The sequence below is a fragment of the Episyrphus balteatus genome, chromosome 4 (assembly GCF_945859705.1).
Source record: "Episyrphus balteatus chromosome 4, idEpiBalt1.1, whole genome shotgun sequence".
Taxonomy (NCBI): domain Eukaryota; kingdom Metazoa; phylum Arthropoda; class Insecta; order Diptera; family Syrphidae; genus Episyrphus; species Episyrphus balteatus.
The window spans coordinates 48915382-49059560 of NC_079137.1; the positions used below are offsets into that span (position 1 = coordinate 48915382).

Sequence of the window (144179 nt, forward strand, 5' to 3'; positions counted from 1 at the left end):
AAAACCGTTCTATGACAGGTACCGTTAATAACGGTACAAAAAATATTTTTTTTATTTCAAAAGTTGGTTCTTATGTGTAATACTACACACAAAAATTGTAATCAAAATCGTTAGTGCCGTTTTTGAAAAAAATTAACTTTTCTATTTCCGTTATATGGCAGGTACCGTTAGTTTTGGTCATAAAAAAAAAATTTCAATTTCCCCTCTAGGGAATCACCAAAAACTGCTAACTACCAAGTTTGAAGAAAATCACTTCACTCGTTTAGGCTGTAGCTCGAAATATATACAGACAGACAGACAGAATTGCCGGACCCACTTTTTTGGCATCCTCCATCATCGTAATGTCATGTAAAATTGTTATCTCGAGTTCGATTTTTTTTACGAATCCTATAGTACCTACCTATATCGCAAGTAAAAAATGTGCAATTTTGTTCACCAGTGTAATTTAATGATTAAAGCTTAAAAGTCTACCTTTTTTCACCTTTCTCTAAAGTCTGAATAATCTTCTCAATATTTTGGGTGCAAAATTCTGTTAGCAAAATGTTTCTGAAGAATTGAATCACTCCCTTATGACCTTCTGGAGAAGATATAATTTTTTTTATGCAAGATAAAATAATTTAAAACTCAATCCTGTTACAAATTAAGCTCGAAAAGGCGTAAATCTTTTAAAGGGTTGGGGTCAAAATTCTGCTGGGGTCTGAATTCTTTTGTCAAAATTCTGCTTTTCAAAATTTTGTTTTTCAAAATTCTGTTTTTCAAAATTCTGCTTTTCATAATTCTGTTTTTCAAAATTCTGCAAAAAATTAAAAAACCAAACCCTTTCTTAATTTTTTTGCAAAATTCCGTAAAATCATCTTCTTGAAAAATTATCTGCTTATTATTTGATTTACTTTGAATAATTTGTCATTCTTTGAATGCATATTATTTTTTGTTTCATAAATGAATAAATTTGAAAATATTAAGAAAAGGTTTTTAATACTAAACAATTTCCGAAAATAATTTAAAATTTTTTAATTTGTCAAATAAAGATGAATATTCAAAAATTTTAATAAGAAAAGGAATATCTTGTATCAAACAACATCGGTTCCAATAAGTTATAGATTTTATTTGAAAGAAAGTCAGTCTATGCATTTTAAAAAATATTTGCGACACTTAAACAAAAAAAATTTAGGAAAGTACCAATGTTGAATTACATTGATGAGGTGTATTTTTCTTTAGTCAGCGCATATGCTATAAAAAAGAAACAGAATTGGGTAGGGACAGTCGGGGTGGCACAAAAAAAAATACAAAAAATACAAAAAAATACAAAAAAAAGAATACAAAAAAAAAATACAAAAAAATACAAAAAAATAAAAAAAAAAAAAAATACAAAAAAAATAAAAACAAAATTGCTTGCTGTGGCTGTTCTAGTTTTTAAGTAGTTTTAAGTAGTTTTAATTAGTTTTTAAGTAGTTAATGTAGATTTAATTAGTTTTTAAGTTTTAAAATAAACAAAAAAATGATCAGAATCCAAGTTTTTTTTTAGAAATTATTTCTTGGAAAAAATAAAACCTTTGAAATACTATTTGAGTTAAATTAGATTTAAGGCCGAAAGGCATTAGTATTAAGAAAAATGAAGAATAACTTAGAGTGCCCGTATAGGGCCAGTAAGTTAGTTGTAAGTAATTGATAAGTAGGCTAGTTTTTATGAATTTTTGTCTAGCTTTAAGATAGTTTTAAGATGATGAAAAATAAAAATGAATTAAAAAAAAAAAAAAAAAAAAAAAGAAACAGAATTGGCAGAATTTTTTTGTTCAAGTATAATGCTGGCAGAATATTGAAAAGCAGAATTTTAAAAAGCAGAATTTTGGAAAGCAGAATAGAAAAAAAAGCAGAATTTTGAAAAACAGAATTTTCGTTAAAAAAGCAGAATTTTGAAAAGGGTTGGGGTCAAAATTCTGCCGGGGTCAAAATTCTTTTGTCAAAATTCTGCTTTAAAAATTCTGCTTTACAAAATTCTGCTTTCAAAATTCGGCTTTTCAAAATTCTGTTTTTCAAAATTCTGCTTTTCATAATTCTGTTTTTCAAAATTCTGCAAAAAATTAAAAAAGGGTTTGGAAAATGTTCAAAAGCGAGCGCTTTTTAATATTTTCCAAACCTTTTTTTAATTTTTTGAAAAATTCTGTAAAATCATCTTCTTGAAAAATTATCTGTTTATTTGATTACTTACCTACATAATTTGCATTCTTTGAATGTATAATAATTTTTGTTTTATAAATGAATAAATTTGAAAATATTCAGAAAAGGTTTTGAATACTAAACATTTCCGAAAATAATTCAAAATTTTTTAATTTGTCAAATAAAGATGAATATTCAAAAATTTTAATAAGAAAAGGAATATCTTGTATCAAACAACATCGGTTCCAATAAGTTATAGATTTTATTTGAAAGAAAGTCTATGCATTTTAAAAAATATTTGCGAAACTTAAACAAAAAAATTTAGGAAAGTACCAATGTTGAATTACATTGATGAGGTGTATTTTTCTTTAGTCAGCGCATATGCTATAAAAAAGAAACAGAATTGGCAGAATTTTTTTGTTCAAGTATAATGCTGACAGAATTTTGAAAAGCAGAATTTTAAAAAGCAGAATTTTGGAAAGCAGAATAGAAAAAAAGCAGAATTTTGAAAAACAGAATTTTCGTTAAAAAAGCAGAATTTTGAAGCCAAAATTTTGACCAGATCCCTCTTTTAAACTCTGTATTTATGTGATAAGTTTGTATAGATCAAGTTAAAATTCCAACTTTAAACTAGGATTTTTTTTGTATGAAACTTCTTATATTTGTGCTTCATAAATATTATTTTTAATAAAATTAAAAATCTGGCAAGAAAGTAGTTTTAACTAAGAAAATTGTTTTGTGAACCACTTTAATTTACCAAACTCTTAAAAGCATAGAATATACCAATTTCACGAACGCATTTTTATGGTTTTTGTTGACATAGTTCCAAGAACGAAAAACACTGAAATAATGCTGCCAGAAGAACAATTCACCATCCACACTTTGTCACATACACATTTATTTTAAAATTAAAATCCTTATTCTCTATTTTGTTTTTTTTTTTTTGGATTTAAAATATACATACATATACAATGGATACAGAATAAGGACGCCAAGGAGTCTATACAGACTATCTCTCTGTATAAGGTAAAAGTAAGGGTGGATAAAAATAAATTTAGAGTTTATTTACCCCCAGGTAATAGTTTACCACGTTTAAAAGGTGCATGCGGAGTCTCTGTAAGTCCTTTGGATTTATATATTTTATCCTTATTCCCAAGAATATTATTCAGCTCACGTTAACAACATCACATGGATTTGGTGTATTTTTTTTAAGAAAATAAAAAACTTTACTGTAAGAAGATTACCTCACCTAAATGGTGGAATAAATCGAGTTGAGACCATGAATAAAAGAAAATTAAATGAAAATGTTGCCAATTTCATTTCAGTTAGATTGAAAAAAATTACGTATAAGAAATCTTTAATATTAACATATCCTTTCTTGTCTAATAAGGTAATTTCAAGTTTATGTTTTGATCAAAGTTAAAGTATCTAAGTTTTTTTCAATCCACTCAAAGCCAGTTAAGAACTTAACAAATTCAGTGTTAAAAATAAAAATTGATTCTGATAGAAATAAAAAAAAAATCCAGATGCTTTTTTTTCATGATTCACTTCCTGACATTTTTTTTTATTTATTTCCATTGTCAAATATACGTCCATAACTTAACTCCCATCAAATTATATATAAATTAAGCAAACGAAAAACCGCTTCGAATAAATAAATTAAAATGTAATGTTGATGACCCTCATCGTGTATCATCGTGATACCCCAAAACTGATATTTATATCGAAATTATGGGTGCACATTGTGTGCACCAATTAGCTAGCTAATTGTGGAATTCAATTTGTTGAATTTTGTTCTTTTTTTTTTCCTGGAAATTTTTTAACGTAATCAGCGTTAACCAGTAAGCAATTAAGAGCTTTGAAAATTTATGCGCAAGTCCGACTAAAATGAGTGTGTGAATATGCGATGACTGGCGCCATTGAATTTAAATGTTTACTGGATGGGCACTTTTTTGTTGACTAATTTTTCTGTTGTGTGTGTCCTGTCAAATTGTCACTTATAATTGAATTTGTTCGTTTATTTAAAATGGAAATGTTTAACCACACACGAAATGCGTTGAACTTGTATTTTGTTTTTTTTGTCATTTGTATATGTGATGGGTTTTTTGATGTTAATCGAATAGGGATATCCGGTTTAAATGACGGAAATATTTCAATACGAATTTAAATGCAGTTATGTCCAAAATTACAATTCATGCTTAAGTATTTTATAAAAAATTTTTACAACAAAGGACCTTTTCCCCATTTGGTTTTTTTTTTTATTTTATTTTATTTAATCTTCAATTTGTAGGTTCCAATTTAAATTTCTATATAAGCTAGAGACTGCCCAAAGAATTAAAGGAACAATAAAAATTCGTGATTTTTTATACTGATTTTCGATAGGCTGAATCTCAGTTAAAAATGATCGCATCATGACAAAAAAAAAGCATGTACAAGTTAAATTCTTCTAGTAATAAATATTTTATTTCAAATGGTAAAATAGCTAAATCATTGGAACTGTTCAAAAACCAAAAGAAAGTGGGAGGGCCCTAAAAATCGACCACTTTAATGTGCCCTACCGCCACTCCTGCCAGGTTACCGAAAGGAAGACTTGTGTTTTTTTGATACACTAATTGAGTCTAAGATCACCATGGTAATTTTTGTATTTAGCTCGATGAGTTGAAAGGTGCCTAAAAAATGCACCCGTTTTTACCCTGCTACGCCAATCCTGCCAGGATGTGGACGGGAAGACCTCTGGTTTTCGAAGTTACTCAAAGTCATCTTTTACTACAAAAGTGATTTTTTTTTTAGCTCGATGAGTTGAACGTTACCTCAACAACGGGATCAATTTACAGAAAATTCAAGGATACAATTTAAAAACTTCATTTAATTTTCTGCAAAGAAATTAAGTTTAGATATTTTGTTAAAAAAAAATGTTTTCTTACAATTTGAGATCAATTTAGAAAAAAACTATCAAAATAAGTTTTTTTTACGTTTTTTTAGAAAATGTACCGCTATTTTATAACTATGGGTGATAAGATTAAAATCAGGCTGAATTATTGAAGCTTAAGACACCTGAAATAAATTTTGCAAAGTTACAGATTTATTCATAAAACAGTTTTTCTGTTCAGAGGGTTTGAACTTTTGAGATGAAATAAAACACCACATTTTTGAAGCTGTTAATTACTTATATATTTTACAATCAAACTGATTTTATATAAGCCCCTCCAACTCTTTTTATTCTAGGAACAAATTGAACAATTTGATGGTCACTGTGGTGTATACGTAACATTTTTTTCAGTTTTTCTTTTAGAAAAAAATTAAATACTTATTATAAAAGTTCTATGAGATTTTAAATAATCTTACCAATTCATTCTTTATGAACATTTTCAAATCTTTTAAGTTAACATGAAAAAATGAAAAAGAAGTTGGTTTGAATTTAAATGTATAAATCTTTTGCGATTCATTTCAAATAAATAAAAGTTGCTGAACCGAAGATTTTTCAAACAGTTTCTTCGAAATATTTATCAATTCATTGCCTCAGGTTTAAATAGTTTTTTTTTATAAATAGTTGAAGTTTTAATTTCTGCCTCAAGCTAAAATACCAAATAAAATGATTTCCAGACAATAAAGGATGGATAAGGATAAAAATACATCATATCCCCACGAAAGAAAGAAAACATTGCAAAAAAACTATGTAACTAATGTGCTTACCACGCTCAAATTGACAACAGCTAACGAGACTTGTGGAGCAAAACATATCCGGTGCTAGTCTGTAGGGTTTAGGTCAATGATCCAAAGAAGTTAGCGGTTCAGACAAAAACCTCGCCACTATCATAAACAACTTTAACGGATCTCTTGGCGCCCATCGCAGATAACAAAAAAAAAGGAAAAAACGTGAAAGAAACTTTGTTATCTATTCTTGTTGCAAAAGAAAACAAAATTTTGTTTTGTAAACTTTTTTCGAAAAATTTAAAAAATAAAATAAACAAAAACTTTATCATCTCTTTCCTGTTGTGAGTCTAATGTTATGAAGAATGTATTGCAATTGCAATTCATTGAGCAAAAATTGCTTTTCCTTTGTTGTCCTTGTTGTCTTCATATCCAGTTCCGCCAAACAAAAATAGCTCCTTTTTTTGTAATACAAAAATTACACCACACTCCACCGCCATAAATGCATTTTACATACATGATTTACATGCACCTTCATTAAGGAGTGTCAAGGCGATGACCATCGTGTCACCAAATCGACTGGACATTAATAACCTGTTCAAAGGAAAAAAGAAGACCTCTTGGATGCTTTACCTCATATGATCATGCTTTTTGCATGTTTGTTGCGCGGTGTTAATTTCAACTAAAAGTCATGCTTTTGTGCAAACCCTGAACTGACTCCAATCAGCACCTTAAACGATGTCCACATTAAATGCAATGATGCAAAGTTGGGTTAGGTGTGTCGATTATAAATCAACGCAAGCATTTATTCCCTTTTCCCTTGTTAAGTGACACAAAACAGCCAAAAATAAAGTGGTTATATACTTATAAACGAGTACCTACTTAAAAAGGGACATCAAAGGTAAAGCCCGCTTTTAGCATTCCGAAACTGAAACCTTTACGCATAATAATAATAATAATAAAATTGATGCCGACAATATTTATGTGAAATAAATTTGATGTTGAGCGGCAATCGAATATGATGATGATTTTACAATATATATGATCAGTTTTCCAATTAAAATTAGGTATGTGATTATAATCGAAGGTATAATGTACTTTTGATATCGAAATAATATAATCACACAATTTTGCGGTGGGGTGTGGCGTGTGGGACCTTTGTTTGAGAAAGAGAATAAGACAGCTTGGCGGCGGCGGCGGCATCCGAAGACACACGAGGTGAACTGGTCATAAATCGGAATTGAGTATTTAATTTATCCAGCCCCAATTAAGTCATAAATTTGATGATTGGTTATAAATCAAAATAACAACATTCTTATGTTCGGTACGTAACTTCTTATTCAAAAGTTGTGTACTCGTATTGATTATATATAGATTGTTAGAACTTAAATTTCGAAAAAAAAACACTAGTAGTTATTGTATGACTTGCCATTTCTTATACATACTACCTCTTGTACTAAGACACTAATAACGTCGCAAATTGGAATCGTTTATTACATTATTCTATGGATGTTGATTTTTTCATTGGAAGCATATAAATTTTTCTGAAATAGGTTATGTCTAAGAATAAAAATGTATTTTCAATTTGTATTTCATAACATGCTCATTTTAACTTTTGATATCAAGAAAAATTGTAATAAAAGACATTTTAAACCTCTATTTCTTCAATATTTTTCACACAAAATCTAATATAAATAAAATATATTTTTAGACAACAGTTGTTTTTATCACTTTCAATTTTCTAAAAAAAAAAATATTAATAATACAATTTAGAATTTTTTTTATTAAAGGATTTTTTTTTAGTTTTGAGTTAAAATATTAATAAAAAAAAAATAATTAAACTTAAAAAAGATATACATATGTAACATGATTTTTAATAATTTGTTTTTTTTTTTTTATATATGAATTTTTTTAACTTTTAAATAGTGCCTGTCTCGCACAATCGCACGACTGGGTCGCACATACTTGCTCTTATGTTAAAAGTTACTTGGAATATTAAAGCTTTTTAAAAATTCAGAAAACTATTTTTTTAAGAAATTAAAATTAAAAATTAAAAAAATAAAATAGAATTCGGTTTAAAGTTAAAAAAAAAATATATTTAAATGGATAAGACCTCTCAAGTAGCACAAAAGTCTAAAATACACCAAAATATTTGGTGTATTTTTTGCACTTTCGTGATATACATTATTAATATAAAAAATACACCATTTTCTCGTATATAATAAACTCCGGTGGTTAAAAAAATATACCGATTTTTGTGCATAAATGGCGCTAGTGGTATATTAAATGATCTGGTTTTTGGTGAAAACTATCCCTTTGAAATTGAAAAATACACAATAAATCTTTGGATAAAATACACCATTTAAATTATTCTGATTTAAAATTTGAACCAAAGTTTATTTTTTACCTCAAACAGTTTGATTCACACCATTTCTTATGAAATAGATGAAAATGAACTTTAGTTCACTTTCATAATATTGCCATAAGAAACTAATGCTTAAAATATGAATTTGTTTGCCTAATTTAAAAACGAAACACATTCTGTCTACTAATTTTAGATACTACCCCGTCTAAAATTCAAGCGCCTCAAAAATGTCAGTGAATTAATGATTTTTTTGTTCGATTTTAAAAATCAATTTTTTTCAAAAATTATAATTTTGTTGTTGTTTTTACATTTTTTTAGAAGAGTTCTTTTATAATATAATATACCTAATCCAAAAAACCAAGAATGCGGGATAATTAGGTCAATAAATATACTATTATAGTAAAAAAATTATTTGCTGTCTCCTTTTTTTAAATGGCGGCCATTGAAAAATATGGCGTCTCCCACTTATGCATTCTGGTGAATTTTATGTCCACAGGCTGTGCTTCCTACACCAAAGAGAGTGTACAAAATATACCGTTTTGGTTGATTTCAGAATCGGATAATTTTATGCACCATTAAGGGTATATTATAAAAACAACTGAATATCGGTGTATTTTTTGCACAGAATCTTAAAAAAATGTTGAAATTTTGTACAGAAAAGACAGTGGTATAATTTGTATACCACTAATTTTGAGAAATACACCATATTTTTTCAATTTCCTCAATTTTACACCAAAATTAATGAATTTACACCAATTTATACACCAGTGTGCTACTTGAGCTCCAAACGAATTTCTTGTGTAACAAAGAATTTTTAGAAAAAAAAAATTGAAAATCGTTAGAGCAGTTTTTTTTAAATATTTTTTTTATATAAACATTTTCAAACATTTGAATAAATTTTTCTTCATTTTATTATATAAAAGCTAATTAAACATTTTTCTACAAATTTATTATTTAAATCGGTGGTGTCAGATATCAAGAAAACGGTTCTATATGGCAAGGTACAGTAAAACGAGGGGTAAAAACAATTTTTTAATTTCAAAACTACGACCATATTTGCCAAATTACATTTTTACTTGGCAAGTATTGGTTTCGTGCAGAAAAAAAAAATCGAGGTTTTAATCAAAACCAACATTACGATGATGGAGAAGATCAAAAAAGTGGTTTTCGTCATGCCGTCCGTCGGTCTGTGCGTCTGTGCGTCCATCTGTACATCGAGCTAGGGCCTAAACGGGTGGATGGATTTGCTTGAAACTTGGTACAGATGATTTTTGCGTAATTTCCTAGGTCCTTCTTTTTTTTTTTTAATATCTCCTTTTTAACGCATACCTCCCATATACCGTTTTCGAGGTATTGCACTTTTCTCGAAAACGGCTCTAACGATTTCGATAAAATTTTATATACGTAATGGTCTTATAGATTCTAACAAAACTGCGTTTTTAGTTTTTCTCAAAAAATTCGGAGAACGGAAATATGGCGTTGCCATTTTCCAAAAATTGACATATATTTTAGGTTCATATATTTAATCGAAGCATAAGCTAATTTTATTCAAAATTTACAGAAAACTAATTCTTTTCATTTTGAAATAAAAAAAAAAAAAATTTAATTTTGTTAACATTCGATTTTTTTAAATTTTTTTTCTCGAAACTTAACAAAATCTTAAATTTACAACAGATATTTAAGATAAAGACACTTTGAACTACAAGAGCAAGTACGTGCGACCCAGTCGTGCATTTTATTTTTAATCGAAATCTTTAGAGCCATTTTTGATAAGAAGAAATTTTACTATGCTCTTTAAAACTTTTATCAACTTCGAAAATTAGAAATGAATTTTATTGAAAACTTATTAAAATATAAAACTGATTAAACAGTAATATACATTTACATACGTGCAGAATTTCAATGATAATAGCCAAACTCCAAAAGGAATTTGTTGTGGTTTTTGTGCCATGAGTGGGGATATTTCTGTGAATTCCAGAGCTCAGGGGCATTTTTTGTGAACTCGGAACTAGAAAAATAAACTAATTTCTCAAAGTTTTATATATCTATTTATCTATAAAAGCCCGAATACTCGTGACTATAATCGCGTATTTAATTTTAATTTATGTAAAATAAAAAAAGAAAAATTAAAAGTTCGAACGTCAACTCTTTCGTTTTAAGACTTAATTTTATACTTTTTTTTTCTTAATTTTAACGAGCCAATTTTTCTTCCAAGTACTCATATTATATTCATTCATTCAAATAAACAAATCAATAAAACTTCTAAAGAACTATTATTTTGATGTAAAAAACCTTGTTGAAGAGCCGTCCTTCATCATCCTTGCATCAAGAGAGAAAAATCACTTTCGCTTTTACTTTCAACTAACAAAAAATAAATAAAAATATTTACCTTTGTCACGCCCGTTCGCACGGAGCAACTCTGCATCGTTTCTCATCGTCCAATGCCCATAAAGAAAAAAAACATAAAAACAGCACCCAGTGCCAATATACCGCCCCGAGAGAGCCATTGGACATTGGTGCATGTGGAAGAATGCTGATAGACTGAAATCGAAAACGAAACCTTCGGCGTCTTACTTAACCCTATGCGAGTGCGCTTTTAAAAATCCAATTAATTACGGTGTCCGAATGTCGGCATTTCCAGAAATAGCCACTTTTCACGCATCGTGCGTCCGCGTCGTCGCCGTCGTGTTATGTCGTGGAATTGCAAAAGGAGTGTGCCTGTACTATTCCAGAAATCCTATTCAAAACAACCACACGGTTACCTCTGTGGTGGCGGCGATATGTTTTTTTTACCAACAATTGTTGCCGTTTCCATGAACCAAGTTAATAATTTTGTTAATTGGCCGATTCCTTGGCCATTTACTATGGTTGCACGTTGCGTCAGTGTGTTCAGCTTTAAAAAACTATAAAGCCACACGCTCTTCCTTCACACAGAGTGAGTTGGCCATTATCATTGCGACTTGTAATCATTTTTATGTACGAAGATATTCAATGCAAACAGAGAGTGTTATCTGCGCTGCGCATGTGCAAGAGCGTTTTGTATTGTCTTCGAGGACTCCGGGATAGTGTATCATGGTGTAATGGAGAGCCAGGCTTAAAGTAGATGGCCATTATATGGGAGGGAATCTCGTTTAGGTTTTTAATTAAAATGTTTATTCGCCTTTAGGTTGTGGAGTTAAAGATGCAGTGGGTTACTCAAACTTAAGCATAATCGACATTTTGTTTAATTGCAAATGTTAATGAGGCAATGGTTCATAATCCCCATGGATCTTTGGTATTATTTTAAAGAGCTCCAGTTGGGGGCTTATTGTAATAAATTGGAGAAAACATGATGAACAGAGAATATTGAAGGCGGTACTTTAATTTGTTCGATTTGTCATGACATACATAACATTAAAAGGCCACTTGTTTAATGTGCTGTGCTCTGATGGAAGGACTTGAATGTAAATGAGAAAGAGAAAATATTGAGTTATTGATTTTCATAATGGACACTAACCTACTTTTAGTTTTTTTTTTTTATGTGTATAGCTTTAAATGGTGGTATAATATTTTTTGTATATGATCTTCTAAAGACTTCTTCCGAGAGAAGTCATCATTAACACACAGGTAATCCCGATTTAGGTTTCGCGATAGTGAACAAAATTTAAAGTGACATTTGAACCGTTTCTTAAAATCCACAACAGAACGGTGTTAATGGCAATTTCAAAAAATAAGTGAAACCATATCTGAAACAACTTTTTAAAAACGCTTTTAGAATGCTTCTTAAATCGTTGTATAAAAATGCTTGCAGAAACACCTCAAAATAACCCTAAACCTCTTTAACGAGTATAACTTAATAATTGCCTAGAAACTGAATACTGATCGCTTAAAATGCACCAAAAGACGCATCCAACGCTCTAGAAAAGAAATAAAAATGGTAATCTGTTAATGGGTCAAAATCATGGAGGTGGAAAATTTGATGTCCAGGCATTTTTTTAATTAAAATAACATTTATTTAAAGCTTTTTTTCTCATTTACCAATTGACATAGTTGGAACGCATCTAAGAATATATTTGTTTCGGTTAGAAAAGTGTCCATTTCTTTTTTATTTCATCTAATATACCCAAAAACAGCGTTCCTGGACATGTCCATAACTCAAAAACTGAAAATCAAATTTCTTAAAATCACATAGAAGTTAATTATTTTTGAGTATTTCTTTTCTTAACACACTAAATATACACAATTCTCTTTATTAATTGGTACATTTCTTACAAAAAAAAGTCATGTGTGCAATTCACACGTGGTAAAAGTGAAACCTTAAAAAATCATTTTTCTTGCAAAAAAAAAAATAAAATAGAAAAAATCTACCTATTTTTATTCTATCACCTTCAAATCCATGTTTTTTATATGACAACCTATATAAATTTCATATCATCTGAAAACTTGTTGTCTTAGCTCAAAATATATATATCGATCAGGTCTATGAGACATCTACAAAAAGAGCTAGAATTTTTTGAACTTGATCAATTTCCATCAAAAAAAAAGCGAAAAAACACGTATTTTTATCTTCTCACGCTATTAAATGCATTTTTTACCTAACAACCTATAAAAATTTGTACTTCATCTGAAAGCTTACAGCCCTATTTAAAAACTCATCATAGAGAGTACATAGCATTATGTACTCTTTATAATGTATTTAAACAAAAAATTGTGATTTATAATATTTATGCAACGTTTAATAAAGGTTGTATAAGCTAAACGGGTTTTTAGGTTGTTTAGAGATTGAATAAGAATTTATTTTGCTTAAATGTCATTTGAACTTCACATAATTTTCAGAAAGAGAAAAAAATGTCAATATTTGTATATATTTTTGTTTTTTCATTGAAAAATTTATTTTTTTGATTACATTTTCAATTAAATGAACAACTTGAAATCAACTATAGTATATAGATGTATACATCAAAAAATAAGAAATTTGCAGATTTGTTCCTGATATAATTTTCGAGAAATTTTGGCCGCAGTGCTTATAAATTCATGTGTCTGTGTATTCATCTTTTTCTTATGTGTCTACATTTTCATACATGTGAACAATTTGTTATCAAATGAAATGTGTTTTTTTTAGAGATTTTCTTCTACATACATATATGACATTGAGAACTTTCGTTCAGGTTTTTGTTTATTTTTTTTTTTTGTTTATTTTTGAATCAGATGGAGTTATTTTATCGACAGATGGAGTTGTTTGTCGTACTAATTTTCCATTTTTAGTACTTATTTGGACACAAACCTAGCATAACAATAATGGCTAGGGAAATGTTTAATAAATTGAAATTTATGTAACGTTGCATAAAGGCTACATAAAACTTTATGTATTGTATAACTATGCAGCCGTTTAGAGCTGTTTAGTGAAATCTAATAAATAAGGCTGTTATTGTCTTAGCTCAAAATATATATATCGATCAAGTCTATGAAACATCTACAAAAAGAGCTAGAATTTTTTAAACTCGATGAAATTTCATCCAAAAAGCAAAAAAAAACATTTATTTTTATGTTCTCCTGCTATTAAACCAATTTTTTTGTTTGACAACCTATAAAAAATTTTATACCATGTGAAAGCTTATTGTTTTACCTTGTATAATGATGTATAAATCTTATTTGAAAGATGTCTACAAGAGAAGTTAGAATTTTTTAAAGTCAACCATGTCAAATTTCCAGACTGAGATTACGGTTCTTCCTACACTGGTAGCTGGTCATCGCCAACAGATCTTCACAGGTGTTTTGAGGTATTTTTAAATTTTTTTCAATTTAAGATTGTGTAACTTGTAGAGCACGTAACGTTATGTGTGATATATTTAATAAAAGGTTATGTTATCAGCATGCGTATTATAGTTGAATCAAATTTGTATGTGCACTAGATCATAAGATATAACGTGTGTAGAAAAAGAACATCCTTTTACCGTTATCTCAGAATTTTGAATATGAAATTAATTGAAATTTTGTACATTTATTATTTAATTACCTATCTACAGTACAAATTTCATTTATCTATCTATTAAAACAAAAAAGTTATAACAAGTTGAATGTTCGTGTCGCGTTTTCGTTTCATCTTGTTTCAAATCACTACGATACTAAAGAAGTTTTCACTTAAAAAATTAAGTTTTGTTATTTTTTATACATTGATAAAAGTTGTCCCAATGACGCATAACACCAACATTTATTAATGTATCAATATTTTAATCATCTAACGTACAAAAGGGTGCTGTAAGCAGTTTTTAAAGTTGATTTTATATAGATTTATCATTCCACACCTTTTTTTTATGAATAAATATATAAAATGTATGTTAGAAACTAGTTTTAGTTTCATTTTTAAGTACCGTACATCAATTAACCGTCATTCCGGGAACGCTTGTTTTGGGGTATAGCTAGATTGAAATTTAAATTTGTAACTGATATTATGAACAAAAATCAAAGCCACTACAATATAATCAAATCAAAAATATTTCGTTTTACTTTGTTACATAAAAAATAAAAAAAATTAAGGTCAAAACGTCATTTCCGGGAACGCTTTTAGAATCTGAATAAATAATGTAGTCTTACACTCATAATTTTGCATTTTTTGGGTATTTTTACTCAGTATCCTACCTAAGTATGGCTGTAATATACACTTTTATCAAAAAAGTTACAACAAAAACAAAAGAAAAAATTACTTATGGCCTAAGTGTTTCGGAGGTGCATAAAAGCATTTTTTTTTTCGAAATCGGTGTCTGTCCCAAGAAATAAACTTATATTTGATTTATTTAAGACCTACTTTTTTAGTATAATTTAATAATATATCATTCACATTGATACTATTTCTAGACCCCTGAAGTCGTTTCGAGGAACGTTTTTCTGGTACTAATTTTTTGGGTTTTGTGGTAAATTGAAAAATATACATTTTTGTGCTCTGTCCGTTCATGAGCCGACAAATTATGGCTAAAGCGAACTTTTGAGCATGAAATTTTTATTATAAAACAAAGTTGATTTTTTAAGAATTCGGTCATCGATATTTCCCACCTCCATGATTTTGACCCTAATGTGGTAATAAACTTTAACATTGCTTATTTATTTAGCATGGGATTATTGCTAATTGTTACATTGGACTTTTTCGATATTTGTTGACTTTTATGTAGAGGACACGCGCTCAAGATGAATTCTTCTTCTGCCACGTTGTCAGACGGATTTAGATACGAAATTTCGTCGGGCTATTTTGTCGACTTCCTAACCCTCTGTAGGCACACCTCTTTTTTGTGACGTGATAGGCACACGGGTGCGAATTTGGTTTATACTTTTTCATGTCGCTAGAACTTTTTTCGGTCACAATGGGTGATATGCATAAAAAAGTAGTACTTACTTAAAGTAAAAGGAAAGTAAATACTATAAATTCTAGTAAAAGGTAAAATTCATAGTTTTTACTTAATTTCGTATGCATAAAAAAAAGTACCTGCTAGCAGGCAAATACTTTAAGTAGATACTAAATTCATCCAAGTAAATACTAGAATTCACCCAAAAATGATAGTAAATACTTCTTTTTTAGATGATTGGTATTCGTTTCGAATTTAAGCCTGGTACGTATGCTACTGACACGATACGAAAATTTACTTACACAAAAAAAAAAAAACAACTAAATTGAACGAAAAATTATTTTCAGCTTAGCCAACGAAATTCTTAGCTATGCCCGCACATTTGGAAAAATTAAAATCATTTGTCACTAGCATTTAATTGTCCAGTTCATTTTACTTGCTAAAAAAGAGTTTTTTGACTTTGGAGACCTAGACAAATTTTCGTTTAGCTTTAGCAGCGTACTAGGGCTTACAAATAAATTGTTCTGACAGTTTTACCGTGTAATCCAATACAAATTTTAACTGTTTCTTAAATTTGAGTTTGTGATGTGAACATCTGTACGTGCTTTTTTTGTGAGTCAAAAGTGAACTTAACAGCAGCATAAAAAAATTGAACTTGAGATAACAATCAGATATTACATGATGGCTCTAACGATTTTCTTTGAAAAGTTCAATATTGAAAATATGGACCGTAATTAACGGTATTTCCCATAGAACCGTTTTCTAGTAAACGACACCACCAATTTCAATAAAAAAAATATGAACAAAAACTTTTTAGTGGTCTTAATATTAAAATAAAACAAAATTTTCAATAAAATCATTTTTGTATTAAAAAGAGATCGAAATTTTGTATGAAAAATCTATTTTGAAAACGACTCAATAATTTTATTGAAACTTTATTTTTATTTATCAATTAATATATCTTCTTTTTAATGGAATACCATTTCTATTTTTAAAAAAATTTTTGAACATCTTTATATGAAAAAAAACTTCTTTTTAAAAAAGCGGCTCTAGATTTCCAATTCTTTGTGATGCATTAAAAAAAAAACGTTATTTAACTTTAAACCAAATTTTATATTATTTTAAAGTTTTTTTTTATATTTTTTAAAAATAATCTTTTATGAATTTGTAAAAAGCTATAATATTTCAAGCAACTTTTGACATAAGAGCAAGTACGTGCGACACAGTTTTGGCTTTTTTTTTCATTGCGAATTCCTTAAAATATATTATTCATGGCTAGTAAAGTTAATATACTGTTAGCAATTCAAATATGATTCAGAGTTGAAATTATCTCAACATTTTTAAACTTGACATTACTTAAAACAAAAACTTATTGAAAAAAAATACTATTCATTTACAATAATGACTTATTGATAAAGTACTTTTAAATTTAACTCTGAGCCCGATAATCGATCATTCTAAACTTTTTGGTAATTGATACATAAAAATTCTGCCATTTCGACAAATATTAACAACCATCCATTTTTAAGAAATACCATGAAAAGATTGCGTCAAAATATGACTCAAGACTGCTATTCATAAGTTTCATGGCTTCATAATTGCGGTTTTAAAACAAAAAAGTATATACTATCAATTTTACAAGTTAGTATTTTGTAAGCTTGAAAAAATCTAGTAATTCCTAAAGAAAAAAAGGACTTACTAGTTTTTATGCATATGGAATAAAGTATTTACTGAAAAAGTTCATCCAAAAAAGTAGTTACTATGAATGATAGTAAATACTTAATTTTCAGCATTTACTTGATTTTTATGCATATGAAAAATAGTATATACTTGAAAATTCTCTAGTAAAAGCATTTACTATTTTTTATGCATATCACCCGATATTTTACAGAGAATCAAGTATGAAGTTGATGTAGAATATTCCGAGGAATTCAAATATTGTATTCACAATTCCGAAAAAAAATATTTTCACCCTTATAAAGAGAGTTTTTTGTGACCACTTTTTTGAAAAATCGTAATTTTTTTTATTTTTGTCCTGCCAAATTCGCACCCGTGTGCCGGCAGAGGGCTAATGTTCATCTTTGACTTTCTATAATTTTAAATATCGTTGTAAAAGAAATAAGCTACTCCGTAGCAAAGACCCCACCAAACTACGCTCCTGACACCAGACATATTAATATCTGATTTTCTTTCTAACAACAAAACACCTGATACAAAGTTGTGATAGAGGTATACAATTAGTAAGAACGGCAGGCGGTTCAAATTTGTGTTCATTTTGTATATCTCCTCGAGGCTCTTGCATTGCTGCGACATGAGGTGAAGGTTCCTCTTGAGCTCTTAGACTCTATTAAACATTTAAACAACACCTCTAGCTTATCTGTATACTGTGAGACGGCAGCAGCGAGAAAGAACACCAATTACAACACCTTAAAACATGAGCTCGATGTCTGTTGTGTTAGCTTATACATATGACTGGATTATCGGCGTGTTTTCAGATTTATTTGTCGGATAGATTGGCCTACAAAGGTGGGCCAGGCCAGCCACCATCAGGATCAATGCTATACTTTCATAGAAGAATTACACCGTCGCGACTCGACGGAATATATACACATTAGATTCGCCACAATTTATTACAAAACTAACCAGCTAACAGGTAAGAAAACACAATTTCCGTATTTAAGAGATGCAGCGCGTTGTTTTTACACGTCTAAGGTCTTGGGTATATGCTTGTTGGCCGCACTTTCAAATTCCATTTCACACGAATCTTAACGAATCGAATATAAATCTCATCGACCACTGGACCCTCGATTATCCTTAATAGCTGTTATTTAAATCAATGTCCATGTAAGAGTGTTTTTTTTTATTTTTGTTTTTTTCTTCTTAGCAAATCGCATACTCCCCGTGTAGATGCTGAACGTTGCACTACTGCCACGTTTAGTCGCTGCGCTGCTGCCACGTTTAGTCGCTGCGCTGCTGCCACTATATACGCTCGCACGGACGAACAAATTTATTGTCCATGAATAATTACGTCGCTGAGACAACGCAATTATCTCACCGCATGATGGCGTGGCAGTGCTGAGCTATAAGCTGGAACCCTATATTCCAAACGCAAATTGGTCCTTATTTTTTTGCACGAGTATTTATAAAGGCTGGGGCGGTCGACGATATAAGTAAGAGGTGAAGAATGGCACGGACATGACCGAGTTTTTAAAAGAGTATTGAGTTGCTTAAAGGTTTTTTGAGACAAAAAAAAAAGGCAGACCTGTAGCACTTTCTATATACCGCCATATTGATGGGGAATTGATAATCACAGTAATTTTGTTGTTGGCATTAATGCAACCCCATAACAAATTGACAATTTATATGGATAAGTGATGGGCATTTATCGGCGTCATTTTTGATGTCACAAAAGGGCAGTTGAAATGGATGTTTTTTAAAGAAAACTAAATTTTGGACTTGCAGGTCAAAGGTTTCACGGAAAATACTGTTGTGTGGAGAAAGCGTTTTTTTTTTTTAGATAAAGGTGAATAAATTTTATCCTGTGGTATAAGCAAAATTGTAATAATTTTTGTAGGCTAAAATCAAAATCTACAAAACCTAAAATCTCCAAAAAAGCAAATCTATGTTGTGCCAAGTTTATTACCTCAAAAGTTTCGACTGGGTGAACCGATTTTGTTAAGATGGATTGTGTATCCTCCATAAAAATAACGACCCTAGTCACAACTTGACCTTCTTGAGTCTATGGATGCTTAGCCACTTCCAAAACCAGCTCACAACTCATTGCGGAAGAGCCTTGGTTGAAAATCTGACAAGAAATTTTTCAAACAAAAGAATTTAAAATATAAATTATGTATGTATATTAGGGCATTAGTTATTTTGAATCAAGTTCCTAAGTGGAAAAACTGTTTCTAAATAATAAAAAAAAATCCTCTAATTTTTTCTGGTTTTTATTTAGACACTAGATGGCGCCTCAAGAGGTTTAAAGTATCATTTGAAATAGGTATGTGTTGACTTATGAGGCCATTTTTTAGATATAGGTAGACTTAAGTCAAAATTCATGAGGTTCTTGTCTACATTAAACAACGTTTTCAAAAAGGTATAAATCATTTTTCTAGGACCCAGGGGTTAAGTCAGGACATGCATGTTCTTTTGGGTTGTATTTTATTTGTCATGCTATTTCATATGCTTGTTTTAATAAAACATATTTTTGTTCAGGCCAAAAACAATAGATTTTGAAATTCTATATTTTATACAATTTTAGTCTTATTCAATTTTTGTGACCATTATTTTGAAAAATAAAGTATCTTGTTTTCTCTTTTACATGTTTAATAAAAAGATATAAATATTCTATTTTACCTTTTTTGAATATATTTTCTCAAGTTTTTAACAATATTTTAATTTTAAAATTTTTTAAAAGGATACATATAAATAGGAAATTTATTTATCTACAAAAAATTCCTTAATAAAAATTTTCAAATTAAGCTTGCTTTTCAAGTTATAGACAAAAACTCTAACAGTAACAAAAAGAGTCGAAAATATTGATCGTTTGAAAAATGGTCATATCATTAAAATTTATCCACAGATTTTGAAGAAAATTATCTTTTTATCTTTCACAGGAAGTGTACTACACATGAAAAATTTAAAACTATGAGTATTCGAAAGATTTTGATTTTTTCTTTTAGTAAGAAAATTTTTTTGGCAAAAATTTAATTTAAAAAATTGATTTTTTTTTTTAATGTTTTGATACATTGCACTTAATAATCTGGAGCGACGCAGAAAAGTTGTTCTAGTGTTTCTTGCTTATTTATTCAGCTTTTAGGTGCCGGTTTTTTTTTGTTCAGATTAATCGCTGGGAAAAAAACGACAAAAAACTTTGAAAAATCATATCTCGAAAACCTATCCACACAAATTTTTTTAGATTAGATTTTCGAGTTTTCTGGACTCAAATCTATATTAAAAGTATAAAAGTATAACGGCACTTGGTGTCCAAAAAGTTTTTTTTTTTTTTTTTTGTAAACTAGTCTCTCCACGAAGTTTACTTATTTTATCTAACAAACGCTATAATAAAAAAATTCAACTAACTTTGCTTTTGACAATGAATTTTGTAAGGTTCTTCGTTCTTAACTAATCTGAAAGAGCTAAACTTCTCTACTCGATAAAGTCCAAGAGTGGCTCTCTTAAATAATAATAAAGTGATTTCTTTCGGGAAAAAGTATTATTTCGCCCGAGCTAGATATACCATACTCAGCTGAAAAAGATAATTGATTCCTCTGTGTGTTGTCTGGGTTGAAAATGTGACACTTATGGGCAGCACAAGTCAAATGACCACCTTATTAGTCGCTGTCGCAACGGATTTGTTACTCTATACCACCAAGATATCCACCAGAGGGACATTCATAATAACTGTGTGTATGTCTCTTATTATACCTACTCTCAGTATCTGAGTCCTACCACTGGATGCCTATAGGCAAAGACTGTGTAGGGGAAGATTGTAACACCTCTGACCACGATGCTCGTGTGACACAATTTGTCATATTGTAATTGCAGATGATTCGCAAGATTGCCACATGAAGCCTGCGAACGATATCTTTCTATCTTTTTTCCTAGAAATAGTTGAATGCGAGTGTCGTTTAGCATTCGTCGCATATAGACTTTTGGTCCACCAAAGCATCCATAGAGGTATCCTTGGAGATTCAAAATAAAAAAAAACCGAACATAATGTCGCTTTTTTTCGAACATTACCCACAAAAAAAAAAAAGGAATGCAGACGTCGACGTTCGACTAGGACTACGACGATTCCGACGACAAAGAATGCAATGCAATCGCATATCGCAATGGCTTCAGCCAGTCTGGGTGGCTTTTGAAGTTATTGATGGGTCTATAGCAAGACGACAACCGACACGACGACGAGGAAGACCATGACGACAATATCCTGTGTGCGAGCTAAAAATATACATTTATCTGCCACATGAATACGACGAAAAATAATTTAAATTCATTGCTCTCTTCTGTGTGAAATGTGAAAATGTGATTATTTGTTAGCCAAAAACAGCACAACACACATACACAAACACACACACTCACAAAAGTTGTGCCAGTGCACGAAAAGAAGGAAAAACTGCGGTGAAAAGTTTCACAGGACTTTCCAGGACGATATATGTATACGATGCGATACGACAACGACGACGACATCGATGATGGCGCCATAGGTTTTATCGATATGATACAAGTTGAGATTGAAACCTTTTTTCCAATATAAGGATATCATCACTCCTTTTTCTCATAAAGTTGTTGTTTTCTCGGCTGTCATCTTTTGAATCGGTCATTGTTGATCCGTAAGATATGAACGTAATTGCTTTTTAATAGATAAATATAATTTCCTTTTTTTTGTGTTGTTGTTGCTAAAAACTCTACCAAGCTCCCACATACAAATATAGAGTCGCGGTTCTTTTTTTGGCGCACCCATAACTATCCATTTTATTCATCCTTTTAATGGCTTTAGTTTGAGTTTTGCTCTATACTCTGGGTGTGTGTTTGTATGTTTCCTTATTTTTTTTTTTTTTTTTTTCTGAGAAAATTCTCAGCTTTGTTGTACGAGAACTGACGAGGACCAGGACGACTATAATGTGCAAGGTTCAGTTCAATGTACTCTTTTCTTCGAAATTGACCTGTAGTTGTGTGTTTTTTCATGGCGCCAGTTGAGGGTGTGCATGGATGCATTAAGGATTATGCAATTTCCAAGGATACATGAATAACTCACAGCTAGTTGATGGTCGTTTGCTATAAATCTTGACGCTTGGTTCAAGTACGAGAGTTAAAGGAGAGGCTAAATGGAAAACAAAAAACTATCAATAAATAAATTTATACATTTTTTTTTTTTCATCGAGAATTGCAATTCCATCAAATATCATGATGGAGAAATTATTAATGTACTTTTGATCATCTTCTCAATTAATTTACTATCTTTAAGGGAGAAAGCAATTTATTATTGAGGATTTGGTTTTGTTAAAATATACCAACACGTCATAAGTTTTCATCATTAAATTCCAAGCATTTTATTGTTTTTCAATTGTTTTCTTTGAAATAGTTGATTTGACTTTTATAAATAGATTTTATCATTTTTCTATAGAAAAAGTAAGAGAAATTCAAGAATTGCACCTTAATAGATCCCAAAAAAACACTATCCACTCTATTTTAGATCGCATAATTATGCCTTTTAGGCATAATTTTATTAGCTAAGGCATTAAGGCTTATTTTTTGCCAAAAAGGCATAATTTTTTTCATTCTACTCTTGATTTATATTTTAAAAGTTTCTTATATTTTTTTGAAATATTTTGATAAAAAGACTAAAAACTAATATTTTCTATATCTTTTAAATAAAGGTTGTTCGAAATTTTATCTACAGAATTTGTTTTAACCATTTAACTCTTGGTAGTGTTTTTCACACTAATCACTTTTACTAGAAAAAGAATCTTATTTTGTTGCTGTAAAAAGGTCTAAAACGCTTGCAAATAGGCTAATATTTTTTATTGGTGAAAAAAATTGGCAGCTAATTTCTTCCAATTATATGAAGCAACGTCTTGAAATATTCCTTTCGAAGAAAATAAGTTTCCGTTACGTGACAAATAAGTTGCCTTAGCCCCGATTTTTCAATCGTCAGTTAGACTATCAGAAGAATAAATTTCAATACAAAAAATTTTATTCCTAGGAATAATCTCTATCTGAGGTTTATCTGATGACTATTGAAAAATTGGCCCTTAATGTATAAATTGATTAAATAAACATTTCGTTTTGTGTACTTGTGTACTTTTTGTATATAATAATTTTTTAAGCATAAACTAAGAAATTTAAATTGAGGCATAATTTATTTGAAAAGGCATAATTTTTTTTCAAGTGAGGCATAATTTTGACTGAATGGGTTGGCAACGCTGGTTAAAAGTTACTTTTGGGCTCCAAAACTCAGGGTCAGTTGATTCCAATTCCATTTTTGTTGTACATACAAAGTACATTTATATTAAATAAGATTGAGCCCTTTTTGATAGTGGTGAAATGTTCGCCTTTTAAGCTCATATCCCTAGGTGCCCCCAACTGAAAGGCCCTAGCTGGCAGCATAGTAGTGTTTGAAAATTTGAGATTTTCAATTTGGGGGGCTCGGTTACCACCCAATTTCGCTGAGTTTTCATCAAATACTTTTAAGCACTTTTAGAATCTTATCCAAAAGAAATACATATTTAAAAGTAAACATTCTCTTATCAATTTAATGAATTAACTCTAAAATTGATATAATTAAAAGAAACATTTTCAAGAGAACAATCAAAATTTAATTGTTTATTTTATTTATTTGTTCTAATAAATATTGCTCAAGTTACATTTCAAAATTAACAAAAATATTTCGGACTGATTCTCCCCGGTCTCCCAATCAGAACCTCTAAAAATTTAGAAGTTAGGCTGAGATGGTCTGCGTTCAACACGGAGAAAATCACATATATTAAAGAAAAGTATGATAGAATTAATTAATGTATTAAGACAAATGTATTTTTTGTGAAATCAAACAAGTGAAAGAACCGAAAACCACTATAAAGCAATGGAATGAGAAGGAATTTTGACTGGGATACTACCTTGAACTTTAACTTCGTAATAGCCCCGTTCCATTGGAGGTGGTAGTCTACTAAAAGTAGATGTTTTGGTTAATCTAGTACTATCATCTACTCATGCTCTTCTTCCCGAGTAGATACGATTTGTATTGAATTCGTTGAAAGTGCGTTCCATTGAAAATCGCTAGTAAACTAGTAGTAGTACTTTGCCACCTCCCAAAGGAACAGCGTACAGGGCTAATAGATAAATTGCTAGATACATATTTTTTAGAACTACAAGTCGCATTTGGAAAGAGTTTTAGTACACCATTTATCCCGCATAAAGTTTAACGGTTACACTTAACCTTTTGAAGATTTCAACATATATACAAGGAAAAAAAAACACTCTAAAACATAATATTACTTGACTTAAATGATCCAACTTTTCTTCAACATTTTAACTTGTTTAGTATTCATATCAAATCGCCAAATTTTAATTTGGCAAAGGTTGCTGATTTGTTTTATTTTTCATTTTTTTTTTGTGCCTTAAGGACCAATTGCCCACATTGTTCTCTGTTTTGTAAGATTTTTTTTTTTGTAATTTAACCTGCTCCAGATATGAACGTTGAACGTACGTATGTATCTGTGTCTGTCTACCTGTGCAGCTTTATTTTCATTTCTTGCCACATGCATAATATTTTCTGGCCCATTTTAAAGCCTAACAAATCACCAGCGATAAATTATTTTAATCGCAATGCGATTTGCGATTTTTAAACGATAAGATTTTTAATCTTAAATCTTGATGGCGGGCATAGATAATCGTAATGGCCAGTCAGTCAATAAGTACCTATATCTATCGGCTGCCGGCTATGAAGTTATTTATTGAATCAATCTGATAACCAGCTCAAAAAAATTTTTCTTGATTGTCCTTTCTTATGAGCAACACTTTACTTCTATATAATCCTTTAAAACCATAGTTAAAAAAATGTTAAGAACATTTTTTCTTAAAATAAACTGTTAAATGTTTAAGTAAAATAAATTACTATTGTCTTTTTACAAAAAAAAATAAAATATAAAACGAAACGAAAAACCAACAAAAATCAAATGTCCAAAGGGGCTGATCTCACTTTTCACATAACCAAACAAATCGGCCCTCAAAAAAATATTATTATCCTTTGACTTTTGCCACCTACACATAAATATAATCCACTGATTTCAATCTTGCAGTTTCCAAATCCAATTTCGAGTACACATTGATGCACTTCTTAAAAAGATCGATCGTGATGTTCATGAGAAAATCAAATATTGGAATTATGGTAAGGATCAGGGCATGGTTTTTTTTTTCATCGAGGAAGCAAGCTCACACTGCCTCTGCATTTAAAGATCGCAAAGTGATAGTGGATTTCAATCTCCGCCCACTAATAAGATACAAATCTGTATTAACCCAGCCAGCGGCGGTAAAACAGCAAGAAGCTTATAATAAAAATCGATGTGTGGCGTCTTCTTGGATTTGTTTTGTTTTTTTAGGTGTTAAAGGTAACACTTCGGAATAATAAAGGTACTGCCAGTTCTTCAGAAATGCAGTCCAAAGAATCTTTTTTGGAATTAAAAAACGTATTTTTTTTTTTGTGATTTTTACTTTACACAGAGATCGGTATTGGGAAATAAATTAGTTTGCATGAGCCCAATAAAAATAAAATCGATAAGTTGAAAAAGAAATAATTTTTTTTATTTTTAGGAAGTAATGGATGATCCTTTATATTCGGGATATTCAATAAAAAAAATATTTCAAGTTTGTGAGCTTATCTGATGCAAATTGGTATTTAGGTCAAAAATTGTTTAAGGTTTCAGTTTTGTATTTGTACATAAATTTTCACATCATTTTCAGCGGATATGGAGAGGTCACCACTCTCAAAGTATGGGTCAGTTCAAGACGTTTTAAAAACATAAGCTTTTGAGTTTTTTTTTATAAATTTTGAAAAATAGGTAAAAAAAACGTCTGTATATTTATGTCGGTTAAAAACATAGTAAATAAGAAACTATCGTTCAATGGCATTACGATGATGGAGAATGCCAAAAAAGTGGGCCAGGCAATTCTGTGTGTCTGTCCGTCTGTCTGTCTGTCTGTCTGTATGTACCTCGAACTAGACCCTAAACTACTTTAGTGATTTTGTTCAAACTTGGTAGTTAACAGTCTTGGGTGATTCCCAAAACAAATTTAAATTTTTTTTAGGTATAACGGAAATTGAAAATTTAATTTAAAAAAAAGGGCTGTAACGATTTTGATTATAGTTTTTGTGTGTTATAGTACACATAAGAGCCAACTTTTGAAATAAAAAAATATTAACGGTACCTGCCATATAACGGTTTTTTTTATTTATGAATGTCTCGTACAAGACTTACCCGATTTCAACGAAAATTTGTATACAAAAGCGGTTAAGTAAAGGTAATCACAACAAAAACATTACTGTTAAAAAAAGAGAGTTGAAATTATGCTGGCACAAAAAGTACTGAGATGTAAAAGTGTACCAAGTTCTAAAGTTTGGGTTCAAATTCGTATCAATAAAATTTTGATTGTTCTCTTGACAATTTTTCTTAACCATCGATTTTTAAAGTTATTTCAAAAATTGCCAAGTAAACAATCAAAATTTTATTGATACGAATTTGAACCCAAACTTTCGAACTTGGTACACTTTTACATCTCAGTACTTTTTGTGCCAGCATAATTTCAACATAGGATAACTTGGCTCTTTTTTTAACAGTAATGTTTTTGTTGTGATTTCACTACTTTTTGCAAGGTATGGCTGTAGAATATAAAATCTCTTTATTTGATGAAAATTCAGTGAAAATGGGCGGTTGCCTCGCCCCCTGCCTGAAATTCTCAAACTTTAAATTTTTTCCTTTGTGTTAACTACCAGCACCACCATTCTACCAAATTTCAAGATTCTACGACAATCAGAAGTACTCTATAATAATTTATGAAAATTCAGCGGAAATGGGCGGTTGCCACGCCCCCTGGCTGAAATTCTCAAATTTTAAATTTTTTCCTTTGTATAAACTACCAGCTTTACTATTCTACCAAATTTCAAGATTCTACGACAATCAGAAGTACTCTATAATAATTTATGAAAATTCAGCGGAAATGGGCGGTTGCCACGCCCCCTGGCTGAAATTCTCAAATTTTAAATTTTTTCCTTTGTGTTAACTACCAGCACCACCATTCTACCAAATTTCAAGATTCTACGACAATCAGAAGTACTCTATAATAATTTATGAAAATTCAGCGGAAATGGGCGGTTGCCACGCCCCCTGGCTGAAATTCTCAAGTTTTAAATTTTTTCCTTTGTATAAACTACCAGCTTTACTATTCTACCAAATTTCAAGATTCTACGATAATCAGAAGTGCTCTATAATATATGATGAAAATTCAGCGGAAATGGGCGGATGCCACGCCCCCTGAATTGAAAATCTCAAATTTTCGATTTTTTCCTTTGTATACACCACAAGTCCTATCACCATGTAAAATTTCAAGTTTCTACGATATCGGGAAGTTCTCCATAATTTTGATGATCTGTCAGTGAGTCAGTGAGTCAGTGAGTCAGTTACGGTTTTTGCGATTTTTGAAGCCCTATATCTCAGAAACTACTCATCGTAGGAGGCTGAAATTTTGTGAGGTGTTTGTTTTTGACGAGCTCAACAAATGCAGTGAGTTTGAAATTTCTAGCATCTTTGGTGTGGAAGTTAGAGGGGGGTCGAAAATGGCCTGAGTTGTTTCCTGTAAATAAGGGTGTAGTGCCAAAGTTGCTAGAGAACTTGGCTGGGCACTACCGTGCCCCTTGATATTAAAATTTTAGAAAATTTTCAAAAAACACATTTTTGGATTAAAAAAAAAAATTTCAAAATTTTTTCTTGAAAAATCAATTTTTTGAAAACGGGTTTTGTGAAAAATTTTGAAATTTCGTTTTTATGTGTAAATTAATTGTTTCTTTAAAATGGCATCCCAACTTTTTTTTGAAAAATATTAGAAAATTTTTATATAGGTACCTATACAAAATTATTTTTTTTTAAAACGGCTCCAACGATTTTCAAAATTTTTTTCTAAAAATTCCTTTGTTATCAAAACTTTTTACGGAAAATTAAATTTCCCATCAGAATAATGTTTTTTAAAAAATAATTTCATATTAACGTCTCTCTGATAAGACCTCTAGTTAATCTCTTACAAATAAACTTATCTGATATAAATTCAAAAATATGTATTCGCATTATATATACATACTTTAAATTTCTTACTTTAAATTCAATAAACCTGTTGTTTTAATATTTTGGGGTTTTTATTCGACAAAAAAAAACTTTTTGACATTTCGTCCTGTTGTAAATTTTATTTTTTTTTTCCTTCTTTTCTCCATTTGATTGTTTCTCAATTCTTTTAATTTCCTAATAAACATCCTGTCTAAGAAATAAACTCGTATAAATCCATATATAGATCCAATTAATTCCCAATATACTCACTCTATGAAACAAAAGAAGCAAAAAAATTACCAACATTTGTACATATGTACATATACCTACAAGTTTGTACGAATTCTTTTTTTTCCAATTCTCTGTTTCATTCCTAATTTTATGGTAAATCGATTTTGTCTTTTGCTTTTATCAATTTAAAAGAAATAGACGTTTATAGCTCCTTAAAGGGATGAATCAAAAGATATCTGTGTATGTATGTATTAAGTATCTATATAAATTGAAGGTTTTTATGTTATATTGTCAAGTTGATTGTTTCCAATCAATTTACTTGGATGCTTGGATATGTTACTTCCATCAGCAAAGAGCTAATGGATATTTCGAAGTGTGGTCAACTCTGGGCAAGTTGGCAATTGTGCCAAAGTCACTTTTATAGTTGAGGGGATAGTAGCTCTTGACTGGAGGGTTAATGGATGAAGAATTGATTGCTTCAATTAGCTAAACGTCCAAATAAATTGTTGTCTATCAAAATGGGATTGAAAAAGATTTTTATTCTTAATTTTGAATGCGTTGAAAAGTTTGAGGTTTAAGAGTTTATTATACAACTTCCATGAAAATGTCAAAAAAAAAATCTTTAAAAAACACACAAAACAAGCATTTATTTAACTCTGACTACAGCCTGATTTTGGCGAGTGTTTATTGATCAATCTAGAAAAAAAAATAAAATAAATTTCAAAAAACATTTCTCATTTACTTTCACGGACAATTGGATAATTCAGCCTCTATCATCTACATCATTACAATAATTTTAAGATGGTATGTATTTCGATCTGCCATCTTTGTCACAAAATTTTATTCAAGATTTCTTAGGTCTCTCATCTCTGCCAAAAAATCTTTTCTGCTGATTGTTTGATGTCTCGGCTCTATCACAATCATTTTGTTGAAAGTTTTGTCTTCTATTACGACTCTTATGCTTGATGACGATAGACAAATCTGAATTGGGTTCTGGGTGATCACGCCAATTATCGACATTCATAGTTTTATTGGGCTTTTCAACACCTGAAATGCAATAGAAAAACCCCAATTTAGTCGAAAATTTAGTTTAATTTTAAAAGTTTGATCTAATAAAGATTTTCAACCCTTTAAAAGCCTTAAGAATGCTTGAATTAAATCCTAGTTGCATTTCTCAAAATAGGTGAAATAGAGTCACAATTTAATTTCCCTTTTGTTAACGAAGTGAAAGAATGATTTAAGGACGTGTTTCATTTAAATTTCAAAAAGTTTTATATTTTTGCTTCAAGATGAACCTACTTAACTCTAAGTTTACTCATAATTAAAAATAAAAAAAAACCTGTCTCTTAGATAATTTCAAGTTTCACTGTCACATTTTAATATTTTCCTAAATTTTCAAGTTCGCACATCAGCTCTTTTGTTTTATTAAAATAATAAGAACAATATTAGAAAAAGGAATGCAATATTAATATGGCTACCAGTTTTAGGAAGATTTTTGTGGTCCCTATTTCGGTTGTCAATTATTGATAAATTTTTCTCTATTGTGAACATTGATCGAAACACAATTGTGAATAGGCGGTATTTTTGTTTTGACGTTTCATTTCACATTAATTTATTTAATCATTATTGTTTAACTTTTATGGATTGTTTTTTTTTCTAATGTAAGTAATTTGTTTAGTTAGGTTTGATATACAGGGTGTCCCACAGTCACCGCCCCAAATGAAAACCATGGATTCCTGAGGTAATTTTAATTCGAAAAACTTAAGAGGTAATTTTCTCGTTTTCGTCCCGTTTTCGAGTTACCACGGTTTTTATGATATTTGCTCTCTTGTCCTTTAACTGGCCTTATCTTTGCCAAACTAAGTTTGATTTGAAAGATTTTTTTTACAATCAATCAAGAATTTATTACAGTTTAAGTTTGCCTCAAAACTTTTTTTTCTGCGGACAACCGTTTTTCCACAATTTTACATCAAACACAATTTTCTTCGTTTTTTAAGTTGTTTTTTACACTTTCATATCATTTAAGTAAAAAAAACACGTTAATGAGTATTAATTTTTTGTCCTTTTTATTAAAGCCCAGTTTATTTTAATAAAAAAAATAAGTTTTATTTCATAAAAAAGGCTACTGAAAGTAATTAAAAAAAATAAACAAACTGAGTGAAATAAAAAAAAAAATATTTTTTAAATAAAAAATTGATTTAAATGAACTAAAAACTTTTTCTGAGCTATTGTGGTTAAGAAAAGAACAAATATTTAAAGCTCAGAAAAAATTTTAATTCATTTAAATCAATTTTGTATTTAAAAATTTTTTTTTTTTTAATTCACTCAGTTTGTTTATTTTTTTAATTACTTTCAGTAGCCTTTTTTATGAAATAAAACTTATTTTTTTTATGAAAATAAACTGGGCTTTAAGAAAAAGGACAAAAAATTAATACTCATTAACGTGTTTTTTTGACTTAAATGATATGAAAGTGTAAAAAACAACTTAAAAAACGAAGAAAATTGTGTTTGATGCAAAATTGTGGAAAAACAGTTGTCCACAGAAAAAAAAGTTTTGAGACAAACTTAAACTGTAATAAATTCTTGATTGGTTGTAAAAAAAATTTTTCAAATGAAACTTAGTTTGGCAAAGCTAAGGCCAGTTAAAGCACAAGAGAGCAAAAATCATAAAAACCTTGGTAACTCGAAAACGGGACGAAAACGAGAAAATTACCTCTTAAGTTTTTCGACTTAAAATGACCTCAGGAATCCATGGTTTTCATTTGGGGCGGTGACTGTGGGACACCCTGTATACTTGTTAATAAATATTTTCTTGATTTAGGACTAGAATAGAATAGATTAACTAAACTGGTAGAGTAAATGGAAAAAAACTCTAAGGTTGCCAAAAGAATTTGCACAAAGGCGTCATTAAATAGGAAGTGGAAGGAGATTGCAGTGGAAATGAATAGCCTGGAATCACCAGTACTTGACTCAGCCAAGTGGAAAAGGGTTCTCACATAACTGCAATGGTTTTGAAACATCCCGTATTTTTCATCTTATAATGGCTTGCTCAAATCGCTTTTCTTCACCATTTTTACTCTCTCCAATTTTATCAACGACATTATTCACTGATTTCATTTGAAATTTTTTTGTTGACAAAACCTATTATATTTTACTGAAAAAATCCAACAACCACTTTTTATTAAAAATAAAAAAACAAATAATTCGAGATAACCTCAAAAAATTTCACGAAAAACTGTTTTTTTTTCTAATCTGGATTTGCGGTCATATGTTTTTGGGTCGCTGAAACCGAATCTATAGTCTATTTTGCCGTATCACGTCAGGTTTTTGAGATATTCTCAAAAAATGTGAAAACCAAAAGAAACAACAAGTTCTGACATTTTTTGATGATATCTCAAAAACCTGACGTGATAGGGCAAAATTGACTTCGAATCTGGTTTCAGCGACCCAAAAACCATATGATTAACATAGTCGCACCCCCAGGTCACAATATTTTTTTGTTTTGTTTTGTGTGGCTATATTATTAACGGTACCTGCCAAATTTATTTCTTAAATTCTGAATTTCTCGTAAAAGACCGAACCGATTTCAATTTTTATCCAAAAAAGATAGGTACAGTTACTGTAACAATTTTTTTTAGAAAATTTTCAAAAAACACTTCTTCTTCCTTTTTCTCGGCGCTGTTATGATCTCGATGTCGAGGGGATCATAACTATCCCACGTAACTGCTTCACACTAGTGATCCGCCTGTGGGGTTCGCCGGGTTGACCTCAGAAATCGGCGGCAAGCCTCCCGGTTTTGTATTGTTCCATTTCTAGGGCCAACTGAATGCTGGTGGTTTTGCATTTGCTTGTACCAGGAGTTTTTAGGCCTACCTTTCTTTCTATTTCGTGTTGGAACGTTGTATGATATTGCTTTTTTGACGGGGTTCTCAGGATCTCTCCTTTGAACATGGCAATACCAACTGAGTCGGTCGTGTTCAATTTTTTTTCAAAATTTTCAAAAAACACATTTTTGGATTTTCAAAAAAATATTCCTATTTTTTATTTTTTTTGAAAAGTCAATTTTTTAAAAACGGTTTGAAGATTTTTTTTAAAAATTTCGTTTTTTAGTGTTGATTATTATTATTCTAATTATTAAAAATTTGTTTACAACACAATTTTTTTTATACGGCTTCAATGATAAAAAATTTTATTATACAAGAAATAAAATAACATAACTACTTTGTTTCGTGGTCCAAATCTTTTAAAACGGTTTTAAAGTAATTATTAAACCAGATAATAGTATAGTTTCAGTAATGGCGTTCTTTATTCATGCTTTATTAACCATTAAAATGGTATATAATTTATGTTTTCTTAATTGAATCTTCATTTTATTTTCAATAGGTATTTTTTATTAATTTCTTCTATCATTTTCTTCTATTTTTTTCTACTTTATATGAACTTAAATCCTTCTTAAAAAAGAATATCAGAAATTCTTCAGATTTCTTAACTTCTTTAAGTAATTTTGTGCTTTGGCAAAAATTGTACTACTTTTGAAATAGAAAAAATATTTTTTGAACAATAATAACGAAGAAAAAAATAACAAAAATAATAAAAAATTATTAAAATTATTTTTTATATTGGATTATTTTTTGAACAGTTATTTAAGCTTTCTGCCATAGAACGGTTTTCTTGATTTTTGACTTTTTTATAAACGGCTAAGTAGATTTTAACGAAAATTTTTTACAAAAAACTGGGAAAGGAGGTGGGTGGGCGAAAAAGTGGGGTGGGTGTCAAAAATCGTGTTTTTTTACGATTTTTGGCAAAAGTAGACCTCCTTTCGAAAAAAGTTGAACACAAAAGTTGTAGATAGTAAAAATTTCTACAACTTTTACTCAAACCATTTTTTTATATAACCTCAAAAATATTGGAAAAAAATGCAAAAATACGTTTTTTTAAGTTTTTATTTTTATCTTTTACAAAAATGATTAGATTTTAACAAAACTTGGTTAAAAATTACTTTGTTATGTTTTCTATCTTTTTTAAATGTTTTTAGAGCAAAATGATTTTTGACGAATTTATTTTGAAAAAATAGCCTATTTTTCAATCAAAAAAGTTACCGAAAAAATTTTTGATTTTTGAAAAGTTTGGAATGCAGTTATTTAGATTAAAACATTTTATTTAAGATTGTGTGGAAAAACTATACTTTTGTTTTAGAACATATTGAGAAAAATTAAAAAAAAAAAAACGATTTTTAAGATAGATTTTTCCGTAAATGATAATAATATTGGCGAGAAATAATTTTCTATAGAAAACAAATTAAACTTTTCTAATGGCCTTTTACCTTCTTAATTTGAATTTAGCATTAGAATAGCTCTAACGTTCCAAGTTTTTTAGATATTGAATTTTGAACGTCCAATACACTATTTGTGTGATGTTTTGGCATGGTAAAATCTCAAAAACATGATGTGATAGAATTTTTCTGACTTTGGCTTCGGAATCAGCGCACAAAAAACCATTAGAAAAATATACTTTAATTTCTATAAAAAAAAAAAAACTTTTTGACTAGTGAAATCGACCATTCGTTATTCGATTTTGTCTGCCCTGTTCGATTCCTCAGACACCTGAGAAAATTATATTTGAAAAAGAAAAATCTTTAAAAAAAACACAAAGTAAAGATTAAACTCACACTAAAACCTGATTTTTGAAAATTGTTTATTGAAGACCTTAACAAAAAAAAAAATATTGCTTAAGATTAAAATTACTCGTGATTTCAAAATTCTCTCTCACGTCTTTCATAGGGTTTTCTCGACCGATTTGAATATTCCGATCGATGAAACGGTCTTCCCTCATCGCGATTGAAATTTCTCGATTTATAATTCGGCCTATCATCGTGACGGTTAAAATTATTATATTGACTATTCATTCTCCCACCTCTATCGTTGAAATTAACCCAAGGTCTTCTTGGTCCCTCATCTCTGCCAGAATGCTGATTGTAAGATCTCTCCGCTCTGTAATTATCATTTTGCTGATAGTTTTGTCTTCTATCTTCATGTCTTCTATCTTCATGTATTCTATCTTCATGTCTTCTATCACGTGGAAAACTGGCTTGTGATGAATGCGATTTAGTACGCCAATGATTGACTTCTGCAGTACTATCATCATTTGAAGTTGATATCCCCAAGAGGTGATTTTTATAATTTTGCCGATCTAAGGTATGTCCTCTAGCCTTTTCAACACCTGAAATTAAATTGAAAAACAAATTTAGGGCCAATTTTTCAATAGTCAGATAAACCTCAGATAGAGCTTATTCCTAGGAATAAAACTTTTTTTTATATTGACATTTATTCCTCTGATAGTCTAACTGACGATTGAAAAATCAGGGCTTAGTCGAATATTTTTTTTTTATTGTTTTAAAATTTTTAAATTAGTTTACAACATAAAGCAGAGAGAGAAATCGAAAGGTCTCTTTAAGCTCTGAAAACCAAAATTTAATTGGAGGTCTGGTTGCCGAGTTATATGCGCATCCAAATATTTACACTCGAAAGCAAACATCTGCGGACCAAAGTCTCGAAACAAGTTTTGGTTTACAAATATGGGTTGAGAGTGACTTGGCTAGGCATTTTGGTAAAAAAAATAAAAATTTTTTTTTTGGATTTTCGAGAAAAAATTCAAGGTTAACCCCTTGCCACAAAAAAATACATTTTCAAAAATTTCCTCCAAATCCATCGAGTGAGACATTATAAGAAGGGTCTCTTTATGCTCTATTCATAGCTGGAAACCAAAAGTTTATTGGAGGTCTGGTTGCTGAGTAATTTGCATCCAAATATTTATTTACGTGATAACGTCTGAAATTTTTAGCAGTGTCGCATAAATTGCAATCAAAAATAAACTATTAGAAATACAAAAATCTTCTATAGCTTATTTGAAAGGTAATAACCTAAAGGTGAATACTAATAAGGGATTTGAAAAAAAAAAAACAGTTAAACTTGTAGAAAGTTGAATTTTTTTTTATGCGTCTAAGACTCTGCGTTTCAAAATACGAATTTTCTAAAAAAAAAAAAACTAGTTTTTCTAGGGTATTTTTGGGATTTTGTTTTTTTTTTGTTTTAAGCAATTTTTTGGAGCTTTCAAAAAATCTAAACCTTATAGAGCTTGTGCATGCATGTGCAAAAAATTTGAATTTTAAAATGATTTTTGACTGAATACCGCGAAAAACAAGTTTGCCCCAATTTTGTGTCCATTTTTAACCGTTTTTTTATTTTTATCTTTTTTTCTTTAACAGATATGTATAAATAAATAAAATTTATACTGTAGATAGATAATAGGCAGGACTATATTTTATATATATATTATATATATTATAAACAAGAATTTGTTTTATAATTTAATTTTTTTTTAACACGTTATATCTTTTGATCTATAGCAGCTAAAAATTTGATTTAACTTTATTGAGCATGCTGATGATATTACTTTTCATTAAATATATCACACACAACGGTACATTCCCTACAAGTTAAACAATCTTAAATTGAAAAACTTCAAAAATACCACAAAACACCTGTGAAGATCTGTTGCCAATGACCAGCCAGTCAGTGTAGGAAGTACCGTAATCTCAGTTTGAAATTTCGACATGGTTGGCTTTAAAAAATTGTTACTTTTTTTGTAAGCATCATACAGATATGATTGAAACATCATATTAAAGCTGAAAGAATTAGCTTTCAGGTGATATCAAATCTATTATCGGTTGTTGTTTTAAAAAAAATTGACTTTGAGGTAATCATTCCATTATAATGGAAGAAAAAACCTTGAAGTTCTTGCTTTTTTATGGAAAAATTCTTTAGTAGATGTCACACAGACATGGTTGATGTAAATATTTTGAGCTGAAATAATAGGCTTACCGATTTTTTTGGGTGATTTTAAAAAAGATGGATTTTTTTCACTTTTTTCATAAAAAAAAAATGATTCTTTTTATTAATTATTTTTATACCTTTTGCGCATTGTAAAAATTTAAGTATGTATGTTTTTATTCTTTAGAAGAAAAATATGTTAAATGAGAAAAGAAAAAAGTAATTCTGTTTTTCTACAAAACATATACATAGATAAAATATGTGTAAATTCTTAATCTTTAGCTTAAGTACTTTACTATAAGATTTATTATCTTATAATTTTTTTAAGTTGACAAAAAAATAATTTTTAAATCATTTAAATGCACAACCTATTTTCTTATGAAGTTATCACGTAAAACTATGTTCCGTAAACTGACTTTATAGACAACCACTTTTTTTTTTCTTTAAATTTACAAGTTTGCACTTCAGCTTTTTTGTTTTACAATAATCATTTAAACCAAAACTTGTTCGGAGATTTTCTTTCGAGGATATCTGCTCCCAAATGTAAGTAAATAAACATTTTTTTATTAATAGAGCTTAAAGGGATCTTTTTTTAATGTTTCACTCGATGGATTTAGAAGAAATTTTTGAAAATGGATTTTTTGTGGCAAGATGTTAACGTTTTAGTTTTTTTCTCGTAAATCTAAAAAATGTGGTTTATGGTTCTGAACGTGGTTTATCCTCAAGCACTCGCTCATTGGCACATTGAACGAAACACTTTGATATCTTCAATTACGAAGCAACTTGACGCCGAAATTTACCTCTCTTATAATAAGATGGACAATTGTAGAACGTTTTTTTCAATTGTGATATTTTGTTATGTTTCCTCTTTACATAACTTTTTTCAAAGAAAAAAAAAAAAAAAACTCTCAATAAACTTCATACTCGTAACTGGCTTATTACGATTAAAAATTTATATTTTTGCATGATATTTAAAGTAGTAAAGATCAATCGCATCTTTACACTTGACGATTACTTTGTGTGTTAAAAAATACAAATTTTCCCACGAATTCCTCTTCGAGACTTTCAAAAATGATAAAAATCATTTATTGTATGTGATAGCGATCTTCAGTATGCAGACTAACTCGATTCTCAATAACAATTCAAAAATAAACACAATTGAATTTGTTGATTTTTTTTTTTTTTTTTCATAGAAAAAAACAAAATATTTACTTACGTTGTATAGCCTCTTCCGGATTTATTTTCAGCTCAGATATCATGTAATTCGAAATCAGATAGCCAGTTCTATTTACACCGTGCGTACAATGGACTCCAATCAGTTTGTCTGTAAAGAAGAGAGGAAGAATTCATAAAATAAAATTAAACGATTTCCATTCAAAAATGTGAAGTATTAAAAAAAAAAAAAAAGGAATTGAATAAAATTTAAGAAGAAACAAACTTTCTTTTGAACAAACGACGGGTGCACCACATTTCTCTTCCCAAAAAGATTGCAATCTTTTATAAAATGCCGCTGCCGCTTAAAAACACGACTAACTCTGCCATGTCTTGAAGATGCGACAACATCATCACGATCTGTTCAAGAGGGATGGTTTTGGTTTAGAAAAGACACATGGTAGAAGAAAGGCGCTCCAAACAAATTATAACAAACACTCATCTTCCCACACATAAACTACCAGCAGCGGGTGCCTCCCCTTCCCCCCTAAACAAAAAAAAACCCCTTCATCATCATAGAACTGATATAGAAAGGATATGCAAAAAGGCTTTTTTTAGAAAATTTTTATCAATGACAAGAATCTTAGCGCCTCTTGCTGCTGAGCTACTGGCTGCTGGTCGACTTTGGTTATGCTTATGATTTGGCTCTGAATTCGTGTGGCGCATTTGTTAACCTGCAACTAGATTTTTATCTAAGGTATGTTTACTAAGAGACTTGATTCCATTCCGCAGCTTCAAGAAGACGAAGTACAAATATTTTACCTCACTAATTGAATGAATGGTCTTTCTTGCTTTTGGTGGCGCAGGCTGCTTGAGAAAAGTCTGTAGGACATTTATGGGCGCACACAAAAGCAGAATCGTTTTAGTTTTGTTTGATATGATGGAACAAAAGGATTATCGTTGTTAACTCGGTCGTTGTACATCTGATTGCAAGAAAATAAGAATTGAGTGTAGACAACAGTGGGAGATTTGTTTTGAGAGAAAAAAAAAATGAAGAACACAATAACTACATGTTTAGAAAAGAGGAAGATGAAAGGAATAGCCGGTAAAGGTTTTACCAGAAGAATGATGATTTGTGGTTTTGATGGACAGAGGTACCTGTCTGAAGAAGCCAGTTTGATCGGAACAATTATTTTAAATGAATGCAAAAACAATTTTAATTTTTCTTCTAATTTGAAAATTCTTATTAATTTTCAATAAAAATAAACAAAATTTTGTTTACATTAAATTGTCTTTTATGCTCTTAAAAATTTTTTTTTGTTTATCAACTTACACAACAGCTTTTGTAAATTGAAATCTAGCAGGTAATAACTTTTCTATAGCTTGTATAGAGCTTGTATAGAGCTTGCTTCAGAATTAAATTGCTTATAGAACTTGTGTAACAAATTCTAATAAATTGTTGAAATACTGTTAGCGAAACTTAACTAAAGAAAAATTGTTCTTTTCAGATTAGCTTCGGTTTAAGAACTTAAAGAAGCTTTACAGAAATTAACAAGTTTTGGTTTTCCAATCTAGATCGGACATTTTTTTTCTATTTGAAGTGATAAAGTTTTTGATTTTGTTAATGAAGATTCTAAGATGGCCGAGTGGGTAGAGTGGTGGACTAAGAGCAATACTAAAGATACGAGGTTCGATTCCCGGATGAGGTAAATAAAATGATATACACACTTTTAAAATTACTTCAAGCTAATGGAATGTTGTTTGATAATTTCAGATTGAAAGATAAAATTTTATAATATAAAATCAAATCAAAACCAATTAAAAAAGAAAATTCTTTTTTGTTTTTGTTGTTGTTTTATTATTTCGATATAAGACTTGTATTAAAGAGATAGACAAGCTCTTCCGAAGCTATTTGTTAAATCTCAAAGCTTGGGTAGATCTTCGGTAAAGCTTCGTTTCAGCTTCTTACAGTCATTATAAGGAAATTGTTATAAAGGGTCCATAATACATAAATAAAATTTCTTTTTTACGTTCGTACGGAAACAAAAACTTGGGAGCGGGTTAATATTCAATATTTAAAAAAAAAAATCTGAGTATGCAGGAATTTGATGCCCCTTGGATACCAATTTTGAAAATTCCGTTTTGTTGATGCTATCTTGACGGATCTTTTTTTTTATATAATGTACATTAGGGTGTCCCTTTTTTTTCAACAAAGCCGAATTTTAAAATGTATGCGGGCTCCAAAGTTTCTAAATAAATATGTATACAAAAAATATTCCCAAAGTGCCAAGTCTCTATCATTTCCCGTACAAAATATCGATATTTTTGATGTGTTTTAATTAAAAATTCGGTAAAACTGTCACCGTTGATAGAAAATTTTCAAAATTTGCAAATGTCTTAAGCACTAGAAGGAGTGCAGGAAAAAAACCGCCAACATCATGAAAACAAAGAAATTTACAATTGTTTTAAAATTAAAATTAATTTTTTCGTGCACTCAAGACAAATTTTGACAAATTTCTATCAATTTTCACAGTTTTAGCGAATTTTTAAATCATTTCAAAACAACCTTTAAGTTATCGATATTTTGAATGAAAACATTGAAAAGACGCAAAGACTTTAAAAAAATAGGGTATTTTGTTGTCATTTTTTTTTTTTTTTGTATTTTTGCTAATCGAATTTGATTGGTGTTCTTTCACAGAATCAACAAGGCTATTGGCTATTATAGTCGATTTGATATTTTGTGCTTCGAAATTTTTTTTTTAACATCATCACATTAATGGCAATCCTTCCTTCCAAATCGACATAGTTGATTGTCTTAAACAACAATAAAAGTCAGTTTAATTTTGACATAAATAAAATTCATCTGTCAGCATATTACCCAACCAACCAAACCAACCCACCATCGCGTCCATTCATTCGTAGTACACACTTTTCCCTATAAATAGTCGTGGGATTTTTATTTCTCCTTAAAATACATCTCATATTATAATATTTACGACTACATACATAAATAGAAACTCTTCCAATAGGAGATCCTCGCGATGATGTACAAATTGCAATTACAGATCAATAAATTTCCACTGGGATTACCACTAGTTGAACATAATGCGAACTTTCGTGTACCTTATAAATAGAAGGCTCAGGCTCAAGACTTCAAGTATAACTTCTTTGCTTTTCCTTCGCCTTAGGTGAAGTTCTACTTACTGATGGCAAGCCTGTATGTAGGAACTTCTGCCGCCAAAGTGGCAAGTTTCTCTAGGTTGATTTTGTATAGGGTATTATTTGTTTGTATCTGAGAATGTAACAAATAATTGCAAAAAATCTTCAGTGACAATTATTTAATATAACTCATCCTTTGGACTGATAAGGTTCCGACAGGCAATTTCGATTTCATGTAACTTTAAAATGCATTTCGGAAACGATTTAAACTATAAACATATCGATTAATGTAAAAATCGATTTTTTGTATCGATATATCACCATCGTTTTCGAAATCTGTCCACGTTTCACTTGCCTATTACGTTTACAAATCACAAGGATGGTGTTTAAAATATACATCGAAAATCGATTTTTTTTATGGATTTCGATAGTTATCGAAATAATTTTTCACTTGTCCATTTCGGCTACAAAATTATAACGATTTCGTGTAAATGTATGGAAGAATGGAAAAATAATTTTTTTGTCGATACACCACTATCGATTTCGAGTTTTTCGAATGATTTTGTTATATTTAAAAAAAAAACATCGAAAAATCAAAAAAATATCGGTATATCACTTTCACTACATATGTATATTTTTTTACATGTCCATTTGGCTACAAATGATAAAGAATGGTTTAAAATATCGATACATCAAAAAATCGATTTCTTTTTTATTGTCGATACATAACTATCGTTTCGATAATTATCCATACAATTTTTTCACTTATCCATTTTGTCTTTAAGTGACAACGATTTTGTTTGAAAATATTGAAATATTTGTGTCAGTATATATCACTATCGATATTATTATCGACATAATTTTTAAAATTTAATTTTTGGTTATTTCAGCTTAAAATGATAAAGATCTGGTTTCAAAATAAAAATCGATCTAATTTTCGATATGTTTATCAATAAGGACATCGATATTTATCGATATAAAATTTTCCCAAGCCCATTTCAGCTACAAATGGCAAGGATTTTGTTTTGTTCTGCAAAATCATTTTTTTTTTAATTTTTTTGTCAGTATCGATTTTTGCGTGGGTATGTCTTTATCAATTTCGATATTTATCGTTTTAATTTTGTACCTGCTCATTTTGGCCTATCAATATAACGAAAAATCATTTTTTTTGGGCAACTTATCGATTAATAGAAAAATCGATTTCGATATTTATCGACATAATTTTTTACCTACCGATTCCATTGTTTAAAAATATACATCGAAAGATCGATGTCGATATATCACTATCAATTTCGATATTTATCGATATATTTTTTTTCTTTTGACTAGGTACCTATTTCGGCAACAAATGATAACAATTTGTAAGCGTCTTGCCATTTTTTTTTTAAGATATAAAAGAAGAGTCTATGTTAGAATCGACATTTATCGATTTTCTCTAAAAAGGGTATCTCATAATTAAATTTTCCTGAAATAAAATATTCTTATGTGGGTTTCTTGTTCAAACCGTAGACATCGGTAGTATTTTTTTTGTTTTATTGGGCAAGGCTTTAAAGTTGTATTTTTTTTTTTCTTTATTTTGTACTTCTCATTCTGTTGGGCTGTTAATTTCTTTTTGCGGCCTAAAAACTATTGAGCCAATAAATTTTGATTGCACGCGCGCGCGCACCACTTTCGGAACAGGCAACACAGCGTTACAACAGCAACCACAACAACAAAAACTACAAGAACAAAAACAAGAAAATTGGTAAAGCGGTGATGATATGCGGTGCGGTGGTGGTGCCGTCGACGACGACGACAACGATTATTATGGCAGCAGTGGCGGCGTCGCGACGGCATATTGCCAGCGGCACAACAGCAGCCCAGACATCGCCTTCTGAGCTGGCTGATGGTTATGGGCCTATGTTTGGATGTACCCCTGCCGATTTTGTGCCATATGATGCCAAGGTAGATTCTGTGCGGTCTAAATACTAGAAGGATTGTCCGCAACATGACGGATTTCTCGGTTTGCCCTGGCAGTTGTCTAATTTATTGCTTGTTGTTTCGCATCTTATAAAACGACTTGACTTGTTATTGTATACTGGTTTGGTTATTGGTTTGGTTATAGGGTAGTGGAAGGTATAGGTTGTTATGTTCAAGAGCATACATATAAAGCCTCGGCTGATTCTATATGATGTGGTTTATGAAAACAGCAGCTCCGTCACTGCGAGACCAAGAACTTGAACACACTTTAAAGAGGTTAAACTGGTGCGGATTAAGTGTGTTTTTATTGCTGTAGGAGGTGGGACATAAAAATCTTTTTCCTTCTTTCTCTTCTCCAACTTCTTCAACACATTGTAGAGCAAAACTGATTTAGAAAGACTTTAATTAGTGATGGGAACTATCGAATGATTATAACTATCGATATTAAGTAACTAAATGATTTAAACTATCGAATAATTAATTTTTTCATTCATATGAATAAAAACCATCGAATAATACTATCGAATAAAAACTATCGAATAAACTATCGAATAAAAACTACCGAATAAAAAACTATCGAATGAAAAACTATTCGAATGAATGAAAAAACTAAGGAAATGAATGATTTGGGACTATCGAATAAATGAATATTTTACAATTATCGAGAGTTCGATAGTTTTTATTCGATAGTTCCCATCACTATCTTTAATATAGACCACAAAAATGAATATGTATGAGATTTTATAAGTTTTATGTGTGTGTAGATAGGATAAAGTACTTACCATTATCGGCATTTTCTTGTAGGAAGTTGTTTACCGCCATCGCGAACCTAAAATTTTAAACAGAAAGCAATTCGTTTAGTAAAAAGAAGGTAATGTTTGGTTTGAGTTTAATATGATGGTTCAAGTTTTTTAAGAAGAAAACAAAAAGACTACAACACTCTATGATGCTCAGACCATCAAATGGCAATTAAGTAAATCATAATGCTATACTGAAAAAGTGCATGCACGCTTCAAATCTTAAACGGAATAATTACTTAAAACAAAACAAAAAGCCAATGATACATTAGTTTTTTTGTTTCGATGACAAATTGAATGTTTTTACTTAAGTTTTTAGATGTTTTTACACGAATCATTGGCTTTTTGGGACCAATTACAGATTTTACTTTTCTTGGAAAAAAAAACCCTTCACCCAAAATTTATTTTTATCATTTAACATTTTTACCATTATTCATTTTTAACATTTGTATCCTTTCTTTCATTTTTATCATTTTTAACATTTTAAACATTTTAATCATTTTTATCATTTTTATTATTTTTATCCTTTTTTCATTTTTATCATTTTAATCATTTTTATCATTTTTTCTTTTTTATCATTTTTATCATTTTTATATTTTTATCATTTTAATAATTTTATCATTTTAATCATTTTTATCATTTTAAATCATTTTTATCATTTTTTACCATTTTTATCATTTTTAACCATTTTTATTATTTTTATCATTTATCATTACTCTTATAAACTCAAATCATTAATTACATTTATTTATTTTTAAAGATACTTACTGATCAGTGAATTTTTTTAGAGGTATTTCGTGTCCTGGAACCATAATTTTTGTATGGTCAACACCGGCTTCTTTGAGATTCTACAAAAAAAATAATACATATTTTTAAGTATTATTCAAGCAAAGTGATTGTGTTTAAAATATACTTACAATTGGATCATAGTAGCGATATGTGTTTGTCAGGTCAATAATCATTCCCAAGTTAGGTACTTTTTCCAAAAGTAATTTACAACTTAATTGGTTATCTATTGGTACATTAGAGAGAAAACTCTGAAAACATAAAGAAAACAATGAATTATTTAGTTTTTGTTTTTCAACGTTCTAGGCAAGTCTAAAATCATGCTCTTTAAAAATTATACAACCTTGACTAGGTTATATATCACTTATACATAAATTGTAAGAACCTTTTTTTGTAGGTTAAAAAATATTAAGTTATTTACTTTTTTTCTTCGAGAGGATGCCATTTATTTATCTTAATATGACATTAAATATACTATAACCAGCGGAAAAGCAAGACGCTTCTAACAATACCTCAATTGTCAAATTGCAATAAGTAGTTTAGAAGAATCGATGGAACAAACATACAAATACATACAAAAACCCGACTACAGCAAAGTCTAAAAGAGGGTTATGTTTTTGTATGTATGTTTGTTCCATCGTTACTTTTAAAGTACTTATTGTAATTTGACAATTGAGGTATTGTAAGAAGCGTCTTGCTTTTCTGCTGGTTATAGGATATGTAACGTCATAGGAAAAAGTCTAAAAATAAAAGTATAAACAAATAAAAAGGTCTATACAAAATTGCACGTGGAATTTAAAACTCAAAGAAGTTTAAGGGATGCTTGCCCTTAAGAGTAAAAGAATTTGGCACAAACAGTAGGTATTAACCACAATTTACACTAACTCAAAAGCAAAAAAATTATTTAACATTTTAAAGACTAAACCACAAAGCAACAATGATACAAAGTGAATCTGTTGCGTGGGTCTATATGGGCAGTTAAGAAGTAAGCTGCCTCTGCAAACTCCAGCAGTAAAAAGTATCTTTGACGACGACAAACCAAATCAATGAGTACTGCCTTTAGGTGTTAACACGACGCGATTGTCGCAGACATTTGTTAAACTTTATGGTTCTTGCTGAAGGCGGAATGGTGGTTACCAATTTTCAGAGATATATGAAAGGTTTGGTCGACTGCTTTGCGCTCCACCTGCTTTTTTTTACAGAAATTGTTATTATTATGCGCTATTTGTCCTCTGGTAAAAGGTGACAGTAAATAATTGTGGTGAATATGGTTTTTATTTTTTTATGGTTGGACAGTCTTTAAGTACCTGTGGGGGCGTATGAAATGAGATTTTATTTGGTGGTCTCGTAGATACTCGTTTACATTTGGTTAACAAAGAAAATAGAAGTATCGATAGAAATTTGAACACACAGTTAATTTGAATTTGAAACTGATCTCGTTTCTGTGTACGGAACAAGCCAACTTCAAGCGAAACATTACCTCATTTTGGATAAGGGAAATATATCCTTTAAGCCCTGTGTAAACATATGTTTTTTTTTTGCGCATGGTGTCACAACATTTATTGGTATAAACTGGTGCAACGCTTATTCTAAATTAGCTAAGTGCATTTGTCTGCCAAGTTATATTGTATTATTCAGTAGACACCAAAATATTTTACTCTCTTTTTCCTAATAAAAACTAAGTAGAATACATGAAAGATAACAGTATAAACTGGTCTAAAGCTCGTGGTTTACTATTTGATAAACTGGTCTTATTATTTTTATAAATAATAATTTGAAATAATATATTAATAGTTTATGTTTATCAACAGGTTTACACTAGTCTAATTAAAATAATGAGTGGAATAACTATTAAAAGGTTTATAATGTTTTTGGGAACTCACTTATAGGTGTAGGATATAAATATGTATATTTCATGGCATATGAATGGTATAAAAATTAATTACTTTTTCATAGTTTGTCTACAAGTTAAATATTATATAAGTTTTTAGAATAATCAATGAAATCATAACAACTTTCGTTGGTATAAAATATAGACCAGTGAATACCAATCGGCCAAATATCAATAACGATAGATAACTATATAATCTTTCGTTATTGATATTTGGTTGATTGGTATAAACTGGGTTTAGGTCATACCAAATAGATCAATGATCTTTTTTTTTAATATTCGATAAATTTAGACATTCGCTTATTGGTATAAAATTGTCTAGGACACCAAATTCTAACATTTTTACTCACTCCCCAATAAAGTAGGGTTATAAGTGGGTCCAAAGATTTCAAATGAGTTAAAAATCAGACTTGCTCGGTATATAATGGGTGCGTCCCACCAAGAGAGATCTCTGAGGGCTCAGATATTTTTTGAGTGAGACAAAAAATCTCAGCTGAGCGCTCACTTTTTTTTCTGAGATTTCTGAGACGAAAAGTTTTTGGATTAATTTCTCAGTTTTCTTTCTTTTTTGTTCTCTTATTGTTTTGACGTTTGTTTTTTTGGTGGTGTGCAGTCATAAAAGTAATAAAAACATGAAAAATTTAATGAAAATTTGAAAAAAAATGTTATTATTTTGTTTTGAAATAATTTTTATCATAATTTAATATTTGAAGAAAAGTTGCAGTTGTGTGAAGTTGCAGTTGAAGTGTTGGATTTGAAAATAAATGTGAGAAACTTTTCCCACACTATTATTTTGCTCTCTTTCAAAATGACATTGAGCCTAAAAAGATTTTTTTGTTGGTGGGACGCGCCTTATTTTACATCGAACACCTCAGAGCTTTATGATATGTACGTCTCCACCAAACCTTAATCTAGATTTAGGAAAGGAGATTTAAAATGGTATTTCCACCGAAATGAGATAATTTATATGAAGATTTATATTGACAATTCTACAAATTGGAATTTCAATACTTCTGGATGAAAAATCTTACTTATTGTGCATATTCAGCTATGTTAACTGATTCTTTCACTACCTTAAACCTTTATTTAACGCAAAAAGTTTCCAATTTTTTTCGATATCGCGAGAAAATTACAAAATAATTAAAATTTTCCATTCTGACATTTTTTTTTCACAAGTTGTCAAAAAATAAAATGAGTGCGTTCAGCAAAACAAAATCGGATTTCCTCATTTTCCAAGTAGATTTAGAGCGTGGTATAAGAAGAGAAGATAATAGGTATCATTAGAGTCGCCATTTTACAAAATGGAGTAATAAGTTTTTGACGTTTAATTTGGCAAAGTCAAAAGCAACAACAATTTCCAAAACAAATTTGTTTACAACAACTATTTCAATAGGGCAGCTGTCAAAAACTTAGGAAGCTATCCTTTTTTTCTTTAATCTGACAGTTGACAGTTCTCGATACAGACATTCTTCGCGTGATAGTACCTTCTTTTATATTTTCTTATACCATGGATTTAGAGGAGATTTATTCTAAATCTTGTTTTGAGGGGATTTATATTCGTATGGCAAATCACGTGATTTAGAGGAGATTTAGCTTAAATCAACCTAAATCTAGATTTAGGTGTCGGTGAAGATGGGGCATTATTCATAACTTAAAACTATCATAACCCATTCCCTGCAAAAGATACAAAATTCTTGCAACACAAAAAAAATTACTCTCATTCAGACCTTTCAAATGATATACCTAGTTCACCAAGTGTTACATTACATCACATTTTGGGCGCAACTTAAACAAAATTGCTAATTTTTTTTTAATAAACCGACAATTTTGCTTTACACAAAAGTTCGTTAACTCTTTTACTATATGATATACTCGTAATAGTTGTAATACAAAATTTCAAAACAACTCAATGTGGAATTCCTCAACTAAAAAACAATAAAATTGCTGCAAAATCGCATACCCATCACATTCCAATAAAATACTTCTTGTTGCACTTCTGACGCGTGACCGCGACTTGGTGACAGCTTTTCAAAGCCTGTGTTACTAGCTTGTCATATTGCCTACCAGAAGAACATAACATTTAGTAATTTATTGCGAATTTTTTTCACATCAAAATTTTTACGCAATGATGATGACATTAAAGAAAAAATGCGTCTTCATGTCCAATTTTCATGATGATGTTCAATTCAGGTTTTGTTGCGATTGCAACATAAGAATCTTTATGAAAATCCTTAACAAGCTTAGAATACTCTTAGTTTCCATCACTCGCTGTAACAAAAAAAAGAATACAGATTCAACGGAGCTTGAAAAAGGCTTCATTTCATTCTCTTTCTCTAATTAAGTTCCTTTGGTGCGCACACAATTTGATTGCATGTGTGAAATTTCCAATTCCCAGCAATTAATACAAAGTGCTGAGTTTTATTGGTGAGCGCTCGTGTCTTTGTGCAGTTATTGGCAGAGAGATAGAGCAGAGGATCCATCTGGTGTTTCCACCATCTATATAGAGGGAGCTCTTAATGTCACATTCGTATACACGGTGTACCGTTGTTTTGCGTTATACCGACAACGACGAAGACGACGCGACAGCATGTCTTCAGTCTTCCTATAGTGAAATAATTTGATTATGGCTGGAATACCAATAAAGTTAATACAGCTACAATTTTCGCTTTTAATTTGATTTGAATTGATTTGAAATGATGACAGTTCTGTTGGTTACCGTGCAACTTGCAATGTCGTCTGCTGGGGGACAGTTAGCTAGGTGGCAACATGAGATTCTGGTTAGTCGAAAAGGTAGTTTTTTTTTTTTTGTCTTAAAACTGGTTTTCAATGCGCTTGATTATGTAAAAATGATAACCCAGTTTGGTTACAACATCTTAGTGACCTCGTTAGTGAGAAGTTCATTTGCAAATTATATCATAAGGAAGGGTAGTAAATTTTTTAAGTTTGAGAACTGGATGATGATTAGAGAAATTATTGTTTAAAAAAGAATACTTTGTTTGATATTCATAGTTTCTTGGTAGGTACTTAATTCTTTAGAGGTTTTATTAAGTAGTAACGACACACTTCGGCAGTAAAATAAACAATTTTACCAATCTTAAAATATTATAAAAAATGTAGATTTAAAGAAACATACAAACTTGTGTGGTTGGCAATTTTTTCTTTTGAGTAAGGCTTGTGGTTGGTATTCTAAAATGATTTTTGACCGAATAATAGGAAAAACAAGTTTTTTTGTTCCAAGTTTTTTTGACCGTTTTTAACCGTTTAAAATACCTAAAGTTCTATTTTTCAACACGTTCTTTCAACTTTATTGAGCATGCTGATAAAATTACCTTTCATTTGGTATATCACAGTACAATTACTACCAGCTTAACAATGTTAAATTAAAAAAAATCAGAAATATGTACCAGCCACGTGGGAATTACCGTAGTATCAGTTTGAAATTTCGACATGGTTGGCTTTAAAAAATTCTAACTTTTTTTGTAGGCATTGTAGAAATATTGTTAAAGCGTCATATAAAAGGTGAAATAATAAGCTTTTACATGATATAAACTTTGATATAAGTTGTCAGAGAAAAAATCGATTTAATGTTTTGAGAAATAAAAAAAGATTGATTTATTTGCTTTTTTTATAAAAATTGATTGGGCTCAAAAACTTCTAGCATTTTTTGTAGATTTCCTAAGGAAAGATTTTAAGCTGAAACAATTAGCTTTCAGATGATACACTCCTGCTCAAATTTAACGCACATCATATTTATTTTACAGAAAATTCCTACTATTACTTTGTCTCACAGTATCGTGGTTATTTTCTCAAATAAGACAGGAGTGATCTTAAATTGAAGGTATGGAGTAAAATGTTTGTGGGGAAGATTTGGAGAGATATGCTGAAGTCTATCTGTCAACCCGCTAACCTTTTAGAGATGAGTCATACAGTTTCATGAAGTAAACTCTGCTTTACAACACCTACGGAGTTAGTGAGCTCTCCTAGACCTACTTTAAATACTCAAAAATACTTGACTGATATCCTCGAACACCATGCGGTTCCAATCACCAATAGATTTGGTCCACAGTTCAGTCTGATGCACGATAATGCATGCTAGAGTGGTTTGAAAATATCTTCAAGATTAAAATATGCCACCCTTGAATTGACCACACAGATATTCGGATTTGAATTCAATAGAACATGTCTAGGAAATGTTGAAAAAAGTGCATTTGCGGCCGAAATCCACCTCCAAGCATTCTTGATCCACAGAAAATTGGAGTGAAAGAAAAGTTACAATAAAACCTTCAAATGTTAATTCGTGGAATGAATAGATGACTCCAAGTTGTCATAAGCGCTAGAGGAGACAATGCCAAGTATTGAATAAAATTATTGGAAAGAACTGTCACGTGCTTCCATTTTTAAAAATTTTTTTTCTTAAAAAACAAAAATTATTTTAATACCAGTTTTCAGACCTTAAATTGCTAAATTTGGTTCATCTTTTTTTTGGTTGATAATACTGTTGCAGTTTAGCATTTTTCTGACTTGCTTAATAATAACCAAACACAAAAAAATACAACAAATAATTTAAAAGCCATTTTAAATAAGATGTAGGGGTATGACTAAAGAAGAAAAAAGTGTGCGTTAATTTTGAGCAGGAGTGTATAAATATTATTGTAGGTTTGAAATGGTTTGTGTATAGCTTTGTAATACTGGCAGGGCAACTGCTTGTGTAATCAATTTTGATTAAAGGTTTTTGAATGAACAACAAAATGTCATACAAAAAATGGATTAAATGGTGTTAGAAAATAAAAAAGATTCACTCTTTTCATGAAAAATGATTGTTCTTTAAATACGGTTTTATTTTTTTAGAAAAAATATTAAACTTTTCAATGGTGTAATTTTTTTTGTAAGCTTTTTATATACAAAAAAAAATTTTAGCTTTTTCTTGTAAATTATGATTGGATTCAAAAAGTTATTCTGTTTTTCTACAAAACATACATAAATATGTAAGGGGTTAATCTTTAACTTGAGTACATTATAACAAGATTTATTTATTATCTTATTAATTTTTTACAAGAAAGTTGACAATTAAATAACTTTTAGATCATTTTTTATAACAAGAGCACACAACCTGTTTTCTTATGACGTTATCACGTAAAATTATCGTTCGTAAACCGACTTTACAGACAGCCACTTTTTCTTCATGACAATGATATTTTTGGAGGCTTTGTCACTTCCTTTTGCTTTTTGTTTTTTTTTTTTTTAGGTTGACGTTGGGAATCGAACCTAGACCTCTAGCTTCATAGTCCATCGCACTAACTATCGGGTTTGATTTGCTTAGATGATTTAAAATGATTTGCAGTCTCAGATCTAAGTATCGATTTGTATTTTATTACGGTTATTTTTATTTCGTTACTAAACGTTTCAAAACTACATATTGAATTGCAAAATGCTTTATACTTCTATATAACTTCTTAGTGCATCAACTATTTGTAAATTAAGTCGATTTCCTAACAGCCTTTAAAATTTAAACAATCTTTAAGAAGAAGGTCCTACGTCCCTTGTCTTGTCGTACATCTATAATAATCAACAGTAGATAATCTTTCTTGCTTGCTTCTTGCTTCCTTTGCGAAATTGCACTCTTTGTGAACTTTGAAATCCAAACAAATATCACGTTATAGTTTTTTTTTGTCAATAATAGTTTATATTCAGGACAAAAAGAAATAAAATCAGTCAGTAACCATACACATTGAACTTACGATATAAGCTCTTAACACTTTATCTCATACAATACGTTGTGATAGAGTAATTTTCTTATAATTAATTCCATATTTTATTTTTGAAAGGAAGCAAAAACGATGAGAATTTGGTCTTCTTAGGTGGTCCAATGTAACAACAGGACCACCCTGATAGTAATTACTTTGCAATTTATTTAAAAAAACAAAATTTATTAATACATTTTGCATAAATTTACTTAATTGCTCGGTTAAAAATGTAAACACACAGAACACAGATTAAAATTGATTCGGCCGTGTGCAACCAAGTCATAAGACATCAGACATGATGTTCGGCATCACCTGAATTTTAAACATCAACAAAAAAATTTTTTTTGATTGATGTTCTACAAAAAAAGTTGGCAGGCAAAATTATTTAAAGTCGCTATACTTTCATCATCGAAAGGACCACCCTCGAAAATGAAATTGAATTATTGCATTTAATTGAAATATTGTTGTTATGGGTGGGCTGCAAAAAAAAAAGACATAAATATTCTTCAATCAACTTGTTAAACTGAACTTAACACAAAACAACAACAATAACAAAACCGTTTTAGGTTTTCTCTTTTAGGCTTGAAAGATGGGGAAATGTATTTTAAATGAACACATGAGTATTTATAAGGGAAGAAAAAAAGAAGTAGATACACACCACCCAAATAAAAATTTAAGGGCAATCCATTTCAATAAATCCCCATTTTGTATATAGTTACTACCAAAAATATGGAATCACCTATTAGCCCAGTCATTTTAGTCATTTTTAAGCCCAATCTGCGGAAAAATTCCTACTGGGCTGAATTTTGGTATACAGCTTAATGACGGCTTTGTTATGAAGATGTGAAAAATCGACATTGATATCGTGTCCGCGTTAAGAGTTATAGGGGTCAAAAGGTCACAAAAACTGGTTTTTCACGATTTTCAGCAAAACGGTAAGTCTTATCAAAAAATTTTCAATGCAAGAATTGTAGACCAGATTATTATATATAAAAAGTGTCATGACACTTTTTTTCCTAAGACCCACCGTTTCTTAGGTATAACGATTCAAAAAGTTGAAGTTTAGTTGTAATCGTCATAATCCTATTCCTGAAAAAAAAAAACTCCTAACTGAAAAGTTCCTGAAATTTCATTATTTTTATAGATTGAATTTCGTTCCTCAACTGTTAAGAATATGGGGAAACCAAAAAAAAATGGAAATTTTCGCCATTTTTCCGATTGGGGCCCTTCTCCCGAAACCATTTCCCTGGGAATTTTTGTTTAGAATGTGTCTGAAAATATACAGGGTGTGCAATAGAGAATGGACAACCCTTAAACGGCTTATAGCTACACTTATGATTGTTCTAAAAACAGATAGAAAAAAGTTCTATCGCAACCAGTTCATAAAATATGGACTTTTTTTCCTTCAGTGTATTTTAAATTTTATAATCTTATGTTTTCGTTCACTACAACCACGAATGAATGAATTTTATTTATTTCTTTTTTTTATAATTTTCTACAATAATTGGATGAGTACATAAACACTTTAAAAATTTCATAGCTATTGCACATTTTCGTAAAAAAAATTTTGAAATCTGTTTTTTGATGCAAAATGTAAAAAAAGTATTTTATGAAAAATTTTAAACACCTGTGGTATAAAATAAATCTATGGAAACCTAAGTGGCCAACTTTCTTAAAAATATTCTGGACTAAGGGAAAATCGTGAAAAACCAGTTTTTGTGACCTTTTGACCCCTATAACTCTTAACGCGGACACGATATCAATGTCGATTTTTCACATCTTCATAACAAAGCCGTCATTAAGCTGTATACCAAAATTCAGCCCAGTAGGAATTTTTCCGCAGATAAAACCTAAAATTACTGGACTATATATGCTTTTTAAAAGGACCAAGATCCATGGTCATTTATCTATTAACTCGAATCTTTAACTTAAAACACGCATTCCATTATTTTCGCGATAAATTTCGAAAAATCGAAGCCACTACAATATTTTCTCAAAAATATTTCCTTTTACATTGTGTTGTAAGATAAAACATAAAAAACAATTATGGTTAACACGAAGGCTTTAGGACCTTCACTGAGGGAAAAAATAAATTGAAGTTGAAACGTCGTTGTTTCAAAGATGAACTACTTTGATTTATGTGACTTTAAGACACGAAACCATCAAAAATTAAAATTTTTTCAACGTTGATTTTAAAATGTTCATCTTAAACGCAAAATCATTCCGAATAATAGTTAAATCAATGTGGTTTTCATTGATTTTACGTTGTTTTATGGTGGCTTTTCCCCCAGTGTTGAATAAATAATGAATGGGTTTTTGGTATGTTCAATCAGAATTCAGAACGCTGTTTTAGTATGGCTAGAATATAAACTTTAACAAGATATTAACAAAAAAAACATGTTTTTAATTGAGACTTGAATTTTTATCTGTAGGTTTTGTAGAAAAAGGTTATAATTTTTTGAAACCAATCGTATTTTATAAAAAAAAAGCTTAAACAATTACATTTTTTTTGTCTTTTCTAATTATATCAATTTTTGACATGAATTTCTTATAAAATATTATTAATATTTCTTTTTAAAAATAAATTTATATTTAAATCTTTACGTTGCAATGTAAATGTGCAAAATGTACAAAAATGATTTATTGAAAACAATAATTTTTCTTGAAATAAGCGAACAAATCTAATCTAATCTAATTCTTCTATCACCTTAAAGTTCATTTTTGTATATGATATGAATTTTTTATCATTGGAAAGCCCATATTTCGGCTTCAATTATTATTCATCTCAATCATACATCTGTAAGACGTTTACAAAAAAAAGTTACATGTCGAAATTTCAAATTGAATTACGGTACTTCCTACCGGATCATCGGCAATAGATCTCCACAAGTGTTTTGTGGTGATTTTGGAGTTTTTCAAACTTAGATTGTGATTGTTATGTGAGATACATATACCTACTGAATGAAAGGCTATATACGTATTACTTATTTGGGTAATAAAGTTAATTCAAATTTTAATGTGCTCTAGGTCAAGAGATATACATAATGTGTTAGAAAAAGAACATATTTTTACCGTTATCTCAGAATTGTGAATACGAAATTAAGTTTGATATTTTTTGCAAGCTACAACTTTTCGTTTAGCCACTTTTTTGCAATATCGTTTTCCCCCAATTTAGCCTATTTAATCTTTGAATTTCAAAAAACCCTTTCTTAGTGCTCACTTTCAATAATACACCTTTCAAATAAGATATCAAAGATTTTTCTATCTACTATAGTATACATAAGCTATAATTCAATTAATTTTGACTGTCAATTTTTGGTTTCATTGAGTTTCAAAACACAACGATACTAAAGGAGTTTTCACTTAAAAAACACTTATTGCCTAGGTGCAAAAACTTTGCAAAATTTATTGAATAGTCGAAATTGCATCGTGACAAAATAAGATCATGGAAAGTAAAAGCGAAAGTTTAATTGAAAAGATTGAGTTTATACCAGGACGAAGCGAAAAAAAAAATATGCTCATTTGAGAGTCTGTTTAATTTGCACAACCGAAACGCGAAGCTGAAAAAAAAAATGCCCACGGCAGAAGATGAGAAAAAGTATAGTCCACCTTGTTTGATTTAATAAAAAAAAAAAGAAATAGCATTCATTATTACTTGCTTTATAGCTTATACGGCAATCATTTTCGGCGTTTTTAATCAAAATAACAAAGGTTAATTTTTGCTACACCAGAATAAATAATTTAAAAAAAAAGTTACACATACACCACAGTGACCTTAGAAATAATAAATCCATTATACCATTGCCTAACACTGTAAAAATTATATTATTGTTGATCCGAAGTTCTCAAATCTTGGAAACCATACGTTTTGCCTTTTACAAATTTCCTCTTAACGTCCTGAATTGATTTCTATATCCATCATAAAATTTAGAAAGAATACGCCAATTTTTATTGTTATACCTTCAAGCAACACTAAAATGCATAGAAATTCCTTTTAATAATAATTTGTGTTATGTAAAAACTTACTAAGAGTAAAATTATTACAACTCTCTACTGGAGTCACTACTATTCTATTTCACAACCATGCTTCTTTAACTTCACTTAAATCAAAGCCACAAGAACAAAAAAAAAAGCCCTTGTTTCATGTAGGAGTCAAATAAATACGAATGGCGCCAGTGATAGAACGATCAAGACAATTAAATCACCTGGTCATGTATGTCATGTTCTCTGAACTGAATACAGCCCTGAAGAGTTTGTGGCATGTTTGTAGTGTTCTCTAAGATCACAATTCTGTATATAGGGACAACTTTGCAATTATGTCTTGATAAACAACACGTTGCCAAGATATCTGGCAATCGAATTCTCGTCTTTGGTGATAATTATTGCGTTGTGTGTTTTAAGTAGGGATTTCGTTTGGTTGCGTTGGTTGGTTGGAAGCAAAACGAAACAAAGCCACAGGCAACACCAACTTAATGACATTTCATGTTGCAGATCCATTAATTGATTCGCGTGCATAGAACATTCAAGAGTGTTTTATATGGGATTTCTTTTTTTTTTTATGCTGGAAGCTGGACTTATGGGTTTTCGAACGAACCAAATGTGTGTAAACAATGCACACAAAATGTCGAATTGGTCTCTGGTCGTGCGCTACCTACACAACTCATGTGTGGTCGATGAATGGTGTTTTTAAACTGATCGGCTTGTGACATGTTCTGTCCATGTTAGAAGATTCAACAATATACAAAAAAAAAAGTTTGTTGCAAGTGAATTCGCCTTTCAGTTTATAAATGGGTTCTAGAAATGTAGAATTATATGATATAGGCTAAGGGAAACAACATAATACTCTACTGGGTCCTTGTTCGACTTCAGGTAAATGAAGTAGCAGATTCCTTAGCAAAGACAAGCGCCACAGAACTCCTTATGGATATAGAACCATATTGCGGTATTGGAGATAACAGGATCGAACAACAATACCTACAACAACAATACCTACAAAATTCCGTATTCCAAAATTCTGTACTGCCTAAATAAATTCTGCTCCTGAATAAAAAATTCTTCTGCATTTGTATTATACTGTATTTAAAAATTCTGTTTTCTAAATAATACTGTTAAGCCATTATTTTGCTTTTCGAAATTCTGTAATTCCCAACCTTTACATTAAAATTCACAGTTATGAACAGGTTTTTTAATTGCCTTCTGAACAATTTACTAAGAGCCAATTTTTCATTAGCCAGATATATTGACATTTTTCCTTTGATAAAATAATAACTCTATCTTACAAATTTTCTGATCTTACTCTGCCTTCACAACCATCATTTTTTGGTCTCATTAGGTGTATGGTTTTTTTTTTTAACGAAACACTTAAGAGAGGTTTTTTCTTATGAAACACATGATTATGATTATTTTAATCGAATGAAATTGTATGTCAACTTTTGCATTGCGAAACAAAAATAAAAAAAGCACGACTAAAATTTGTAAGACTTTTTAATTTGGTAGGTTAATGTATATGAAAATTTAAAAAATTAATAAAAACATAAAGTTCGTTCTGCAAATGAAAAGAAAACAACGTCTTAAATCAAATTTAGCACCAAAAAAAAGTATACTGTTTAATTTATTTTATAAGGATGCATTTTTATAAAAAAAAATTCAAAATCCTTAGAGCCATTTTAAAACAAAATAGTACTTAATAATAATAGTACTGCATAATAAATAACGGATTGAACGGAAAATTATTGAATTTTTTCAGGTTGGTATCCTACATCGTCCTGCGGTTCTTTCGCATTTATTTCTGATACCAATCTATTCCATAAATTGTTGGATTTTCCTAGCGTCATGGACTTTCAAATTTCTCTGTATCAAATCCGTATGCAAACATGCGAATTCTATCAACATACCTATTATAATGTTTTTTTTTTTTTTGTTAAATTTTAGCTTAAGGGTAACGGGTGTGACAAAGTTACATCAGTTTTTGTTCCTAGACTGTGTACTATTCACCAAATAAAGTATTTAATAGCTTCAACATCAAATATACATACTTAGCTGTTAATATATTTTTAAAATAACATTTTTTTTAACCTGACTTTCAACGTCGAAAACTCTTAAGATTATATGCAACGGGTGTGACGTTAGAAAATCGATTCGGCCCAGGACGGCACTAAAGCTAGATCGGTCCCTGCGGCGAAGACGCAGTAAAGGAAGACCTCGTCTTAGGCTACCCAAAGGGAATGGGATCTTTATCAACTTGGGGTACGAAACTGAAAGCAGATCCTTAAACATAGAGCTGACTGCAGAAACGAATCGAAAGCTGAAAATATTCCAGCTGAGATGGCTGGGTCACGTAGAGCGTTTGTTTCCAACCCCAACCGACATCGTGGCAGATGAAGAAATCATCTTAGGTCGTGTGCTCAAGTGGAGAACAATCTCAACCAACTTGATGTGTATTGTATGCTACTGGCCAGGGGCCGAGATGATCGTAAAAGCTTGTTGATTGAGGCTCCAATCTATCCTGGGGCCCTACTATGTAACTTTTTGCTACTTTCGCATCTGTTCAAAAGTTAATTTCAAGTGTACTTCCTAGCCAAACTGCGTATCTTAAATGAATAATACTATTCTAAATCTTCCAAATAAAACCCAATAAAAGATTTGACATGACTGGAGCTGTATAATTTTCATTTTATGCAGAATAACAGAGATCCATTTTTTGCGAATTCGAACAAATTTTTTGTAGAATCGAATTACATAGTTGGGCCCCTGCATTGGGAGCGCCACCATAAGTAAGTAAGTAATTAGGTAGAAATGGCGGTCAAGCAACAGAGCTTGATGACCCAATTGGCTCAGAGTGCGCCGTTTTGATACCAAAACTCATGAAACCTATGATCGATAATTGGATTTATATAAAAATAAAATTTAAATTGATTCTAAAGGGACAAAAAAGGCAGTCCCAAATCCAGTTTGTTGCATTGAGGAATCAGATCAAATTTTTGATTCTGAGATATTATTTATGTCATAGAATGGAAGATCGTTTTTTGTTGTGTCTTGTGTCCCTGTAACCAAAAGGTTCTCCCTCCCAACAAGCAGTTTTTTTTAGCTTTAAAAGGATACAAGGTACCTCTTCTATTTAATATGAAGGTCTAGGGGTAAGAAGTGCAAGAGAACATTTAGTGCCTCAGTGGGACACGACCGGAGGGCTCCAGTCGTCCCTACGCTTGCTGTTCTCTGGACTTTTTCAAGTTTGTTGATGATATGCCTTACTTAGTGCAGGCCACCAAACAATGGCGCCGTAAGTAAAAATGGATCCTACAACCGCTGTGTAAGTCCATAGAATCATTTTTGATTTAAGACCTAATTTTTTTCCAAAGGTTTTGCTGCCGACATGGAAGGCAAAATAAAGTAAATAAGTAGCTAAGTAAGCAAACATTTGGATAACAATTTGTATTCTTGTCAACTAACTATTATATTCTAAATTTTTGGAAATTTCTGCTCATAAGAGTGTACCTTAAAATAAATCTAGTTTGTTTGAAATATAGGGACTAGCAACTCACCTCTTTCAATGGAACTTTAAACGCAATAAAACGTGTTCCTTTTATTATTTCCCCAACGGGTGTATAATCAAGCCATCTGAAAAACAAAAGCAAATGTTGGAGTGAGCTAGTTAAGTAAATAAATAGGACCAAATTCATAGTCACGTTTAAGAAGACTATTGTCTAACGATTGGCTCAAGATTGTTCTCAACTTGAAAGACTTCAGTAACGAGAATAATTTCTTAATAGAACAAGGTATTGTTTTCATTACATAAAATGTCACGTCACCGGCTAAGGTTAAACTTATGTTCCCTAATCTAAGCATAGATCTTGTAATTGATGACAAGCTCAGATAGGAAAGTAATTGAAGATGAATGTAAATACAATTTTTTTTGATTTCAACAAAGAAGTCATTGATTACAGTTTTTAATTTGGATACAAGAATTTACATTTCGAATTGTTTATTACAATGAATTTAACAAATTTGGCCAATGTTATGGCAAAAATAAGTGTTTAGCGCCAGAATGAAATTGTTTTGATAGCAAACTTTATAACATACTCAGACTCACCTATCTGGTATACGAGGCATTATAATAATTTACTAAAATATTAAAATAAATTCAAATAAATGTTCACTTAATATTTTCAATACCTAAATAATTTTATTAAATAAAGTTTTTAAATTTTAAAGAAAAAGAATGAAATATTGTGTATGAAGAAAACAACTCAAACAACACGTTTGCTTCACTTCACAACGCCTGTCAGCTGTCACTTTTGTTTTAGCGATGTTCAGATTTATGAGGTTTGTCTTATGTTGGTGACCACTTTTTTTTTGAAAATACGAAAATTATTTTTCTTATATCTAATTTTTTTTTCTATACGATTTGAAATGAGAAATAATATATGCGAAATTATCTCAATTGGGCTCTAGTGAAAACAGGCTGTTATATGAATTTCATTTAAAAAGTTTTACATAAGCATTGTAAAAAAAAAGGATAAAATTTCAGGTAAAAAATCATAATAAAAAACCATAAACATAAACTCGGCAGTCAACTGACGTTTGCCTACAAGCTGCGAGGTGTGATGAAAGTCGTGATCATAAACAAAAAATACCAAGACTGGAAACTTTCGTACGTCTTTCCCCCCAAAACCCTTTTGTGTACAGTGTTGTCTGTGAATATATGTGAAATCCACCACGTTGGTAAATGAGGTTAACACGCACACATTTATAGATTCACGACATTCACCACACATCGGACACGAACACAACGATAGGTTCACGACATTCGCCGCACCTCGCAGCTTGTAGGCAAAAAATACCAAGACAGTTGACCGCCGAGTTTCCAGTCTTGGTATTTTTTGTTTATGGTTTCCAGTCTTGGTATTTTTTGTTTATGGTCGTGATCCTATCGTTGGGTTCGTGTCCGATGTGTGGTGAATGTCGTGAATCTATACATGTGTGCGTGTTAACGTCATTTACCAAAGTGGTGGCTTTCACATATATTCACAGAAAACACTGTACACAAAAGGGTTTTGGGGGGAAAGACGTACGAAAGTTTCCAGTCTTGGTATTTTTTGTTTATGTAAAAAACCATCAACAATATATGCACATACCTTTTCTCGATGTGAAAGTGACATTTTTGACAGATGAAAATTCTAATAACCATCTAGTTACATGAGCAAATTTGGGGAGCAAGTAATAGCCTGTTTTCACTAGAGCCCAACTGAGATAATTAGGCAAATTATCTCATTTCGAATTTCAAATTGTATAGAAAAAAAAATTAAATTTGAACTGACCTAATTTGCGAAATTATCTTATTTGGGATATAACCTTCATCATTGCAGACGTAATAGCCTGTTTTGACAAAAGCCCAAAGAGTCTTCACTAGAGCCCAAATGAGATTATTAAATAAATTATTTCATTTCGAATGCCAAAGAGTATAGAAAAAAATTATATGTATTTGAAATTTGAACTGACCTAATTTGTGAAATTATCTCATTTGTGCTTTATCGAAAACAGACTATAAAGTTTTAAGCCAGAACTATAAAGGCTTGGCCACACCGGAGGGTACACGGTAGCGGTACGGGTAGCGGCAACGATATTTGTATTAAAAAAATTCCACACCCGAACGTTGATGTGTCAGTTTGGAATTTTTTCCATACAAATACCCGTACCGTTACCTGTACCTCTACCGCGTACCCTCCGGTGTGGCCAAGCCTTAATTGGATTAAGCAGTCGGAAGCTACTGTCAAATTCACGTTTAGTTGTTGTTTTTCTTTGACAATTGTAGTTCTGGCTTTATTTCATTTTTTTGTGCGACACGCCTTGTTGTTGATGGATTTTATAACATTTGACATTTGGAATTTTAACATCCCTGTGTTCATATTTTTGTTTACATCCATTTTTGTGAGAAAAAAGAAATGGATTATTGTACAAATTCCTTCAATATTCAAAACGAAACAACAAATGATAACAATTTTGTAAACAATTGCATATGCCGCTGTTGTCTTGCAACAAATATCGAACTTAAACCCATATTCAATCCAATTGGTAGTATTCCACAAGTAATTTTCTTATTTACAGCCGTAAAAGTGAGTAATAACTTCTTATCACTCTATTCCTTCAACTTATTCTATTTGATTCCAATGTTTATTTGTTTAAATTGAAAGTAAACTTTATTTATTAAAGATTGAAGACAATGACAACCTTCCAAAATCAATCTGCACAACTTGTTTAAACCATTTAAATAAGTGCATTGAATTCAAGCAAAGAGTAGAATCATCCGATTTTCTATTGCGAAAGTTTTTAATCAATCCTCGTCAGAGTGCATCAGGTAAGACACAGTCATGCTTTCCTTTTCTTTTTGTGTTATAGAACTTGATATAAATGAAATGTTTAAAGGTTTCCAAACATTTAATGATATCTCTAAAGATCATTATCAGGGAACGGATTTCCCTAACTTTGCCTTATTTTTTGCGTTATCGTAAGAAAGTGTAGACTTTACACAAGCAAAATTCATGTCCCCCTGATTACAAATAGCGTAACGGGTACAATGGTTGGCACCCCCGATTTTTGTACTAATTATTGGCACCCTTCATGCAATAATGCATTCCTCAAAAATACTATGCCCAGGCACAAAAATCATGTTTTTTTTTCATAATCTACTTGGAGTGATATAATTTCTAAACGGTGCGTGATACAAGAAAACTTTGTAGGACAATTTTTTGTAAAATAACCTCGGCTACAATTTTATACAGCATAATTTTTGTCTAAAACCTGCCGTTTTTAAAATAAAAAAATGTTGTGACCTTTGACCCCTTATAATGGGACTAGCAGACAGAGGAAACTTCAGGACTTTTCACAGATTGTTAACCACCCTAACACCAAGCTATATACCAAAAATCAGCCTGTTCCTTGAAAAAATCTATTTTTCCTTGGCTAAACCGTACACCTACGTTGGGTAGGGTTGCCATGCGTCCGCTTTTTCCCGGACATGTACTCTTTTTTGGCTGTGTGGGGGACGTCCGGGATAGTTTCTAAAAATTGTCCGGGATTGTACTCTTTTCAATCCTTTAAGTATCTCACTACTTGTATCTCACTACTTAATTCATTCCACATTCAAAAAACCGAATCGAGTTCATTAAAAGCGAGGCGTTTTTATTTTGGGTATTTATCTGCTCAATTCTTTTTTATATTCTGTTCCAAATTAATCAAAACTCAAACATTAGCGTATGAGCTACTGCTTAGTGAATTCTCTATTTAAAATTACAGTATTTCTGGGGGTCTTCCGATTTTGGTATGTAACTTTAAGCTTAGAGCTACAAAATTAACACTGAAAGAAAACTATTGTAATGGTTCTAATCTATAGACTATGTTAACTTTTTTTTGTGAGAAGATTTACTTTTAAAGTTTTATTAGTAATTTAATAAACCCTTATTGTAAGACACAAGGCCCAAAACTTTTAACGATTAACAAAAATCTAAAGACACTTTAGTAAGTTGCTAAGTCAAAAAAGACCATTTCTTAACTTAGTAACTTACTAAAAAGGCTATTAGCATTTCACTTATGGCCATATTATTCACCAGTTTAAAAAATACATCTGGATGTAAGATTGTCAAATGTCAAAAATAAATCCAAATCCAAAATAGTTATCCCGATTTTAACTATGAAAATAGTTAAAAAATAGTTAAAAATGACTATTTTTTTCTCTGTGTGATAGTGATATCATAGATTTGGATTTATTTTTGACTTTTCAATTTCTTTGCATCCAGATGTATTTTTTAAACTAGTGAATAATATGGCCGTTAATCGTTTAAAATTTTGTGCAATTGGTTTTTAATGGAAATTTTAAAATTTTTTTTAACTGGAATTGCATTGCAACTTTTGTAATATTAGCGCAAATGTTTACTATAGTAAACTATACCGGGAATGCCAAACTTTGTCTCAAGGTTTTTTTGTTTTATTTCTTTTTTTTTGAGAAAAAATAAGAAACAAAAATGCTACAGGAACAAGGGTTTAAAATGTGATTTTTACTTCAATCTTAATAAGGTTGTTCCGTTTTTTTAGTATAATTATGCATTCCTTTTGTCCTAGTTTTGTACTCTTTTTTTTGTCCTTATATGTCCGGGAAAGTCCAGGATTTTGCATCTCGATTACAAGTTTCGTCTAAATATATCTGGCAACCCTAACGTTGGGGTCGTTTTCGACGCAAGTACCTGTTGTAAGACTTCTTGCCTTTGGAATATCCATCGACTTTTAGGAAAAGCAATTCAGAACCCCGTCTAAATGAAGCGAAGATGAAAACGTGGTTCTGGATTTACTTGAAAATCTATAATTTAGCAAAATCCAAATTAAAGAAAATGTCACCAATTTTTTGCTAGAAAATGCATGTAAGACGCTTCTTAAAGACAATCTCAGGAGGCTGTTTCCTGCAAAAAAAAAAAAGCTTTTGGTAGTTCAATTAATTAAATATCAAGCTATTTTGTCTTTTTATTTAATAAATGCCTTTTTTGCCTTTAATTTGATTTTAATTTGCCTTTTTTCAATTTTGTAGGTCCTTTCCCTGATCATGATTATGCAAAGTCAAGTGAAAATGCCTTACAAATATGCATGGAATTGAATAAAGACAATATACTTGATAAATGTAATGATCAGAACCCGTCTTTGAGTAGAAAAGGAGATTTTTCTTGCAAAGAATATGGACAAAAGTTCGAAGACATAGCCAACTTGAACAATCATCAAATTTGTCATTTGCAGAGCCCCACTAAGCTCACATTTACTTGTTCAACATGTGATGAAACATTTTCCGTGAAGGAAGATCTCTTCGTTCACAGCTCATTACATGACGATTCCAATGGATTCATATGTAAATCTTGCAACAAAAATTTTCAGAGTAGGTTAAGATTCTCTCTTGCTTGTTATTTAATTCTACATCTTTGTCTTTTAACAGCTTTTTTCAAATTGAAGCGTCATATTCCTTCACATTTTCAAGAGAAACCATTTAAATGCGAATTATGTGATATGAGATTTGTCGAAAAGGCATCGCTAACTCGACATTTTAGAGTACACACCGGGATCAAGCCAAAATCGATGCATTTCTGTATGATTTGCAATAAAGACTTTCCCAATCGATATACTCTCAAAGTTCATAATCGCTCACATACTGGAGAACGTCCTTGGAAATGTGATGGTTGCGACAAACGATTTTCTGATTTTCGTCTCTTGAATTCTCACAAAAGACTTCACGATGAAACCAAACCCTTCGAATGTAAAGAGTGCAACAAAAGGTAGGTTGCCCAGATTCTATGAAAACACAAATTAACTTTCTTTTAAATTTTAGTTTCCGACATCGTTCGACTCTTGAGACTCATATAAAAGTCCACACTACCACCACCGATCGTCCTTATCGTTGTGACAAGTGTAAAAAATCCTTCAAACAATCCTGGCGTCTTCAGATACACAAACGAAAAACACACAATCGCATTCATAGTAGACGTTTTCTATGCGATCAATGTAGCCAAATGTTCACTTCTGCTTCTGCACTCGAAGATCATTTACAGTGGCATAATAAAAAAGTTGAAACTAATAATGATGATGAAGACGGTGCACCAAAAGAAGCACCATCTGAGTTCTTTCAATGCAATGAGTGTTCATTGCAATTTTCATCACGTTTAGATCTAATAACACATCAGAAACTTACTCATGCCCTTAGTCATGAATGTTTTACATGCTTTGGCAAATGGAAGACTCTGGAAGAGCTTGTGCGGCATAAATGTGGTGAAGGATTGAAAGATGATTTTGATGATGAACAACCTTCAGCTGATGAAATGATATTAATGCCCGATGGTCAAGTACAAGATTGTAATACAATTGTAAATGCTTTGTTGGCTTCTGTATCAGAGCAATCCACAACAAAACCGAATCAAAAAGAAGCCACTAGTAAAGTGGCATAATAAAATTAGATAAACAATAAATTATTATTATTGGAAATTTATTAATAGTAAAAAAAAAGTCTTGTCTATATCCATCTGTTCTCAAGTCAATCGAAACGTTTAGTCATGACGTCATGGCTCACATGTAATTACACAATTGTTTTCAGACTTTTGTCAAAGCACCTTTATCTATCTCACTCACATAAAATTTTGGATAGTAAATTAAGTGTTATCAAAACGGCGCATTCTGCGCTAATTGGGTCATCAAGCTCGTTTGCTTTGACCGCCATCTCTACCTAAATTAAGTGTACTTGGATTTAGTAAAAGTATTACTTGGATTGAATCTTATCTACTAAATAGATCCTACTCAGTGCTTTTTAACGGTTGCCTATCAAACTACTTCCTTATTAATTCTGGAATACCTTAAGGCAGCCACTTGGGACCTTTACTTTTTTTTTTGTTTATAAATGACTTGCCATTCGTATTAAAGTATTCAAACTGCATCATTTATGCGGATGATATTACAATCTTTAAAACTATTTTTAAGGTTCGTAATGTGAAATGTTGCAATGTGACCTTAATTCGTTTTTTGACCGGTGCGTCCGTATCTTATTGTCATTAAATGTAACTGAATTAACCTTTTATAGCTTTAAAGCCAATATTTTGTGAGTACCAAAAAAAAAAAAACGTTAATTTTTGTTTAATTAAATAAATTGATCTATGTATTTATGTAATTTTAACTACAGCCATCTATTTCGCGCATCTTCTTTGGTTCTTTTACTTCGCCAATTTTTAAACCGAATATCATAAACTATAATTTTTGATAAAATTTAGGTTGAGCTTGAAAATTGCAAAACACCAAATTCTCCTGTTACCATCCAATCGGGTTTGATTTTATCTAAATTATCGGCAGTTCCTTCTTTTAGTCCGCAAATTAAATCAGCTTTGACAGTACGTAGAGTACAAACGTTGGTTGGTTGAAAACCTAGATAAAAAATTTAATTAATAAAGAAAAAAAAAAATATTCCTTCAAATTTCATAACAAACCTCTTAAACAAGTTTTGAAATTTTCTGTAAAGTCCCACGTAAAATCACCAATTAATTTACGATAATTCAAATCACCTTTGAATATAACTATATGAGATTCGGCAAGTTTATTATAAAGCTTCTCGTTTATTTCTTTCATTCTTTAATTAAACAAACAAAAATGTTTAAATTTTTTTATTATATAAGAAAAAAAAAGTAATTACCTATAAAATTCATACGGACTTGTCCAAAACCATTCTTGTGGTGCTATTTCAAATTTACCATCTTGCAATAGTTTATACCATTTTTCACCAACCGACCTTAATACCGTCGATGTCGGATGATTTCTCAAATAATCCAATGTCCACAGAAAATCATTTGGTGTAACATCTGATATAAACCATGGAATAGCTTTTACATGAAAACGAATTTTCGTTGCTAGATTTTTATCGATTAAATATTCAGCTACTAAAAGGTCTGTAAACATTTCAAAGCCTGAATTGTCTTGAACAAAATCAATTATACGAGAGTTTCCTTCTATTGGTTCTGATATGCAATTCCATATTTGTTTTGTATCATCGACTAAGATATTTGAATTTAAAGAATCAACGGAATCGAAGAGATTTCCAGTTTGTTTGATTTCTTTTCCCTCGGATATGGATAAATCGCAACGGTTGCCCCACAAATTGAGCTGTAATTTATTTAAAAAAAAAGTGTTTTTATTCAATTTTGTGTGTTTTAAAAAGAGGAAAGATGTGTTTATTGATTTTAGAAATAGAGAGACTCCTAGCAACGTACTGCTCAATATAAACTCAACCGTAGGAAGTATCTCTACAAATGAAAAGTTTTAAAAGATGATTCAATTTTTTAATAATATAAACTCTCCACGATTCAGGAAATATGCCTTGCAAATACGACATAAATAAATGAACGCATTTTTTAGGACAATAACTGGCACTCCACCAGTTGCGATAGAGTAATCGAATTTTTTCTTTTACCATAGTTTTTTTAATAATGCAAATATTGAGTATTGGGTTCAATAAGTTCAATATCGCAGTTAGCAAATGATTGTTTATTAATCTTTTGTACCACATTAATGTTAAATTGACAATAATTTAAGAAATTATGGTAACCATCAAGTCGCTAATGAAGAAGAATATTGGTTTTATAATACAAATTCTATATGCTACTGAAATAAATCAGTAAAGAAGAAGAATAAGGACTATATTTAATTGGACTTGTTAAATTATTGATTTCATATATCTTTAGTCCATACAAACATTTTGGTATTTCATTTTGAAATCAAGGATAAAATGGACACTATTAGATAGAGGTATCATTCTGGAAATGGGTTTAAACTGGCCATAGTTGGTACGGTGAAGAGGAAGATGAAAAAGTGAGACATAACGGAGATTACATGGGTTAGCGTTAATTTGTATCATTTCTAGCAAAGATGGACAATCAATACTGCCGGTTATCAGTTGGTGGATCAAAATTATATCCGCAATAGCGCGGCGTTGAGCGAGTGTCTGAAGGCCGATAAGCCTTTGACATTTATTGATATTCAGCTCCAAAAAGTTTTTAGTTCACCAAGTATGAAATAAATTTAAGTCAATTTGGAGAGAATGGGAATCAGAAAGAGAGGTATTGATTTTGAAAATCTTCATTATTCATATTTTGAGCACAAATGGAAAGGTCAGAACTATTTATTAATTTCACAACATCATTGATAGACAAGACGAATAGCAAAGGGCCCAGATGGCTACCCTGTGGTACGCCTGAAGTGGCAAAAATAGGTTTAGATAAGGAGAATCTTAAGACTAGCGGATTTCTAAATAATCATAATCGTGCGCTCTGAACCGCACGGAATGAGTAAATTTCTCAGAAAAGAATCAAAAGAACATGGAAGAATTAAATAAATTTACAATTAATAAAAATGTGATAAACAAATTATTAAATAAAAACTGTTTTAAAAATATTTTTGTGTAATTCAACGTGTTTTTTTTTTACGAAAATTATGCAAAACAAAAATGTAAATTGTGGCTGCTCCTCATGTTTTCAGAAACAGGACGAAGCAGTTCGTTCGATTTTGACATACGCCTATGCGAGCTCATGCCTATTATAGTTGGGCTATAAGTTTAAGGTTGATAATTTTATTGGAGATTTTATCGAACGCTTTACTAAAGTCAGTAGATAGCGTCAACATAATACCCTTTCTGTATGGCACGAAGGGAACTAGAGACAAAATGAGTTAAGTTGGTTCTTGTAGTAGACCTGCTCTTAAGAAAACCATGCTGTAGGAGGAGAAATGATAGATTTACAGTGGAAGTATATAGAGTCGTAGACAATGCTTTTATCAGTTGACTTATCGTAAGACACCTTGTCAATATACGCAAATTTTGTGTATTATATATAAGTCGTTATTCGTCCTTAAAAATCGTCTCCTTTAAACTAATTCAAACTAAAAAAAAAAGCAGAAAATTCAAATCGGTTAGTTATATACTAATTACCTTTAATATGCGAATGAAAAACTCCTCACTTAGCACACTATCTCGTGTGCTATTAACTACATTTTCCAAAGCATCGGTGCAACATTTCAGCGCATTTTCTTTTTGCTTCAAAAAATAATCATAATCCTTCATTTTGATCATTGATTGAAAATATGAACTTAAACGACGATACATATAACATTCGCCATGTAGCCAACAAATGCGAAAGAATGTATCATTGTCAGCATTTAGTCCGGCAATAAATGCATTCCACATTTCCTTATCAGGTTCTATTAAGTTTAAAGATACAAAAAAAAAAGTAAATTCAAAATAGTGTAAAGTTTTAATAATAACTAGTGATGGGAACTATGGAATAATTTGATGATTTGAACTATCGATAGTTAGTAACTGAATGATTTGAACTATCGAATAGTTCATTCATTTATTCATTCATTCGAATAAAAACTATGAAATAAACTATCGAATAAGAACTATATACGATAGTTTACTCTAAAAAACTATCGTATAAAAAAATCTATTTGAATGGAAAAACTATCGAATAAATTACTATTTGAATGAAAAAACTATCGTATAAGAAAACTATTTGAATTAAAAACTATCGAATAAAAAAAAACATTCGAATGAAAAAACTATCGAATAAAAAAACTACATATTTGAATGAAAAAACTATAGTAAAAAATCTATTTGAATGAAAAAACTATCGTGTAAAAAAATCTATTTGAATGAAAAAACTTTCGTATAAAAAAACTATTCGCATGAAAAAAACTATCGAACAAAATACTATTTGAATGAAAAAAACTATAGTATAAGAAAAAATATTCGAATGAAAAACTATCGAATAAAAAAAAACATTCGAATGAAAAAACTGTCGAATAAAAAACTACCGAATGAAAAAACTATCGAATGAAAAAACTATCGAATAAAAAAACTAGTAACAACAAAATACTATTTGAATGAAAAAAACTATAGTATAAGAAAACTATTCGAATGAAAAACTATCGAATAAAAAAAAACATTCGAATGAAAAAACTATCGAATAGAAAACTATCGAATGAAAAAACTATCGAATAAAAAACTATTTGAATGAAAAAACTATCGAATAAAAAAAAAAAACATTCGAATGAAAAACTATCGAATAAAAAAAATATTCGAATGAAAAAACTATCGTATAAAAAACTATTCGAATGAAAAAACTATCGAATAAATTACTATTTGAATGAAAAAACTATCGTATAAGAAAACTATTTGAATGAAAAACTATCGAATAAAAAAAAAACATGAGAATGAAAAAACTATCGAATAAAAAACTACATATACTATTTGAATGAAAAAACTATCGTATAAAAAAATCTATTGGAATGAAAAAACTATCGTGTAAAGAAATCTATTTGAATGAAAAAACTTTCGTGTAAAAAAACTATTCGAATGAAAAAACTATCGAACAAAATACTATTTGAATGAAAAAACTATAGTATAGAAAACTATTCAAATGAAAAACTATCGAATTAAAAAAAAACATTCGAATGAAAAAACTATCGAATAAAAAATTATCGAATGAAAAAACTATCGAATAAAAAAAACTATTTGAATGAAAAAACTATCGAATAAGAAAAAAACATTGGAATGAAAAACTATCGAATAAAAATAATATTCGAATGAAAAAACTATCGTATAAAAAAAAATTAATTGAATGAAAAAACTATCGAATAAATTACTATTTGAATGAAAAAACTATCGTATTAGAAAACTATTTGAATGAAAAACTATCCAATAAAAAAAAAACATGAGAATGAAAAAACTATCGAATAAAAAACTACATATACTATTTGAATGAAAAAACTATCGTATAAAAAAATCTATTTGAATGAAAAAACTATCGTGAAAAAAATCTATTTTAATGAAAAAACTTTCATGTAAAAAAACTATTCGAATGAAAAAACTATCGAACAAAATACTATTTGAATGAAAAAAACTATAGTATAAGAAAACTATTCAAATGAAAAACTATCGAATTATAAAAAAAACATTCGAATGAAAAAACTATCGAATACAAAATTATCGAATGAAAAAACTATCGAAAAAAAACTATTTGAATGAAAAAACTATAGTAAAAACACTAATTGAATGAAAAAACTATCGTATAAAAAAATGAAAACACTATCGAATGAAAAATTATCGAATGAAAAAAACTATTGAATAAAAATACTGTTTGAATGAAAAAACTATCGAATAAATTACTATTTGAATAAAAAAACTATCGAATAAATTTACTATTTGAATGAAAAAACTATCGTATAAAAAAATCTATTTGAATGAAAAAACTATCGTGAAAAAAATCTATTTTAATGAAAAAACTTTCATGTAAAAAAACTATTCGAATGAAAAAACTATCGAACAAAATACTATTTGAATGAAAAAAACTATAGTATAAGAAAACTATTCAAATGAAAAACTATCGAATTATAAAAAAAACATTCGAATGAAAAAACTATCGAATAAAAAATTATCGAATGAAAAAACTATCGAAAAAAAACTATTTGAATGAAAAAACTATAGTAAAAACACTAATTGAATGAAAAAACTATCGTATAAAAAAATGAAAACACTATCGAATGAAAAATTATCGAATGAAAAAAACTATTGAATAAAAATACTGTTTGAATGAAAAAACTATCGAATAAATTACTATTTGAATAAAAAAACTATCGAATAAATTTACTATTTGAATGAAAAAACTATCGTATAAGAAAACTATTCCAATGAAAAACTATCGAATAAAAAAAAACATTCGAATGAAAAAACTATCGAATGAAAAAACTATCGAATAAGAAATTATCGAATGAAAAAACTATCGTATACTAAAATCTATTTGAATGAAAAAACTATCGTATAAAAACTATTCGAATGAAAAACTATCATCCATCAACCATCGAATAAAAAAAAACATTCGAATGAAAAAACTATCGAATAAAAAATATCGAATGAAAAAACTATCGAAAAAAAACTATTTGATGAAAAAACTATCGTATAAAAAAATATCGAATGAAAAAACTATTTGAATGAAAAAACTATCGTGTAAAAAACTCTATTTCAATGAAAAAATTATCGAATAAATTTACTATTTGAATGAAAAAACTATAATATAAGAAAACTATTCCAATGAAAAACTATCGAATAAAAAAACATTAGAATGAAAAAACTATCGAATGAAAAAACTATCGTATAAAAAAATATTCGAATGAAAAACTATCGAATAAAAAAAAACATTCGAAGGAAAAAACTATCGAATAAAAAAACTATCGAATGAAAAAACTATTCGAATGAAAATAGTAATATTAATGATAGAAAGATACACTTCTTATACTCATACAACATACATACGTATTTTGTAAGTATAATTAATTTGAAAATAGTAACTAAATGAATGAATGAATGAATGATTTAAACTATCGAATGAATGATAATTTTACAACTATCGATAGTCTGAGTTTTTATTCTACAGTCCCCATCACTAAAAATAACAAACCATTTCCAGTAAAAGGTTCAAGTGCCTTATCAGTTTGCAATTGATACTTGAGTTTTGAGATGTTTCCAACAATTTCTTTTATCTCCTCACGAACTTCCTGACATATAAGTAAACCATAGAAGATATTAAGATTTAAAAATAAGAAGATTCACAAAAATAAATACCTCGCCATATTGTTCGGCAATATCATCTTTATCGCGCGAAAGATTATCAAGAACTTGAGTTAAGATTACAGGTAAACGTTCACGTAATGTGTAATAAGCGAAACTTCTATAAATGGAAATGCAAATTATTTAAATAGGTACACAAATATATACTAACTCTTTGAATATTGTTTTTGTTGTTGTTTTTTTTTTTTAATAATAAATTAATACAAAAAAAAGAAACTATAAATTCGAACCTCTTGAAGCGCCCACGCAACAAACTATGCCGCGGCGGTTTTTCATCGACGATATTATATTTTTTATCAAAATCAGCAGCCGTCGTCATTGCGAAAAGTTGTTTCTTCTCTGAACTCTGATAAGCAGACACTGAAATTTTGAATCTGATGTTGATTTATCTGAGTGATATACTAAAAATCAAGGGCAAACTGAGAAAATAGAAGATATATACACGAGCACGAGTAGCAGACAAATGTTCTAATTCTATTCTAATAATCTAAATGGGATAGTTTCCAGCTAAGCTAGCGTGATGTAAAAACTAATAATATTCTTCTTCAGTTATACACTTGCCTTGCAAAAAAAATAGAAAGGTACAAAAAATTCAACAAACTGACATTTGAATCAGCTGTTTTTGTATTGATAAGTGATGCCATTCACTAAAAGTTTCCTCTTTTCGCCGTCTAAGGTTATACCGCTAGTAGAGCTAGAAAGATGTGGAATCATTTTTTTTTTCAATTTTTGTATGGAAAAGTCAAACGACTAGCAGTCCATATATTTATATAGTAGGTCAATGTATTTTATTTTTTTTATAAATGGGTGCGTTCACGTACCGATCCAAGGGTATCCGGATACCTTTGTGTTGTTGTAATCCCATATAAAATCTCAGCTGATCGATCAGCTGTGTTGACAAGCAAAAAAATCCAAAGGTATCCTAAAAATTTCTGGATTCTCGTGTATCTTATGGGAGATTTGATAAACAGCTGATTCGTGTTCACAAACGTATCGGATACTAAGGTATCTTGGATAGGGTATCTGTGCGTACGTGAACGCACCCAATTATGTTTGGTAATTGTGAATTGGTCTTGTTTTAAAATTACATCCGTTACAAAAAGTTTTCCAACTCAGTATAGAGTTCTTCCAGAAAAAAAACCAATGCATTGCTTATGGGAGAGATTTTTTTAGATTTTTCCGAAAAAAAAAAAAAATATTTTTTAACTCACCACAGCCGTAAACAAAAATCGAAAAAAAAATTATACTCACCGCGATTTTTTTTCTCGCAAAACAATGTGCATCCCACTTTTGTGCGAAAAAAACTGACAATTTACTGTCATCTGTTCACCACAGACATTTTTTTTTTCAAGAAAAAAAATTTGTTTCACCACCACCAAAGAACTGCTGTATACTCAGCTTGACGACAATATTAGGTGTTTTTTTGTTTATCTATATAGATTTTGTGCAAAAAAACGACATCGAGATTTTTGAAATCAAAACAATTTACGTGTTAAAAACAACAAAAACTTTATCTGTTTTTGAAAAATCCAGATAATTATCCAGATTTTACTTTCTCTCGATAAAAACAGTAGTGCAAGGTAGTTTAATTGTTGTGTTCATACAGAAATATCTGAAAATATTAACAAAAAAAAAAAAGCGGAGAAAACGAGGTTTGAAAAAAACTCTCATAGAAAAAATAATCAAAAATTTGTTTGACATGGTTGCATTGAAATGTTAATATCTCGAGATATACGCAATGCAATTTTCAGATAAAAGTCTTAAATGGATCCTGATAAGATTGTTGAACAGATATGTATATAAAATTACCCAAGTTTTTACGAAAAATTAGAAATAAAAATAAAAAAGTTTTAATAACGAAGAAAAAAATAACAAAAATAATAAAAATTATTTAAATTATTTCTATTTTAAGTGGAGCGATTGAATATAATTCAATTTTGGAGTTGAGGTCACTTGAACTTTAAAATTAAAAAAGTTTTCACATTTGATTTTTAAAAAATCGAAAAAAAAATATAATATGGCTACCTTCAAACGCTTATAACACAAGAACGACGCAACTAATGTTAATGGTCATGGTCTTAAAATGTAGCTAAGAATATACAGATAATTTTTGGTTTTTTGTGAAAAAAAAAATTTTTGAATCTAACATGGATGCCATGGCCATATGAAAATTTTTGTTTGCATCCAACATGGATGTAATGGCCTTCCCATTTCGGAGTTAAAATTAAAAAAAAAAACAAAAGCAACATTTTTGACAGACAGCTGCCAAAGTATATGTACAGTGGTGCCAAATGTTTGCATGGATTTCAAAAATCTCGATGTCGTTATTTTGCACAAAATCTATATAGATAAACAAAAAAACGCAGCTATTATTTTATTTTGTATGAATTATGTTTGGTAATTGTGAATTCGTCTTGTTTTAAGTGACATTAATTACACTCGTTACAAAAAGTTTTTCAACTTTATGGTATAACTACAAAAGAGCACTTTTTGCAAAAAATTAAAATTTTCAAACTCATTTTGTGACAGTTTTTCCGACTTTTTGTTAGTTCCACTTCTCTTGAATGTTTTTTTATTTGTACATATTTATATTATTTTGAATCCATTAGAGGTGGTAGTCTACTAATTGTAGATGTTTTGGTTAATCTAGTACAATAATCTACTCATGCTCTTCTTCCCGAGTACCTAGATAAGATTTGTATTGAATTCGTTGAAAGTGCGTTCCATTGGAAATCGCTAGTAAACTACTAGTAGTACTTAGGTGCGTTCTTTTTCTAACAATAGTCAACGATCGTTGTTATGTCAAAAATTATTGTTGAAGTGCCATTGTTAGAAATCGTTGGATTTTTTACAAATCATTTAGGAACGATTTATTGTAAGAGATTGTTAGACTGTCAAACCACCAGCTAAATTTCTTTTGAGAATACTTTTATTTAAATTATTATAACAAAAAAAAATTGTTTTTTATTCACAATAAATTATCTTTCATCAAAAAATTACAAAACTCTCTTTTTATTTTCATTTTTTCCGCTTATTTCCAAAAGAAAAAAAATCTTTGAGTTTGTTTTGTAAACAAAACATACACTTTGACACATCAACAGTCTCATGAATGTTCAACTCATATCATGGAGGTGAGTTGGAAATAGTTACGATTTGTAACTATTTGACACTTCAAAACGAGTTTAGGAACGATGTTCATCTGTCAAATAGTTACAAATCGTAACTATTTTGTAGTTTAGGAACGACAAAAGTTAACGATAGTTAACAATAGTTAACTATTGTTAGAAAAAGAACGCACCTCTTTGCCACCTCCCAAAGGAACAGGGCTAGTACTCGATCAACATCTTGGTGCTAACACCAAGTATTTATGGCTAGAGCTCGATTATTTTATTATTGCATTTCGAGATTTTTATTTTAACTTCGAGGATTTTGTCGTTCTAGATTGAATCATGATCCCGTTCTCAGGATCTTTCCTTTGCACAAGACAACACCAACTGAGTCGGTCGTGATCTATTTTCTGAGGGCCAGTTGTACAAATATTTAATTCGTGGTTTTAAGTACTAATCAGTAGATACATTTCCTTAAAGGAACGCAGCTTATATACTTATAAAGTATAAATTTCAAACGAGGTGCTGTAGCTGGTCACCATAAATAAGAGACTTGATTTTGTTTTCAAATAATTTTGGACCTTAAAGGAATGACGACATCAAGGCTTGGCCACACCGGAGGGTATGCGGTAGCGGTACGGGTAGCGGTAACGATATTTGTATGAAAAAAATTCAACATCTGAACGTTGATATGTCAGTTTGGAATTTTTTCATACAAGTACCGTTACCTCTACCCGTACCGCTACCGCATACCCTCCGGTGTGGCCAAGCCTTCAAAAACGTATGCGGTAGCGGTACGGGTAATTGTATGGAAAAGTCCCAAAGTTGAACGGTGACCTTCCGATTTTTTTTTTTGCAATATGTTGTATAATAACTCGTACCGCAATACCACATACCTTTCCAGTGTGGTCATTCCTTAGATTTTGAGTTCCAAATCCTTTTCTTATTTTCTTTGTTGTTTAAAAACCAGTTGATTGGTTGTTTTATTTCTTAGAAAATTTATTTACAGTTCTAGTTGTCAACACTTTTTTTTTTAAGTTTCCTAAAAACAATACAATGATTACCCTGATCATAAAAACTCCTCTCGATTACAATATTGGGAACTTTTTTACAAAGATTTTCCAATTCGTTTTCTTCGAAAACATGATAGAATCTCAGAAAAGTAGATGATGATTTATCGTTATTTTCTTCTTGTTGTTTTTTTTGCGACTTCAATTTCCACGGCACAAGAACATCTTGTTCTAGAAATTCAGTGCGATTTGTATGAACCGGAAGTTGTATATCAATTTCCAAATTGATTTCTTGACTCTCAGCTTGGGTCTTTTGTCTTTGTTCAGCTTCGGAAATTTTTCCCTTATTAACAGCTTTATTTTGTCGTAGGTATGATGATTTCTTAGAATTGGCTTTTTGATTTTTAGCCCAAACGTAAATAAGTCCAGTTCCGTCGGTACGAAGAACTCTTGCCATTTCATTAATTGATTGCAGTCGACGTGCCTGAAAAGAATTTGATTTGGATTCTAGAAGAAAAAAAGAAAAAGTTTTGATAATGTGTAAATACCTCACTTGCTAAATGGTGTATAACTGCAATGCTTATGACACCATCAGCTGTCGAAGACCGTATTGGAACCGATAGACAATCACACTTGAATACATGCTGTTTGTTGGAAGAACAAACATTAAGCAAGCCAGAACTTCGATCGCAACCAATCTGTTAATGAATTTATTTAAATTTTCAACTGAATTTTGTTAAAAAATCATTAATAGTAGAGTGCCGTAAGGTTTATACCTCGGAATCATAGTCAATGAATCTTTATATAAACTTTGGAAATGTGTTTTTAATAGTATATAAAGAAAAATGTTTTTTAATAGCATATAAAGAAGTATTTTTAATAGTATATAAAGAAAAACGTTAAAACAAATTTTTTGTTCGCTCTTATTTTTGTCTTTATTTTTATATTAGTTTAAAATTATATTTTAGAAAGTAGAACTGTTACAAACTTGGGTCTGAAAAGACTGCAGAACTAATTATGAAGGCTTGTGAAGGACAAAAAGGGACAACAGCAGCTGTTGGGTGTTATTAACGCAGTCCTAAAGGCAGAACACGAATTTTCAAAATTCTATTTTTGTTTTTTGTCTAGACTAAAGCTTTTCGGTGTTTTGAACCTGAATCCGAGGTCAAAAAAATACAATCAGCTCCTGATTTTGAAATATTACCGTTAGAGAGATAAACACATTTTTCTTTGACAGCTTTGAGGTTGTGCTATTTGAAGAAATTTTGTTGTATATTTTTAAAGAAGCGTTAGACAAAGAAGATAACCTGAATAACAAAACGAAATTTTCAGGATTAGAGCTAAGTATAATATAAATTTCTTGTTTTTATCTAAAGTCTAAAATTTAAATAGGGGTTTATTTTGCCTTCTTAACGTTTTTCGTGTTTTTAAACAATTGGTAAATTAAGAAGATATGAAAATAACACAACTTTTATTCTCAGGACTTTGAGTTGACAATTAGGACTAAATACACTGAAAATTTCAAATTTCTCTCATTAGTCAAACTGTGAGAAATCATAGTTATAAATTTTTTTTTTTTAAAACTCTAAACCTTGAGCATAAAACTTTAGCATAGTGAGTTAATCGTGTTAATTTAAATTTTATTTTATTAAATTATATGTATATTTCAATTTTTTTTTTTTAAATCAATTTTTTGAAAACGGGTTCGTGTGAAAATTTTAAGATTTCGTTTTTATGTGTAAATTAATTTTTTCATAAAAATGGCATATCAACTCTTTGAAAAATGTAAGAAAATTTGTATATATTAAAAAAATTATTTAAAAAAAAACGGCTCAAACGATTTTCGAAAAAAATTCAAAAAATTCTTTCTTATACAAGAAATCAAATGGAGAATACTTGGTTTTGTATAAACGAACATTTAAAATGGTGTTTAGTCAATTATAAAAACAGTTTTTATTTTGTTTGTTTTTAGTACTTATAAAATTCTTTAAAAATAAATATCAAATTTTAAATTTTCCCTAATTTTGTTCAGTAAAAAGCTTTAACATTAGAGTAACTTTTACCATAAGAGCAAGTACGTGCGACCCCAGTCGTGCATTTTATTTTTGTTTTAACCTTGTTATTATGAGCTTTTAGTATTTGAGCTTATAGTATTGACTTTCCATTGGATTCCTAGATTTTTTTCAAATTTTATGCTTTACGACACTCCACTAAAAATCATTAAGATTCTTACTTGAAGAGTTTCTTTGTTGCTTGACAAATATTTACCATTGCCACAACCAATATCAATAATAACTGAGCCAATTGGAAATGAGCTCAAAAATTCAGCAACATTTGGCCATGGCGAATGTCTTGTCTCACTAAAATGATTAGCAATTTTTTCATAAATACTATGAACATTCATTTCTTCCACTTTTTTAGCCAGATTTTCCACAAGTTCTTTCGATTTGAATGATGTTTTTTCTTCTCGACTATTACACAAAGTCGGATATATACAATTGCATGGTGTAGTTCGAATTTTTCGAAATGTAAAAGAAGTTCGTTTATTACGAAGCTGAGTTGTCAAATTATTACTTGGCGTTTTAATAACATCCATAATTCGTGGTGTAATGCCATGTGTCCAGTCGTAACGACATTCACCAGACATTATTAATAATGAACGTTGTGGCAGTAGAACCGAAACACGTTGGCCATTTTTTCGAAAATCCATAACAACGTCACTCTCTAGAGACAATGACAATATTGGATCATCAAATGCACTGTGGGTATCGACATGGGGCGGAATCCCATGACCAGGCATATATTGATTCACTGTCAATTGATCAGGTTTAAAAGATTTGAGAGAGGGTTGTTTTTGTCCGAGTCTTTCCCAGAGAATATCGCATTCTTTTGGAATTTTAGTTTCGAGAGGTTTCGAGGGATCAACTAAATTTGATCCGTAAAGAAACTCATAGCCAAAATGTTTGACTGATCTGTTTTTAAGTGAACCAACAACAACAATTGGCGAATCATTGTTGATGGATGCTAAAAGAACAGATTCTTCGTCAGGGGTAACAAAATTTTCAATTAAAATTGTTCCAGGAGGCAATTCTTTATCCAATGGATTTTCAGCCTTAGGAATGTCTTTGAAATATGACATGTATATTACGGTTGAATTTTGGCCAAGTTCAGCTTGGCCATGCATACTTTGAAAGACGTTTATAGCCTCCTGAACTTCATTGAACTGAAGAAAACAATATGATTTGTTTGGTATCATAATTAGTTTTGAAACTTTACCATGTTTTTGTGTTTGTTGAATAATAGAGTCTTCGGTGAGGCCAGTGCTAAGTCCAGCATTACAAATGCCAATGAACTAAAAGAGTAGACGATTCTTTTGAAGGATGTTTTAATAAAAAAAAAAAATGTAGAAGAACTTACAAGAGTTGGATCATCGGAAATGGGAATTTGTGTTTCATTTGAAACAATTGCACGACAACGGATTTGTTTTCTTCTTATTTTTTTATCCAAATTAATAGTTGTCATGTTGAAATGTTTGAATTAAATTAAAAATAAAACAAATTTATGAAAAAATGCACATGTTTGTTGAAACTTTCAAAAGGTAAATATTAAAAAAACGCAACGTAATAGAATTGACAATACTAAACGTTACGTTACGTACGTAATGTAATGAATAAAAGGTAGCATTCAGCAAGGAAAGTTGACATTTTGAGTTATTAAGTTACGTTTGCATTGACTCCTTTATCTAGATTGGAAATTAAATCCCCTGTTCTGTAACTTTATCACTGGCGATAAGCGTTTTTCAACGTCTCTAAAATACATTTTCTCCCATATAAAAAGCAAAATTTCTTTCAAATTCAGAGTTTTCGAATTAAGAAATTACGATTTTGAACGAAATTTCTTTTATTTCGATGAAATAAAATGGATTTTCAAGTCATTCAAATATTTTATCGCCAGTGATAAAAGTTACAGAACATGGGCACAGAACCATAATTGGCGGATAAAGTCGGAAGCTACTGTCAATTGTTGTTGTTTTCTTTGTATTTTCGATAAGTTTTCATCCGTCGAGTGCGGTTGCGAGCGCTGTTCTCCTCCGTTTCATCCGACGCACAGTGGGCCCATATGGCCTTAGGCGTCTCAAAAATCTGTAACTTCGTTGTCTTTTGTGATAATTGCTTCAAATTTGGAATATAATGCCTTTGATATATAACGAATCATTCAACTTACTTTTTTTTTGAATTAAAATTGTTTTTAAGCTTTTAAAAATTAGTCAAAGTTCAAAAAGTACGATTTTCGCTTGATTTGGGTATTTAAAAATATCTGTAACTTTTTGTCTCCTGAAATAATTAAACCAAATTTGGAACATACAATCTAATGTATCAGAAATCATTGAGCGTAGTTTTTTTTTAAATGCAAATTATTTTTGAGCTTTGAAAAGCTAGGCAAAGTTCAAAAAGTACAATTTTGGCTCGACTATTGCGTCCCAAAAATCTGTCATTTCTTCGAGTCTGAAAATAATTAACTTAAATTAAGAATATATTACCTGAAATGTTTAATAAATTATTTGACACACTGTTTTTTTTTTTAGCTTATATTTTTATTTAAGTATTAAACGTTTATTCAAAGCTAAAAAAATGCGATTTTGACTAGGCTAGAACGTCTCAAAAATCTGTAACTTTTGTATCTTAAAAGATTATTTTCTCAAATTTTGCAAAATAAGATAGGTAAAACTGGTTTCTTAATTTTATAAAGGCCTTCCTTTCGTGTCTTAAAATTACTTAATTATTTTTATGAGTATAAAATAAAGAAAAAAAACATTTCAATGAAGTTTGTTTGTGTTACGTTATTTGACATTAAAGCTATTTTATTGAAAAATTATAAGAAAAAAAAATATTGAATATACTCATTTTAAATAAATTCGTTTGTAAGGCAAATTGAAATAGTCGAAAAACTACTCTTTTGAGAAAAGAGCAAACAAAGAAATCACAAAAAAAACTGGTTGTCAATTTTCACGAAAATCCTTCTTAATTAAATACTTTAAACGGCTCTTTTGAAAATCTTCGAGTAAAATCAAAATCAGTAAATAAAATCTCTATGTAACTTTTTCCATAGATGAAATTTTTTTCAAAAATTACAATATTAAATTCTAACATTTTTCTGCTACCTTAGACTTTTTCTAATAGTACAAATATCTTCGATTTCGGGTGCATATACTAAGTCTAAGAGCCCACAGCAATTTTGGGAGAGAAGGTATAACCAAAATGTGAGTATGCAGTTTTATAGCCTTATGCGTTTTAATAACGAATTCAAAAGTGTGACAGCTTTAAATCGCGGCTTTATATGGTTTCCGAGGGGTTAAATATCGCGAGTTTTCCAATAATTGTGAGTAGGCTAAATTAACACAAAATCACATTCTGAATATAAGGACTGATGCTCTGTCATCTCCCCAAAGCCTGAAGACATCAATCTTGACAGTGCGATCAATAGAACTGAAGATATGTATTAAAACAGGTCAGGATGCACTAAAATACGACGAAAATTAAAAAGTAGTTATTAAAAACAACGGCAACACTTTCAGTTATTTTTTCACAAGCCAGAATTGGGCTTTTAAATGCCAGTTGTACAATCGTGGATCAGCCTTGGTTCAGGAATTTAACCCACCGATTTCGGCGGATTAGCTGCGGGTCAACGTCGGTTTAAGCATGAATGTGGCTATTTCTACATTTATGAACCTTGAACCAGAGCTAAACTTCAGCCTTGCTACCGATTTTAGAAGATAAAAGTTGCTGATCCACGGATTAAATATTTGTACAACTGGCCCTAAGCAATCTATCTTTGTCTTTTTCCTTTCTCTCATAACTGTTTATTAAAGAAGAAAAAACCAACCAATCAAATCAAATCAATTATGAGGAAAACAAAAGCATACATGCAACTTTTCCTCAAAATTGAAATGTCAAAATGTTTGGCTTAAAAGCCCAATTGTACACTTAGGTCTTTGACGATGATTTTGCTTTCGTCGGGTTCCAATAAAATGCACAGACCAAAGCCAGAGAGCATTGAATTTTTTAATTTGTGTTAACCATATTAATTTTTTTTTAACATTCTATAGGTCTGTTTGGGTATATTGTCTAAAACAGAATTTTTGTCAAAAATAATGTACAATACTACACAGTTCCAGAGTACCCAAACAGGAATTGGGTTATAAATGTTGAAAAAAGTAGAAATATTCCTGTTTTAGGCAGTACCCAAACAGACCTTATAATTTTAATTTAAAATTCAAGTTGCTTTTAGGGAGCTTGAATTTGGCGACGTCAAAATTACGTCTTCACCCCACACCCTAGATAAATAAATACCATGATACTGTGCTCACGATCTTAGTAATAATTCAAATGTAGTCAAATCAAACTTTAAGGCTTGTCCACACCGGAAGGTACGCGGTAGCGGTACGGGTAGCGGTAACGGTATTTGTATTAAAAAAGTTCTACATCTGAACGTTGATGTGTCAGTTTGGAATTTTTTTCATACAAGTACCCGTACCGCTACCGCATGTACCCTTCGGTGTGGCCAAGCCTTTAAGCAAGCTCTAAGCGCGGCGGTGAATGGCGTTGAGGTTAATCAATCGTTAAGCAACGTTGCTTAAATGTGTAAATTCTTAATAAACACACATTTTGTACTTAAAAGCTATTTAGAGGTTGTTGAACGTTAAACAATCTTTAAGTTTCTTTTATAAATATGGCTGTTAATTCTTATTTTTAAATTAAATTATTTGAATCAATTGTTTTTGAAATAATCAATTTCAAAGTCAAAATTTGTGAAAAAAATTTTGAAAAAACACATTGAATACTATTTTGATCAAGATTGGGACTTTAAATATGAAATTAATCGATGAAATAAACTGCCTCAATTATTTAATATCAAATTCTGAAAACCATATGCTTCTATGCCTTCTAGTTTTTGAGAAAATTGAAAATTAAAAAACTACCCTTTTTTTTAGATTTGTATATCTTAGCTGTTTTCGTGTTTTCATAAACATAATGCTTGCAAAGTATTATGCCCCCTTGCAACTTGGGCTCACTATTATAGGATTTGGGATGAGTGTGAGTCTGGCTGTAAACAAATTTTCTTCAAAATTAAAAAGTTATGTCGAATACAAATTTTGTACATACCTAACCTTGCCCATACCTCAAATCCTATATAGTGTGCCCAAGTAGGGGGGTTGCATCTCACTTGGATACGCCTTGAACTTCATACCTATACCATTTTTATTTGTTTTTAAGAATTCGTTTTCTTTTGAAATTTAAAAGTTTCTTCGAATCCAATAGAAAATTTGTACATACCCAAACTTGCCCCCACCTGAAATCCTATAGTGTGCCCAAGCAGGTGGGTTTTGTTTTTTGATAAAATTCATTATTCATTGAATTTTTATATAAATTAATGCTTTGAAGCAGTGAGGTGGATAAGTAAAAGTATGGCCCAATGTCTTTAATAAAGGGTTATAATATTGTACTAACAATCTTATTAATTTCATTCTTTTATCAAAAATTTCACAATTATTTTTCATAGGTATTATTACTTTGCATCTCACTCCTATAAGTAATTACTTATGAGTCTAGAAAAAAGATGTATACCTGATACTTTATTTATATAAATCTTTAAGTAAGTTTAGGTAAAAATCATTTGAATTAGTTATTACTAAATCCCGAAGTTATAAAAAATTTTTTGCTTTGAAAATTCCATTCTGGTTCTGGTTTTTGGATAAATCTAAAATTTGTCTTTGCTTTGCATATGTCTTCGACGTCTAGTGTTGCCATTTCCATGATTGAGATAATATCTTGATTTTTATATTCGCTTTCAAGTCTTGAACAAAGAGAATGTATAAAATAAGATCCATATTCTGTGCGATAAGCGTGCATGCCTGTGAAATTTTAAAGTTTTTATTATTATAAAATCTTTTAAAGTTTTATAAAAAAAAAAAAAAAAAAAATTTGGTAACCCACCTTCAGATGTAGCAAAAAATTTCGCATAATAATTAGGATATTTTATTAATTGAACTGCTCCTTCAGCTTTTTGTTTCAAAAAATCATATGACCCTCTACAGGTTTGCATAATTAACCATTTGAGTTTTCCATCCAGGGATGGAATATTGCAAAGTGGAATTAATATTGACTTTTGTGCTTTAATAATTTCAAGATCTGTTTTAACAAGATCGTCTTCAGATCCATGAGATAAGTAAGCAACTGCCACATATGAGTAGTCAGAAAAATCCATTTTTTTAACTAGAAAAAAATAAATAGTTTTATTTTTGTAATAACATATTTTTTTTAACACAAAGCAATGAAAATTAGCTTAAAATAGGATAAATATGACAATATTTTCAGACATGAGGGTCAAACAAAACTTCATATGACCATTCAAGGTCAACTTCCATTAACCGTTAAGATATTTCAATAAATGCAAAAAATGTTCCACATACTCCACAGTGGCTCTCTAGGGGCCGGTTTGTTCACACTCAATTATCTTTTAATCAAGGGTTTTTATATGGAATAATCCTTGATTAAAAGATAATCGACTGTGAACAAACTGGCCCTAAGTTGCACAAAACAAAACAAATTTAATAACTGACAAAATTAAATTCACACCTTTTTAATTTTGATTGTTTACTTGGCAATTTTTCAAATAACCTTAAAAATCGATCTTCTTCTTCCTTTTTCTCGGCGCTGTTATGATCTCGATGTCGAGGGGATCATAACTATCCCACGTAACTGCTTCATACTAGTGATCCGCCTGTGGGGTTCGCCGCGTTTACCTCAAAAATCGGCGGCAAATCTCCCGGTTTTGTATTGTTCCATTACTAAGGTCAACTGAATGCTGGTGTTTTTGCATTTGCTTGTACCAGGAGTTTTTAGGCCTATCTTTCTTTTTATTTCCTTTATTTATTTTTATTACCTTAAAAATCGATAATTAAAAGAACAATTGTCAAGTAAAAATCAAAATTTCATTGATACAAATTTAAAACCAAATTTTAAAACTTGGTACAATTTGAAATCCCAGTACTTTTTGTGCCAGCATAATTTTAGCATAGGATAGGAGAACTTGGCTCTTTTTTAACAGTTATGTTTTTGTTATGATCTATCTTACTTTTAAATTTATATATCTATCAAACTAAAAAAGATATTAATAAATAAAATGATAGACTGGGTCGCACGAACTTGCTCTTAGAGTTCAAGTTGCTAAAATGTTTAAGACTTTTTATATAGAAATTTGTTAAATAATGTAAGTATGTATATGAATAAAAAAAATTTTTAAAACATAAAATTCGTTTTCAAAGGAATAAAACATTATCTAAGATTAAATTGAGCTCCAAAGCAAGTAGATATGCAATTTGATTTTTCTTAAGAAGCATTTTTAGAAAAAATATTTTCAAAAAACTAATTTTTTGAAAAACTAATTTTAAATAAATTAATTTTTTGAAAAAAATTTGTAAAATAAAATTGGTATGGCATTTTGTAGAAATTCGCTCTCCCGTTTTCGAAAATTTGATTTTTCAAACTTTTTTAAAATTTTTTTTAAAAAGTCCAAAAATTATTTTTTTCAAAATTTTATTTCTTATTCATATTGAAATTATGTGAATGCTTCTGTATTAACAAATTCGTTGATATTGAATTAGTAGTTTGGCAGAAAACAGATTGAAAAAAAAACGGTTGTATGGCATGTACCGTTAATAATGATTTTCGAAAAAAAAAATTCTCATCAAAAGAAAGATCTTGCCTAAAAACTAATAGTGGAGTAACTAAAGCTCAAAAAATGGCAATATTAGGGAACCCGGCAGAAAAGCTTAGATTTTGATGATCTTTTTTTTCAAACGTAGGTAATTAAAAATACTTAAAAGTCTATAGATTAAAAATTGCCGGTGTTGCCGTTTTGATTTTTTAAATTAAATTTAAGATTTTTGCGAACAAAAAAAATTTTTTTCAAAAATTTTGCTCAAATTTCATAAATTAATTGATGCCAAGAGATTGTCTAGTAAATTCAAGGAACAAAAATATATGGGAGTGAGGAACAATCTTCCATCGTTCAAGCGATAGATGCAATTTTCTTATTAATTGACTTCAAACACAAAAAAAAATATTTGAGCACAACGGCAACACCTACAATATTTAAATATACATTTTTAAAAAGCCAGAAGCTTAGTCATATTTGTAAAATTAAAATTAAGTTAATTGAATGAAGGGCTTTTGAAAGAATGGCAATTGAACTCAGATTAAAAAAAAAAAATAAAAATTATTGACAAAATTTTAACATGTCGTTTTTAAAACTTTTTTCGTATTATAAAATGCATTTATTTTCAAATTTTTTTGGCCACATTTCTTATGATTTGAAATTATAAAAGGAAATGTCAAAATGTATTACTAGACCAGTGCCGATGCCTTCAAAAACATTAAAAAGTACAATAAAATCATAGTAGGATGAAACCCATTGGAAAAGGAGGTGAATATGATGAAAATTAAAGGAAAAATAAATTACGGGCGAGCCGAGTTCGGGAAGTGGGTGGGTTGAGTTTTTAATGGTAAAAAATGGTATATCTCGATTTCCGGCAAAACTACAAGTCCTATAGAAAAAAGTTGTATAACAAAGCTGTAGGTATAAAAAAGATCTACAACTTTTGTATCAACAATTTTTTCACATAACCTCAAAATTTATGTGAAAAATTCAAAAAACCGAGTTTTTGGTTTTTTATTATTATCTTTTTCAAAAACAAAAATTTTTCTACGAAATTTGGTGAAAACTTACCTTATTATGTCCCAAATACACTGTAATTTATTTGATTTAAAATATTAATTTGTTCACCTTATTTTGACTTAATACCAACAAAACACCCTAATTTTCAATCGAAAATTCACGTGTCAAAATATCAGCTTTTTTCAAAAAGTCGGTGGGCATTTCGTTTGTTAAAATGTCTATTTTCTGGTGGTGTAAAAAAAATTTACATTAGTGTACTATATAACATGTTTTAGTAAAATGCAAAAAATGAAAAAAACTAGAATTCGAAAAAATTTTTTTATCATTGTTTACAATTTTGGCCTATTTATTCAAATTTACACTCAAAAAACATAGGATTTCATGTAATATTGATTAATGTTACGGTTTTTGAGTAATTTAAGTGTAAATTTTAATAAATAGTCCAAAATCTTAAATAATGATAAAAAAAATTTAGAATTCAAGCTTTTTGCTTTTACCGAGAACATGTACTATGGTATAGTAATGGAAATTTTGTTTACACTATTGGAAAGTAGAGATTTTAACGAACAAAATATCCACCGATTTTTTGAAAAAAGCTGATATTTTGACACGTGAATTTTCGATTGAAAATAAGGGTGTTTTTTTGGTATTAAGTCAAAAAAAATTTAAAAAATAAATATTTTAAATCAAGTAAATTACAGTGTATTTGGGATATAATAAGGTAAGTTTTCACCAAGTTTCGTAGAAAAATTTTTGTTTTTGAAAAAGATAAAAATAAAAAACCAAAAACTCGGTTTTTTGAATTTTTCACATAAATTTTGAGGTTATGTGAAAAAATTGTTGATACAAAAGTTGTAGATCTTTTTATTACCTACAACTTTATCATACAACTTTTTTCTATAGGACTTGTAGTTTTGCCGGAAATCGAGATATACCATTTTGTACCATTAAAAACTCAACCCACCCACTTCCCGAATTCGGCTCGCCCGTTATTTATTTTTCCTTTAATTTTCATCATATTCACCTAATTTTCCAATGGGTTTCATTCTACTATGATTTGTTTTGGTTTCAAAAATTATCGACCCTGGTCTATACGGTTTATGAAAAAATTAAAAAGTATTTCATTTTCGAAGAAATTTTTTTTAATAGAAGTTTTGAAAAAATTTAAAATTTTTAAATAAATTTAAATTTAAATTTTTTTTTAAATCAATTCCTATTTGACTACGAAAAAGTTAAGATTGTCCCTGACTCCCTCATATTTTTTTCCTTAAATTACCTAGAGAATCTTTTGCTATCATTTGTTTTATGAAATTTAAGCAAAAAAAAAATGGTTTTGTTCAAAAAAAATTTAATTTTAATTTTAAAGAACAATACAGCAACATAGGCAATTTTTAATCTATAGACTTTAAAGTATTTTTAATTACCTACGTTTGAATTTTATACAAGAACATGATTAAATCTACCCTTTTTGATGAACCATTAAAAAGTTATAAAATCCCAAACTCAAAAACACAATCTTTTCATGTAAATCCTATGGGAAATAGAAATTTGCGATGCGGCGGTATACTTAATGTTAATATTAAGGGCTGAAACTTTTACAGTATTTTTTTTTCGTCATTACTAACAATATTTTCGGTAATGCTTTGAACAAAAAAAAAAAATTTTTTGAATCAGTCTAATACATATGTATGTATATACGATTTTTATTTTAAATTTGAAATCAAGTACATGCGACCCATTGGTGTTCTTTGTTGTTTCTCTACTTGTAAAAAAAAAAAAAACGAAAACAAAAGTATTTTGATACACATACTGAAAAAAGCTCAAAATTAATAAAGGCATACATACAAACATACGTGTATTTGTTTGTTTACCATATGACAACATATGCAAATTGTTCTTTGTTCTCTTTCTCTGATTTATTAGCACTCTATCAAACTGAAAAATGTTTAGGTACATGCGGTTTTTCAATGAGAGCTCTCAAACATTAAAAAATGTAAACAAAATTAGTTGAGCTACGAGCGAAATAATTGCCGGCACTTACATTTACATTTTATTGCAAGTAAAATGTTATGAATTTTTTTTTTTTTTTTTAATCTTCATACAAAAACAAAAATAACTAGGAATTGGTTTTAGTTTAAAGTTTGAGGACAGTCATAATAACAGTCAATGTATTCAAAGCACTTGAAAAAAAAATCGATAGTGACTTACTCTGTCCCATTACTTTTCTAATATCATTTTCAGAAGGATCATCTATGCGAGCATGAACTTCTGCTCCCATTAATGTAAAAACCCTTGTTAAATTGTCCGCATCCACATTGGATCCTTCTCGACCGTCTTGCATATTAAAAATTATCAAATAACCGCGCCCCGAATTTGCCATTTTATTTTTAATTCACTTTATTATTTCGAAGAGTTTGTTTTGATTTCAACACTTACACTTTAAGTACTGATGGAAATTTTAAAACATGTAGAAGAAAATAGCTGGCTGAATGTCATTAACGCAAACTTTGCCTTATCTTTGAAAGCTTTTTTTTTTTTCAAAATTCGCAAACAAATGGAGTGAATATTAATAAATTCTCATTTCGCATTAATTTCTTCTATACCTAATCGAGTGTGTATATGTTAGATCACTTTGGATATTCGCTTTAAAAATATCACAATAACATTTTTTATTGATCGTTTTATTATAGGTATGTCTTTTGTATGCAGTTTTTTTTGTTGTTGTTGTGATTGTTAAAACAGATAACTTTTTTTTGGAATTGTTGAAATGATAACGATAAACGATGTTTGTTTATGTAAAATGAAAACAATACAATGGTACTTTCCCAGTTAATTCTTATCATTATCAATCAACTAAGGGCTTTTCTAAATAAACCAGAGCTCTTAGCGGTAAGAAGAATTATGACTCAGCTCAGAATTACTTAAAGATGTATTAAAGAATTCTTAAAAATTTAACTTTCATTCTTTATTAAGAAGGATTTAAAGTAAATATTAAATAAATGACGACGCCAAAGATACGGTAGAAGGAATTCAAAAAATTAAGTGATTGTTAAAAAAAAAATAATAAATTTCGTTCCTCAAATGAAAAAAAAACAACTCTTTAAATGAAATTGAGCTATGCAGTTTAATTTTTTATAAAGATACATTTTTATATAAAAAAATGATTTTTATCAAAAAGAGAATACAGGTTGTGTTTATTTATTTCAAACAATCATTATTTACAAGAAAAAGCTAAAAAAAAATTATCTTTTTTATTTTCTCAATATATTAATTTTTTTATTTTAAAAGCTTACAAAAAAAATTATGCCATTCGAAAGCCAATATTGTAAAGAATAAAACCATTTTTAAATTTTTACAATGAGCAAAAAGTATTAAAATAATGTATTAAAACAATCATTTCTTATGGAAAAAGTGAAAAAATCACTTCGTCGGCACATTTACCTTGTTATCGGTCACTTTATTTCCTGCGTCGACTCTGATCCTCCATTTGATGCCTAAAAGCCTAAATTATCAATTTCCTTTGCACGAGTTTCCATAAGACTACATGAGTTTGTCAAAACTTTAAAGCCGTTTTTCTCAAACCTACAATTTTGCAGATTCGTGGGTTTGGCGTTGTGCCCACGACTTCCATCACCCGAAAATTCATTTTTTTGATATAACAACCTATAATAAATTTTATTCCTCCTGAAAGCTTATTCAGCTCAAAATATATATATAGATCATGTCTACAAAAAAAAACTAGAATTTTTTGAACTCGATCAATTTTCAACAAAAAAGGCAAAAAAACATATAATTTTATCTTCTCACGCTATTGAATCAATTTTTTTCAATGACAACCTATAAATTTTTTTATTTTATATCATGTGAAAGCTCATTATTTCACCTTTCATTTGACGTTTCAATCTTATTTCTGTGATCCCTAGAAAAAAAGTTAGAATTTTTTAAAGCCAACCATGTCGAAACTCCAAACTGAGAATACGGTACTTCCCACACTGGTGGCTGTTCATGATCAACAGATCTCCACAGGTGTTTTGAGGTATTTCGCAAGTTTTTAAATTTAACACTGTGTAGCTTTTAGTGAATGTACAGTTATGTGTGATATATAAAATGAAAGGTAATATCATCAGAATGCTCAATAAAGTTAAATCAAATTTGTATTTGCTTTAGATCAAAAGATGTAACCTTTTGTAAAATATTTTTTTACGGTTATCTCAAAATTGTGACTACAAAATTGATTGAAATTTTGCACAGATATAGTCCTGTTTATTATCTATTTAAAATATAAATTTCATACATTTATCTGTTGAAGAAAAAATAAAAAATCGTTAAAAACGGTCAAAAGACTTGGGACAAAAAAACTTGTTTTTCCCGTTATTCGGTCAAAAATCATTTACAAACACCAATTTTTTCTACGGTTATACACTACATGTTCTTTAAGGTTGACATTTTTTGAATACTACGAAAAATTAAAAAAAAATAAAAACTCACCCGAAAATACCCCAAAATAAGTAGGTGTTTGTTAAAAATTCATATTTCGAAACGCTGAGACTTTAAAAAAAATCCGTACTAGACCGTTAACTTTTTTTTTTATTATCTTTTGAATGACGTTTTTCAAATTGTCAAAAATAATTTCCTCTATCTATAATAATCACTACTTTGTCAAAGGTCTATCTCATGTTTTAGTTTTAGAAAATCATTTATTACTTAGTTTTGAAATTTTTTTAAATTTTTTCAATACCATTGTCAGTCTTGCAATGAATTTATCTTTCGATTAAAATAAAGTCAACTCTTTACATTGTCGCGTTTAGAAAATAGCCAATTTTTTGCAATTTTGTTTTACCCCTTTTTACCCTATTAAATGACGGAATTTTCAAAAATCCTTCATTTGGATTAAGCTTTAGGTTATTTTAGTCATTTTAGGACCCCTATAATTTATAACCGTTTAATGGAATTCAATACTGAAAAATGAAGTGTTCTATACAAAATCTATAAACATACTTCATATGGCAACTTGTCAAAATAAATGGGTTTTTAAAAGTTATTTACCGTTTTATACCATTTTTACGTTTTTTTAAAACATTTTTTACACATTATTTTTACACATATTTACACAAAAAATGTAAAGTCAGGTTTTTACACGAAATGACCCATCAGTGGATAGGTACTATACAAACAGACTTGGAGAAGCTCAATTTTTAAAGTAATTTATTATTAATATTAAATATTAATATTTAAACACTTGAAGTTGGATATAATTTAATTAGTTTTATATTTCACCGCTTGGAGTAGTTGTTAGTTGGCTGGAAAATATCTTAAAAAAGCAAACAATTTCGTCATGATTTAAGCTTTCAAAAGCACACAAAATTCGATTCTGATCTATCACTCGATGGGGTTTATTCATAAACATTAATTCATTCATTCATATATAGTAAAGTAACACAAAGAAAGATTGTAAACATTCGTCGTTGCTTTTACAATCTCTTAATAGTTTCATAGTTTATCAATTCATTAATCAACTAAATTATTAGAATATTTATAAAATGGGATATGTATTAATATTGAATAACGAACAATTTGATATTCAAAATAAATCAGAACGTAAAAACAGCAAAAAAGATGTATTGGCTTTGAAAAATGTTTTTTATAAATTTAATTGTAGCGTAAAAATTGTAATGAATCCAACATTAAAAGATATACATGACAATTTAAATGAATGTAAGTTAAATGTTTTTTTTTTCTTTTTTCTTTAAAGTGAGTGCTTTATTAGATATTTTAAAAGAATTTAATATTTTTTCTTGCAAACTGCAAATAGAATAGATATTCGATTGTAGTTGGCTTTGTTTATAAAACCACAATGAATATATCATAAGCTTTTGGAAACTTTCTGCTTTGAGATAAGCGAGTAGTAGGTGGTTAAGGCCAGATAATGTATTCTTAAAATAAATATTTTATACAGGGTTGTAAAAAAGAATTTTTTTCTTATTGCATTTGTTTTCCAATACAAATTTAAAAAACAAATTTTTATTGCAAATAAAAAATCTTTGCATTAAAAAAAAAATATTTATTGCAAGTGAAAAAAAAAATTAGCATTAAAAGAAAAAATGTTATTGCAACTAAAAAATATATAAATATTGAAAATAAAATATTTATTGCAAATAAAAATATTTTGCATTAAAAAAAATTTTTAATGCAAATTAAAAATGTATGTTCAAATAGCCAAAATTGTAAGACATTCGATATTTTGCGTTGAATTTTTTTTTTCAATGCAGAAAATTTTTTATTGGCAATACAATTTTTTTTTTAATGCAAAATATTTTTATTTGCGATAAATATTTTTTTTAATTTCAAATGCATTTTTTAAGTACAAATGAGACTTTTCTTATTTCTTCTAGCTCTTATATAGATTTTTTTTTATAATTTTATATTGCTTTTAAGTAACTTTTTGCAACTGTTTACAAAAGTGCTTATAGAAAACCTTAAACAAGCATCTTGTCTAGTTGTTGTACTAATGACACATGGATTGGAAAACGATCATGCCTATGCCAAAGACAAAATTTACAATATTGGAGATGAGATATTAAAATCCAAATCTTTTCAAGATTTTAAAGATTTACCCAAAATATTAATTATACAAGCCTGTAAAAATGAAGATAAAGATTTTAAGGCAAGTTGCGAACATACAAAACCTAAAGTCTACAATACTTTTCGTTACAACAGTTGCTTTGAAGGTAAGCGCTCTGAACTTTACATGCATAATGAATTTTATTAATTTTAAAAATAAAATTAATAAATATAATACAAATTGCTTAATATTATGCACTTTATTTTAAAGGTGGGAAATCACTTCGAGCCGATGGAGGAACATTATTTATACAAACACTTTACAACAATTTAAACAATTACGGTCTTGATGAAGACATTGAGAGTATAGCTAAACGAGTTAATAGAGAGTTTGAAAACGAATACAAGGATTATAAACAAAATCCAACAATTCTTAAGTATAATGGAGGATTTGATAAATTTTGTTTTGGTAACAATGTTAAGAAGACGTTTTGTTTAAAAGAAAACGTCAGTAAAAGTTTCGTTGTAGGATAAAAATAAAAGTTAAACTTGATCATGTTTTTTTATTAATGATGAATATTTTTATAATTACAAATAAAATGAAGATGTTTTCAATTTGAATTTTTTTGATTTTTTTTAACCCTTTCGGACCCAGCGTTACTCTCATGTAACATTTTTTTTTAAATTCGTAAAAAATATTAAATTAAACAATTTTTTAGGTTACGATGGCTTAATTGAAAGATAATAATGCCTAGTTACTGAATTATTACAAAAAGTTAGTCAAATATCATACCTTTAATTTTTTTTTTATAGAGAAAGGGACTGAAATTCACATTTTTTTTTTGCAAAAAAAAAATTTTTATATATGGTCATAATTAAAAAAAAAAAGATATAAAAAATGTTAATGCAGAAAGTGTTTTGTTTTTTTGCTTAGAAGAAGTAGCATACATTATAGTTTCATAAAAAGTTATTTTCTCAGTTCTCCGACTTTTTTTGGTGGTCATAGGCAGTGCATGTTACTTGCTACATGCATGAAAAAAACACATTAGTTTTGCTATTTATTATTTTGGAAAATAACTTTTTGTTATTCATATTTCTTAGTTGTGATGTTTTTGACCTGATAATACCGAAAAAACCATTTTTAAATATTGATTTTCATAGCTTGGGTTCCAAAGGGTTAAATTAAACATAATGTTTATGGTTAATATAAGGTTAATAATTTATTTATGAAAACTAAAATTAAATTCATGACAGGGTCGCATGTATTTGCTCATGAACATCTCTACTCTTTGTCAACTTCAAACAAGAGGCAGTACCGCTGCCTTTTTGGGTGGTAGAGGCTGGGATTTGAACCCAGACCTCTAGTCTAATAGACAATCGCACTAACCATTTAAAATAGTAACGGAGTTATGAATACCAAAGTTATGCGCTTTAAAGTAATGCAGAACCGAAGTTACGAAAAACCAGAGTTATGAACACCAAAGCTATGCAACGTGGTTTTATTTTGGTTGACAACCATTGAGAGGAACGATATACGGGAGGTAAGTACCAAAAAGCTAGAGCTTTAATATAAATCAAAAATATAATTTTGAAAAAAATTTTTTTTTTTTAATTCGAGAAAAAATATGTATTAGGGTCAGCTTAAAAAAACATACAATCCATTTAACGCTCAATACTTCACCTGTATATATACAATTGTAGTTGTCATAATACCCTTCTTTAACCTTAAAAATAAGTAAAATAAAAAAACTTTTAAATCTAATTTTTAATTCTTTTATTTATTCATATTTTTAATAATAATTTTGTTTAAATTTTTTTTTTTGTTAACTTAAAGTTATTTGAAGCTTATAATTAATATTATTCAATAGGTATCAACAAATAAATTGCAATTGCAAGATACTTAACAATATTAGTTTGAGTTGTTTCCTTAAATTAAGAAATTATTATTTTTTTTTTATTAAATTTTATTCATATTTTATTTATATATATGAGTATGTATATATTTTTACATATTTATACATAAAAATTTTTTTTTTTTGTTAAACTCAGTTCTTTCTGCAATGGCAACAGTTTGATGAATAATGGTGTTATATAGTAGTTATTTTTGTTAATTTTTTTTTTTTTTACATAATTTCAAGCTTAGTAAAATTAATTTTGAATTTTATTTTTCTGTGATTTTGTTTTTGTTATTCCTATTTTATTTTTTTTTCTTCTTGTGATAATTCTTTTTGTGTTTCTACGGACCATCAACAAAGGCTAATAATTTTTTTGTTTTGTTTTTATGTTAAATAAATTCTTTAAGAACACAAACAGTTACTGAATGCATATTTTTAAATATATTTTATTAATGAGTATTTCTTTTTTTTTGTCTAAAAAATGATTTTTTTTATCTATATGTAAAGTATAGATGGTTTGATTTATAATTTTTGTTTTGTATTTTTTATTTTTAAAATTTTTATTCAGTCATATTGGATTTATTTTTTTTTTTTTGTTAGACAAATTAATTTTTTTCGGATATGACCAATTTTCTACTTTTTTTTTAAAGTTCTTGTTATTGTTGTTGTTGTTTTTTTTAGAACTAATTGTAACTTTTTTGTTAACTATCGGTGGTTGGTATTACCGAATTATATAGTTTTTATTAAGGATTTTTTTTTTTAACTTTTTTTTATATGTGTGGTAAATCTATTGAAAATGCTGGTATTAATGTAATTCAAATTTAACGTTTGTATTATCCCCATCTAAAGGATAAGGGTTTATAGATATTCATAGGAAAATGTTTGCCTAAATAAAATTTTGTGTGTTTTAACCGAGTAAACCAATTATATAAATATAATGCCTATAAATTTATAACTGGGGCTCAATTACAGAATACGAAAGTGATCAAAAGTTTAAAATTTTCGACGAAATTTGTCTCTTACTTCTACTGGAATTTGGGTTGATGATTTTTTGTTTGGTATTGTATTGTGAATATCTCAAATAGTGATCACACTGGTTTACACCCAAAATGGACACTCAATAACACTATTTTTTTCTAACGTATTTTGATCTCGGGGTTCGGGGACTTGGGAATCTTATTAAAAAATATGTACGTTTTCGTGATAAGATTTTTCAAAGACTTTTTTGTCGTTGTTTTTCCAAGAATAATTAGTCTTCTGGCTTTATCTTGATCTATCTGGTAGCTGAGATGTGTTTGTAACGGGTGTGATATATTTTTTTTAACGGGCGACACTGAATGAAAAAAACTTATTTATACAATATTTAAACATTAAAGACAAAATCAGTAACTACAAAATTCAAAAAAATATTGTATTTATGTTGAGATATTTTAAAAATGTTTTAATTTATTTCAACTAAAACATCTAAGATCACCCAGTTGCGTTATTTTGCTTATTTAATCAGCTTTCAGATAAAAATACTTCTGTTCAGATTGGTCATTCATTACTCAGGATATAGCCCGAATACTAAGTATGCTTGGAAAAACAACGACAAAGAGCTTTTAAGAAATTATATCTCGAAAAATCATACATATGTATATCATTGGCAATATTTTTCTTAGGTATGATTTTTGAGTAAAAATCTTTACGAAAATTATAACGGGACTTGGTGTTTTTTTTTGTAAACAAGTGTTATAAGAAAATTCTTGAAAAAATTAATTTAACCTAAAGCAATTTTAGTGTATTTTTTTCAAAACATAAAATATATTTCGTACTACAATATTTTTCTTGTTGACATGATAATTTTGTATTTTTTGCATGTTTTAATATTTATTCATTTTGCTTTTGTTAAAAAATAAAGATTTGTTTGCAAATTTTTTAGTAATTAATAAAATTAACATCAAATCTTTGATTTTTCAAAAAATAAAATGTCAAATTATTTATATTAATGGCGTTTTCGATTGGCAGTCCGGAAGCGTCCGGAATCATTCTGAAAGCGTTTTATTCGTACAAAACTGACAGTTTTGTGTGAATAAAATTTTTTCAGAATGATTCCGGACGCTTCCGGACTGCCAATCGAAAACGCCATAAGGCTACTTAAGACTTTTTATAGAAGAAAATTTTACTCAAATCGGAATAGTGGTTACTTACTTTTATTAAATTTGTGAGAAAATTTTAATTATGGAAAACTTATTTAATGACAGGGATCATTATTTTTGGCCCTAAAAAAATCATTTTTTTCTGAGAAGTAAAGGGGAAGATATAAATTCATAATTTTTGTTTGTTTTAAGGTAAATTAAAAAAAAAAAAAAATATAAAACAATTGAAAGTATTCATGCCCCAGGTACAATATATGAAATACATTTGGAATAAAGGTCCTAAATACTTTTACATTGAATTAAGTTCACATAATCCATTAAAAACAAACAAAACTGAATTTGTTGTCTTTTTATTTTTTTTTTTTGGATTCTCCATCTTAATAACTTCAGCCAGGCCATAGGCAATAGTTTTTTATGTACACGAATTTATACAAATTTCCCTAAAATGTACAGTGTAGGTAGAGTTTGTTTTTTTTTTGAATAAAATGTTTTCACATAAAAATAAGATGATTTTCCATTTAAATAAAGTGTTTTTTTTTTTTAAATGTGCGCATTCAACAAATAAAGAAGGTTTTTCTGCTCAATTTAAGACAGACTTCATATTGGCAAAAAAAAAAAACATGCCGATATCCGCTTAATTTAATGTGGTATCCGTTTGTCTTTTAAGTGGTCTTTTTTCTCAGTGTACAACTTGTTTCACTAAGCTCACATCTATGGATATGTTGCATATTATTTAACTATGTATACAGTTCCACGTTGAACCACATGCTAGGTTTTAGCAAAATTAAACTGAAAATAAAACATAATATTACCTAGTAAAAAAGTACGTATACACCATAGTGAACACAAGTGTTTTCTATTACAGACACTATTTTAGAAAATTTTTCAAATTTCCATTATCAAAAATATGCGTGCATATAGGTGAAATAATAATTTGTAACTAACAACTAAAGAGATTAATTTATAAATTAAATGCACGACTGGGTTGGAAATAATTTTGAAACTTTTAACTACCTACATATTATGTGAAATTAGGGCATAAAAATAGCAAAAATGTCTAACAAGGTTCAGATCGCTTCACTATATCCTTAGACTATTACCAATATTTTTTAAGTACTGTCGACCCCCTTTAAATCGAATTTCCCTCTATCTCGAACTAAATTTTCTTGTCTCGTGAAAGTTCGACTTAGAGGCAGTCGACTGTAGTTTCAAATTTTGCAATTATTCCAATTTTGTTTATTGAACATGTTGTGTTAAAGTAAACGAGGTTAAACAAGAGAATATTTCGGTAATATGGCCCCCTATGCCTTAGGGTTATATGGCACATCTAAATAATTCCTAGATTAAATTACAATTTCTATTTTAATGAGTTTTCCTTCCAGAACTATCTTTTTTCCGAATATCTCCTAAGACCACTGACTTCAAATCATTAACGGTGACATATACATATAGCCTGCTGTTATCCTTATGGTTTCTTGCATGTTTCTAAGATATTGTAGGTCTTGAATCTTGTTAATTATTATTTTCCAGATACATGGACAATAAAGAGAAAATGAAGGCATATATCTTGAACTATGAATATATTTAATTTTCTATCAAAAAACGACTTACTGAACGCTTCTATTTAATTTTCATCAAATCAATAAAAAATCTTTTTGGATCTACAAAACAATAATTTTACTTCTTTTTTTTGAAAATCTCTCTTTGATCGATTTGATCTTTTTTTATGACACAGTAAAATTATCTTCGCTATCGTCATTTTTAATTGAAATTAATCTTTTACTTTGTTGACAATCGAGCACAGCCCAAACTAGCAATGGAACACATCCCATTATCATACACGCACCCATGCAATAAAAACAAATATCATAACTGCCTGATAAATCACGTAAAAATCCAGCCAATGGAGGCACCGATATTGCTCCAATACTCTGGAACATTCTTACCAAACCGTAACTAGAACTTATACGATCCGTGCCAAATATATCAGCTAATAGTACGGGCATTAAGACATACCAACAGCCAAGACACAAACCATAAACAGCTGCCGATGATCCAAGTAGATAGAATGAATGTACCGATGGAATGGTTAGAACGGCTATGCCTGCACCTAGAATACTGTAGAATGAAAATAAACAATTAAAATTTTTTGTTGGGATTAATAAAAAAAAATCCTAAAAATTACAAGGATAAAAAACCAAATAAAATTAAGCGGATTTCAGCATGGTTTTTTTTTAGCGAAGATGACTTCCGTCTTGAATTAAAATGAAAATCTTAATTCTGTGGCAATAAGGAAAAACAACATAAGTCAGTTTTTACAACTTTTCAGGAGAGCGTTTTGAAAGTTTGGCTTCCCATAAGAAGTCAATGCTAATGTCATTTTTCTTTTACCTGTAATTCATAAGCCGCTTAAGATAAAAATATGAAAAAAATATGGTAGATAGAATCGCTTATTGTGCATCAGATTTTGTGAAAATCTCAATTTCGACATAAGTTGACTTATGTTGTTATTCCTTGTTGCCACAGAATTTAAGATGAAAATCTTCTTATTATCCACAAAAATAAGAAGATTTTCATCTTAAATTAAGTGGATTTCCGCTTAATTTAAGACGGAAGTCCTCTTGGCTTAAAACCATGCAGAAGTCCCCTTGATTTAAGACTTCCGTCTTAAATTTCTACATGATTTTTAGACTTTCGTCTTTAATTAAGCTGAAATCCACTTAATTTAAGATGACAATATTCTTATTATCATAAAAATAAGAAGATTTTCATCTTAAATTAAGTGGATTTTCGCTAAGTTTAAGACGGAAGTCATCTTGTCTAAAAACCATGTAGAAATCCGCTTAATTTAAGGTGTTGTTTTTTCTTTGTACTTACCAAACAATGTAGGTTTTTTTACGATCAAATAGTTGCAAGTCAGATAACCAGCCTAAGCCTAAACGACCAATAAGATCTAAGGCTGCACTCATGGCCACCAAATATCCAGCTTCACTTTTACTATAACCTGGTGGATTTTGGAAAAATATAAAAGAACTTTAAAAACTTTATCTACTTGAAAATCAATCAAATCTAAAACATACCAATTGAGATAACATGTGCTGGCAAATAATACAACATATAAGGACAACCGACCGACATCAATGTTACAGATAGACACATTAAAATAAATGTCGGATCCCGAAGGAGACTTATGTCCAAATAAGTTTGAATACGATCACAGCAAGTTCGTGGTGGATCATCATCTTCATAATCGTCTTCTACTTCGATTTTTTGATTTTTCAATTCAGCCAAATTACTAACAGGTGTTGGAATTTCCATGCTTTTGCTGAGACCACGATTAGCTGAAGTCGGTGGTGGTGAGATGGGTTTTTCTAAATGCGCTTGAATTTTTGATATAATTTCATCGTTTGCAAAGACATTGCGACGACGACGACTGCCGCGATTCGAATCGCTACCGGAATGTTTGCGATATACCCAAGTTGAGTCGGTACTCAAATCTTCAACAGAGTGTAGAATTCCTGAGCTGCGCACACTTTTCATGGGTTTCATGAATGTTGTCTCACCAATTGTATCCTTGTATTCGTCATCACTGTCATTGTGGCTTTTGTCGTTATTATTAACTGAAAAAGTTATGAAATGTTTGGGTTTACTTTTAAACGATAAGCTTAAATGATGCAAGTATAGTTTAGATTTTTATTGTTTAGTGTTTCCTATTTTTCTTAAGTAGGTATGAAAATTCTAAAGTTCAAATTGTCACCGCTTTTTGTATGGGCAATATTTTTTTTAATCTTGTGTAGGTTCACCCGAATCTTACAAAACACCTTAAAATATGGTGGGTGATGCCCATCTTAAATCCCACCCTCTTAAAAACAATATGGTTTCCGCTTAAAATAAGTGGAGTCCCCTTGAATTCTGTTTATTTTAAGGTGAATTTTCATCGTAAAAAACCGACAAAAAATAATATTTTACACATTTTAGTCAGACTTCAGCTTTAGTTGCAGTCTATTATACTTATTTTTAACAGTGAGATAAGCCGATGGTAAAGCACTCAAAAAAGTTACCCAACAAATCCCCAAAGGCTGATGCCATTTTTTTTTTTTTTCTTTTTATAATTAAAGATTCCACATCTAACTAAGCGGATTTCCGCATGGTTTTTTGCCAAGATGGCTTCCTTCTTAAATTGAGCGGCAACTTAGTTTTAGCGGAAAATCATCTTATTTTTATGGGGAAAAAACATAAAAATAAGATGATTTTCCGATAAATAAAATGTGCGTATTCAATAAAGAAGAGTTATCCGCTTGATTTAAAACGGAAGTAATCTTGTATTTTTAGAGATTTGTAAATTAAGAAGGGTTAACAGATGTGAATTAAGAAAAAAGCTATTTTCTTAAAGCAAAAGTGATTGAAATTGATATTGATGAAATCGAAAGATATTTTAAATATATGAAAGTCACACATGCAAACAAAAAATGTAAAACATCTGCAACTCGAGATATAAACGTTTAAAAGTCAAAACCGTAAAATTCGATGTTTGAAAAATGAATTCACCAAAAATCAACATGAAAGGAATTTGAAATAATTTTTATATTTTTATATATACATGTCTGCCAAATTTTTTAATTAACTTAGTTTTTGGAGTGTTTTTTAGAAAAATTGCAGATTTACACTGTTTAACAAAAAAACTAAATTTAAAAATATTTTTCTCGTTCCCTAATACGCTTTGTAGGATATATTAAATTAATCAAAACTGCATACTTTTTATTATACATATATCCCCAAAATCTCGATTTAGGGACAAAAAGGCGCAGGGACATAAGTCCCCGGGACATAAGTCCCCGGGACATAAGTCCCCGGGACATAAGTCCCGAATTTTTTTTTTCGGGACTAATGTCCCACTTTAATGGGTCATAAGTCCCGAATCCAATTCAGGAATTATGTCCCACCTAACTGAGACATTAGTCCCGAAAAAAATTTTCGGGACTTATGTCCCACGTATTTTTTTTTTGCATAAATATATCTATAGAGACTATTAGAGACTACAGCTGACGAAATAATAGAACCGATATTGTTCTCACGATTTTTTTTTCGTAGTACCAACTCCGATGTAAGGTACGGTTACAAGCTGTTAGAAAACAAAAGCAAAGTTTGCAAATTTATTGGTTAGTCGAAATTGCATCGTGACAAAATATAAACAAATGTATTAAGTGAAAGTTTAATAATTGAAATTTGTGATAACCGATATAAGTACTTACCAGGGTGAAGCGGAAAAAATTTTTTCAGAATCGAATCTCTTTAATTTGCACAACCCAAACGCGAAGCGGAAAAAAATTTTGCCCACGGGAGAATCCATTTTGAGGTGTGGAAATAAAAATTCGAGCGAATTTTTATTTCCACACCTCAAAATGGATTCTCCCGTGGGCAAAATTTGTTTCCGCTTCGCGTTTCGAGCGAGCTTTTATTTCCACACCTCAAAATGGATTCTCCCGTGGGCAAAATTTTATTTCGCTTCGCGTTTGGGTTGTGCAAATTTCGATTCTGAAAAATTTGTTTCCGCTTCGCGTTTATTGAGTTATAACTCAAGAATCCATTTTGAGGTGTGGAAATAAAAATTCGAGCGAATTTTTATTTCCACACCTCAAAATGGATTCTCCCGTGGGCAAAATTTGTTTCCGCTTCGCGTTTCGAGCGAGCTTTTATTTCCACACCTCAAAATGGATTCTCCCGTGGGCAAAATTTTATTTCGCTTCGCGTTTGGGTTGTGCAAATTTCGATTCTGAAAAATTTGTTTTCGCTTCGCGTTTATTGAGTTATAACACTAGCATATTTTTGGAACAAACATTAAACTGGCAAAATATTCTCTTTGAAGTTTGAGTTCTATTTTTTTTTTCCTTGACAAACTGAAGTAAGACAAATTTTATATAAAACTTATTCTTTGAAAAGTTGGAATGCTATAAAAATCATAATGGTATTATTTCGCTTTAATAAACCGAAACGAGGCACCTTTTTTTATTTTTTTTTCTAAAAATAAATTGACGTGAAAGAGAAATTAAGCCAAATGTTGAAAAAAGCTTTATTTCTCTTTTGAAAATTAAAATTATGCCAATTCTCGAAAGACTTCCTTATTTCACTTGGGCGTATTTCATGGCACCAAAAAATAATCTTATGGATTACTTAGTACCTATGTTTATGAACATTTATAGTAAAAATATGTATATAAAATTGTTTTTACTTTATTCGGGACTTATGTCCCATTTTCGACTAAAAAATTCAGGACTTCTGTCTCAGTAGGGTGGGACACAATTCCCGAATTGGATTTGGGACTTATGACCCAGTAAAGTGGGACATTAGTCCCGAAAAAAATTCGGGATAGAACTAATAGCTAGAACGGCCATAAATATTATCAGTTGAATTACGAAGAGGAAAACGCACCCTTACAAATTTGCTTATAATGAATCACCGCAGTCAATTCACCACACCGACTCACAATGGGACCAAACGACCAAAACCATCTCAAAATTGGTTTTAACAAATGTGATCATTTCAAAAGAGTAATGATTGTTTAACATAATAGAAATGTGCGCCATTATAATAGCATACATCGTTTTTAATATATTTTGGATAAAAGTACTTAAAATGAGTCTCGAACCTTACATTTCAATTTTTATTGTTTTTCGTCCAATTTTATATAACAGTTTAAACTTAGTTTTCTCAGAAGTTTGTGAAGAAACCTTATAAGTGTTGTATATCAATAAAAAGGTTAGAATCTCTACTTTATAAATCCGTTATTTGTTTTCGAATGTACTTTAAATTCATTGCTTAGAAAAAATAACAATTAATGGGAAGTAATTTGGACAACTTTAATTTTCAATTGTAGATTTCTCCTTTGCCGACGACTGCCGATGTCGAGTTATGAATGAATTTAGAATCTCATTTTACTCAAAATTAAGGAATAAAAATAAAATTTTGCGCATATTTGCGCCATTTTGATTTACGGTCAAAAATGTATCAAATAAAAATTTTCCAAAAATGATTGCAAATCTTTTTTTTACTGTCATCTACAGGGTGTCTCAAAATTAATGATTCAAATGAAATATTCTGATAGGCTATTTAAAGGGCTCTTAAAATTTGGTAACTTGTCTATCCCAAATATTTACGGTTTTCGATTAAATGCACTTTTTGTGAAATTTCGAAAAAATCCTACTTTAAAACAGTATTTTGCTTCCGTTGTTCATAATTTATTTTTGTTTTTTTACAAATATGTCCCTAAAACAATAATTGACAATTAAGAACAATTGGCAAATAAAAAAAAATTATTTCGCTACAAATTAGTTTAAACAAAAGCCTATGTTTTTTATTGTTTTTTTTTTTTTACTCTGAAAAACCTTGTTTTGTTGAATTCAAATTATAGTATCTTTCATCCTAGCTTCAATTTCCGAATTTTGTATACTTTTTTTGAAAACTTTGATAACTAGGCAAGTTATAAAAATGATAAACCAGTTTCAAAATGTACAATTTATTTTTTAGGGTGTTGCTCTAAATTAAAAGTAAGAAATTGAGTTTCGTTAAAACTGCTAACTAATTTGTAGGGATATGGCGAACAAAATAAATAATGTTTTGATTAAATAATTGGTTCTTATATACCAATGTTTCAGTGAACATTTGTTAAAACAAAAATCAATTATGAACAGGGGAAGTAAAATACTGTTTCAAAGTAGGAATTTTTCGAAATTTCACAAGAAGTGCATTTAATCGAAAATGGTAAGAATTTGAGATATGTATTTTAAATTATTACTTTTGGGATCCCCTATAAAGGGAATTCCCAACAAGCTTGACCATCTGAACGGATTTCAAGTCCCATTTTCTGCCGCAAATCAAAATCTGCAGATTTGATTTTATTTAATTTCATCCCATTTTTTCAAACTATTATTTTTTTACGCTATTTAAATTCTTATCTCAAGCTTTTGTTTTATTTTAAAAGCCTTCTCTATATAAATATAAATTATTTTCATATTCTATTTCGTTTTAATACTTTTTTCCTCTGCATCCCTTTTTTTTTTGTTTGAGTTTTATAAAATACACAATAATTTTTATTTTATTAAGAAAGTGGTTAATTTAGTCTCTACGCTTTTGGATACTTATCCCTTTCACATTTTTTCTTTCTTTTCTTACTTATAAAATAAATTCTACCTACAATGAATTTTATATTATCTTTCATTCGTATGCTTTTTTTTTAATTAATAATCTTTTAATTTTTGCTTTCTTATCAATATATTATATATAGGATAACTTCACTTATATTAAACACAAATTACAACGACTTAAAATATAATTTTGTGTAGGAATTAAGCCATTAATTGATGAATTTGAGCTTTTTTCATAATTTCTGTTTTTGAAAATGTTATAATAAATACATACATAATTTTTTTAGTTCTGATTTTTATTCCATGTTGAAGCATATACATTGTAGTATATTTGTGCCAAATTTCAAACAAAAATATTAAGAAACAAAAAAGTTATGGAATTTTGAGATGATTTACATCGTTTGGTCCCATAGTGCGACTCAATGAATCACGACCCAAATAAATCGAAATTATGAGTCGATTTTATTTTCGAGCAAGGCGGTCTTGAGTTGATATAGAATAGTAGATAGTAGATTTCACATTATTGTGATGAATTGTCAAGAGATGAGTTGACCTAAATTCGAACTGTGTTGTGTTTGATATGTATACAGTTTTCTTACTTACCACATTTATCTGTATTATAATAATCGTTTCTACGATTCTTTGACTCTTCCAAAAATAAATGTTCAATAAATTTCTTATTCGATGCTGTTTCATCGCATGAATCCAAATATGTAGAATTTGTTAGGAGGCCAGTATTGCTAGGATTAATATCGGTTAATGGCTGAGAACATTCGATATTTTTCGAATCCAGATGTGAACTTTCCTCAAGAGGTTTATAGAGTGTAGCCGAAACACAAACGTGAAGCATACAACCACCCAAAATAAGTATAGTTCCATGGAAGCCAAATTTATCGGCCAAATGTTTAATTAATACAGGAAGTATGAAACTTCCAGCTGCTGTTCCCGATACACAAATACCATTAGCAAGTGCCCGATGTTTATCAAAATACTGTGAAACTATAACTATGCCAGGTGTAGTGGAGAGACCTCCTCCGATACCTGAAAAAAGGAAATAGAAATTTTGCAAATTTTGGAGACATGCTAAGAGTATAGGTATTCTAACCTGTTAGGATGCCAAACGTAAATAACAAATGAACAAGACTAGTGGCAAAATAGCTAAGCGTCATGCCCAATGCACAAAATACTCCACCAGCAAATACAACTGATCGGCAAGAGAATTTCTGACACAGTGCACTGGAAAGTGGTGCCAAAGCTAAGCATAATGCAGACAAGATGGCCGGTATCCACGAGGCAACCGTTGCCGTGGTACTGGGAAAGGTTTCCATTATTTCAACATAAAGCACTCCATATGACTTGACCAATCCAGCTACCCAAAATTGAACCGAAAAAGCTCCAAAAACAATAAACCAACCATAGCCACCATCTGGCGGATCGGCAGATATTGATGACCTAGACGATGTGCCGCCATCTTTGGTGTCCTTATGATGAGTTGTTGCTATACGAACAACTTTATTATTGCCACCACCGCCATTGGTCGTCTTATTGCTGCTGCCGTTATACTTGTGCCTTTTGCCAGCTAGTCGATTTGATCGCAACTCATGCGATTTAGCTATCAATGGCCTAGCCGTGATGGATGAAACAGTCAACAAGTTTTCGTTGTCGTCTTCTTCAATTTCAGAAATTTGGTGTTCCAACAAGCTGGAATGTAATGTTCGTGCGGGATAACATGTTGCCTCAATGGCAAGTGTTGCGGGTCGGCGAGGTGTTGTTTCAAGTGTTGCTGCTGCTGAATTACATGTTGCTTGTGATCCATGCAAGGCCTGATGGCTATTGTTGTTGCTACGGAATTCTTCGCCATTTGCGCCGCCAGCATTGAGACCGATGTTGGATAAGGTTGAGATTCCATTGCAAGCAAATGATTGGAAACTACTGTCTGGTTGTGTGGTGAATTCAGTGTTGGGCACCGGTGGTGCTGAATGAATGGAAAATAGTGAACCGGATTGTTGGCATTCGGTGAGGATGGATGGGGCGGCAGGTTGGGAGCTGGCCACTTCCGGTATTGAAGTGGGTGTGCGAACGAACCCTCCCGACTGGTACTGGACTCCACTAGTTGGGTCCGGTTCACTCGGGCAGTATAGTGATCCCCGTGAATCCTATAAAAAAAAAAAAAAAAAACAAAGAAGAAAACAAAATTATGTTATAATATTAATTGAAAATACATAACATTAGGGTGGTTTTTAGGATTTTTTTTCTGTGAGATTATTTAAAAATAACATCTTCAAAAAAAGGAAGAGAGAAAATGATGAACATATACAAAGCAAAAAGTAACGAAATTGGTAGGTTCTTTATAAAAGTTGGTTGGACCATTAAATGGGTTACGATATTTGTAGGCTATTTAGGCTTTTGTTCGGCATTTCAAAAAATTTCTTACTCTACCAAACTACAAAGATTTGACAGTAATAGTTATGTGACTTTTTTTCCTATAAAATAGGAAAGTTATCATTTTACAAGTGGCAACCTTAGTTTTTCATTATCTATATCGAGTTATCATTTGACACCAATTATAGCCTCTAACCTTATGAGCTAAGTTACTCAACGGTCGCCGCTTGGACTACAATAAACAAAACCAAAATTAAATTTACCGGTCACTAGGGTGTATGTGTAACAAACGTAGGTATAACAAATTTTTATTGCTTAAGAAAATTAAAGAAAATATTTGACCTTTGCTAACCACTTTTAAAGATCGTCTATTCAGGAATAAAAAGAAAAAGAAGTCCAAAATTTTCAGATAGATGGTTAACCCCAGGGGCGTCAACAAAAATGTGCCTGGTCTGGCGAGAGTCTTCCCTTTAAGTAATATTTTTCTTCATAATTATATAATCAAATTATAAACTATTTTATTTTATCAACAAAAAAACAGACTGAAAAGTGTGTTTATACCATCATCATGGTTGTCTGTAACATTGGCGGTCAATGAATGCATCGCCTTGTCATCAAAATTAAAAGTGAGTTCCCTTCTGGAAAACTAGCTCGAAAATTGACAGATAAGGTAAAAACTTTGACAGATGATCTAAAATTTTTTTTTTTTTTTTAATTTTTTAGGGCCTCACTCGCCATCAACAACTCTATAGGTGTGATAAACATCCCCGTCCTGTACTTCTTCTTCAATGACACTGAGTTCTAGAGAATGACCGACATTTCAATACACACAATTTGTCTAGGGCTGAAATTGGCACCATGTAAAAAAAAAAGTCTTAATCAAAACCAATAATACAGCCGTCGTGCGAGTATACGCCATTGCTAAGATTGGTAGTACAAATAAATTGCACGACTGGGGTCGCACTTACTTGCTTTTATGCTTAAAGTAACTATAATGTTAAAGCTTTTTATTCAAGAAATTTAAAATTCGATATTTTGAAGAAATTTCATAAGTAGTATAAAAAAATTAAATCTGTTTTTATAATTAATAAAACTCCGTTTTAAAATATCTTAAAAAAAAAAAAACAAATATGCCATTTTATTTCTCGTATAAAAAGGTATTTTTAGAAAAAAAAATTTGAAAATTGTAGGAGCCGTTTTTTAAAAAAATAATTTTTTATATATAAAATTTTTTTAACATTTTTCAAAAAAAAAGTTGGTATGCCATTTTGAAGAAATAATTAATTTACATATTAAAACTAAATTTCAAAATTTGTCATTGATCCGTTTTCAAAAAATTGATTTTTCAAAAAAAAATTTTGAAATATTTTTTAAAAAACCAAAAATGCGTTTTTTGAAAATTTTCTAAAATTTTAATATTATCTTTACTTACACACTTTTGTATAAAAATTTTCATTTAAATCGGGTTAATTTTGTACGAGATATTCAGAAAACGAAAAAAAACCGTTCTATGACAGGTACCGTTAATAACGGTACAAAAAATATTTTTTTTATTTAAAAAGTTGGCCCTTATGTGTAGTATTACACACAAAAATTTTAATCAAAATCGTTAGAGCCGTTTTTGAAAAAAATTAACTTTTCTATTTCCGTTATATGGCAGGTACCGTTAGTTTTGGTCATAAAAAAAAAATTTCAATTTGCCCTCTAGGGAATCACCAAAAACTGCTAACTACCAAGTTTGAAGAAAATCACTTCACTTGTTTAGGCTGCAGCTCCAGATAGAGACAGACGGACAGACAGACAGACAGACAGACAGAATTGCCGGACCCACTTTTTTGGCATTCTCCATCATCGTAATGTCATGTAAAATTGTTATCTCGAGTTCGATTTTTTTTACGAATCCTAAACTTGCCCTATAGTACCTATATCGCAAGTAAAAATCAGAAAACAAAAAAAAAATTGTTACCCTCATAAAACTTTAAAAAAATGTTGGTTTTGGAATAAGAACCAAGAATCAAAAGAGTCTATAAAAAAAAACTTTGTGGAAGGGTGCTTTTCGAAAAGATTTTGAAATTTTCGGAATAAGAATTTTTTTTTGTCAAAAATTTCCTATAAAAAATCAATTTTTTAACAAAGTTTTGATTAATTCGTATTTAACATCTGAAGTGGCCAAAGAAAAGTGTTCTAGTGTTTCGTGTTTATTTATTCAGCTATTAGGTGCCGTTTCTTCTTTTCAGATTGGCAATTTATTGCCCAAATAGCTTTAGCCCAAAAACTACATAAGTATGCTTGGTCGCTTGGAAAAACAAAGACAAAAAAGTTTGAAAAAATCATAACTCGAAAACTTAACCATAAACATTTTTTTAGATATGATTTTCGAGATTTCTGGGTTGAAATCTATATGAAAAGTATATTGACCAATTTTTGTATAATTTTTTTATGTAAACTAGCGTAACTCTCAGGAAATTTGATTTTTACTCTCAAAAGGATAGGTACCTTAACTCCCTGTTTTAGAATGATCCAGATTTGTTTTGTTTTTTTTTTTTATGTTTTGGTGGTATGGTGATTATTCTTACATCCTACATCTAAAATACATCAAATAGTGTGGGACCTCACTAAAACCACTTGGAAGGTAGTCCAGAAATTTTGCTGACGTCACAGTGTTTTATGAAGTCCTTCCTAACTGCCTGTACTATTAACGTTAGATATAAGACATTAAGAGGAAAATCTTCATCTTTAATCAAAATTATTTTAAGAGATGAGAAGGTACTACACTCCTAACGTTTTCTGTAGCCTTTTGAACTCTTCATAACATAAAACTTTCATATACAAATATAAAATCACACACATGTGTGTGTGTGGTGAATATGCGTAGTTTGTAATTTTTTCAATTAATTTTAAGAGAAAAACATCTGATTTTGTTTTTGAAATTTCCGATTTTTATATTGCTGATAAAAAATATTTATTTGAAAGTTTATTAAATTAATTTAAAAAAAAAAATGCATTTTTAATTGAAATAATTTTCTAAGATAACTTTAAAAAAATTAGATTGAAGTTAAATGATAAAATAAAAATTGCCTTAAATGCTGGTTTTTATTTTATGTAGGTATTCTATGTACGTAATGACGAATGTAGTAGATACATATCGCCCACACAGCTGAGTTATGTTTTTTTTTTTTGCTTGATTTTATTTTATTGATTAAACAGTTGCTAGAAGAATTGATGATGTAAGACTACAAATAATAATAATAACTTCTGTTGATGCAGCCAACTCACTCTCTAACACCATAAAAGTATACAATCTCATTTCCGATTCCTTAGACATTGTGTATAATTGTATGTATATAGGAGAGGAATTTTTTTTTATGATAGATTTCTATAGATTTCTTGAATAGATATTAATTATATTTAAGTTCAAGTCTATGTTATTTCCGTAAGATAGATCAAAATTTTAACGTGTTTTTAAGAACAAAATTGTGATAAAAAATTATCCTGGCAACAAATAATATAGTTTACTGATACTTGATATCAAGAACATCTCTCAAACGTTATGTAATGATATTATTTTACTTTAGTTTACAGTATGCCATATTATTAGACATAAAAGTACCTACATCTTTTTGGTTTATATCGCTCAATTTTTTAAGTTTTTTTTTTCGACGCAGCATACAATTCAATTCAATTTAAGTTTATTGAGACTTTCTTTTTTTTAACATTTGATTTATAAAAGTAGTAAAACTTATACTAGGTTTTGTTGCTGACTTGGAATTGGTCTAGCTCATACATACAAATTTTATAAAAAGATTTACATTATCTTTTGACGCAGCATACATTTACATAAACTTATCATTGAGATACGGATTGACTCAAAAAACATAAAAAAAAGTCAAAGTTTAATTTGCAATAAATTGATTTTTTAAGTTAGATTGACTCAACGTTTTATGAATAAAAATATAATAATCATTTTTAGCAAAAAAACAAAACCGACTTCCATGGATCAAAACTAGGTTTTATGTTTTTTTAAAAAAGTTCCTATGGCAAAAAGTGAACGAAATGGACCACACTGCAGCCACCAGCTATCCAATACAAAAAGAATTATCAAAATTGGTTCACTCAGTCCAAAGTTATGCGGTAACAAACATAAAAAAAAAAAATACAGACGAATTGAATACCTCCTCCTTTTTGGAAGTCGGTAAAAATTAAAGACACTCTCTTGGCAAACTATTTTCCGATTGAAATTGTAAAGACATAAATTGGACAACAGAATAATTCTCCAACTGTTATATCAAGGTTATTTAAATCATCAAAATTTCATTATTATCCAAAATGTTTATTTAAATAAATTTTTAAACATTTTTCAAATAAAAATTTGAAACATCCTTTTGAAGAAAAGAACTTTCCACATAATTAAACGAAATTTCAAAAATCTGTCTGTAAATACGATAATTGATCAGGATTTAATTGACATAAAGAATAAAAAATCCGAAATTGACGTTTTGATTTTTTTCTTAATTTTTAAATTAAGACTACTAAAACGTGTTTGCACAAAAATGTTCGGCCAAGAGGCTTACAAGAAGTTCAAAAATCAAGAAAACGGTTCTATGGTAGGTACCGTCAATAATTGTAACAAAAAAAATTATTTATATCAAAGATAGGATCTTACATGTTACAGTGCATATGTATAATTTCTAAAAAAAAAATGAGAATCTGTAGAGGCATTTTTGAAAAAAAGAACCCTTTTTTATTTTTATTTTGCCTCTAGGGAATCACTAATGGCGTATTCGATTGGCAGTCCGGAAGCGTCCGGAATCATTCTGAAAGCGTTTTATTCGTACAAAACTGACAGTTTTGTGTGAATAAAATTTTTTCAGAATGATTCCGGACGCTTCCGGACTGCCAATCGAAAACGCCATAAAAACATAACTACCATAAGTTTGAAAAAAATTGCTCGCATTGTCAAGATTGATTTCTTCAGACTTAGGAGAAATGACAGAGCATTCAGAACATTAATTCACCGACAAACAAAAAAAAAAAGTGTCATTTACCAGGAACCAGACCGGGTGACCGGGCAAAACGGACTTGAAATTCGCATTTAGCAGGTTCAAAAACATATAGAAAGATAGGTCTGGTTCCTGGTACATGAAACTTTTTTTTTGTGTGCCGGGGATGACACATGACAACGTCAGTGACAGCACTAAAAAAAAAAAAAGTTGTATGTACCAGAAGCCAGACCTATCTTTCTATATGTTTTTGGACCCGCTAAATCCGAATTCCAAGTCCGTTTTGCCCGGTCACCAGTTTTGAGAAAAATGCAAAAAAGACTCCAAAAAAGGCAAAAAAAACTTCCTTTTTTTGAGTTTTTTGCATTTTATTCAAAACTGGAGGATGACAGGGCCGAATGAACTTGAAATTCCGATTCAGCGGGTCCAAAAACATATAGAAAAATAGGTCTAGTTCCTGGAACATTACACTTTTTTTTTATGTGCCGGTGTATTTTCCATTTAGCTGACTCATATTAATTGGAAAACTCGCGATTTTAACCTCCCGAAAACCATATAAGGCTGCAATTTAAAGCTGCCAGATTTTGGAACCCCTGACCCAATGATAAAAGAATGAGGGTTACGCCATAACTACTACCAAATACCTCAATTAAAATATTGATTGTAAATTGGTATCCTGTATCCTCTATTTGTAAAGCCAAGATGTGTTATCATGGTCTACTACCAAAGTTAAGACTCTATAGTGATTGATTTGAATAATTCTGTTTTATATTTAAAGATAATCATTTTGATATTGAAGTCATTTTAAAAGTAAAGTACCTATCACAAAATTATGTACATACATATCATATCAGTACAATACAAAAACTTCATCTTAAAAATCAGGTACCTCTCAATTATGAAAAAAAAAATTATATCTGCCAATTTTTAGAGTACCTAAATTGAGATTGATTTTTCTCATTCTTTCACTTTCTATCAAATAGTTTACATGTGCATTGAACTTTGATATTGAATTGTTCTAAAAACTATTTTATATCAATTTCGATGTAAGTAATATAAAACAATAGTACTCCTTTTTTAATAAATCAACAAAGAATGCGCCCTTTGCATGTCTTTCAATAAATTAAATATACAACTTTGATTCCGTGAATATGGCGACATCAAATGAAACTTAGGTAATTTGTTTAATCGATTGAAATCATAACATAAAAAGTAAAATAACAAAAAAAAAAATGAAAACAAAATAAAAACCAGTCAAGGTTATTTTGAGAAATTCATCCTTTTCTTCGTTGTCGTACCAAACCAAAACCAAAGTATTTCTGCACGACATCATCCTCAAAAAAAAAAAAAACCCTTTCAATACGTAGTTTATGTTGTGATATAGTTTTATCGATTAGAAAATCCGGAACTATATTCAGTTACATATACACAATCAACAAAATAGCCATAAAATCATGGATACAATACAATTATATTCCATGGAAAACTTACAGGATAATCCACTTATTTCCAATTTATTATTCATTCATTGATCTACGAATGTTTGGCTGTAGGTTTCTACGTTTTATTCTTCTTTTGATTTGTTTTCATAATAAAACAAAAATTGATTGTACACAACCAGGTACAAGTTATTTAAGTTGAAAGACATTTAAACAATCGCATGTCGAAGTTAATTAAGTAGGTACCCATAACCTACGTAAATCTTTGTTTATTTTGAGTTTTCAAGTTATTTAATTTGGGAAAGGGTAGGTTAGGTACTCGGAATTAGGTATCTTTAATTTAAATGTCTTAACCATTAAACATTTTTTGTATAGGTATACTATTTCACTCCGTTGGAAAAATCAAAGATTTTTGCAAAAATGGAAGGGACCTACAATTTACCTACCGTAGAATCTGAACAGCTAAGCAGAGATGCAGTTTATCAAGACAATGATACTTTCGTAGGCTTTGTCAATTCCTCACAAAGAGGTAATACCCCTGAAAAAAAAAACTTTTTTTTTAAGTGGTGGAGGCTGGGAATCGAAACCAGACCTCTGGCGCCATAGTCCATCGTACGAACCACTACTTATTTTTTCCGTTTTTGTTCTAAAGTTTTTCCTTAACCCTAGAAATATAACCTTATTAAAATTAAGTAAAATATAACCTAAGTCAATAAATTGAATTGAAATTATTTCTGTCTGCAATTTGTCATTTATAACTCAATTTGTTACATGCTAATAGTCCAATTAAAGAAAACGTCGATTCGACGTAGGTTATTCTAGGGTTAAAGGCAATTAAATTGATTTTAAAGAGCTTTTAGCTTTGGACCAATATAAAAATTCTGCTGTAGGAAGCAGAATTTGGACTATTTTTTATAGAATAACATTGAAAATTGGTGTTTAAGGGGTAATAACAGTGAAATACGTAGGATTTTTTTTTTAATTTATTGATTTTTAAAGAAATGGCATTAGTTTGAAAAATTAATTTATTCGAAAAACAAAATTCTGTGAAAAAGACCATAAAATCGTAAGATTTTAATATTTCAAAAAAATCCTACGTACTTCACTGGAGAATAGTATTGTTAAGATCCACAAAATTTCAGCCCGATCTGTTAAAAAGTGTAGGAGTAAGTTGGTCGCCCGATAGGAGCACAAGAGTTTGCGATCATACACATTAGCATATTCTGTTACAGTATTTATATACCTACTTAATCAAACTAAACAAACTCCAAAAGAAAATAATGTTTCTCCTTTGTATTATACGCTGATTAAAATAGTAAAACGATTTCGTGTCTACAAAGTGTTATTACCCCTTAATTTATAATATATGAGCCCTTAATAAAATATACAGGGTGTTCCACAGTTATAAAAAAAATTTACGAATCGGACGTAGTTTGGCAAAGTTAAGGCTAGTTAAGGGAAAAGTGAGCGAAAATCATAAAAACCGTTAGATATAACTCGAAAACGAGAAAATTCATGGTTTTCATTTGGGGCTGTGACTGTGGGACGTCCTGTTTTTAGAGGTGATGGTTTTGAATTTCTTCATCTAAACAATTTACAGTGGACAAAATTGAATTATTTCTTCAAATTTTTCTAATTCGCCAATAAAAAAAAAAAAATAAAATGCACGAACTAAAACTAAAAACTTTGTATATACAAATTTGTTAAATGTATAAAAGAAACTTAAAATTCGTTTTTCAAATGTAAAAAACAACTCTTTAAATGAATGAGCTCCAAGAAAATGAAGCAGTTTAATTTCTTTTATAAAGATGCATTTTTAGAAAAAAAAAATTTCAAAATCGTTAGAGCCGTTTTCTAAAAAAAAATTTTATAGGTAGGTATAAATAATTTTTTGAAAAAAAAAATTTAAACAAATTTGTTATTACATTTTGTAGAATTTTTTAACCAACACGTAGGTAATACCAAAATTTAAAAAAAAATTTCAATATCATGTTTTCGAAAATTTGATTTTTCAAGCGAAATTTTTCAAATTTTTTTTTTAATCTAAAAATTTTTTTTCAAAATTTTATTTTTTTTTTTATATTAAGGCAATAGAAATGCTTTCGCATAAGCTAAAAGCTCAAATAACAAAGTAAAAAAAAAAATTACCGAGATAAACTGTAAACAATCGTCAATATGTTCTCTTTGTTATTTTAGAATGGCCGAATAAATATTTCACAATGTACAAAATTAAAAAAAAAAATCATGCGGTGCAATTAACACGTGGTAAAAGTGAAACCTTAAAAATTCATTTTTCTTAAAAAAAAAATTACACCATTAAAAAGCCTACAAATTTTCCTAAAGAACAAAACCATATACTTATAAAAACAATTCATTTGAAACAATCATTTTTCATCTGAAAGCTTATTATTTCAACTCTTATATGACGATTCAATCATATCTGTACCATGCCCGCAAAAAAAGTAAGAATTTTTTAAAGCCAACCATGCAAAAAAAGTAAGAACTTTTTAAAGCCAACCATGTATAAATTTCATTCATATTATCTATTAAAACAAAAAAGTTATAATCAAATGATTTTTCCTGTCGTTTTTTCGTTTCATCGTGTTTCAAATCACTACGATACTAAAGAAGTTTTCACTTCAAAAATATAAAAAATGTTAACACTTCAAGGCAGTCAAATGAAACACAGCTACTACAGAATCCTTATAATCGCCTTCATCAGAACAGTAGATACTGTATAAGAACTCTTGTCAGTGTTACCATGTTTTATTGGTACTCAGTATTTTACTGAGTAAACATTTTATGCTGTTAACAACAACAATTGAATACTTTTTTAATTTATTAATAATCCTCATTGTTTAAGGGTCAAAAATGTATAAGTTTAGAAAAAAATTTCCTGTGTAAGACAACAAATAAAAAACTTTAATTTATCCTTAGCAATCATTTGTAGTTGTTTCCCGTTTCAGAAAAACATCTCGAATCAACTATAAAGTTTTCAATCAACCGCACTGACTAAATTAAATAAATCGTCTTTTTGTATTCACTCACAGTAGTCACATGAAAAATTAGAGATAAAAAAACATATGGTATCTAGATATATAGACAATTTTTATGATGAGTCAAAGGAAATTCATTTATATATTTCCCGATGATTATTTTTTGAATAGGTCATAGTTGAGTTTAAATATATGTATTTCCATTTCACGAAAAATAAATACCAAACATTTTCATATAAAAAAAAACTCACCTGTAGATTCCATTCTCGGGGTAAAGACATTTTTTACTGTGCGAGAATTTTCTTATTTTTTGTCGTTTAAAACCTAAATGCATTGGTTTAACTCTTCGTTTAGTTTTTATCTTAAATAGTGACACTTTAAAATTTTTAAAAATTACAACTACTGCCACCACAACACACCACCACCCTTTTTGTTCGGTTTTTAAGCGAACAAAAGTATAAAACGCACTTTTTGTTAGCAAAACGCGCTTTTAAACAAATTTTACTTCTTTTTACTATTTTTTATATATATTATTTTTTTTTTTATATACAATAAAAAAATCTACTATACAAAAAGAAAATCAAAAAAACAAAAAAGTTTAACCGATTTTATTTTTGTATTTTTTGAATTTTATTAATATTCTTATTGTCGTTCCTGATTTGCAACAGCAGCAGCAAAAATATTTGAAAAGGAGTGGTTTGCGAACAATATTCCTGTTACAGCTGATTCATGTGTAGCTGATTTGACCGCAATGACCGTGACACCGTGTCTTCTTGTTGTTAATATATTTTTTTTTCTTTATGGTTTTTTTTTTTAATCCTTGCTCCTAAAATTTTTGTGAATATTTGTGAGAATTATCTTCAAGCTTTTCAGTCTTTGGTTTTAATACAAAATCTCTCTCATGAAATTGAATAGAACTCAATTGAGAGAGAGAGAGAGAGAGAGAGTGTGTTAGAGAGAAAGAAACTTCTTTCTTTCTATCCGTCAAATAATATTGTAGTTTGTGTTGTTTTTTTTTTTTGGTTGCAGGATGCACTAAATCGCTAAAGGACTTGCTTTTTTTCTCTTATATATATTTAAAATTTCAACACTAGCTCTTGTGTATATGCGCAGTCCTTGGTGAGTTGAAAAATCAATTCGAGAACGAATTTTTTCTTCTATGCAAAATTTTGCGTTATTACAAAACGCCTTTTTTTCAAAGGTTCAGAATTCCTTTTTTTTTATTTTCTGAAGGATTTTATATAAAATTGTATTTTTAATATTAATTTGGCACAATTTCTTCTTCTTGCTTTTATGTTTTGTTTAAATAAAAGTCCCTATGAGCCTTTGCAAGAGCCAAGACTATCGAGCGACGAGATAGCTCGAAGCGATTCTTGCTTTTTTTTCGCTGCGACTTTTCTTTTTTTTTTAACTTTTGATGAATTCTTATCAATTTGTTAGAAAATTCGGAAAAACCTTCAAATTATTGTGCGATAAGTTGGCTTTTTTTCTGTGTAAGAATCCTTTGATTTTATTTTATGTTTTATTTGCAGTAAATAGGTATGAAATATTTTCTTTTTTTAATTATAATTTTCTCGTTTTAACGAAACGTGCGACTTATGCAAAACTTGGAACTCAACTGAGAAAATGAAAATTCTTTTCAATTTCATCATAGAGAGATATATATTTGGTAAAATGTGTATGTGCAAAAAGTGAGGTGGATTTTTTCAATGGGAAAATACCTCATCAACAAATCGATATTGCGACTCAGCTGGCGCCCGAGAGAAAACACACCACAACACTAATACAATTTTGTAACTTCCGCAGTGTCGGTGTAAATATATCTTTTTGTTTTTGTTTTTTTGGTTAAAAACAATAGTGCGTGCAACCAGGACAAAGAATAATAATAATGCGTTAGGTAAGGATGGGAAACATAGAGGAACCTTTTTTGGGGTAGGCTTTAAGGGAGTTTTTATTTTTTTTTTTTGTTTTTATTACAAAGCGGTTCATGAGTTTATTTGTGAAAACAAAATCTTTCACCACCCTTTTCATTGTGGGGCAAGGGAAGAGAATTTTGCTTAATCTTGACCTTCGATGCAACAACACTGTGTGGTAGACGAAAGTGAATGGAATGTGGGTCACAATGGAGGCCGGCCTGGTTTTATAAAAATATATATGTACCCCTTTTTGTGACGAGTTGTGTTTCTTTTCTTTGGTTGCAATATGCAATATAATGCACAACATGATGAACATTCTAAAACATAATTTATGAAACCATGCCAATTTTTCAATGTCTATACCTAATGTTGATTTAAGATAAGTCTTTATCAAGTTGTTATAGCTTTTTATTATATTTTGCCAAAATGGGCTGATTTTCTATATAGGAAAAAGCATAACCCTTAACATTAGAGCTTATTTTTCGAATTAAAAGTTTAGAGAGGAAATATCTTTTTTTTACATGACCCTACATCCCCACACCACCCCACTGAATATACATAGTTTTATTTGATAGATTCATAAAAGTTTAATTATCATTTAGGGCCGGTTTGTTGACACTCGATTATCTTTAATCAAGGATTATTCCAGTTGATAATCGTAGAATTCGTTTGTTCACAAAAATTGTAATCACAGAATCTATGATTTGAGCAGTTAATTTGAGATTTCGTTAATCATCCAATTTTGCTCGATTAGCACCATTTAATCAAGGATTTACTGGAATTCAGTTTGTTCATACTTGATTTTGACCAAAATGAAAACTGTCATTAGCACGAATTGCCAAAAAAAAAAAAACAATAAATATTCTTTAGCTGCCGTCTGTTTTAAACAAAAAAATAAAAATTTGTGCATAACTCCCGCTGAATACCAAAATAAAATGAAGTAAGTTTGTTAAAATTATTACATTATGCACCTATACGTTTCTAAATATAAACTGCATTATTATTTTAGTGCATCTGGAAATTGTATTTGGGATTCTTGGAGTGAAAGTGAAGATGAAGAAGATATAGAAATTTTGATTATTGAAAGGCGACAATATAAAATGCACGAAAGATTGGATCATTTCAATAAGTGGGACGACATTGACTTTTTTCGACGATTTCGGTTCCGGAAGGAAACTGTGGCAAACATTTTAGAATTAATAAGACCAAAATTGGTAGATAGAAGTGAAAGGTTTTCGTTACTAATTTGCTTTAAACTAAAATTGTATTAAATTTTTTTTAGAAGTCGAAACATAACTCCAATGGCAAAACTCCTTATCACGCTACGGTTTTATGCGTTAGGAACAATGTTGATTTCCGTCGGAGATTTTTTTGGAGTTTGTAAAACAACAGTTTGCCTCGTTGTAAGAAGAGTCTCCTCTGCCATTGCGTCCTTGAGAAAAGACATTATAAAAATGCCAGATTCTGATGAAGAGATGGCCGAAGCAAGCTACGCGTTTTACAATCTTGCCAAATTTCCGAGAACAATAGGAGCAATAGATTGTACTCACGTGAAAATACAATCTCCTGGTAAGTTAATATAATTATATGAAATAGTTAACTTGGTTCAAAAATATAAAATATTTTTTCTTTAAGGTGGGGATAATGCAGAACATTTTCGAAACAGAAAAGGATATTTTTCTCTAAATGTACAGAGTGTAAGTTCGGCCAATTTAAAATTTTTGAATATTGTTGCGAGATGGCCTGGATCATGCCATGATCAAACAATTTTCAACAATTCAGTTTTAAAAATGAAACTGGAGCGAAAAGATTACAAAAAATACATTGTTGTAGCTGATTCAGGTTATTCCAATACACCGTACATGGCAACACCATTACTTGAATGTACAAACCAAGTAGAACAATTATATAACGAATCAATTATAAGAAGTAGAAATGTTGTAGAGCGGAAATACGGTGTTTGGAAACGACGTTTTCCTGTTTTATCTCTTCAAATGAGAATTAAAACAGAAACTGTCCAAGATGTTATTGTTGCAACGGCAGTTCTTCATAATATAGCTGTCGATTTTAATGAAGAGATTCCACCAAATGAGCTTGAAGCAAACATACCACCCATTGAATCATTTGACGTTGCCAGAATAGCACCAGATAATAGAAACAATGTTCGTACAGAGTTATTAGCCGGTTATTTTCCGGCACTACTTCAATCCAATACATCATTGAATACATCTTAAAACCAGTACAATACACTGTTGGCCAAATCAAAGAAAATTATTGAATAAAAGATTTTGATATAGTATTTTAATATAATATCATTTGTTTTATTAAAAATTATTTTAGATAAGTTCATTTATATGAAGTAACAAAACTAACTAATAACAATAACTAATAACAATAACTAATAACAATAACTAAAAATAACTGAAATAAATAAATAATGAATTATTAAATTAAAATGGCTATTTTTGTTTGGCTAAAAGTTCGGCCTCCAAGATTTGCATTTTAAGGCGGTGCTCCTCCGCTCCCTGTGAAAGCTTTTGTTGATGTTCCTCCTGATTATTTCTCAATTGCTGCTTTAATATTTGTTTCTTTAATTCGTTTATGTCATCAGGGTCTTCTACTTTTTTTCTTTTATTTTTGTTAAGACACTTGTGTCGTTTGGTTCGCAGCATTTCGGGGTTATAACCTTGCCAATTAAGGGATGGTTTTTCTTCAATGGGTTGCTCTTCGGTGCTTAAGATATCTTCCAACAAATGTTGAATATCTTCATCGGCCACATTTGTATCAGCATCCCCAACCTCCATCTTCTCTTTTTCAAATAAAACTTCATCATCATCATTTCTAGAAATAAAATACAAACATAATCAATGCTATAATGATCATTAAGTAACTAATAACATAGGATTTTTCACCTGGATGCCAACCCATCAACACTAATGCCCATGACATCGCTAAGCTCATTGAGCAGGGGACTTTGCTCTTTTTGTGTTGGGGGTGGTGGGCCACCACCTGTAAGAAATATTTCTTTGCGCAGGTCAGCCTTTGATTTGCGAAGAGCTCTTTTTATGTTGTTGTATTTGTCCTTCAGTACTTTCCCTGTCCTCAACTGAAAAATTAATTTTTATATTTTAAAGTTTTGTTTGTATTAAAAATGATTTTCAGAAACAAAAAAACCTAACTAGATTAAAAACTTACTTGTCCTTCCGATGTGGCATTGAAATTTTCCGCCAAGGCCTCCCAAGCTGCGTCCTTTTGTTTGGACGTGATTGCGTCTGTTTTTTTATTTTCTAATATGCTTTTTTTCTGCAACGCCAAATTAATCAATTTTTCTTCTTCGGCCTTGGAGAAATTTGATGTTCTCTTTGAGCGATTTGACATATTTCTGAAAACATATACACATTCATAAATAAACTAATATAAAAAGATAAATAAATAAGTATTTACTTACCTTCCTTACTGTTAACGCTTTCAAATTAAAATTCAAAATATCACAAACTTCAAAAAAAATTAAAAAAAAGCTAAATCCTTGATTAAATTTCGACAGCCAAACTGACAGGTAGATTGGAAAATGGAATGATTTATTGAAAAACTATGATTTATTAACCAAGGTGGAAAAAATGTGAACAAACGCTCTGTGATAATCAAGGATTCTTAATTCTCAATTAAGGGTAATCTGTAGTTACCAAATTGACGATTTAACCCACTTTCAACAAACTGGCCCTTAATTAAATATATTTCAAATTATGTATAAAATTCATGATAAAATTTAATATTGTTTTTAGCATATTTAGTATTGATTTCAGTTTACTTTTTTTGCAACAAAAATTCATATTCAGGTTCATGAAATCTCAGCTATCTCTATAAGTTTTAAATAATTCCTCACCCAATATCCCCTCTAGGTTCAAAGCATTTATGAAGTTTTATGTTTTAGACCCAGCAGTTTGTGTCATATTAATATTATCTTCCATGTAATCGTTTTCTAACTAATTAACTAATTTAAGTTAAAGCATAGTTTTTATTGAATATATGAAACTATCTTTGGTTTTGAAAAGAATACACAGAAACTGTTTTTGCTGTTATAAAAAATGTTAAACAAAAGTCAATTTGTTTCATATTTTAGACAAGCAGATACTAAATTGTTTTAGTTTTCTTTATGGGTCACTGTGGCGTATGCGGAATTTTTTGTTATTAAACAATCTTAACGTTTAATGCAAATTGTTTTATTCTTGAGTTTACCTTTTTGGGATGGTTATCTGACTTTTCAAATGCTTATATAGATCATGTGAAGTTGTACATTTGAGATGCAGTGCAGCATATGACAAGTTATATTTAACATAAAATCGAAAAAAAATTTCCAAAATACTTAGCATCTGAACTGGAGTTTTTTTTTTTTTTTTTGACGGGAGGAAATCTTCAAAAGACACTTGGCAGTATTCGACACCAAGTAGTGTGGGACTCTTAACCACTAAAACCACCTCTTTATCAGGACCAATCTTGAGAGATCGACATCAGATTTTTCTTTCTTAACTTTGTAAAATCACTTTGGGGGAAGTTTAAACTTTTAATACTTTCCCATGTTTTTTTAGACCATAAGCTCATGAGGCTTGGTTCTTCTTAATCTTCGAACATGGTTTCTTGTATTCAAGACGGACACCATTTCAGAATTGGTATGACTTTGCAGTCTCTGATTATGCGATACAGCGTATTTTTTAACAACTTCTGTAACCGTTTCTATTTGTAAGTCACGATGTAGATCGCTATTTCTTATGTACCAAGGTGCATTAACTATTCCACGAAGGACTTTGTTTTGGAGTTTTTGGATGATTTCGGTATTTTTTTTCTTTGTACAGCCCCATAATTGGATACCATAGGTCCAAACAGGCTTTAGTACTTGATTATACAGCATTATTTTGTTTTGGGTTGATAAATCAGAGTTGTTACCAAGTAACCAGTACATTTTTCTATATTTCAAGTTTAGTTCTTCTCTTTTCTTTCTTTCCACTTTAGCTTTGCATCCAAAGTCATTCCAAGGTATTTGGCCGTATTGGCGTAAGGTACAGCTTGATTATTATTGAATATTGAACTGGAGTGAAATTGAACAAAATCGTTTCACTTCAGCTGTGTACAAGGCTTTAAGCCTACACGGAGAAAAAAGACCACACAGAATTAAGCCGATGCCACCTTAATTTAAGTGGATTACTGCATGTTTTTTTTTGTTAAGATGACTTCCACCTTAAATTAAGGTGACAAATCACATTAATTTCTTGAATACAAAAATTAAAATAAAAAAAGAACTGGTAGCCACCGGGGATCGAACCTACAACAACTGTTGGATTACTAGGCGAGTGCCTTACCATCGTGCTATCTGTTGGAAATGAGTAAGATAAACTGTAACTAAAGCTAAAGTGTGACTATAATTTTAAAATTTTAATTTTTTGTCGGTTTTTTAAAATGAAAATTCACATTAAAATATGATGAAGTTCACATTAAATTTAACTGAGTTTAAGTCAACTAATTTTAAGTGGACATTTTCTTATTTTAAAGTGGTGAAAAAATGTGTGCATCGTCTTATTTTAAGGTGAAATTTTTTTCTCATTTTTGGGTGGCGAAGCATTTCGGCGTAAGTCGACTCGTGTCAACGTAATGCCGACTTTTCACGAGTCGATTTTAGCCGCACAATTTTTGTCGTACAATTTTAGTCGACTAGGATTTTTCAATGGGAATTGTCACTTTAGTTACCTGCGGCTTACGTTCACACGAGTCGACTTAAGCTGAAAAGCTTCGCCGCAAAGTCGCTGTGGATTTTGGAAACCTAGAAAATTTTTCATTTCGCTTCAGTTGCGTACTAGGATTTAACTTTGATTTTTTGAAGTCATTTCGCTGTTTAAGCCTAGTACGCAGCTGAAGCAAAACGAAATTTTCCATACAAGATTTCGCTAACGAAATCTTAAACGAAATTAAATTTGTTTTGTTTTTGTTCTAAAACTTATTTTCTGATGTTTTTTCTTGAATTTATTTATTTGTACCAATTTTTTATTATTTTTACTTTGCTATAATACCCGATGGTATATTTTCGTTAACATGTTCGCTGTTGACTTTGGAGACTTCAAAATTTTTCGTTGCGCTTCAGCTGCGTACTAGGCTTAAAATAAGATGAAGTTACCATTAAACTTAACTGAGTTTAAGTGGAATCACCTTATTTTAAGCGGATATCATCTTATTTTAAGGTGGTGAAATTTTATGTGCGCATCATTTTATTTTAAGGTGCCTTTTTTTCACCGTGTATAATCTGAAGAAATTCTACACTTTTTTTTTGTTCGGTTTCAAAAAAAACACAAAACACCCTATACTAGATTCCATAAAAAATCCCAACTAAAAAATTATCATCTAGTACAAATAAGATTTCCCTTCCAATTTGACATTTATAAAATATCCCAAGTTATCTGTCAAGAGACTCCATCTCACAGAGAAAACATATATTTTTTGATGCAAATCCTAACTGTTCGTCAATGCACCTTTTGTCTATTTTTTTGTGATTATTTTATTTCAAGTGTAAACAAAATATTTCTATTTCAAAGTTTTGTATATTGAAAAAATAATAAACATTATCAACCATTTAATCTGCCATTAAGAAACTCTGAAAATCATAAACTTTCCAAAAAAAAAAAAGAGATCAACAAGAAAACGCATTCCATGGGTACATTCTTGATAAAATTGACAGCCGCCTGTGCTCATCTCGGTTAAATAGTTTTTGCGGTCTTTGACCAAAAAGAATTTATTAATTTATTGCATATTTCTATCTTTATTTGTTGTCCATTCAAATTAGAGTTAAAAAGTAATAAAAAAAAAAAAAAAACAATCATGTCGGATGCTTATATGAAATTTTATCATGAATTTCTGCAAAAGAAAAACACTTTTACTGATGGTGGTAGTAGTGGAGGTGGTGGCGATGAAGGGGAATCTAAATTACCAAAGGAAAAAGAACAAAAGAAAGGAACATTAAAGTTATCGAAGGAAAAGAAGGTATGTTTATAAATAATTTATTTATAATTAAGATTTCGCATTGATTTCATTAGAATTATCTAAATTTCTTCATATAATTTTGTTCATTCTCTATGTTGTTTATATGTATGTAAACGTATAAATATGTACATATATCTTTTTACATTTGTCAAATAAATTCACCTCACATCCACATCTAGTACATTTATATTTTGTGTCTTTTTGATTTGTTATGTGACGTCATGTAACTGGGTATGAACAGAGATGTTAAAGAGTAACTTGTAGGATTCAGGTGTCTAATGCCCGATTTCACAAAGATTATTCAAATATATTTGTTCAGCTAAAGCGGATTGTGGCACAAAATTGGTTTTCGCTCAACCAATGTAATTTTAGAATAATATTTTATATTTTAAAATGATAATTTAACGTTTCTCGATTTTTGTCTTGTTTTAATTCTTGTATACGATTTTATTTTTGTCAGCATTAATAGCTTGTTTTCACTAGAGCCCAAATGAGATAATTTCGCAAATGAGGTCAGTTCAGATTTTTCTATAGAATTTGACATTCGAAATGAGATGATTTGCGTAATTATCTCATTTGGACTCTAGTGAAAACAGATTATAAGCCTAGTACACAGCTGAAGCGAAACAAAATTTTCCATACAAAAATAACACAACGAAATCTTAAACAAAATTTAATTTTGTTTTTTTTTTTTGTTTTAAAACTTATGTTCTGATGTTTTTTGATGAATTTTTATTAATTTGATTTTGACAAAATACTTGATGGTATTTTTTAGTTAACATGTTTGTCGCTTTTGACTTTGGGGACTTAAAAATTTCCGTTTTACTTCAGCAGCGTGCTATTTTTAATCATGATTATATTCGAATTTTAAACTGTTCTTTTCCTCAACTAAGGCCATGTGCGAAATGTGTTAAAATGTTAATTAAAATTTGACGTATGTTTAAATTTTAATACTAGCGTGGTGAATAGAATGGGTTAAAATTTGACGTTTCTCAAGATATATAGATCAAGATACATTTGAAATTATCTTTGTTATAAAACGTGGATATTTTAAGAAATGTAAAATTTATTAATACAAAGTATGTACATACTTCATATTATTATTCGTAATGAAGTAGGAATTTATCGATAAAAATAAAAAAGACTATGTGAAATTGAGAATTTCTTACATTTTCATACTAGAATATTTAACTTTATATTTTTTTCAGCTGGGTTTTGTTAAAAAAAAAAAATAATTAAATATTAAACCCAGAGTTGTAAGAAATCATTTTTTGTATGCATTTGTTTTCCATTTCATATTAAAAAAATTATTTATTGCAAATAGAAAATATTTATTGCAACTGAAAAAAAATTTGAATTTAAAAATGATTGCAAGTGAAAAATATTTGCATTATAAAAAAAAACTGAAAAATATTTGCATTGAAAATCAAATTTTTATTGCAAATAAAAATATTTTGCCTTAAGCTAAGTATACAGTTCTTCCAGAAAAAAACCAATGCATTTCTTATGGGAGAACTTTTTTTAGATTTTTTCCGAAAAAAAAATATTTTTTAACTCACCACTGCTCTAAAAAAAAATTATACTCACCTTGATCTTTTTTCTTGCAAAACAATGTGCAGAGGCAGACTATTGATTTTGCGGAAAAAAACTTACAACACTGTCATCTGTTCACCACATATATTTTTTTTTAAAGAAAAAAATTTTATTGCAAATAAAAAATTTTCTGCATGACAAAAAAATAAAAATTTTATTTTCAATGCAAATATTTTTCAGTTGCGATCTTTATTAATGGAAAATTCTGTTGAAGGCAATAAATATTTTTTTAATGCAAATATATATCACTTGCAATACATTTTTTTTAATGCTAATTTTTTCAATTGCAATAAATATTTTTTTTTTATTTCAAATGCATTTATTTTTAATTGATATTTTTACAACCCTGATTTAACCCAATTCACACACGGCAACTTCAAAAAAACTTGAAAAAAAAAATTCATATTACGAAAATAAATTTTCAACAAATTAACCTCAATGACATCCCTGTTGACATCAACAACAAAAAAAAATTACCCTCATTTTTCTTATATTCACCTTTCACCACACTTGACTTGTTCTGTCCGCGACGCCATGTTCGGTTCAGTCGTCTCCTCAAGCTAAAAAAGAACAAAAAATGTGAACAAAACATTGAAAAATAAAATAAAAAAAAGGAAAAAAGAAATTATTATTCAATTTTGTTTATACCGACGGCATATTGTACATATATATAATTAATTATTCACCTTAGTAAAATTATTTATAAATTTAGTAAATACAAAATTAAAAAAAAAAACAAAAAAAAAAATCTAGTTCAATTATCCAATCCTTTTGAGAGAAGAGAAAAAAAAAATCCATTTTTTTACAACACTTACAAATTTTGTGCAATTTTTTTTTTAATGAATTTATGGAATAAATCAATGAAAAAACCCATTACACTTTTTTTTGTTATAATTTTAAAAATAAACTGAATACAATAGAAATTTAGTTGTTATTTTAAATATTTGAATTTATTTTAATTTTGAAAAAAAAACAATTTTTTAACCCACAATCGATTTTATAATTACCTAATTTACAAAAAAACAACATTGCAACACAACAGGATAAAGTGGATCAGCATTTGTCGTCGTCCGATATGGAACATAGTTATACACGTGATTTGCGACCACAGCCCGTCCTGACGGGTCTCGCTCCGGCGCGCACTCTTTTAGTGCGACGTCCGCCGCAATGTCCTTCCTGCCACACTCATCCGGCCGATGAGAATAACGATGGCGATGATGCAAATCAGCCAATTGTGCCGTCTTATAATGAGACTGCAGCCAAGGACGCAATGAATGAGTGTGCCCGCATTGCGAAGAGTGTCAAGAATGCTAATAGTGATGACCAGAATTGGGAGGAACGTGTTAGCCAGTAAGTATTTTTCTTTTGATAATTTGATGATCTATTTAAAATTACTTAGCTATGGCCATATCCTTTATTAATGATTCAAATGTTTGCTACTTCTTTTTGTTATTTTGAAAGAGTGTTTTTCATTCTGATGACTATAAAGATGTTTTTTTTTTTTTATTATTAAACAAAATACACTCCTGCTCAAATTTAACGCACATCCTATTTATTTTAGGGTAAAGTGCTGCTATTACTTTATGCCACAGTATCATGGTTATTTTCACAAATGAGACAATAGTGATCTTAAATTCAAGGTGTGGAATAGAATGTTTGTCGGGAAGATTTGGGGAGAGATTTGCTGAAGTCTGTCTGTTAACTCGCGAACCTTTTAAAGAAGAGTCATAAAATTTCATGGAGTTAAATCTGTTTTACAACACCTACGGAGTTAGCGAGCCTTTCTAGACCGCATCCGGTTCCAATCACCCCTAGATTTGGTCTACAGTTTAGTCTGATGCACGATAATGCATGCTAGAGTAGTTTGAGAATATCTTCAAGATTTTAATATTCCAGCTTCGGATTAACCACACAAAAATCTGGATTTGAATTCAATAAAACATGTGTAGGAAATATTGAAAATAAAGGGCTCATTTCATAGATAATTCAAAGTGCTATAATTCATACTTTAAGAAAATCCCCAACAAATCAAAAGTTCTTCAGATATTTGAAAAAATGTCATATTGTCTTAACCTTGCGAGAAGAACCCGGACTTTGACCGATCATTTTTTAGATAATTTAATTGATAATAAGTCTACCCTCGGACATTTTTGGTTTAAATGAGTAAAAATGGAGTTATAAAATAAAAACGGCACCGACCTCTTTTCCAAGATGGCGGCTGTTCCCGATATCTTATCATCCCAAAAAATTCACTTTTACGATAAGGACATTCACCTAAATACGTTCCATGAAAAAAATTTGTCCCGCGAAAAGTGCAATTTGATTTACTAATTTCCCTGAGCTATTTTGTTTCAAACTCATTAGAGTATTTTTTTCGTTTTTCAAGAGAAACTTTTCGTTGGTCGCGGATTTTACAAGAATTGTTTTTCAGTAAAACAGTAAAAGAGTTGGTATTAAATGTTCTTCTATGCAATAGACCAAAGCTAATGGCTCTCCGTCCATCCATTCGACCCGAATTTATAAAAATGCACATACACAAAATTGCACAAAAGGCCATAAGGATGCAAATAAATTTTTTTGTTTGTCATATTTAGTTTATATTAAATCAATGTTGTATGTTTACTTTAAAAGTCTAAAAGTTACCAATTAATACGATTTTATCGAGTTTTAAAAACTTGCTTTTAACTAAAAAAGTCAAAAATTTAGAAAAAGTGCTAATTTTTGAATAGGTACATTTAAGTTGTTTCTTGACAAAAAAAATTAAAAATTGCATATTATCAAAGGATTTTACCTCTTCTATATTTCATTAGTACAAAGTTTGGACGTCCCGGCTACATACACAAAATGCCCCTTGATTTAGTAAAAAAAAATAAAATTGTCAATTTTTTAACTTTTTTTCTTTGATTTTAGGTTAGAATTTTATACAAAAATAATTTTTAAAATTTTTTAACCATCTTAACTTGACAGAAAATTTAATTTGCTATGAAAAGTGTCTTTGAACCATTTCAAAGTCAGGCTTGGTTTTCGAGTTAAATCAAAAAAACTGAAAACCGACAAGTGTTGCCGTTTTCTCAGAAATGCACCAATGGATTTAGTAGCACTTTTGGCTGGAGTATTCTTGTATGCCAAGGAATCATAATCGCCAATAAAAACTCTTGAACGAATTTGTTCCATCCAAAAGGGTCTATTCAATAGACTATATAATCAGTTTTCAGACCTTGAATTGTTAAATTTGGTTTATCTTTTTTTTTTTTGGTTGATAGTACTGTTGCAGTTTAGCATTTTTTCGACTTGCTAAACAATCAGCAAACACAAAAAAATGCACCAAAGAATTTTAAAGCCTTTTAAAAATAAGATGCAGAGTTATAACTTCAGAAGAAAAATGTGTGCGTTAATTTTGATTACCTCATTTCAAAAGCCAAATTCTATAGAAAAAAATTTAATTTGAAATCTGAACTTAACTGACCTCATTTGCGAAATTATCTCATTTGGGCTCTAGTGAAAACAGGCTATAAAAAAGATCGTTTTCAAATTCTTTGTTACTATTTATATACTAACTGCATCCAGTGCTAGCACTTTAGAAATGGGTAGTTCCGGAGCCAAACAGTTCCTGGAACCAGTTTCTCACTCGGACACAGTTCCACTAGTTCCACAAAATGAATTTAAACATTTCGATTCAGATTCAATTCGATCCTTAAATCGGACTTAGTGCCGGTTTGTTCACAGTCGATTATCTTTTAATCAAGGATTATTCCATACAAAAATCCTTGATTAAAAGATAATCGAGTGTCAACAAACCGGCCCTTATATTTTTTGTTTTCATGAATACCCCTAATTTAAATTTTTTTTACGTGGACTTATACTACTTTTAAAAATAATGGTTTAAATCTTGATAGTTCCTCGGATATGTTTCTAGCGACTAGTTCCGACCGAAAAAAGAACCGTTCCATGTTCGTTCCGGCTTTGGAACTATTTTGCGCATCTCTATGGCACTGGTATTCTTTCCCAAGGAATAGTTATTTTGCTCTGAAAACCTCTGTTTTTTTGCATTCAAATTGTAATATCTTTCGTTCTAATTTCATCTTTGGCAACTTTTATACATTTTTGAAATCTGCAATAACACGGCAAGTTTTTAAAATAATAAACCAGGGTCACACTATAAAAATTTTGTTCAGGGTGTTGCTCTGAAATAAAAGTGAGAAATTGAGTTTTCATAAAACATGGAACTGTTATTTCATTTGCAGCAAAATGGCGAATGAAATAAAAAATATTTTGATTAATTAATTATTTCTTATTAAAAGGCAATGTTTTAGTGAAAGAATTGTAAAAAACAAAAATCAATAATTATGAGCGGAGGAAGCAAAATGCTATTGCAAAGTGGGGATTTATCGAAATTTCACAAAAACTGCATTAAATCGAAAACCGTAAAGATTTGGGATGAACAAGTTACCAAATTCTGAGAGCCCTATCAGCATACTTCGTTTGATCCATTACTTTTGGGACACCCTGTATGTACCTTCTTATGGAGGCTTTCACGCGAACAAATTGAAAACGTTTGAAAAAAAACGACTAAACGGGCCGTTTAGCCAGTCCCGGGCTTTGTGTGAAATGGCCTAAAGAGTTAATCATTTTTATTTCAATAACTTGAACAAGAACCAATGCAATCGGTAGCAAACAGATAGATCCTTAAAAAAAATGTTGTTCTTTTTGCCTGACATTTAATGAACTCCATTCAAATATGTACATTTCCTACCATTTTATGGAATTATATAAAATAAACGTACCTACTCATGAAATTATATTTCAAAAAAAAATTTTTTAATTTTTTGGTCAGGTAAAATTCTTATCTTATTAAAACAATAAGTTTTAATATATATTTAGGTGCCCCTTAATAAACTTATTTATCGCGGTATTTTCTCGGATAGATTGAAACTAGATGAGATAATTCCAATTTTTAAAAGAGGGGATACAAAATGTATTCCTTAGTATATGTAGATCTATTTCTATTTAAACGTTTTTCTCAAAAAAATTAAAAAATTTTGTGGAATCAAGAATTGATAACTTTTAAGAGAGTATTTCGTTTTTCAATTTTAGGCAATTTGGCTTTAGAGCTAGAAAATCGACGGAAGATGCAGAAAACAAATGGTCAAAATAGGTGTCAAAATTAGTGAAGTAAAATATATTTACATGGTAGTCCCGCAAAGTTTCGTCTTTTTATAAATTATAATTATTTAATTTTGTTATATTTAAATTTAAAATTCTAATTTGTTAAAAAGAAGAAAATAAAAAATTAAAAAAAAATATTATGTCTCTTACAGATCCGGTTGGTCATCGGTGCAGTCAAAATTGTTTGAGAAAGTAGTCAGCATTTTGGATTCCGATCAACTGGGACGTTTGGCCAACACTGGAAGGCCACACGAGCCGGTGCAGCGTCGTGTGGTTGTAGACAAATCGGCTCAACGAATGAGAAAGGCTCTCGCCTCTGTTCAATGGGAACCACGCATCACCCAATGGTTGCATGGTCTTCTAATGGAATGTCTGCCACCATCTTATATGGCATCGTATTTGGACATTTTGCAAACCCTTAAAGCAAAACTTCCCACTCTCATTGATAAAATGCTATTTGGTAGACCGATGAACACCAGCCAGGAGTTATTGGCGCCTGTACTGAAGAAGCAATGGGAACCAACTTTAATCACACAGAAGAGTCGTAAATTGCCACAGCCGGCGGTCATTATTGCACTACCATCGATGCCGATAAGTGGCCCAGTGCCTAGTCGCATACAAAAGTGGTATCAACATTTGGCTACGATAACTCAAATTGTCCAAGTAACGTTACCATCAGGTGGTTTTTTTTTTGTCTTTTAATTTTACGACTATCTTAATATTGGTTTGTTTTGTTTATATAGGAAGTTCAATGGCAAAGCAACCATTGGATAATATCGCTGAACAAATTGTCTCATTGACAAGATTGAAAATCCAAGAGCTACGCAATGAACAATCGAGTCGAAATATTATTTTGATTGGCTTTAATGCTGGAGCTGCGTTAGCTCTGCAGGTTGCCATGGTGGAAAATGTTAGCAGTGTTGTTTGCATGGGTCTTGCTTTTAATACACTAAATGGTGTAAGAGGTACACCCGATGATCGTATTTTGGACATAAAGGTGCCCATATTGTTTGTTGTTGGACAAAATTCGGCCAGATCTAGGTTTGTAAATTAAAATTGTGTGATTTTGTTTTTTTTTTTTCAGTTTTGTGTCTTAAGCTTATTGTTTTGGCCTTGGGTTTTATCCGCTAACGCGATACCGATATTTGAAAGTCAAAAAACGAAGATTTTACTCCATAAATTGTCGTTTATTGACTATCGACTCTGATCTGCTTGGTGTCTAGTAAAATGAAATTTTTTTTCATTCAGTGATAAGAATTGGCAGGGTAGGTAAAAATGGCGAGATGCTCCAATCAGATTTTTGGGCCGTTTTGATACGAACGTACTCAAAACCTCTAATTAATGAGTAATCGCCGGTGGAAACGGTGTAGTGAATGTAGTATTTGACTGGTAACCAAGAGGTGTAGATTCAAGTCTCACATTAGGCAGCATACTTTAATTATTTCTAGCTTCAATTGGACGCCATCCGTAAAATTAAAAACCCCCTTATATTTTTGAAGTTGACAAACCCATCCGTTAAGGTTATGTTAGTTTTCATTAACGTCGGAAATATGCGTTAGTACAATTGTCTTTCTGCTTTGAGGCCCTACTCTTAGTTTGTTGTTTTTTGTTCCGAAACTCAATTCTATTCGAAAGTGCTTTCCGTTCCGCTTTTGAATAAGTACTCTGTAAAAATTTCGAAATGGAAAAAAAAGTACTTAATACTGTTTCCACTAACGGATTATAGTCTAGTAATTTTAGGTTTTATCTGCGGAAAAATTCCTACTAGGCTCGATTTTGGTATAGACCTTCGTTACGGCGTTGTTATGAAGATGTGAAAAATCGACATTGATATCGCGTCCGCGTTAGAAGTTATAGAGGTCAAAAGGTCACGAAAATCAGTTTTTCGCATATATCTCGTGACCTGTTGCTCGGAGGTCAATAGGGTTCTATGGAAAATCTGTTCGTCATAAAATTATCTACAAATATTGCCTTATGCATTTCTGTAAATCCAACCGATTTCGGACAATATTATAACGTAGTCATTCAAACTACATAAATTTGTTCAAAGTTTCGATATGACTCTTAGAAGTAGTCTAAGATTGATTTGGGGTGTTTTGACCCTCAAATGTTTTTACCCTGAGACCAAAACGTCTCAGGGTAGGTAAGTTTGACCTGAGGGTCAAAATTAATTGCTAAAATTTTATTAAATAGTTAGTTAGTAGCTAAGTAACTTAGTTAATTAGTTAGTTAGTAAGTTAGTTAGTTCAAACTTAGTTTGAATATCGATTACAAGTGAAACTTATTAAAACGTATTAATAAAAAGCAAAAGAGATCACACATGTATTTTTCAGTATTCAAATACTGAATTATTCACTCTTAAATAAAACAAACCTATTATTACGTATCATGTATTATGCCTACACTTGAAACAACTCTATTCCGAAAACGGTTGGATTTACAGAAAAATGGATAAGTTAACATTTGTAGATAATTTTATGACGAATAGATTTTCCATATACCTCTATTGACCTATGAGCAACAGGTCACGAGATATATGCGAAAAACTGATTTTCGTGACCTTTTGACCTCTATAACTTCTAACGCGGACGCGATATCAATGTCGATTTTTCACATCTTCATAACAACGCCGTAACGAAGGTCTATACCAAAATCGAGCCCAGTAGGAATTTTTCCGCAGATTGGAGTAAAAAATGCCTAAAATTACTGGGCTATTAGTTTTTTTGGAATTTCCAATCATTTCTAATGTCGAGTTCCTTTCGACAAAAAAAAAGATCGCATCAAAATCGATGTCAATGCGTTTTATGTGTCATTAACAATGTTCCGAGCATGTTTTACTAAACAAAAACTCGATTTCAAATCAATTTTTTTTTAAGAAATTCGACATAATGTAATGTGATTAGTCAAATTAAGTGATCAAAACAAATAAAACACGGGTTGGGTAAGAAATTAGTAAGAATTAGTTTAATATAAAACAAAGGAAAATAGATTTGATTGATAGGAAAATTATTGCATTTTTGTAGGTTGGCATTCCATATTTAGCATTTATTTTAGATACAAATCTTTCATAAATTGTTGGATTTTTCTCTGTATCAAATCGGTATGCAAAAACGTAAATTTTAGCTTGAAGATTACCTGTATACCATCATTAAGATTTTTTCTTTCAAACAAATAGCATTTTGAAACATTCCTTGTGTATTCCGCTATCACATTTGTTGTAGAAACAAATTTTCCGTTTTCCACTTTCGGAATTTTCATTTCGAAAGTAGTATATATTTCATTCCGCTTTAGAAATAGACAGTAAAAAATATTCGTTACGGAAATTTATTATTTTCGAAACGAAATACAGAGTAGGGTCCTTTTTGCATAATTGAACACCCCAATTCTGCAGAACGTTTGCAGGCCTGCTTAAGTACAATTTTCCGTTTTCGCTGAATGAGCTTTGTAATAAGGTTAAGGGTTGAGCAAAAATATTTTTACTATAAAAAAATTTGTAACAGTGCCTATAAGAACTGGTTTTATTCTTCCAAAACATGTTCAAATATTTCCGATAACTCTTTTATTTCCCGAGGTATCTTATGTTTCAGTTTATCAGCCAAAAAGAAAATTAACTTGCTTTATATTGTCAATTGAGAAAAAGTGAGGTATCAAAGTGCAAAGTTCTATGACATTGATTGTATGCAGTTTTAGTGGTTAATCATTGATATAGTTTATTTCTTTGTTTTAAGTGAAAATAAAAATAACTAAAAATTATCAGCTATGGACCAACGTAAATAGAGTTTACTGAAGTAGTTTTTAGAATTATACTTTTAAAAATATCAGATATATTTGAGGTTAAAGTACGAGTTTTTTTCGAGAATGTATTGATTTTCATGGAAATGCGAAGCGTTGTTTTACTTTTGTGTTTGTTTGTATGTTAAGAATATCCTATGCAATATAAAGAGTCAAAAGTTTTAAAAGAACCTTGTGCATTTCCACGAAAATCTATAGTACATATTTAAGGGTTTGCTTTTTTAAGTTTTTAAAAATATAGCTTAATGTTAGGGAACTCAGGTGATGCATTTAAGATTATTAACATGTTCAATTTTAAAATGCAATCAAATTTATTAACATTCCCAAAGAATGTTAACAGGTTTTCACCCCCAAATAGACTTATACACTTTCATTATACACCGTTTTATAATAACCCGTAATAATAATAACGCTTTTTTGAGCTTGTGATTAAAAACATAATAAGAGGATGGAAATATCTTTCTTTATTGACCATTAGCTCATTTTTTTTCCAAAAGTGGACTTATACCAATTTAAAAAATCGGCTCATATTATGAAATTGTAACCAACTATTCCGCAAAATACATCTTTTCCGGGAATATTTATTAAGGCTGTTTTACCTTTTTCCTCACTATTAAACTACTATTTTTATTATACATATTTCATTTTAGCCAAGAAGAAATCGAATCCCTAAGAGAGAAAATGCATTCAGATTCAGCTTTAGTTGTTGTCGGAAGTGCTGATGATGTGTTACGTGTTCCCAAAAGTAAACGTAAAATTGAAAATGTTACCCAAAGTATGGTTGACACAATGGTTATTGTAAGTTTATTTATTACTCAATGTACTCAATCTAAATCTTAATTAAATTAATTTATCTTTTGCAGGATGAAGTATATGAATTTATAAAGAAAATTATATTACATCCACCTGGACCAAGAACTCCGATTGTTAATACTAATATTCAACCACCAGTAACGACTATCAAGAAAGTCAGTCCAGCTGATACCTCAATGAACCAACGTAAAAGAAAACAACAAAATACTCCAACAGATGCAGGTCAGACAGCTGCCAAAGTTAAATGTGGCACAAAAACTTTACATCAAAGTAAGTTTTGTAGTTATAATTTTTGTTTTCTTTTTTTCTATAAACAAATAATATTTCCTGATCAATGTGTGTGTGTGAATGTTTGTATGAATTTAAACAAAAACAAAAGAAATCCCAAGAAAAACCAAATTCCTTCAAGATCCCTTCCTTATCAAACGTAAAGGTACAAAAATGTTCTATCTGTTTACTTTAAAAACGCTAAAAAATTGATCAAATTTTCATTGAAATTTGTTTTTATTTATTTTAGTTGGAAGACCACGAACAAGGCCACTGCCCCCGGAAATATCATCTGTTCCACAATCCACTCCGGTCAAGCCACCACCAATCAAACAAACACCACAAATCATCCAACAACCATCAAATGATGATCTTAATCTGGCCATTCAGAGCATTTTGGGTGATGGTGATACACCGACCAAAGCCAGCGACGAGTCTCGCAGTGAAGTTACCAACTTTGAAATAGTCACCCAGCCAAAATCTGCACACATCAAAACGATTCTAGGATCGGGTATGCGAGCGGGACAAGCATTATCTTTAGGTACCGGCTCAAATACAAAGATTAAAATGATTCCCTCAAATCAATTTGTCCAACTCAAACCACCAATCCAGAGTCAAACAAAGATTTACACAATTAAACCAACATCTTTGGCACCCTCGCCAACAACTAGCGCTCCCACAGTCTCGGGCAGTCAAATATTCACAATCAAACCCAATACATCGGTTAATCAAGCGCAAATTATGAGTGTTGGCGGTCAGTCAAAATTCACAATTCTCAAAACGTCTCCCATAAAGACTGGACTTGGATCGACGACCATTGCATCATCCTCCAGTAACACCACCACAACCAATGACTTAACAAACATATTCGATATGCCAATTATATTTGCCGACAATGATGGTAATCTCACCGAATCGGTGTCAATTTCAAAAGCACCTATTACAACATCAACACCTATTGTTTTGACACAGCCTTCAGTTACGCAAAACAAAGGTGGTACTTATGTTATCAATACATCAGCTCTTCAACAGCAACAACAACAACAATTACAACAGCAACAACAAAAACCTAAAACCAACAAAGTTGTCTTTATTAATCGAAACACAATGAAACCATGTCCGAATATAATATCTCGTTCTCCGAATGTGCCACAATTGCAAAAGTATGCTAAAGTAGTTGTGAAGAATCCGAATACATCAACTTCAAGTCTTGTATCGAGGCCAGCCCAAACACAACAGCTAATTAAAACCTCGGACAGAATTATCAAACCTCTAAATCTGCACGGCATTAAATCTACATCTCCCTTGGCTTCGTCCGTAACACCCACAATGCCGTCAACGTCGTCTCCAGGTATTCTCAATTTGAAACAATTTCAAATTGTCAATATGGATCCGGATAAGAAGAAATTTATAAAATCTATTCCACCAACTACACAAAATACAACCACAACAGCTACCATTACCGGTAATGTTGTTGCTGCTGGTGCTGTTGTTGGTTCACCGCAAACACTCAATAAAACTGTATTTATCAAGCAGAGCGGATTGAAGCCACTCCCTGACCATTTGAAACCGCAATTTTTGGCCAAAAACGTAACAGTTCGTAAACTTGTCAATTTGGTACCAACTGCAAAAACATCAGGTGTCATAACAACAACTGTGTCCCAGTTGCAGTCTGGTGCTGCAGCTGCAACTGCTAATTCCACAGCAATAAATAGTGGATCTGTTGTCACACCAACAACAACATTATCATTATCAACGATCTTGAAGAGTAAACATCATCAATCGATGTAAAATATTTTTTTTTGGTTTTTTGTTAAAAAATAAATTTAATATAAAATGTATTTTATGAAAATACTAATAAATCAGATACAAATATCTATTTTGTAGTTACAATAATTGGTTTTTTTTTTTTAATTACTGTAATATAAAAATGAAAACTTGAACTCTTTGTACATAAAACTCAATTTAGAAACTTTTTGGTGAAAATTTCAACACCTCGAAAAGGTTATAATATTTTAATAACATGAAAGGCTTTCAAACATGGGATATAGAAAATGAATAGTTACCCTTGAAATTTATTAGCAAGACATTCTTCAGGGGTACTCAAATGTTCAATTTAAGTAACAAGAAATGTTGGCCTAAAAACTCCTGGTCCAGGCAAATGAAAAAACACCAGCATTCAGTTGGTCTCTTAAATGGAACAATACAAAACCGGGCGAAAATTGAAAAAAAAAATCACAATGCAAGCCAGAAACGACACGAATTTTTAAAATCCAACAGAAAACTTCAGCCTCTAATAATAATTGTAGTTGGTGAAAAATTTAATTATAATAATTTTTACGTGTCTTTGGACAGTATTAAATTTAAATTACATACATATATTTAGACTTACTTTTTATTTTAAGTTTGTATATACATATATTAAAAAATCAATACCCACCAAAGTGATTCTTGGTATGGTTTTTTTTTTACAAATGTTTACTTTAATATTCAAGACGGTAAAAAAAAATACCTTCTGTTTCAACTTTATTAAATGATATCAATGCATTAATTAATCAAATGATATCAATGTATTACAAAATACATTTATAACACTGTGCAAGTCGAAATTCTTGACAGGCGCGCGAATAACTGTTTCGCCATATTTCGGACCCGAGAAATCCATTGGCATCATTAGTTTTTCGATTTATCGGTACGACTTCGAACAAAATTTTTTTTGAAAGTTTTTTCAATTATTTTGAGAATTTTCCATTGTTTTTAGTCATTTTTCAATCAAAAACATTGTTTATATTGGTAATAATTCTGCTCAAATGTTATTTGCTACCAGTAGAAAGACATTGTAAACAATTTTGAACAATTTATTTGAAAGTTTAGTGATTTTTTTTGAAATTTTTTACATTGTTATCATATGGTAAAATAATTTGGAAGTATTGAAACTATCGATAGTTTTGTGAAGTATCGATATACTCGATATTTTTTTGTTATCGATGCTATCGATATTATGTCAAAGTTTAACCAACACTAAATTAACAGTTAAATTAATTTTTAATGGAAAACATGCTATGTATTTGTGCAAAAGAGAACATGTTTTTGTTTTTGTGCGAAAAAACGATAACAATGTAAAAAATTCCGATTTTTTAAAAAAAAATTAAAAAAAAATCACTAAACTTTCAAATAAATTGTTCAAAATTGTTTACAATGTAGCAAATAATGTTTGAGCAGAATTATTAGCAATATAAACATTGTTTTTGATTAAAAAATGACTAAAAACAGTGGAAAAATCTCAAAATAATTGAAAAAACTTTCAAAAAAAATTTTGTTCGAAGTCGTACCGATAAATCGAAAAACTAATGATGCCAATGGATTTCTCGGGTCCGAAATAGGGCGAAACAGTTAATCGCGCGCCTGTCTCAAAAATTTTTTTCAAAAAACTTGCACAGTGTAATTATAAAATTACATGAATTTTTTTTTTTTCAAAAAGGATTTTCTTTCAGCTATGACATCAGTTAAGAAAATAGGTAAAACTGAAAAAAGGTAAAATAGGTAAGTTTTATGTTAGGGTTTAGGTAAATTTGAAAATTTGCCTTAGGGAAATAAGCTTAATTAGCCTAAGACTAAGCTAGCTCAAAATTGCCTTAGTTAGCCCCCGAAATATGTAGACTTATTTTACACCGACTTTTCTCCTGGGTGTAGTGTTTAGCAGATACGTTGGACAGTTATGATCCCCTTGATACATCGAGATCATAACAGCGCCGAGAAAAGGAAGAAAAAGAAGACTCAAATGTTCAATTTCTTAGGTTTTTTGTTCTCTGGAAATAAATCCCGTGGGACTTTTATGATCGTACCCAGCAGAGGCGGCAATAGACCAAAATGAGGCGTGTGTGAGAGTAAATTTGCGGGCCCCTTAGGAAAATGATTTTAAACTATCATTATGAAAAAAATTAGGTATTATAATTATTAGCCATGTAGGCTTTCATCAAATCTTTCGTCCAAGTTCAAAATGTTTATAACAAACTTAAGACAATAGGGTACATTTGACACCGGGGCACATTTGACTTTGCGTTTTTCGGTATAATCGGGCCCTTAATAAAGAATAGTTTGGATGAAGAAAGAAGCTTAGTTTGATTTAAAGAAATTTTGTGATATTTCGCAGTCTTTCATTAACTTTTCGTGGAAAACCAAGTGTTTTCGTGTTTTCTGTACTTCTGATGTAAGCGATTTATGAACCTAATAAAAAAGTTTTTTTTAATGGTGAATCAATATTTTGATAAAGTTTAGTAAAATAAAACCAGCTTGTAAAAAAATAGTATTAGTTATTGAAAAAAAAAAAAGAAAAACAGTTATGAGGCTCCTTCGGGGCACCTTTGACTTTTGCAATGTGAGCACAGTTGTACGTTGATTTTGGGGAAATATATACACATTAAATAAATTATTTAAAAATAAATCGACATCGATTGATTTTGAATAAGATTTAAATGGAGGGATTTTTTGAAATATTTTATGGTTTTTTGTTTTTTCTTCTTTTGATATATATTTTTCGTTATATTGTTTAGTAGATTGTTTAAAACCAAAAATTTATTTTTTTTAGATCCGCTGATAGTTTTAAAAATATATTATGCACACGATGTAGGGTTAAATCCACCATTGTCAAATGTACCCCTTTTAAAGTCAAATGTGCCCCGGTCCCGGGGCATTATTATTATTTTTTTTTTTATGTTGAAATGTTGTAAAACAAAAAAATTTACTGTTAGTATAATTTTGAACAGTGAATAAATCAAATAAAAAACAAAACATTGGAAAATATTACCTAACAGTTTTCGAAAATACAGACCTTTAAAAACTAAATTTCAAATGTACCCCCTTCTCCCCTAGGTATTTCACTTCAATATATGTAGATGAAAAACGAAATGCACGACTCAATCTCACGAACTTGTTCTTAGATTTCAATTTTGTTTAATCAAAATAGTACAATTTATTTTATTAGATCTTTATTATATTTTTTTTTTCTTCTTAATCACAGGAACTGCTTTTTATAAATTTTTTAATCATAGCTTTTCATATAAAGTCTCCAAAAACATACGGTTCTGTTAAGGTTGTTTCATATGACGGTATCTGAACACTCCTTTAAAGAAAAAAAAAAAAAATAATAAGAAATTTATAAGACAATCTT

The 144179-nt window shown here is 29.9% G+C and overlaps 11 protein-coding genes across 14 annotated transcripts in view; 4 read left to right on the plus strand and 7 right to left on the minus strand.

The window, feature by feature from the left end:
* Positions 1–29250: 29250 nt before the first annotated feature.
* LOC129918525 (RNA/RNP complex-1-interacting phosphatase homolog) lies at positions 29251–60119 on the minus strand. The gene is made up of 8 exons (XM_055999120.1): positions 59939–60119; positions 59391–59466; positions 44346–44465; positions 44197–44276; positions 43414–43460; positions 37578–37685; positions 34446–34751; positions 29251–29579 (listed from the first exon to the last, which is right to left on the minus strand). The coding sequence occupies exons 1-8, from the start codon at positions 59956–59958 to the stop codon at positions 29377–29379; spliced, it is 960 nt and encodes a 319-aa protein (XP_055855095.1). The 5' UTR covers positions 59959–60119; the 3' UTR covers positions 29251–29376.
* A 1638-nt stretch (positions 60120–61757) lies between these two features.
* On the plus strand, positions 61758–65859 carry LOC129919643 (zinc finger protein OZF-like). Its single transcript, XM_056000596.1, has 5 exons — positions 61758–61961; positions 62059–62203; positions 64424–64762; positions 64820–65156; positions 65210–65859. The coding sequence occupies exons 1-5, from the start codon at positions 61791–61793 to the stop codon at positions 65820–65822; spliced, it is 1605 nt and encodes a 534-aa protein (XP_055856571.1). The 5' UTR covers positions 61758–61790; the 3' UTR covers positions 65823–65859.
* A 636-nt stretch (positions 65860–66495) lies between these two features.
* Positions 66496–73579, minus strand: LOC129919433 (damage-control phosphatase ARMT1-like). Its single transcript, XM_056000304.1, has 7 exons — positions 73264–73579; positions 73028–73133; positions 72864–72960; positions 69338–69606; positions 67052–67518; positions 66849–66988; positions 66496–66786 (listed from the first exon to the last, which is right to left on the minus strand). Exons 1-7 carry the CDS (start codon positions 73350–73352, stop codon positions 66632–66634), a joined length of 1323 nt encoding a protein of 440 aa, XP_055856279.1. The 5' UTR covers positions 73353–73579; the 3' UTR covers positions 66496–66631.
* A 3457-nt stretch (positions 73580–77036) lies between these two features.
* On the minus strand, positions 77037–80733 carry LOC129919564 (alkylated DNA repair protein alkB homolog 8). 2 transcript variants are annotated; one of them, XM_056000490.1, is made up of 5 exons: positions 80568–80598; positions 80427–80502; positions 79384–80373; positions 77699–77848; positions 77037–77634 (listed from the first exon to the last, which is right to left on the minus strand). In XM_056000490.1, exons 1-5 carry the CDS (start codon positions 80579–80581, stop codon positions 77152–77154), a joined length of 1713 nt encoding a protein of 570 aa, XP_055856465.1. In that variant the 5' UTR covers positions 80582–80598; the 3' UTR covers positions 77037–77151. The 2 variants fall into 2 exon arrangements, with proteins under 2 accessions (XP_055856465.1, XP_055856464.1); XM_056000489.1 differs by having other exon boundaries at positions 77041–77634; positions 79384–80502; positions 80568–80733.
* Positions 80734–84779: 4046 nt separating this feature from the next.
* On the minus strand, positions 84780–90319 carry LOC129918638 (caspase-1-like). Its single transcript, XM_055999261.1, has 3 exons — positions 90096–90319; positions 85145–85423; positions 84780–85062 (listed from the first exon to the last, which is right to left on the minus strand). Exons 1-3 carry the CDS (start codon positions 90265–90267, stop codon positions 84830–84832), a joined length of 684 nt encoding a protein of 227 aa, XP_055855236.1. The 5' UTR covers positions 90268–90319; the 3' UTR covers positions 84780–84829.
* Positions 90320–93380: 3061 nt separating this feature from the next.
* On the plus strand, positions 93381–95069 carry LOC129918754 (caspase-8-like). The gene is made up of 3 exons (XM_055999468.1): positions 93381–93602; positions 94349–94615; positions 94720–95069. The coding sequence occupies exons 1-3, from the start codon at positions 93428–93430 to the stop codon at positions 94980–94982; spliced, it is 705 nt and encodes a 234-aa protein (XP_055855443.1). The 5' UTR covers positions 93381–93427; the 3' UTR covers positions 94983–95069.
* A 3647-nt stretch (positions 95070–98716) lies between these two features.
* LOC129918767 (uncharacterized) lies at positions 98717–118986 on the minus strand. The gene is made up of 6 exons (XM_055999479.1): positions 118691–118986; positions 107728–108778; positions 107226–107663; positions 101562–102101; positions 101359–101485; positions 98717–100599 (listed from the first exon to the last, which is right to left on the minus strand). The coding sequence occupies exons 1-6, from the start codon at positions 118718–118720 to the stop codon at positions 100206–100208; spliced, it is 2580 nt and encodes an 859-aa protein (XP_055855454.1). The 5' UTR covers positions 118721–118986; the 3' UTR covers positions 98717–100205.
* Positions 118987–121290: 2304 nt separating this feature from the next.
* LOC129919243 (putative nuclease HARBI1) lies at positions 121291–122608 on the plus strand. Its single transcript, XM_056000098.1, has 4 exons — positions 121291–121295; positions 121365–121569; positions 121633–121924; positions 121991–122608. The coding sequence occupies exons 1-4, from the start codon at positions 121291–121293 to the stop codon at positions 122587–122589; spliced, it is 1101 nt and encodes a 366-aa protein (XP_055856073.1). The 3' UTR covers positions 122590–122608.
* A 206-nt stretch (positions 122609–122814) lies between these two features.
* LOC129919244 (myb/SANT-like DNA-binding domain-containing protein 4) lies at positions 122815–124070 on the minus strand. The gene is made up of 3 exons (XM_056000099.1): positions 123551–124070; positions 123268–123461; positions 122815–123196 (listed from the first exon to the last, which is right to left on the minus strand). The coding sequence occupies exons 1-3, from the start codon at positions 123731–123733 to the stop codon at positions 122815–122817; spliced, it is 759 nt and encodes a 252-aa protein (XP_055856074.1). The 5' UTR covers positions 123734–124070.
* Positions 124071–126878: 2808 nt separating this feature from the next.
* On the plus strand, positions 126879–140905 carry LOC129918370 (KAT8 regulatory NSL complex subunit 3). 3 transcript variants are annotated; one of them, XM_055998854.1, is made up of 8 exons: positions 126879–127378; positions 130014–130321; positions 134290–134816; positions 134881–135178; positions 138580–138727; positions 138793–139012; positions 139122–139175; positions 139260–140905. In XM_055998854.1, exons 1-8 carry the CDS (start codon positions 127217–127219, stop codon positions 140798–140800), a joined length of 3258 nt encoding a protein of 1085 aa, XP_055854829.1. In that variant the 5' UTR covers positions 126879–127216; the 3' UTR covers positions 140801–140905. The 3 variants fall into 3 exon arrangements, with proteins under 3 accessions (XP_055854829.1, XP_055854830.1, XP_055854831.1); XM_055998855.1 differs by having other exon boundaries at positions 138793–138964; XM_055998856.1 differs by lacking the exon at positions 139122–139175 and having other exon boundaries at positions 126880–127378.
* A 3049-nt stretch (positions 140906–143954) lies between these two features.
* Positions 143955–144179, minus strand: part of LOC129918201 (caspase-like) — a 4982-nt gene continuing 4757 nt past the window's right edge. The window contains exon 4 of the mRNA XM_055998597.1: positions 143955–144131. Within this exon, the coding sequence (XP_055854572.1) occupies positions 144065–144131 (67 nt within the window). The 3' untranslated portion in view covers positions 143955–144064. The remainder of the gene's footprint in view (positions 144132–144179) is intronic.

What these genes read in the sequence shown, in the direction of transcription:
- LOC129918638 (XM_055999261.1), bottom strand. Translation starts at nt 90,267, where the DNA reads ATGGCAAATTCGGGGCGCGGTTATTTGATAATTTTTAATATGCAAGAC. An exon ending in TAGAAAAGTAATGGGACAGA is followed by an intron (nt 85,424 to 90,095) that starts GTAAGTCACTAT and finishes ATTTTTTTCTAG; the next exon opens with TTAAAAAAATGGATTTTTCT. An exon ending in ATTTTTTGCTACATCTGAAG is followed by an intron (nt 85,063 to 85,144) that starts GTGGGTTACCAA and finishes AAAATTTCACAG; the next exon opens with GCATGCACGCTTATCGCACA.
- LOC129918370 (XM_055998854.1), top strand. Translation starts at nt 127,217, where the DNA reads ATGTCGGATGCTTATATGAAATTTTATCATGAATTTCTGCAAAAGAAA. An exon ending in CCAAGTAACGTTACCATCAG is followed by an intron (nt 134,817 to 134,880) that starts GTGGTTTTTTTT and finishes TTGTTTATATAG; the next exon opens with GAAGTTCAATGGCAAAGCAA. An exon ending in CTTCCTTATCAAACGTAAAG is followed by an intron (nt 139,176 to 139,259) that starts GTACAAAAATGT and finishes TATTTATTTTAG; the next exon opens with TTGGAAGACCACGAACAAGG.
- LOC129918754 (XM_055999468.1), top strand. Translation starts at nt 93,428, where the DNA reads ATGGGATATGTATTAATATTGAATAACGAACAATTTGATATTCAAAAT. An exon ending in ACATGACAATTTAAATGAAT is followed by an intron (nt 93,603 to 94,348) that starts GTAAGTTAAATG and finishes TGTTTACAAAAG; the next exon opens with TGCTTATAGAAAACCTTAAA. An exon ending in TTACAACAGTTGCTTTGAAG is followed by an intron (nt 94,616 to 94,719) that starts GTAAGCGCTCTG and finishes TTTATTTTAAAG; the next exon opens with GTGGGAAATCACTTCGAGCC.
- LOC129919244 (XM_056000099.1), bottom strand. Translation starts at nt 123,733, where the DNA reads ATGTCAAATCGCTCAAAGAGAACATCAAATTTCTCCAAGGCCGAAGAA. An exon ending in ATGCCACATCGGAAGGACAA is followed by an intron (nt 123,462 to 123,550) that starts GTAAGTTTTTAA and finishes TTAATTTTTCAG; the next exon opens with TTGAGGACAGGGAAAGTACT. An exon ending in GTTGATGGGTTGGCATCCAG is followed by an intron (nt 123,197 to 123,267) that starts GTGAAAAATCCT and finishes TTTTATTTCTAG; the next exon opens with AAATGATGATGATGAAGTTT.
- LOC129919433 (XM_056000304.1), bottom strand. Translation starts at nt 73,352, where the DNA reads ATGACGACGGCTGCTGATTTTGATAAAAAATATAATATCGTCGATGAA. An exon ending in TTGCCGAACAATATGGCGAG is followed by an intron (nt 72,961 to 73,027) that starts GTATTTATTTTT and finishes CTTATATGTCAG; the next exon opens with GAAGTTCGTGAGGAGATAAA. An exon ending in AGTCCGTATGAATTTTATAG is followed by an intron (nt 66,989 to 67,051) that starts GTAATTACTTTT and finishes GTTTAATTAAAG; the next exon opens with AATGAAAGAAATAAACGAGA.
- LOC129918525 (XM_055999120.1), bottom strand. Translation starts at nt 59,958, where the DNA reads ATGCCTCGTATACCAGATAG. An exon ending in ATCGCTACTATGATCCAATT is followed by an intron (nt 44,277 to 44,345) that starts GTAAGTATATTT and finishes TTTTTTTTGTAG; the next exon opens with AATCTCAAAGAAGCCGGTGT. An exon ending in ACAAGAAAATGCCGATAATG is followed by an intron (nt 37,686 to 43,413) that starts GTAAGTACTTTA and finishes TCTTCTTTACAG; the next exon opens with ACAAACTGATTGGAGTCCAT.
- LOC129919243 (XM_056000098.1), top strand. An exon ending in AATTAATAAGACCAAAATTG is followed by an intron (nt 121,570 to 121,632) that starts GTAGATAGAAGT and finishes TATTAAATTTTT; the next exon opens with TTTAGAAGTCGAAACATAAC. An exon ending in CGTGAAAATACAATCTCCTG is followed by an intron (nt 121,925 to 121,990) that starts GTAAGTTAATAT and finishes TTTTTCTTTAAG; the next exon opens with GTGGGGATAATGCAGAACAT.
- LOC129918767 (XM_055999479.1), bottom strand. Translation starts at nt 118,720, where the DNA reads ATGTCTTTACCCCGAGAATGGAATCTACAG. An exon ending in TTATAATACAGATAAATGTG is followed by an intron (nt 102,102 to 107,225) that starts GTAAGTAAGAAA and finishes TAACTTTTTCAG; the next exon opens with TTAATAATAACGACAAAAGC. An exon ending in AAAAAAACCTACATTGTTTG is followed by an intron (nt 100,600 to 101,358) that starts GTAAGTACAAAG and finishes TTCATTCTACAG; the next exon opens with TATTCTAGGTGCAGGCATAG.
- LOC129919564 (XM_056000489.1), bottom strand. Translation starts at nt 80,672, where the DNA reads ATGACAACTATTAATTTGGATAAAAAAATAAGAAGAAAACAAATCCGT. An exon ending in GCAACAAAGAAACTCTTCAA is followed by an intron (nt 77,849 to 79,383) that starts GTAAGAATCTTA and finishes ATTCATTAACAG; the next exon opens with ATTGGTTGCGATCGAAGTTC. An exon ending in TACACCATTTAGCAAGTGAG is followed by an intron (nt 77,635 to 77,698) that starts GTATTTACACAT and finishes AATTCTTTTCAG; the next exon opens with GCACGTCGACTGCAATCAAT.
- LOC129919643 (XM_056000596.1), top strand. Translation starts at nt 61,791, where the DNA reads ATGGATTATTGTACAAATTCCTTCAATATTCAAAACGAAACAACAAAT. An exon ending in TCCTCGTCAGAGTGCATCAG is followed by an intron (nt 62,204 to 64,423) that starts GTAAGACACAGT and finishes TCAATTTTGTAG; the next exon opens with GTCCTTTCCCTGATCATGAT. An exon ending in TGTAAAGAGTGCAACAAAAG is followed by an intron (nt 65,157 to 65,209) that starts GTAGGTTGCCCA and finishes TTTAAATTTTAG; the next exon opens with TTTCCGACATCGTTCGACTC.